Consider the following 144,179-nt stretch of genomic DNA (forward strand, 5'->3'; position numbering starts at 1 on the left):
GTTTACTATCTCTTGGTAGAGAAAGTTTAGCATATTGCGGGGGCAAAAGTGTCAAAAATGGGGGGTTAACTGCCACCCTCGCCCCCTAATCGCCGACACTGTCTGGTTCTGTGCAGTGAAAGTACTATGAGGTAGGTTTTATTTTAACTTGCACGGTCCATACTTTGGGATCCAATATCTCCTGTTATTTGTGATTTCTGCACTCGGAAACACATTTTATACGTATTACATCATAGTCTAAATCTATTGAGTGCCTTCCCGATGGCGCAGTGGTAGTGTCATCGCCTTGTAATCAAGGGGTCTCGAGTTCTAAACCCTGTGGAGGCACATATAGTAGTTCGGATCCCACTTTAAACTGTACGTCCAGTTCCGATTAGCTACTGTGCATGAAGTGGACTTAAAAACCAAATAAATAAATCAAATCAATCAATCTAAATCTATTGATTAAAAATTTGACATAATTCATTCTCGAGGGGTATTGTCGGTTAAGGGTCCTGGACATAACGATTCCTAAACCACCCACTCTAATATAAGTAATTCTATGAGTACGCTTTCAGTCAAATAATCAATAATCATGGGCATACGCAGATTTTATTTTTTCGTGGAAGGGTTGTAAACGAGGAATATTCCCCCATAATAGTGCCGCACCCTGAAAGAAACACTCCGTCGATATGAAGCATTGATTGGAAGCAACTAGTTACAGGTAATAGTTACTTTACGACACTTAAATTGCAAACTTGAATATTTGTGGCGTGGGACAAGAGCTACATTTGGCAACTTTTAAAGATTTTCGTGGAATCACCCAAGCCAAATTTTCAAGGCTGACAAAGCACAGACGCCAACTATCTCCTCGTTTCCTTGTTAAAAGAGCAGGGGTGGGGGAGAGCGCATTTAATCCTTCCCAGGACCAGAATTTGTGGCCAGGTCTCTTGTCTTGACAAAGATTTCCAGATATAAACGTTCCTCGTATTGAGAATGGAATCTGCTTCAGAAAGTCGCCTAAGGGGTAACAAACAGGTCCACTCGGTTCATAGCTGCAGAACAACGAGCCCCTTTATTTGATCTGTGATAGTGATAGAGAATGCAATTACTTCGTTGCTGATTTTCTGCAGTGGTAAATGGCTAATGCTCGCAAACCAAAATCCGCGAATGAACACAGCAACACCTACAGGCATGTTGTGAACATGGATCTTAAATAGTTCTTTATTATTTCGTTTTCCTTTTTGAAGTTATATTGTTCGTCTACACGCAGTGTATGCTTGCTTATAGACTGAAGGGACCTGTGTCGCTTGTCGTTTCGATAGCGAAGAGACAAGCAACAAGCGACACGGAAGTTGCAAGCCGAAACGATAAACAAGTGAAACTGGGGCAAGACGGTATTCAGTCCAAGCATCACACGTCAATGCGAAAGGTTTCATGTATTATTAAGGGTTCGTTTCCAGTGACACGCATTGCTTGTCGTCTGTGAAGGGACAAACGATAAGAAATAATTCATCGCCTATTCCAATAGACCGAGCGACACGTAAGCGATAAACGACACCTGTAGCTTCTCGTGTCGCCTCAGTTCGAAAGATTTCTGAAGATTGCTTTCCAAAAGATACATGTTACATGTCGCTTCGGTCTGAAAGTTCAATAAATGAGTGGTTTTTTTTTCATTATTGCTATTGAATTCTTATAAGAACTTCTATGTACTGTGGAAATGGATTGTTTTCTTTAAATTCTAATCTTGCCGCTGTGAAGAAAAAAAAAATTAAATGTGTGTAGTGCGAACACAAAACCTATCCAGAACTGCAATACATAGTACAATACAGAAAAGAAAGGATTTCCTAAAAGCTTCATAAAATATTGCTCGTGCATTAGAAACGAGAACTTTTAAAACAATAAGCAAATAATATTTTTTTAAAGAAGAAAAGCCCTCAATTTTCTTTATACAGTTTACAATATTTTCTTGAACTGCCCATTCCCTATCACAATTATTTTCACAAAAACTGAATCTGTATTGTATGATTTGCATTTGTATTTGGAGTTTTAACACAACATACAATTAATAACCTTGAATAAATTGAAAAATGGGAAATAACGATGGGTTACTTCCAATTATTAAAGAGTATTAAAAAAAAAGTTTAGATATTTGTTCATTACTCTTTGTACGTTATCCTTTTTTAGACGTAATAAACGCTGGTCTGGGTTTGCAAGGAAACTACGTTTTTCCAAGTAAATAAATGTTTGCAATTGTTTAATGTTTTTTGTTTGTAATTCTTCTAGACGGGACGAGACTTTTCACGAGCCGTCTTGTATTGTCTCGTGTCTCATCGCAACAGTGAGACGTGACAGGCATTCAGTTTCATTTCGAATTTCAAAAAGCTTGTCCCGTATCGTGTCTCATTTCGTTGTTGTTGTTGTTGTTGAGTTGGTGTTTTAAGTCCACTTTATGCACAGTATGGCTAATTGGGACTGGACCTACAGTTTAAAGTGGGATCCGAACCACTTGTTCCTCCACCGGGTATCGAACCCGGGACCCCTAGATTACAGGGCAACGACGCTACCACTGCGCGTGTCTCATTTCGTGACCAACACTTTAGATCATGTATATATTTTATTTATCGGAATTGCAAAGTTAATCCGTTAGTGGCTACCATGACCTTGTGAAGCTCAGTTTTATAAATTCAGGATAAAATTATTCTTTTCCGAGGATTAGTTGTGTCGAAATGTACAAAAATGTTGTTAAATTTGTTTATCTCGTCCTCTATACGCTGTGAAAGTTTGTGCATCGACATGCTGCGTATGTTTCTTATGCTACAGACTTGAGACGAGACCGAAATTTGCCCCTCGAGATCGAGATTGGTGTTTACAACTAGAGCCGAGACAGAGACTATGCTAAGTCTTGTCTTATCTCGATACCAGCTTATAAGATTCCTAATTCCAATAAAAAAATTTACAATGAGTTTGTAGTATATTGAAGAAAATTATTATGACATGTTATTTATTGTTGTTATGGGGAATTCGAAAAGGAAACTCAATCCCCCCTCTCCACTAGAAATAATTGATAATTTGTCCCCTCCCTACAGGAATACTTTCCGCCTCTAATGAATAATATAAATATATGAAGACTTATTAAAACTTTCGAACCAGCCAGAAGCATAAATAAAATGCATGTAAGTCTTCACATATTAGTTTATTCCAATTAATGATTTTTAAAACAAGTAACTCGGTTACTTTTTAACTGTAACTGTTATAAAAAAGTCACTTTCGAACCCAGCATATGTCCCTGCGATATCCATTTAAAAATAAACGCAAACGACTGTGTCAAATAAAATTATATATGTGAAATATATATTTTTAGGTTGACCTTCAATTTCCAAGGAAGGGGCACGACTTCCTGTGCCCCGCCTTCTGGGAATTATTTAAAATTTTATACTCTAAAAATTTGCTTCAATGATATTTTGAAGCTAAAATCTTAGATTTTAAGTTAATTTGAATAATATATACTCCGGTAGCCATTTTTAAAAAAAATTCAGAAATAAGTTGTCAAAATTTCAGAAGGAATGAAAAAGTTATCAATTTTATTTCTGGGTAAGTTAGATCATATAAGTTCATTATAAAAATACTTGTGTTGATGTTGCACCTTTCCCTCTCAATGATAATTGAAATTTTAGTAAATCATGTTTTCGGTCCAAAGAAAAATAGAAAATACTATTTTATTAATTCATTAGTGTACTAAAATATAAATGTGAACTGTTGAAATATATTTTTCTGGAATCCTTATTTATTTGGTTAACATTGTCGTAAAGTTTAAAAAAGATTGAATAATTTTTAAGAGGGATAGGATTATTTCTCCAAGACAGCGCAGTTCATACTTGGAGGCTATGTGAACGGAAGAAAGGATGAATCACTGAAAGTTAGAGGGGTTATAAATATGAAACCAGGCAAGTAAGACACACAAGAAAAGGTCCTTTCTCACCACCATGAAAGGATTAAATTTGTCAAATTTCATCAAACTTTGAGATCATGGGTAGCATGGTCTGGTTGAATTGACATGGAATGACCCATAAACCTTTCAAATCCAGAAGAGACACACATTCCTAAGCACTAAATCACATTTAAAACACGGATTTTAAAAGATGAAACAAATTTGAAAAAAATAATAATAAAACGAAGGCATGTGTTTTTCAACATTGATTACACTGGGGAACAAAAAAAGATTTTATTTTGTGGCATAAAGTTTAATAAGAGTTTCAGCACCCAAAACAGCTGTGATTGCCAATTGTATGATTGGTTCAGTTGAATTGACTCCAGTTATAAAAATAAACACACCATGGAAAATGTAGGAGGTAAAATTACTCTACGCTTTTCTCGGTAATATTAAAATTTGATAATGGGCTGAAATTCCCATTAAGAAACTTATTTATTTATTTGTAAAATGTTGCTAGGCAACTTATGAAGCATTGCTAGTCAATATATCGGACACTCAACAAAGCTTAAGGAAGAATAACAAAAAATAAAAATGGTTTTAGAAAAAAATTGAATATGCTGAACATAAGTGGCTCGTGTGTGTGGATTTGAAGATGGTGAATTTTTTACTAGGACAGCAAAGTGGGTACACAAAATATCCCTGTTTCCTATGTTTGTGGGATAGTCGTGCTAGAGAAAAGCATTGGATGATAAAAGCTTGGCCCCCAAGGGAAAATATTAGTGGGAAAAGCTAATATCATTCATGAACCGCTGATAGATAGGGACAATATCATCCTTCCGCCACTGCATATTAAACTTGGGTTGATAAGACCGTTTGTAAAGGCCTTAGATACAAGTGTTGATTGTTTCAAATATATATGCCACACTTTTCCAGGACTAAGTATTGAAAAATTGAAGGCAGGAATCTTTGACGGACCACCACAAATTCGTACACTTATAAATGATGCCAATTTTACAACTTACATGTCTTACATCGAATCTGAGGCCTGGCTGAGCTTTGTGTCCGTCGTCAAAAACTTTTTGGGGAATCGCAGACCAGAAAACTACCGCGATATATATTTGGAAATATGTTGAAAAATTTTGAGAAATTGGGAGCTAATATGAGTGTGAAGATACATTTTCTACATAGCCACATTGACAGATTCCCTGAGAACCTTGGTGATTTTAGTGAAGAACGGGGAGAAAGGTTCCATCAGGATATAAGGATAATGGAAGAAAGGTACCAGGGACGGTGGGATCGCCACATGATGGCCGAGTATTGTTGGAGCTTACAGAGGGATTGTCCTAAAAAGCAATACAGCAGGAAATCGTATAGAAAACGTTTCACATAGTTTGTTACTTCATTGTGTACATATTTTCTTAATTATTATGATCATAGGCCTATATAAATTTATTTTTATAATAATGATTGTAATCACAAAAAGAAATATTAAATTGTTGTTGGAAGTTCATTTATATGTATGTCTTATGTTTCCGCCATTTTGGTTTAGTTGCATTTATTTCATAAATTAGAGCCAATTCAGGAAATATATTATCATATCATTATTCAGCAGCATGAAATTGCCCTAAATTAGCTCTCAAACACTGTGCCGTAATTTTACTGTTCTCCAGTGTTATTTTTGTTTCAAAAATCATGGCTAGAAGTTAGTTGGTACCTGTGTGTGGTTTTACTTTACATATGGATTCAAATATCTCCGAATATTACTACCCTTATAAGGTATTTATACATTAAGGGCTTTAAACGTATTGGATTGTTTTTCTGTGTCTAAGTAAAGCTCTTCTAGTCAAGTGAAAATATCAAAATATCTGCCGTTAAATAAAGTACCAGCAGTCTTCCCTTCCCGCGGACGCTTTCTATGAATCATCCAGCGCATTCTTCATGGTTCCATAGGCACGCACACTGACTACCAGCAGGGTGGAATGTGCAGGTGCAGGTAATTATTAGAATTAGGCGTCAATTTCATTAATGCCTTAATGCCTCAGAAATAGACATTTGACGCTCATAGAAATTTGTACGAGATCATCGTAATATCTCTTTTTGAGCTTCAATTCCATTCGATGTCAGGTCAAATAGTATTCGATGTAAATTACAACGGGAACAAAATGTTATCGAAAAATTGATATATTACCTAGTTATATTGGGTGAAGTAAAGTAAAAAAAAGGTAAAGTGCTCCCCTGTGCTTAGCACCACGCCATTAAGGCGTAGAGGGGATGCGGGGGTTACGCTCCACACTTCCTTGATCCGGTCGTGAGTGGGGGTGATGTGATCAGCATCACGCCCCTGACCGCCTTTACCCCCGAGGGTTTCCCCCAGGTAGCCATGTTATTCGATGCTGGGTGGGCGCCGGGGCCCCTTACAACGTTAGAAAAGTTCCCGGATTTGAACCGGCCTTGGATCGAACCCGGGACCTTTGGCATGGTAGTCAGACGCGTTACCGAATGAGTCGCTTATTGGTTGAAGGAAATTTATAATTATTCTTGAAACAAAAATAAATTAAATTTAATCCTATCTCCTCGTGTCTCGATCTGGCCCCGCCATAACCCTCACCCTCCATCGCCCTCCACTACCCTCCACTTGCCCTAACCCTCCAACATCCTCCACTTTCCCTCACTCCGCACGCCCTCACCCTCTGAGACTGCAGTCGCCCTCCACCGCCCTCACCCTCCGAGATCGCAGTCGCCCTCGCCCTCCACCGCCCTCACCCTCCGAGATCGCAGTCGCCCTCGCCCTCCACCGCCCTCACCCTCCGAGATCGCAGTCGCCTTCGCCCTCCACCGCCCTCACCCTCCGAGATCGCAGTCGCCCTCGCCCTCCACCGCCCTCACCCTCAGAGATCGCTCTCGCCCTCGCCCTCCACCGCCCTCACCCTCCGAGATCGCTCTCGCCCTCGCCCTCCAACGCCCTCACCCTCCGAGATCGCTCTCGCCCTCGCCCTCCACCGCCCTCACCCTCCGAGATCGCTCTCGCCCTCGCCCTCCACCGCCCTCACCCTCCGACATCGCTCTCGCCCTCGCCCTCCACCGCCCTCACCCTCCGACATCGCTCTCGCCCTCGCCCTCCACCGCCCTCACCCTCCGAGATCGCAGTTGCCCTCACCCTCCACCGCCCTCACCCTCACAAGTCTTCCGGAGGGTGAGGGTGAGGGTGAGGTCTGCCCTCACGAGGGTCGCCCTCCGGAGGGTGAACACCTCTGTTGGTTGGTTGATTGGTTGATTTGTTGTTTTAAGTCCACTTTATGCACAGTAAGGCTAATCGGGACTGGACCTACAGTTTAAAGTGGGATCCGAACCACTTGTTCCTCCACCGGGTATCGAACCCGGGACCCCTTGAATACAAGGCGAAGACGCTACCAGAACACCTCTGTTCATATGTACACTAGGGCTCAAGATTCTTTAGATTTAACTGTGTCCACACTTGACCAAGTGATTCCTATAGACATCTTGACATTGTTTTAAGTATAGCCAAATCAATCTGTTTAATCATATGAGCTCTTCATTTGTATGATTTTTGTGCTCATCCTATCACAAATAACACTACTTCAAACATCAAAACATGAGCACGGAACACAAAATCCGAAAAGTTGAGCACGGTTGCATACCCCAGTTACACGCGAGGAATGAACGAATCATGTCATGTGGCATACGAGAGACACATTACTCCACCAGGAGGAGGGAAAGAAAAACACAATATCAGATGATTGCGACAAAGTGTATTTTTACACGCGACAACTACGTAATATCCCCCCCACACATACACACACACAACAAACAACAAATGCTACAATGTCTTACGCACAGACAGTGCGTGTCACTGTACACCAACTGAAGATATCACTTTCACCACACAAAGGGGGTGGGGAGCAATACCAAGAGTGTTCTCACTGGGATTTGCCGAGGGCGATAATCACAGACGGTTTTCAAAATGTCTGCCGTTCACTTCTATGCAGAGATGACAGCGACGAATCAAGGATTGTCGAGTACGAGCAAACAATCCAGGTGTATCTGCTACCGTCGCGGCAGCGACGTTGATGCGAGCAACGAGGTCCTCAGCTGATGTGACAGGTGTGTCGTATACGAAGGTTTTCATTTCTCCCCAGAAGAAAAAATGGAGAGGGTTGAGATCTGGCGACCTCGGTGGTCAAGGCACATGCTCATCCCTACCAATGAACCTATTGCGAAACACGTCATGCAGGAAATGTCGTACATTACGATCGAAATGAGCTGGTGCCCCATCTTGTTGGTACCACATTTCTTGCCGCAGTGCCAAAGGTACTGTCTCCAACAGTTCAGGCAGAACCTCACTAACAAATGCATGATACAGGGAGAATGTATGGTCCAATTAAATGATCATGTACTATCCCGCACCACACATTCACTGAAAACCTGTGCTGGTGGTGGGCCACAAAAAGTGCATGCGGGTTGTCAAACTCCCAGACATGACTGTTTCTACTATTGAAGACATCCATCCTGGTGAAAATGGATTCATCTGTCCACAATACCTTTGCCCCGAAGTGAGGGTTTGTGTCCAGCTGATGCAACAACCATTGGCAAAACTCCATACGAGGGCGAAAGTCACTAGGTAACAGTTCTTGTACTTTCTGCAGTTTAAAAGGGTGCATTGCTTCCTCTGACAACACTCGCCAAACATTCACATGAGGCGTGTTTCGTGCCCGAGCGAGCACGCGCGTACTGGTGCCAGGATGTTCTGCGACCGCTGTTAACACATCTTCTGCAAACTGATGAGTGCATACACTTCGGGGTCTTCCAACTTCTTGCCGCGGTGGTAACACTGACCCTGTTTCACGCAGTCGACTGTCCACTACCTGAAAGAAGGCGTGAGACGGTAAACGTCTATGAGGAAAGCGTTCTCCATAAAGATGCCTTGCCTCGCGGCTATTACCACGTGCCTCCCCATACATGAGATGCATGTCTGCTAGCTGCGGGGTCGTATACGCAGCCATCTGTGTAATAGGGAGCTGGAACTTCAAAGTATCGTCTTTGTTTTACACTGGCACACTGCACAAATTGGCCGTATCACCGTACGAACGCCACAGACCAATTGTTGCGATACTTGACTTGCCCACTCCACCACGTCAACTTCTTTCAATACAACATACTAGTACTCTTCAATGCGTATGACAACCTAGAGCGAACTGCTGATCATATCCCAGCACCTGCAACACGACTGGGACGACTTCCGGAGAGAACCAACCCTTCGAGCTCCTCTCGCGGGTACAGCAGTCAATGATTGTCAAACGTAGACTACGAGAGCCAGACTTGCCTGCGCAGCGCTTCCAAAACTGGTCTCTTTTAAGTCACAGTGATCGCGTGCGAACACTCTTGGTATTGCTTCCCACCCCCTTTGTGTGGTGAAAGTGACATCTTCAGTTGGTGTACAGTGACACGCACTGTCTGTGCGTAAGACATTGTAGCATTTCTTGTTTGTTGTGTGTGTGTATGTGTGGGGGGGGATATTACGTAGTTGTCGCGTGTAAAAATACACTTTGTCGCAATCATCTGATATTGTGTTTTTCTTTCCCTCCTCCTGGTGGAGTAATGTGTCTCTCGTATGCCACATGACATGATTCGTTCATTCCTCGCGTGTAATTGGGGTATGCAACCGTGCTCAACTTTTCTGATTTTGTGTTTGGTGCTCATGTTTTGATGTTTGAGGTCGGGATGTGTTGTCTTGAACGCATTTCTCATTGTCACGGTTCTTCTTGCTGCCTTACATACCTTTTCCATGCATTCTTCTTGCTGCAAATCCCCAATTCCTTTGAGGACTCCATTGCGCATGCGTGCAGTGAACTTTTCATAGTGACTTCCGGACTGAGCACATACGATTCCTTGCTGATTCCCTTGGAACCGCCTCTCTATCTGGGATAGTATTCGTCCCAGTTAGGTGTGACGTTCACTTTGTCACCTTTTGCGATGCTCCTATCTCGGAAACGAAGCCTCAGTCGTAAAAATGGAACTCACACTTATTGCTTGTTTTCGTGTGAGGAATCACCTCCCAAGCGTTGTAAACGACCTTTAGAAACACCCTGTATATATATATATATATATATATATATATATATATAATGTGTGAGTGTTGTGTGTGAAAGTAGTAGGTAGGTAGAGGGGAAGAGGGGGGCCTTTGATAATATTTTGCGGGGGGGGGGCAAGATTTGTAGATCAGGCACTGAGAGCATGTTTGGAAACCAGAGATCCTGGGTTCGAGTCTTCCAAGGTATCTGGCCATACTCATCATTGTCCATACACATTCGTTTCAGTTTTATCACGAAATTTATGCATTTCATTTTGTCAGGATGGTCCAACCTTACTTTGGATGGGTCATATAGTCCACTCTGATCCCTTTACACGCTGCCCTGATGGGGGCAAGATTTGCATTAAAGATCCTTCATATGTATAAATATATAACAGTTGCCTTCCTGAGGAATTTGGGCCAAAAAGTGCCTTGCCTCCTAAAATACTGCCTATGATCGGAATGAATATTATTAATATTATTTGCTTGTTATTGTCACTTAGTAAACATTGTAGTAATAGTGAATCTGTGATGCCTGTGGGTTTTTCCTCAACCAGAAATCATTGAGCTATTTTATACACAATATTTACGAGTAAAATCTGGAATGAACATCTAAATATATATTTAGAAAAATCTTAACTTTCAAGATAAGATATCTCGTTTGATATTTCCCCACATAACAGAGTTGTGGTACGATCTGGTGAAAGACCAATCTCAGCTTTATCTTTTTGAGTGGGGAAAATTAAAATTTGAACTGCCAATCTTGAAATCTGGCCAATATTAAGATTAAAATAAACGTTTACGTCACACACCAATCTGAATGTTTACTGCACATGAATGACTGGAGAGATTATTGACGCTAGATGGAAGTGAGCGTCGTGAAAATAAAATCTCAAACAATTACCTATAAAGTGATCTTAAAATTACTAATAAATTACCTAAAATAAACTCAAGATAATTTTCGCTCTTAAAATGAAAGCTTCATTTTTGCATAAATTGCAAGAGGGCAGTTTAATTATTTCATGAAAACCATTGTTTGGTGTTTTAAACTACCGAAGCAAACTGAAAAAGCAAATTAAGTGTTAATCTCGTAGTTATTTTAATTTCTACTTCAAGTTTTTCGTTTATAAATCATTCACCTCCCTTCAGAGTGGGCTTTGTACGATACAGTAGGCGGCCAGTATCTGAAAATATAGTCGTGTTTCGCGTACATCAGAGTATATTAAATTTTTCGACAAATTTTACATTAAAACCACAGATTAAAGCGATAATAGTGGCCAACAAGGGAACCTCAAAATAGGCTCAACCCAAAGTATTTAAAGTTTGCTGGAGGAGAAATGAATTTACCACAATTAACATCCATTGCTAAAGATTTCAGTTAAAAATAATATTGTGCTTTTCCATTGATTAAAATCATTTCGATTCATGGCGAACTCGCTAAAAGGACCATCCCAGGAGATTGTAAGTAATTAAATACGTAAGTTTTTCTAGCAAATGCATTTAAAGTTCATGAAACAAAAGGGAAGGAGAAAAACAGACCTTAAAAATAAAGAAAAATGCAAGAAAAACGGCGAAAAATACTGAAAAATACCTAAAAGTAAAAAAAATGCCGGAAAATGAAAAGAATGTTTTGTAGTTCTAACTGAAGGCAAACCGACGGATATCAGGTGTAGCATTGTTTTCAAGGCTCAGAAAAAATAACATTCCTCCTCAACGTCCTAGCCCTAATCATGAGCATATTATAAAACTGATTTTCAATGCAATATGTAAAATAAATATGATGTTTCTTTAAGAAACTGATGTATTTTGAGTGAGAAAATTTTTAGATTTCGAACAGAAATAGTAAAAAGTGCAAAAATATGTACAGGGTGGCTCAATAAGTCACTTAACACCCTCAGTACAAGGCCACTGCGGCATGGAATTTGAAATTGGCGATGACCAATCGTTATCTGGTCAAGGGGGAACCACATTGACGCCAGCCACACGGTCGGCGCGCATCTTGATGTCCGCCATCTTGAATTCAACTTCAGAATTTTAAATGGGAAGGGGGTCGTGCGACATATCAAAATGGGCTAGAATTTCACGAGAAATGCAATGGTGAAGGTTTTTTCGACGTATCTTTAACCAGTAAAAAGTTATGACTGAATTCTTGTACCAATTTGCTCCTTTTCGAGGTGTTAGAAAAATGCCTTAAAATTTGTTTAGCGCTTCGGTAATGCATCGAGATCAAAGTGACGTCTATGGAGAGACGTTCGCATGCCATTGCACATTATTTTAATCGGATACATCCATGAAGAGCTGTGCATTATGAATGGTTGTCGCGAACAATTTACAGTGTGGCGCTTCCATTGAATTAAAAGTCCTTCACAGTGACAAGGCTAATGTTTATGTTCATAAGGAAGTTCATAAACAGAATATTCGATGATTTTTATCTGATAACCCATTTTCGACAGATCAAAGCTGAATGGTTAGTGTTGGTAAGTTAATGGTGTGGCGTGCTGTGTGGAACACGATTGGTTAGTCAATTTTCCATCAACGGAACCTTAAATGCTTAGGGCTACTTGGATTTGTTAAATAAACAGTTTTTTTCATCCTTGCTTATGGAAGAAGGTACTTTTTACAGAGTTTTTTCAATAGGGAAGAACACCAGAACACTTATGGGAACGTTATGAACCTGTTTTTGTCCAAAGTTAGTTATCAGATGACAAGGGTCACATATTCTGTTCATAAACTTCCTTATGAACATAAACATTAGCCTTGTCACTGTGAAGGACTTTTAATTCAATGGAAGCGTCACACTGTAAATTGTTCGCGACAACCATTCATAATGCACAGCTCTTCATGGATGTATCCGATTAAAATAATGTGCAATGGCATGCGAACGTCTCTCCATAGACGTCACTTTGATCTCGATGCATTACCGAAGCGCTAAACAAATTTTAAGGCATTTTTCTAACACCTCGAAAAGGAGCAAATTGGTACAAGAATTCAGTCATAACTTTTTACTGGTTAAAGATACGTCGAAAAAACCTTCACCATTGCATTTCTCGTGAAATTCTAGCCCATTTTGATATGTCGCACGACCCCCTTCCCATTTAAAATTCTGAAGTTGAATTCAAGATGGCGGACATCAAGATGCCCGCCGACCGTGTGGGTGGCGTCAATGTGGTTCCCCCTTGGCCTGATAACGATTGGTCATCACCATTTCCATGTTGCGCGCTGCAGTGGCCTTATACTGGGGGTGTTAAGTGACTTATTGAGCCACCCTGTAGATACCGTCTCACTCTAGCACCCTTCTCATGAGGGTGTTACATCTTATCACCGATCATGACATTCAATAATTTGAACACTCTCTCTCTCTCTCTCTCTCCGAACCTGAGCGAAGTTCACGGTGTGATCAATGTACCACTTAACTCAAGAAACCAGTGGCGGCGATTGGGTTCCAAAACCGGATGCGGGGGGAGGGGAGGGGAGGTGCCAAAAAACTGGGGACAAAGACAGTATATTTTCCTTTTTAGGTTCAGTATAGTGCGGGGACAATAGTGGCGCCACCGCAAGAAACTATAGCATATCTCTATCGGGTGTAAACCACGATAGGTGTACTTTCTTAAATATAGGTTCATGATTCGCCATCTTAAAAAGTGTAGACTTACTGTTCAAATGTAATATCACAACCCATGGGCGTGCGCAGGCCTTCTGATCAGGGGGGCAAATGCATTGAGTACAGATCGGCCGGGCCATGATTTATTCACGCACCCTACCCCCAAATTTCCCTCAACACCTCCATAAAATGTTTCACAAAGGCCCAATTTATGGACATTTTGGTTTTAAATTTACCCTTATACCCTCCTAAATTTGAACTCACACCCCACGAGTTGGGTAAACCCTTGCAGTGAGGAAAAGTAGAACTTCATTCCATCTCACTATATTATTATATTGGTGTGTGCGAAACAGGGGCGAATATAGAGTGTGTCTGGACCCACCGAAAATCACTGTGGCACTAAAGTTTCCTGTTCCCCACCCACTTTATTTCCCCTCTGTGGTTCAGAGACTAATTTACATGTAACTCCGTATAGCAGATTCAAAAAAAGACTACATATCATTTATTATTACAAGTAATTTATTCTGCAGCAACACAGAGATAACACAACTAACAAATTAAGTATGTGGGAGTGTTAATATCAATAAATTTACTACAGAACGAAATGGCATAGTCCAGTTGCATGCGGCACACACACACACACACACACACACACACACACACACACACACACACACACACACACTTCCACACATAGTTACTTTGAACTTTAATCAACTTGAAAATGCTTCATTTTCTTAAGAGTATAATATTGTGATGCAGTGATAAGATTCCTTTGCACTAAATTTCTAAATACAAGTATTAGGGGGGGCAACTAACTCCCTTGTCCCCCTTACGAAAGCCCATGTAACAACCTACAAGTTAAGTATCTAGCTGCCACTATACCTTTAGATCAAAAGATAGAAATTGACGCAATTGATCATGAAAGTTTGTAACGGCCCTACACTCCCCTCCAAAACTACGCAACATACTTTAAAACTTTTATATTAACGTCGTAGACCTCAGAATAAGTTTATTGGTGGATATAACTTATTTTACTTCGCTTTTCTGCACCTTTTGGCTAATCGCGAAGATTATATGAGAACATTGATGAAGGGACCCAGGCCAGATTCGTACCAGAGACTCCTGACGTCATAGTGTGCGTTGTGGTATAACTACTCCGCTACGGAAGTCGGGAAAATACGTTTGAGGACAAATAATTCATTTGTGATTATAATATCATCATTTGTTGTGTGCAGGTTCAGCATGATTTCGAAAAACAACAATATTCTGACGCTCAAATAAACGTTATTTCTTAATTCCTTGACCCGAAAAGCTGTAACTCAATACCAAATCATAGATAAGACAAGCAGTGTAACAAATTTGCTAGTTTTATCCACCATTTTAAGATTACAAGTAAACCCGAAAATCCTCTTGAGGTCAAAACAGTACAGTGGCATGTCGTAAAAACTACACCAAAACAAGGAATATTGCAATTATTGGATTCAATTTAATTTAATTGAATTTGCTAATTTCCGAAATCTCTTGTTCAAGGACCTTGTAAACGTGAAACAGGTTACGTTAGTTCTTTTGCAAGGAAATTGCCCCCTCTAGATTTTATATTCTAAATAAGCATCCAAAAACTTCAGTGTGCGTCAAAATGAATGAAATTATTGTTGACTGGTAAATTATTTAGTGCTAGGCTATATCATGTTATTACAGTCCTACTTTAACTCGCGAACTAAAGCAAACAGGAAATGAAGTATTTAAGGGAGTCCAGGGGGTCCTGACCCCCCTCCATGAAATAATTACGATAAAATTAAATAATGAAAATATACTTCTTTAGCATTTGCTGTAGAGCAGTATTATGCACTAAACCTATGTTGTTAGTGTTATACTAGGGCTACCATACGTCGTGGTTTTCCCGGACATGTCCTCTTTTCGGACCCTGAAATTTGCGTCCGGGCGGGTTTTGACTTTGTGTTAAAATGTCCGGGTTTTTACTTTTATCCAATCATCATAGGTCAGAGATCACGAAGTTACAACTTTTCGAATCATAAACGTCTGATGTTGGCAGTACTGGACGATGCGCTAAGCGTTAGTCGTTTGTTGTTACAGTTTCCAGTCTATGTGATTTCCGCGTCATTCGGGTGTTCGTGTTTCGAAGTGGAAGTTAGAGTTTGCGAACACGGTGTAAGCTACTAATATGCCTAAAAGAAAGTTCAAGTTTACTAATGAGTTACAAGAAAAGTATTCATGTTTTAGACGTGATAGAGACGATTTTGAAGGCGAGTGTATGGTTTGTAAACCCGGTACATATGTGTCTGTGGCAAACAAAGGAGGGCTAGACTTGCAAGCACACGTGGAGTGCGAAAAGCACGAAAGAGCCGTCAGAGGTGAAGCTTCATCTACAAAACTGACTCAGTTTTTCACGAAACCTGGCAGTGAACATGAAGATAAAGTAAGTGCTGCAGAAGGTTCTTTCGCGTTCATACTGTTAAGCATCACAACAGTTATAAAGTGATGGACTGCACATCAAGCTTGATAAAATTGTGTGATTTATGTAATGCTTTCGTGTTTGTGAATAAATTGATGGTGTGTTTGGCTTTCGAAGAAAATGTCCTCTTTTTAGCATTTCAAAATATGGTAGCCCTATGTTATACGGTATGTCATAACCTGACATTTCAAATATGTTGTTACTATAATGCATGGTGAACTGGCAACTATGGCCAATTGCAATAGTCTGTGCATAGCAACTATTATGCGTTAAGAATGTAAATTCACCCTGCCATAAGTTCAAATATACTTATTTATGAAGTTCCACACTTGACATGTGTATTTCTGTTTATGTCGTGAATTAAGACATAACAGTTAGTTTGTTTTAATAATATTTTATTGTTTCCTTTGAACTAGTAGACACTGAAGATTGTACTTTTACTTTCTAAGACAACACGTCTTACTAACACAATTAAGCATTGCCTGAAAAATAATTTGATAAAACTCAGTTCGTATCTAATTAACGCACTATCTGCATTAGCAATAACGTTATTGTGCAAAAAACATTCAAATTCACTTAAGATAAGTCACAATGAGGGGCTAAAGTACGATGATAAAGAACCACAGCGAATATTTCGAGAAGCAGGGAAATTTGTCGCCAAAGTGACCAAACGCATCGTGCCCCAGGAGGCAAAGAGCACGACGCAGATGGACTGTTGCAGATTTTCTTCAAGATAAAACCTCTTGAAGATGATCTTCAATGATAGCGCCAGAACAATGGGGAAATAGAATACAGCAAGGGGGTACTTGAAGGATGAATATTGGTAATAGCTTATCAGTGTATCGAGATGTGTATATAAAGGTTGCACAGCAACTTCCAAGTCACTTTTCTGTCGTCACACAGAGGGTTATTCTAGCACCTACTTCTTAACTGGAGGTAAATGTTATTTGTGTTAGTGATTGTCATTGGCGGCGATTGGGGAGGCAACGACAGTTTATACCCTGTTCCGGCGATCTCTTGAGAAAGCGCAAGCAGTGACGCGAAATTGCTCCAGCAATGAACACGTGAGAGGAGACGGGATTGTGACTGCAGTTACCAGCCTTCCAGCAGCGTGCACTTCTTCGCTCTGCCCACTCAATTTCCTCCCCTTCTCTGCCGCCATGCGCGGCCTTCCTCCAAAGATAACCGGGACAGGGTATACTTTGCCTTGGCAGACAAGGCTTAGTTTTAAGAGGCCATAGTGCGGGGGTAAAGAGTTGGGGACAAATACCCCCTCTTACCCTACCTTCATCGCCGCCACTGGTGATAGTGGTATGATCATAGGGGTAGCAGCGCCCTGCATGACCCCTGGTCCTTGAGTAGGAGCCGAGTAAGGGTAGCACAGGGTGTTCTATGCTTTCTCGAAATTTTTGTTCAGTTTTTGGAAGTTATCGGAAGGGACGGTTACGTTTTAGCAAGAAAGGATCGATTAATTGATTTGGTATATTGCACTTCGCTTTACTGACACTTTTGACTAATCTCAATTTATGAGCACGTGTGATGATATGATGAAATTGATGAAGGGACACACAGAGAACGCCCATGCTCATGCAGGGATTCGAAGTCAGGACTCCTGGCATCGTAGCGCGCTGTGCTAAACAGTTAGTCACGGAGATCAGGTACCAAGGCAGTAGTAACGAAATTAACTTTTCTTTCTTTTCATATGAAAGGACATTTCAGCTTACTTTTACATTTCTTACCCTTATTCAAACAAATGAAGTCATTATAAATTTTGATTCTTAATTGTAATTAGAAATTGTCATCAGTGAAACATGTCATCTTCTTGTAATTCAGGCAATAGGAGAGATTCGTGGGGGGGGGCAAAGACAGTTTATTTCCCTTTGTAGGTAATGTTTAGCATAGTACGGGGGCAAAAGTAGCGAAACGTGGGGGCAAATGACCCCCTCCTTAATGTCGCCACTGTATCGAGAAGTAGCTTGCCTTGTGCAGTGGGATCCATGAGTATTACCCTGCAAATTGTCCATCACCATGTTCACGCACTTTATTTGACCCAATAACAGCTTCAAGAATTAAAAGAAAACTCAAAACAAGCTGTTGACAACTTCTGCACCAACATACATAAAAATCCAGCGCTTAAAAACACACAGGACATAGAAATATTAATGCAAATAGTCATGGACAATTTGCACGGTAATACTCATGAATCCCACTGTACGTACGTATATACTCACACAATAGCATTGCCGAATATTATCCGATTGATCCATTACATTACATTACATTGAATAGTATTTAGTTTCGAAATGAAATATTTTCTAGAACAATTATTTCAAAATCACTGTCAAGTTCCTGTTTTAAAACATTTTTCACTTCAAGTGAAATGATAAGAAAAACATACAATAATGAGTATGTAAGATTATATTTTCTGCATGCTTCAAATTATCCAATTATGCAGAACGTTGTGAAGTATTTCAATATGCTAGTCAAATCAACAAATAACTTTTCTTCTTTTTCAGGTGTCAAGTACTAATTCATATAAGTCAATTATATCAATTAGTACTTGACTATCGAAAGAGTAGAAAGTTGTTTGTTTCTTAAGATTGCTAGTGTATAATTAAGAGATTACTTGTCCGTGTGACATTGAGAGATTTTATGATCCATAAAAACTGCATAATCTTACAAGAAGTTTTGTGGAATTATAAAGAAGATTATTTGTGGAATTAGTTGCACAAATATATGAACAGAAATTAAGTAGCACTTGTCTTTTAATAACTAAAAGTGTATTTTCCTTTCCTAGGTCATCTGTTGATCAACCTACAAGATGAAGCTCTTTCTCTTAGGCTCATTGTTGCTTCTAGCAGCTTCTTACAATGCTTTCGAATACAGGCCTGGTGCATTCAAGAATGGAAAAGGTGAGTCAACATAGTTGCAGTATAGTGCTTGTAGTTGTAGTGCTCATTGGCGTGCAAGGGATATCGTAAAGGGGGATATGACATAAAGAGTTGTTTGTCTTCTTTTCTTATGAGTGCTTTTTGTATAAACTGTGGGTCAACAGGGGAAGTTTAATCCTGAATCAGTAAGTGAAACGTTAAGTCAAGGCCGCGTTTCCACTAACTGTGGATTATGTTTTTATAACTTCTAACAGAGGCGTCTCGTGAACGCATGCGTCAATTGTGGCAAAAAGGACAGCTTGCTGTGCGACGACATTTATGAGCATTTCTACATTCTAATTTCTTCATATGGGAGAAGTATTTATTTTACACTAGAGCGCTGAACTAAGCTTATATTACATTTCTTGGATCTGAAGTAACGCATGCGTCAATTGTGGGAAAATAATTATTACTTTCTTTCACTTCAGATCCAAGAAATGTAATATAAGCTTAGTTGAGCGCTCTCGTGTAAATACTTCTCCTATATGAAGAAATTAGAATGTAGAAATGCTCATTAATGTCGTCGAAGAGCAAGCTGCCCTTTTTCCCACAATTGACGCATGCGCAGCATTCACCGCATGCGTTCACGAGACGCCTCTGCTTCTAGATAACAATGTCATTCATGATACAATACTGATGGCGATGGTATACCCATAATTGTCATAATAGACGCATACAATAGAGAAGGAATTTTCAAAATAAAAATATGAAAGGCATATTTTAATGATTGGCTTTAAACATAAAGGCTACAGTGGTATTTTATAGGCTACGCTACAGCATGTTGTATTTTATTTTCCTGTTGATATTGATTTTGCGCATTATTAGTTTGCATACTGTTAAAAACTTTAATAATACTGCTAATTACACTAAAAATTAAACATTTGGAAAAATACAAGGTGAAAAAATGAACAGGGAAAGCAATAATTCAGGTTTATGGGGGGAGTAATGCCCAAATTATGCATAATGAAATGTAAATCAAACGAAATTGGAAGGTATATGCCAAGAAGCAGAAGGTGGTATACGCTAACGAGTAAGTACAACCAGAGGGTATACGGCGTTTGTCTCCTTCTATCCTCGACTACAGCATTGGATATGAGTGGATGGTGATATTGGACATTCGATGTTGAAAGGGTAGGAGTTGCAGTAGAAGAATTAGGGGAAGATTGTGGAAGGGTCCAGACTTATAAAGGGCTGTGGTGTGAATGTGTGTTTGAGAGAGAAATTTACAATGTCCATTCTCGTTAAAATCAAACAAAGAATTAAGTATATCTGCAAACATTTCACAAGAAAAGCTTTTTAAAACTTTGCCAACAATTCATTTTATGATAAGCATATTTACAACTTTATGTGCGGAGACACCTAAAATATATATTTTCGGTTGAGCAGCTTGATGATCATCAACATCACGACATCTATAATATTCGGTTTACTTCACAAAATAACAATCTAATCAAGAAGTGGTGACAACTGTACCACTTATGTTGTTCAAGGTCATTTCGGGATGGGAATTTAACCATAATAGCTCCCCCAAATTTAGTCAATAATAAACTAACCAATTCTTGAATATGCACTTGGCCTAATGATGAGTTAACTTAAGCCTTGTCAGCCAGGATTCATCCTCCAGGAATCAATAAACATTAGGCACCTGGTGAACCGTTGGTTGAAATTAATAAAAGGACATTCATTGACTTACTTTAACCTAAATTGAGAATGTGAAAATGGGATTACTTTACTTAAGTTAAGCTTAAGTTTAACCTATACTCTATCCAAGGAAGCAAGGCTGCGTAAATAGGGGAGGAAGCGAGTGTGCGGAGCGAAGCAGTAAATGCAGCTGCAAAGGCAGGAAACTGCATTCGCTTTCCCCCTCATGCAATCCCTTTCCCTCTCGAGTCACTACTTGCGCTGAGACTTGCTTCCGTTCGCTCGCTCCAGAGGCTCCCGGGAGAGTATTTAGTACACACCCTAGAGTGCTGCAGAATCAGAGGTCTATAACGCTTTCTTATTGGCTGTGCGCGTTCGGAAGTGTTTATGTTCCGTGTCCACCGTTCCTTGCTTGCTCGTTTACAGGAAAAGTATGGAAAAGTTAGACTCGTGATTATTTAGTAATAAAGTTTGTAATCAAAATGTCGAAATAATGTTAAGAAATATATGGAAATAATGTTAAAAATGGTATTGCATTCTTTTCTGTTGATAAAATCAAAATGAAGCTTACGTAAAATAGTAATGTTGAATATCTCTGAAAGTGCTTGTAATGTACGTGAAGTGATTTCTGCATTATGGGAGAAGTTTTATAACTTATGGTAAATAATACAATTTCTGTACTTCACGAAAAAACTGTAGCAATGAGTAATTAGATGCATAAAGTTGTTGAACAATATCAAGAATCTTTGAAAATGCCTGAAAATATAATAAATTATACATATTAATTTTACTGGCGAAACCACTTCATCACATATAGCAGCGGCTCATTGTGGTATTGTTTGCAATCAGTTGAATATACATAATTTTCTCATATTCATAAGTAGTTACAATGTTTATTGTTATGATGAGACTTTAAAGAGGAAAGCCATTCACTTCGAGACGAGTTCTGCCTTTCCGTCTTTCAAAACAATAATTATAAAAATGTACTGAAGATCATCTTCCGTTTGAAGGGGTTTCATATCTTATTGGGATGGATATCTGAAATCTACACTGTCGTGCCATCTAGCGTTACCTTGAAGGAACACTGTAGTCTATTAACTTCCGGAATGACAGCCAATCAGAAGTAAAATATTGCTAGAGGTTCAACGCCTCCCGGGAGAAAGTATGAAGTCAGAGTGAGAAACTGAGGTTATCCTAAAGTAAGAATGGGAAAGATAGCAAATAACGTACTTTAACCTAAAGCGAGAAGCCGATAGCTTATGTGCACGTACGGCAAAAATCCATAAAAAAAAAACATTTTATTCAAATTGGAAAGCATAAACATAAACACATGTATGAAATGTTTTAACATTGTACCAGAATATTCTACGTGACGAAACACTGTACCAAAATGAATTTGAGAACCACAGCCACGATTTAAAAAAACAAAAAACAATAAGTAACATAATCTCCTTTTCTTACTCTCACCCAGTCACTAGTTTATGAGTGAAATAGCACGTGACATTGTTTCATTTTCTTCTGCAGGTGCTGTGGTTTTTCCTCTATCCCTGCACAATGAGGTAGGTAATGAGAGATAAAGATTTTTAATTATATTTTTTATCTTCTTGTCAAGTGATCTTTTTTGTGTGTCTTTTTGAAGTCACTCTAGATTACTTCTTGCGCTGACACCTTTGGGAATCAAAGCTAAATTCAATGTCAATTGGCTCACTTGTAATTCGCTTTTCTTTGAATCGTTCAGATATACTAGTACTAGTCTTTTCTAGTCTACAGCTGTCTATTTACACGGTGTCAGAAAAGTGGCAAAACGTTTTATCGTGTAGTTTCACGTTTAAATTACAAATAATTTAAATTACACTAATTTGCAATGGTCTTTGTACTTTCAAAACGGCCATATTTTTTTTTACGGAATGGCTAGTTGGATGCCAGCAGATATCGACGGTCTCAGATCTATTATGAAAGTTTACATTAGTTGAAGTACTTATGTGAAAACTGGACGTTGATAGGTGTCACCGATCCAGATATATATATATATATATAAAACAAACGAATATCCAATATGGCGGACACTTTTCAAGATGGCGGACGTCATCATGCAGATAGCGATTGGTTCCTTCACTAGAAATTGCTTAAATGGTACAACAATTAATCCTGTACAAAGTATCTTGCCTTTATCAAAAGGTGTTACAATTTAACCATTATTAGCGACTTAGACGCATACAAAATCGACTTGACTCCCCTTTCAGAATAAATGATAAGACTGCATCCACTTGCCACTGAGTGTATCTTGAGGACTATAGTTAATCGGAAAGAAAGAAATAATGATCAATGTAATGCTCGGGTTGAAAGAACCGAAAGCAAGGTAGATTATATATTTTGCAAACGAATTATTAAGGTTAATGATTGAAATATATATATCTTTCTTTCTTTTTGTTATTTCAGAAGGCCAATGAGTTCGAGGAATTCGAAGTTGAGGAGTAAGTAGATTATTTATTCATGTTCATATAGACTTTAAGACTAGTTCTGTACAATTTGAAGTAAACTCTAAAGCAACTGTAGACTTATGCGATTGAATGATTGCGTAAATGCAGGCGTAAATAAAATCAGTCAACAAGTTCAAAGCCAACTGCGGAATGGAAGTTTAATCATTTTTATTTTTGATTTTTTTTAAATTTCTATCAAGTGTCTGAGAAAATATATATTTTTCATTTTCCTTATTGGACGTCAGCTAATTTTTATGTTGGTTCTCGTTACTAGGATTTGGGAGGGGGAATTATAAAAATGAATATCACATATTTTGCAATTACTCTTTTACCCTTCGTTTTAAAGGCTGTTCAAAGACAAAATCGTAAAAATAAGAGGAGTATGGTTTTTTCAAGAGTTATTTATTGCTTTTTTTCGGGATGGGCTGTAACCCCATCAGCACTCATCTGTGTACACCATTAGTTCTCATACTTTGTTGTATCCAAATAACATATTTATTTGTTGCTTGATTAGAAAGGTAGATGGCACTGATTTGTATTTTTATAACATCCTTAACTTGTAGACAATTACACTATGAATGAGATATATTTGCTGAGAAATTATTTCAGAAAAAAGTATTAGCTTCACTAATTGCTACTTAATGAAGTGAAATGAATATGAACCCCTTGATATAGTTATTACAGTAAGGTACTACAATTAGATTATTTTGAAGTTGAAACATAGCTTTTTAGTATAGACGAAATATTTGATTTAAAAGAATCCATCATCTCTTTTTTTTCATAGAGACTAGAATGTTTTAATCATAACTTTTATTAATACTACGTTAACATTTGTTACTTTGAAACGAACTTAAGAAATACATTCAACTTTTCAGGACGAAGTGGTATCAAATGCCAATTCTCTAAAACCTGCTTTAGACGAAAGCACTTCCATTAACATTTTTGCTAGCATAAATGCTTCCAAAAATTTTATAACAGATAGTAATTTACACGGAAGCATTTTATGGTAGTACTTTACACTTTAAAAGTGTGAAGTGATACGTTGCTTACATCTCACGCGACCGCCATTACATTTGCACTCGTGACCATGAGGTCGCTTCTGATTGGTTATTCTACGAAAAATGCTACGGAAATAGAGCCGGTTCTATCCTTGAGAAATGCAATGAAATATGGTTTTCTTGCGCATGCGCAGGTTTTCTCGCGCATGAGCAGTTTTATTTTTGCGCATGCGCAGTGAATGTTTTATTTAGTGGGACACTATGCACGGGTTTAGAGACAACGGGAACCATGACGTCTAATTTCTTCTGATTTCAGGGACCTGAACACCAAGGGTGCCTCTCTGTGGAATGACGGAATCGACAGGATCCTCGCCCTACTTGCCACCAAGTTGAAGGAAAGTGGAGGAGACCCATTGCCCCTTCCCGACTTCAAGAAGGGATTCAACGTTACGGTAAGCTTGCTTACCTACTTACCGTTAAATTTTGTATCGGGATCTGTGGAGCGAGTCCGCCCATAACGATAGAGGTGGATGGTAGCAGGGGCGGAAAAACATTAATTTTAATTATATAAGCAGGGTTATTTGTTTTAAAAGAGTTGTTACAAACCAGACAGTTCATACTGGACACAACACGATATGGAAAGAAGGGAGATTAAAATACGAAAAATAGATGGCAGCACAAGGTAAGAGAATATAAATAAATTGTTGAAAGATAAATGTTGACCTAGTGAAAGTAAACATATGATAAAAAATGTAGAAAAGATGAGGGCAATGTATAAAATATAGGTAATAGATGGAAAGGAAAATAGAAGTGGTTTTCATCTCCATTGGAAGTCAATAAGTTAGAGAATGGTTAGGTTAATTCATCGAACTCTCCAGCCTAACTATTGCCTATTTTTGTGGGAGTAGGAAAAGGTTTATTATCAATTTGCCTTGACTCATCTAACCCAACAGATCGCTAGGTGCCGGGACTTGCCTCGAGTTGATATCTTCCTGGAGATGAGGCCTGTTTGAAAAGGTTTATTATCCATTTAGTGACTCCAAATGTAGTGCCATTTTTGTACAAAGGGGAACGTTTTGAATTTACTGACGTATAACATGATACATACGTCGCATATTCATGTAGCAACTTAAGCTAAGATATTACTGTTATTTTGATATTGTTAAGTAGTTATTAAATAAATGCATGCCTACAATAAACGTATTCTTTAACAGCAACACTTAAAGTAATTAAAAATTCTTATTATTCTTACTTATTTAAAACTGTCAATATGTAATATAGTTAAGCTCAGTGGCGGCAATGGGGTTCCAAAACCAGGGGTCAAGGTACTAAAACTGAGGGGGGGGGGGCAAAGACAGTGTATATCCATTTGTAGACAAGGTTTAGCATAGTGCGGGGCAAAAGTGGCGAAAACTAAGGGGGGGGCCTGCCTCCCTCGTCGTCCCTAACCGCCGCCACTGGCTCAAGCTTTCTATTGAGTAGGTTGCGCCAAAAAATCCACCTTGCCCCTGGTAGCTCCCCTCCATGCACTCACCTCCCCTCACGCGTTTATTGGTCGAGTTCTCTCGAGTCATTGCTTGCGCACTTTTCATTCGCTTGCTCAAGAGATATCCATGGCAGAGTGTATACTGAGAAACATGGAGTGAGGCGGGTGGTAGAGATTGCGCTGTTGCCATTTAGAGGTAATTTTTCGGTTAGGCAACACTTTTGACTTAGAAAACTTCTTTCTTGAAGATCAAAAAGTTATGCATTTTTTCTTGATACAAGATTTTGATGCTAGCAGAAAGAACTTGTTTCACAAATCACTTTTAACATGCTAATGTCATTTTGATTGCTTGATTGTATTAAGTTGTTTTACGTCGCTTTTATGTCACTTTTGGCTAATCGCGACGATGAGGACAAGTGATGAAATGATGAAATTAATGAAGGAACTTTAACAAAGAAGATCCAAACATTGAACCTGACGTTATAGCACGCTGTGCTAACCACTCCGCCACGGAGGTCAGCGCTAATGACATTTAGTCCATGCTAATGACTTCAGTAGTGCCCATATTACTGACAAACCAGCCATATTTGATGTTGGGTTGAATTACCACCAGCTTTGAACATTTGATTTCCAACGATTTAAGAAATAAATTCTAATTTTGTTATAACTTTATTATTAGTCTGCTGAATTATACTTAGTTTACACTAATGATGATAAATTAATATACTGCCCTTTGTTTCTTTCCAAAAGAGGCGTGTAAAGAAAGTAATAATTCTTTTCCCACAATTGACGCATGCGTCACTTCAGATCCAAGAAATGTAATATAATCTTAGTTGAGCGCTCTCGTGTAAAATAAATACTTCTCCTCTATGAAGAAATTAGAATGTAGAAATGCTCATTAATGTCGTCGCAGAGCAAGCTGTCCTTTTTCCCACAATTGACGCATGCGTTCAGGAGACGCCTCTGCTTTCCAAAGCAAATGATCATCACTGTAGCTTCAAACAGTGTTGCCATATGTACTATTAAAGGAAGATAGTGTCCTTTCCTTCCAAAATTCAAATTCAAATTTGGTCACATGAAACGGGAACTAGCGGACAACGTTTCTTATGATTCCAATTCTATTGTGTTGTTGATTGCTTTTCCTTTTCATGGTATTACCAATTATCACACTTATTTTAAACAAATAAATATTTTTACTTCATAAATAAAAAGTAGCATTTGGGAAATAATTGCATGAATATAATTTTTTTCCTCTTTATTTTTGTACAATATTTCAGTTTAAGACTGATGTTTTTAGAGACACGTATATGATCATGACCTGTTGTCTATTACTGAAAAGTAGAGACAAAATTCAGTAGTCAGTTTGCCATGTCTTAATTTCATCTCTACATTTTCAGGATCTTATTGGCATTGAATGGCAGGGAGAAATTGGTCTCAAGGATGGCTCCATGGCTGGACTCTCAACCATCTACAGAGTTGGCAACGCTACAAAAACCAACGGCATGGTTTGGAACATCACCTTGACAGCCGGATTCGATAATCTTGATGTAAGTTCAGTTAGATTATAAGCAGACTCTGGTTTATTAGGCATTCCCAGTGTATGTAGTCACATAAAACTCCAAAAATATTTATGTACCTATTAACACTGGTGTAGCAGGATTTCTTTTCGGCTGGAAGTTAAAATGTGGATATTAGATACATAACTGTGGGTTCTAGTTCATAATTACCAATAACCTTCGTTTTAAAAGTTACTCAAAGGCAAATATGGTAATTTCAAGGGGTTCGCAATTAGCACTTCGGTTTTTTACAAGTTATTTACTCATTTCATTTTAAAATTTTGATTCTCTCATAATTTCGAGAGGGGCTGTAGCACCACGGCTCCATATGCAAAAGACAATTAACACCATGCTTGGAAACCTATAATTGAAGACCTAAAGGAACACATTGAATTGCCGCACAAAACAACACTCGACACACACGAACAGAAATTGCAAGGAAAACACCATCCGCGCAGGCGTTGACCTACAATCCAGACAAGACTATCGCATGAGCAGAGTGGAACATGCCCCGCTTTTGTCTACTCATGCGCAACAATGTACTGCGCACCATCGTCTAAAAATCGTGTCAACATACGAATTGCAACTTATTTCTTCATTTAGCTGACTTGAAAATTGTTCAGAGTTGATGCATTGCAGTTCCAAGAATAGACTATCAAAATACCTGATAACAAGTATTTAGATTAGGTTGTTGAAAGCTTTTATTAAGGAAAATAGCGTAACATTGGCATAACCTACCGTTATCGCCTACATGCAATTTTTCGAAATTTCCAATATGGCGAGTATGTTTCCCCAAGTGAGACATTTGGTGACTTTCCTCAGGAGATTCCAACGTATAACACAAAAATTAACTTTTCGTTTTTTCCCACATTCAACCAATTCGAATCTCTTTAACGAAAAAGATTACCGATAATAACATTTATATTCATACTTCAAAATGATCTTCTTGTAGAACCTTACAAGAAAGAACCACATATAAAAAATGTTTAATCATTTTATTAATAAAGATCCAACTACTATAATTAATCTATATTTCGTAAAAAAATATTCAAGAAATATATTTAATTGCTACTGTGATTGACCACAAATTAAGCACATTCAGGTAATGGAAACCAATGCCATCTATGAGCAATAAATGAAAACTCTTTCGAAAGTCCTGTGCAAGTGAATGAATTCTTTGATTATCTTGCAGCTGAAGTACGGATTCGTCGCAGAGTTCATGAACCTGGGTCCACAGGGAACTGTGGATGCTGTGATCCGCACCACCAGAGCTGATGTGGAAATGCAGGTCAAAGTCATCGGTTTGACTGCTCAACTGTTCTCTCTCAATCTGAAGCTCGGGTATGTTCTCCATCCTTCCTTGTTGTAAGGCTTACCCTTAACTACTAGTTACTTTCAGATATTAGTAATTGTAAATCAATTACATTTGGATTAACGGTTAGCTACTTCCTGAAATGAATAACTGTAATCAGTTACTTCTGCGTGCAACAATAACTGCAACTAGTTTGTTTGTGTATTAAGTAACTGTAAATCAGTTACTTTTCGAGATGCGGTAACTTAGTAGTTATTTTCCGAAATCAGTAACTGTAAGTTATTTTTCTATTAAGGGTAATTGTAATTAGTTAATTTATGAAATTAGTAACTGCAAATCAGTTTCCTTTTCGAATAACTCGTTACTTTCTACAAGTTGTCCCACAAGTCTGGAACCATAGCAGAATAACTAAACAAGTTAATGTTAGGAACTTATTATTGTACAATGCAGTTAAAGAATGTGTTCAAAGTGTTCGCCATTGTGAATCATACACAGTTGAAGACGTCAGACAGTTCCATGGTTTAACTGTCACAAAAAAAGAGGTAATATGAAAATACCTATGAATCCAGACTTATGGGACACCCAGTAGAATTACAACCTGCAAACCAGTTACTTGTTTTATTACTTTCTGAAACTAGTAACTGCCAATCACTTACTTCTTCGATGCATTGATTGATTGAATTAGATTATTTTCACTTCGCTTTCTGCTACTTTTGGCTAATCGCGGCGATAAGGACGACTGATGATGTAATGAAATTGACCAAGAGACACTCACTCGCAAAGGAACATCCATGCCCAGGCCGGGATTCGAACCCGGGACCTCTGGAGTAACGTTTTACGAGTAATAGTAACTATAACTAATTACTTTCCGTAATTAGTAGCTGTAAATCGGTTACATTTATATTAATGGTAACTGTAATTACTTACTTCCTGCAGTTAGTAACCGTAAATCAGTTACTTCTCTAGACACAGTTGTTACTTTTTAAAATAAGTAACTGAATCAATTACTTTCGAGTTGCGGCAACTGTAATTACATTTCTGAAATTAGTAACTGCAAATCAGTAACCTTTTCGAGTAACTGGTGCATTTTATTAACAATAACTGTAAGTACTTACTTCTGAAATTAGCAACGCTAAATGAGTTACTTTTTGAGTAATAATAACCTTAACTAGTTACTTACTGGATTTAGTAACTGTATATCAGTTACTTTTTGGAGTAATAGTCACTTGCTGAAACTACAAATCAGTTACTTTTTGGATTGATCCTTTGACTGAGATAGGTTACTTTACTTTGCTTTTATGCCACTTTTGGCTAAGCGCGACGATGGGGATGGGTGATGATATGATGAAATTGATGAAGGGACACTCACAAAGAACTCCCATGCTCAGGCAGGGTGTAGTTACGTTTTGGTGTGCGGCAACTGTTACTTCTTACTTTCCGAAATTAGTAACTGTAGGTGTAGCAGTTTCTTTCGATAGTGGTTATATTCAATTTGAGGATGTCACTAACATTGTCATGTCTCACCGCAGACACATCGATGTGGAAATCAAGGGATTGGGCGTCATTCTGGGCTTCCTCTCCGGAACCTTATCTGAATGGGTAGTCAACCTGATTAGAGGACCAATCACAAACATCGCTGAGAGGGTGTTGACCAAGGCAATCGGCGACCTTCTGGCTAACATCGACATTGGAAGCATCATCAATGGATCCCACTAAGATTCATGTGAAGGATGGATGTTGAAGTCCACGACCGCCAAGAGATTCAACAAAGAAATGAAAGAGTCGTGTAAAAGAAACGCAGTAACTTACTACATCTATTACTGTGGTCGTACGCACTCTAACATAGTACTCATTGTTACATCTGTATGAGTTTTAAACCAAGATAAACATGAATTAAATATATTTTTCAATTTAATTTCACTGGTTTACTTTCAATATCGAAGCATCTGGAAGATCTTTTGATTGATTTAATTGATTGAATTGTTGCTTTAAGTCCACTTTGTGCACAGAAAGGCTAATCGGGACTCGACCTACAGTGGGATCCGAACCACTGTGCCATGTGCATCCACCGTGTATTGAACCCGGGACCCAGTGGCAACGCGGCCGCCCCCTCAACCCCCGCAATGCGGGGGGGAGGGGGGCCGAGGTGTAAGGTCCCCGCAATGTTTTCTCTGCTCTCCTGAAATTTTATATAATTTCAGAAAGTCCACTAATACTGTCGGTTATTTTTAAAAGACACCCTATACAAAATATAGGTCAACAATGTCAAAATTAAATTTGAACTCAAAATTCACTGAGGTGAGCACTAAATAGAAACGCCCGATCGGTAAACTTAGAATACGTATTAACAGAGTTACTGTAATTTACGAGTCAGTGGACATATTTTCCTGTAGTTTACGGTTATTACATGCATAAGAAAACAGTTTTTCGTTGTGACGTTTCAGGAGAACACACGCTCCCTTCATCAGACATTTATTTATATTTTGACTAAAGATACAGTTACAACAATGGTTAGCAATTTTTTAAACAAAAAGAATCCTTATATAATGGATGTTGTCAATGTTACATTGTTGTAATATAGCAACTTAACTGTGAAATGAAGCAGTCTGTTTTATTTTTATTTCAGGTAAAAAAAAATTGATCACATTATTTTTTATTTAAATTATGAATCTCAAATATTTGATTTGAATTTAAAATTTTGGGAGCGTCAACACTTAGGCTATTTTGCTCCCGTCACATTATACGGGGACCAGCCCCTTACCATTACAAATAACAACTCTAACGTTGCATAACTAAAAAAAATTAAAATGTTCTGACTTCTGTTAAAAGCTGAGGCTGTAAAGGGGCCCTCAGCACACATAAGGACATAAGAACAGGACAATACAAACAAAATTATACTGGCCATGGGGCCAGTCGCCAGAGCCTCGTTAGTCTTCAGTCCAGGGTGTACTACGTGGAAGTGAGGTTGACATTTGGGTGGACTATGTGGAAGGTCACCCCTTACACCCCGAATCTCAAATATCATCAGGTAATTCAAAGTCGTCATTGTTTTCACGAATGGAGTAAGCCACCATCTTTAAAATTTAATGTAACAGAAAACATCAAGAGACTTTGTGAAAACAATGATGAATTTGAATTACCTGATGATATTTGGGATTCATAATTTTAAATAAAAATAATGTGATCAATTTTTTTTATCTCAAATAAAAATAAAACAGACTGTTACAACAATGTAACATTGACAACATCCATTATATAACGGATTCTTTTTGTTTAAAATATTGCTAACCATTGTTAGAACTGTTTCTTTAGTCAAACTGAAAATAAATATCTGATGAAGGGAGCGTGTGTTCTGAAACGTCACACCGAAAAACTGTTTTCTTATGCTTGTAATAACCGTAAACTAAAGGAAAATAATTCTACAATGCAAGCAATTCGTACATACAAGAAAAACTATTATTCATCTATTACGGGGAGACAGTGGACACCACAAATAACTTTGCGACTGTTTTATTTATTTATTTTCATGTGGAAGGTGGTCAAGTGGATTCCCAGTAACATATCATAAGACAATGTCTGTTAATAAGCAGGGCGTACTGGCTCGATCAAAGGGGCCCTGGCATCTTAATATGTGGGCCCTCAGAAATGCCGTATTAATTTACTTGCTCGCAGATCGCCTAAAATAGGAAAAAAATATCCTAATCTCACACCTTTATAGATATACCGTGTGTCGGAATCTTTGAGAGTATAAATTGTCTGCAGTTATGAATCCAGTAGGAAGATTCAGTTGCTCGGACAGTCTGATTTTTTGCCACGCAAACAAGAAAACTTGGTAATTCATGAACTTTTACCACTAATACAGTACTCGTTTTATGTGTGTGTGGTGTGGTATTTAAAGTGGGGATAGCGAAAATGTGTGAAAGAGGGCTACTAAATAAATAAATAAATGTGAGACAATTTAGGAATCACTCAGGTAGCAGTGCAAGTGTAGTGAAAGAATGGAAATGAAAGACGGTGTTTGTGAACTCCCAAGCAGTGTGAATGTGGAAGTAGACTGAAAAGAGGAAGGGTGTAGGAAAATTGCACTCAAGTGTTTCATCCATGTATGGTACGCACAGCTGTAAAGGCTCATGCTTGAAAATAAATTCTATTCTATTCTATTCTTCTATTTAAAATGTAACTACCCACCAAGTATTTTGAAAGCAAGCCCAAGCCTTTTCATATTCAAATAAGAACTGACATAAATTTCCCACATAGTCCACACCTGTTAAGTGTTACAGATTATTTTTGATCTTTAGCTATAGTTTGACAAGGCAGTTCAGTTTTCTTTTAATTGTTAAACACTTCAAAAGGGGAGGGGGTAGCTGACATATATACGTTGTAGTATTTTCAATTTTTTTTTACTAAGGGGACCCCAATATTTTAATTGCAGGGGTGCTCCAGTGCACTGCGCTACGCCACTGCCGGGACCCCTTGATTACAAGGCGACGACGTTACGACTGCGCCCTCGAGAAGGCGCACTTTTGAATGTGAATCTCACTTCCACGTAGTACGGGTGTCCCAGAAGTCTTTCCCTGATTACAAACCTTATTCATATCCGCTATATGCAATGTAGAGATGTGAAAGTGGTGCCAAAATGTTGGCAAACTAACCAAGTTTATTTGTTGCAGGTTTCAGTAATGTGGCTGTAGTGTAGCAGTGTCAGTGCCAAGGAATCCAGAATTAATGCTCTTGACATCGGGTGGCATCTTTCCATACAATGTTTCTTGGACTTGACAGAATTTGGGAATGAAGATGAGTTCCATTTTTTAAATACCAACTTATTGATGGCAGATATTCTAGACGAAAGAATTCTGCACATTTGAAAGTTCTTCTGCACTGTTATTGGTGAACGGGTCTCGTGATACCAGAGGACATGCTGAGCTTTTTCCTGATTTGTGAACATTTCCGGTTTTCTGGGCACTGACACTGCTACACTACAGCCACGTTACTCAAACCTGCAACAAGAAAACTTGGTTAGTTTTCCAACATTTTGGCACCACTTTCACATCTCTACCTTGCATATAGCGGATATGAATAAGGTTTGTAATCAGGGAAAGACTTCTGGGACACCCGTTATATCCCGGTAGCTGCCTTTTACAGACTAAGGAGGCCCTGGCGTCTTGATCTACGGCCAGTATAATCCTCTTCAGGATTGTGTGTTGTCCAGTGTTTTGTCCTTATATTATGTGTTGAGTTCCGCTTTGCAGCCTCAACTCCTAACCAAGGTAAGGAGATTTTTTGTTCTCAGAAAGACACGTTGATTTTAGCTACGGTAGGGCTGAACCCTAGTGTGACGGGTGCAAATAGGCTAAATGCTGACGCACCCACAATTTTGATTTCAATCGAAGCAATTCAGTTCATGCCCTTCTCCCGGGTTCGATACCCGGTGGAGGCACATAGTGGTTCGTATCCCACTTTAAACTGTAGGTCCAGTCCTCATTAGCCTTACTGTGCATAAAGTGGACTTAAAACATCAAATCAATCAATCATGTCCTCGTCTGTGAGTGATTTTCCTTTCACCTCTATCATGATTGATTGATTTGGTGTTTTAAGTTCACTTTATGCACAGAAAGGCTAATCGGGACTGCACCTACAGTTTAAAGTGTGATCCTAACAAATGTGCCTCCACCGGGTTTCGATCCCGGGACCCCTTGATTACAAGGCGACGACATTACCACTACGCCATCTGAGAGGTCTGCAAGAACCCAAACTTTTCAAACACTCTGCACTTACACTCTGTGGCAATTATCTCTGGAGGAAGCGAACGAAAACAAGTCTCTGCGCTGGTAGGGACGCGAGACGACCCACCAATGAAAATGTGATAGGGGATGGGATTGGGTGGCGGGGGTAGCGACTTCAGTTACTACACACAGAAAACTAAATGCATCATACCGATTGATGCACCAGAACGCGTCGATCGATGCAGCAAAGTGTGTTTTATGGCATCTGCGAAGAATCAGATTCACATTTGATGCATTTTAGTGCATTTTGCATGTCGTGAAAGAAACACCAGAGTGCATCATGTGATGCAAATGAGGATTTCTTTCAGTCGAGATGCAAAATAATGCATTATTTGATGCAGTTTGATGCACCTTCATGCGTTTTGGTGCACCTTCCTGCATCTTTCTCGATGATCCACTTGGACGTTTCGGACGGACGAAACGCTTAAATGCATCATTGAAAAAGATGCAGGAAGGTGCATCAAAACTCATCAAATGATACATTATAATATCTCGACTGAAAGAAATCCTCGCTTGCATCACGTGATGCACTGTGTTTCTTTTACGACATACAAAAATTGACTAAAATGCATCTTCGCAGAATCCATAAAACACACTTTCAATTCCGTCCAGGAACCTTTTTTTCCGAATCAGATCGAATACGGACCTGACGGTAAACAATTATCCACTTGTGAGCATGAAAGACTAATCCAGGTGCTGACTGCCTCGAGAATCTAAGGTACAAGGTAGAAATGGGCGAAACGCAAACGCTGCAGTTGCGTTACCCCTCTCCATTCAGCCCCATTCTCTCGCGCGTGTTCCTTCACTTGGTTGTAGCAACACTTCTGGCAACACCACCTGTCCCTGTTGTGATATCTACTGGGCGGCTCCTATTGGTTGCAGTTCCTGGATCGGATGCCGGAGCAACACGTAACGGGTTTGTTTGAGCTCAATGTGACACCATGCTAATATAGTGCATTGCGTTATGTACAGTAACTTTCGACAAGGGAGTTTTTGAACCTGGCGCACGAGAGAACAACAGCGTTATTATTTATTCCTTGTGCCACGCTTTCTACAACAGCAGCGTGACACTCCAATGTAAAACGTACTCGCGGACATTTCTAGAAGGCAACTCTCAATCGGTCAACCCTGGTCCAGGAATTGTAAATAAATTCAATCCCGGACTGGGAGAGAAAATCAGCAAACGTAAATTAGTTCTAGACATTGTATAACCTTTTCATATTTAAAGCATTTCAATTAGGTCCAGGAACCTCTTTCCGGTGAATTTAAATACGGTCCGGGAACATTTTTTCCGGAAGAATTTCAATTCGGTCCAGGAACTTTTTTCCAGAATGAATTTCAATTCGGTCCAGGAACCTCTTTTCCGGAAGAATTTCAATTCGGTCCAGGAACTTTTTTCCGGAATGAATTTCAATTCGGTCCAGGAACCTCTTTTCCGGAAGAATTTCAATTCGGTCCAGGAACTTTTTTCCAGAATGAATTTCAATTCGGTCCAGGAACCTCTTTTCCGGAAGAATTTCAATTCGGTCCAGGAACTTTTTTCCGGAATGAATTTCAATTCGGTCCAGGAACCTCTTTTCCGGAAGAATTTCAATTCGGTCCAGGAACTTTTTTCCCACATCAATTTAAATACGTTTCAGGAACCTTTTTTCAATGAAACAATACGCAACTTGGACCGAATTTAAATTGTGCGAGAAAGAAGATTCCGGTCCTGCAGCGGAACCCATTAGAATTTATGGGTTGCTCCACCTTTAACAACCCTAAAAGAAAATCCCTAAACCTTTCTTTGCAACGAACTTTACCCATAAACCCTGAACATTCAACAGTGGACTGTCTAGAAGAAGAAGAACAAAAAAATAGTTCAACCTGCGAAATGCAGGCAGACCTCGAAATCCAGCGATTAGGGTTGAACTTTATCAGCCGTCGCTTATGCCCAGAACTTGTTCCGATACCGGCGGGAGACCTCTTTTCCTCGCCGGCCACCAAGACTGGTTCCACTGAAGTGCAGCTATGTGTGGTGCAGCGACACAGCTTGAAGTGCTTTTGTAGCCAAATTGGTCCACTGGAAACGTATGTAAGTCATACTTTAAAATTCCCAATTAGATCAATGTTATTGATCCTATTTTTAGTGTGCATTTGATTTCAGTACTTGATTTTCCTTGTGTCTTGCTTTTCCTTTCAATATCTGCCAGTCTATTCCTCAAAACGTCGTCTTTTTCTTGTTATTCCCAACCTCAGTGCCGAAATGTTTAGAACAGCGTCCTACGACGCCAGGGTCCCTGGTTCGAATCCCGGCCTGGGCAAGGGTGTTTGGATTTGGATTGGATTTGGTGTTTTAAGTCCACTTTATGCACAGTAAGGCTAATTGGGACTGGACCTACAGTTTAAAGTGGGATCCGAACCACTTGTGCCTCCACCGGGTATCGAACCCGGGACCCCTTGATTACAAGGCGACGACGCTACCACTGCGCCATCGGGGAGGCAAGGGTGTTCTTTGTGAGTGTCGCTTCATTATCTGCATCATATCATCACTCAACCTCATCGTCACTATTAGCCGAAGTGGCCGAAAATCGACGCTAAATAACAAAAATTAATTAAAATCAAAGTTCTTGTTATTAATGGTAATCTAGGGCCTCTCCGATGGCATAGTGGTAACGTCGTCGCCTTGTAATCAAGGGGTTCCGGGTTCGATAACCAGTGGAAGCACATTGTGGCACGGATCCCACTTTAAACTCGTAACTTATCTGAACAAAGGTCTGATTGAATGATTTGGTTGCTTCACTTTTCTGCCACTTTTGCCTAATCGCGGAGATGAGGATCAAGGATGATGTGATGAAATTGATGTAGAGACACTCAGAAAGAACTCCCGAAGCCCAACAGGGATTCGAATCCGGAGCCTCTGGTGTCGTGGCCCGACGTACTAAACACTCCGTCACGGGGGTCGGCAAGAGGGGAAGAAAGAAATAGAGAAAATAATCGAGTAAATGAGAGAAAATAATAGAGTAAAAGAGAAAATAATCGAGTAAAAGAGAGAAAGAAAATAATCGAGTAAAAGAGAGAAAGAAAATAATCGAGTAAAAGAGAGAAATAGAGAAAATAATCGAGTAAAAGAGAGAGAAAATAATCGAGTAAAAGAGAGAAAGAAAATAATCGAGTAAAAGAGAGAGAAAATAATCGAGTAAAAGAGAGAAAGAAAATAATCGAGCAAAAGAGAGAAATAGAGAAAATAATCGAGTAAAAGAGAGAAAGAGAGAATAAATAATCGAGTAAAAGAGAGAGAAAATAATCGAGTAAAAGAGAGAAAGAGAGATAGTGGAAGTAATCGAAACTCGAGAAGGAGGGATAGTAGAGAGAAAATCAGGGAAGGTATAACGTATCGAGAGAGAGAGAGAAAGACTAAAAGGTTTTAAAACTTAGGAAGAAAGGAGAAACTGTAGAGAAAGAGGAAGAAGATTAATAATAAAATGGCAACATTTTCCAAATTCCAGAGGGTCAAGTAACCACTGGCGTATGGAGGGAGGAGTTGAAATTTTGAGAAAATCAACATTTCCAATTGAAAACAGTAAAGAACTCGGGGAAAACCGAAGTGGTGAATGGAAACCTACCTTAAAATCACCCGATTACCATTCTCGTCATTTAACAATTTTTAAAAATGGTAATTGAGAAATATTTTGGGGCCCCGACGCGGAAGACCCTAGTTTGAATTCATCACACCATCCTAACTATGGCCGAGATCAAGAATATGTGCAGCTCTACCTCCACATCGCCCCATATGCCTTCATGGCATGTGTGGACATGAACATTTACTTTTATGGTGTGAAATCAAAAGAGCTCGGATAATTATGAATTTTGCATATGCAAATGCATATTTAAGGATTTTTAACTAAAAATGCATATTTGTATGAAAATAAGTTGATGTGCATAGTTTTGTACTCACAACCAACACCGAGCATATACTGTATTTATTTTTCTATGCTCGTTTCTCTTCTCTTTCTTTCAACAACTTCAAACAAGCATCAAAATTATAGAAGACGTTCAAGAGGCCCTCGCCCAGGTTGAAGATCCTGTGTATGTACAGAAATTGGATGCAGTATTGAAAAAGAACAGTGGGTATGCAACAATGGTGGAAGTTTGCAAAATTCTGCATACAAATGGACAACGTGTGGATGATCTGGAACTTGATGTGTCTGATTTTGTTGCCCTAAAATACAGGCCACTTGTATCTTGCGAAGTTGAACGTGTGTTTTCTGAAAATAAGACTATTCTAGCTGAAAACGGAAGGAGTTTCAAATTGTATTGTGTTTCATTTAACGCAGAACCATATTAATTGAAAAAAATCTGTGTAGCGAATGAGCATTCAGAATAACGCATATTCATTGCCTGGCATGTAATCTTTCATAGTTTGTAATATACAACATTTATAAATGAAACGGGTTTTCAAAGTGTATATTTTACATTTTTTAGTGCATAACTATCCGAACCCTATTAATAAATAAATGCCCCTTAGAACACAGCTATATGGAATCCGCCTTCAATTCAGTCCAATCCGAAAAAGAATTTCTGCGTACGCTAATGGAAGTGACCCTCCCCGTCCCCCCTTCGTGTGACGCCTATGCTGGGTACATAAACAGGTAGGGAAGTAAATAAATCCCATTTCATTCACGTGCGCGTGCAAATCTCAATCACCTATAAAAACAGAAAGTATGTTGAGCAAAGGAATGCTGCATGCAACGCCATCTGTCTAAACAGGCCTTCACCTTGAAACATAAAGGAATTGAAGTTATCAATGGTTTTATGTGTTACAAGCAGGTGCGCTGGTAGCTTGATAACGTTATCAGCGAATTATAAGTGGAGACAATGATAAGGTATCGGCATAACTGTTCGCTCTGTATTGGACGTTCCATCGACACACAACAAACAACTCTAATGAGCGCATACCATATGTGCTTGGTTTTTAGATTGTGGTCCAAACTGCAGAGGTGGCCTTGAAGGGGAAAAAACGCCTATCTTTTAGACAAATAATTGTGTGCAAGAATGTTAAGAATTGGGTCAGCAGTGAAAACAGGATGGGGAGAAAAAATATGTATTGTAACTAGTGGCGTGCTAGAATTTCCTAATGCGAAAATATTCATTATTTCTCTTGTAGTCAAAGTAGCCCATTCAAAGTTAGGTTCACCCACATGCCGACTCCTGCTGTCAAAATGTAGTAGGCAAATTTCGAATAATATTAAAAATGGAAGTATGAGGTTAATAATGGATATGAGGAGAACCTTACAGGACTCGAACCCAGGATGTCTGCTTTCAGAGCGCACATTACTAAAGAAGGCGCGTAGCCAGACAGGGGCCGAGACGCCCCTGGCACTCCCGTCAGCCCCCTTGACATTAGGTAAAACTATTTTCTATAATATGTTTGCAGTGAAGAGTGAAAATATAGACAGAATACATTATTTTGCTCACAACTTGGTGAAGGATAAATTGACAGAACATGAACAGCACCTATTACATTCGTTCATCTTGTTTATGAGCAGAAATCTAAGCAGCTGCAAGTATTTAGAAAGTTATTTCACAGCGGAGCTTATTTATCTGTACCTTCACTGTCCCTGTTGTGACCTCCCGTTTAGAGAGAAATCTGTGACTTTGACGTCATCATCCACATTCATTCTATCTGCGTCAACGGTCAACAGCTCCCAATTTTTGGGAACGAAGGGGAGTTTTATTGCTTCAGGCAGGGGCGGAATGTACTGTAGGGACTGTGATTGAATATAGTGCATTTTGTTACTTGCCAGAATGACAGCGCCTTGAATAACGTAGTGTGGAAAACGGCACGGTTCTGGGCTCTCTGGCTGGTTCCACTGGAAAATGATAACGCTAGAGGCGCTGGAGTTGGTCTCGGTGCACGGCATTCGTCTGCTTATAATGGACGTAAATGGAGTTTTCGCTGCAACGTCTGATTCCTTTACATGAAGCATTTCTATCAACGTGATAATTGATATGATATTTAGTACAGTTGTCGCGAACATATTAACAAACATTCTGTACAGTTGACCACGTCCTGTTATCGTTATACTTTCATTAATAATACGGGAGAAAAAATACGCTTGGAATGCTCTTGGTAACTAAATTTTTGTGTATGAATTAGGTTCATAATTATTATCATCATCATCATTTCTTTTAAAGATATACACATTTACTGTATCTTTTCTTCCGCTTTAAACTAATCGCGGCAATGATGATAATGATGATTGCATGAAACGACAAGGGGAAACCCACAAAACGCCCTTAATGCCATCGACATGAGTGTAAGGAAATTTTGAGACCAAAGGGACAAGCGACACGGGATGTTTACACTGATGTGACTAGTGACACAGACACTTCCAGGCTGTAAAATAACATTTATTGCGCATTAGGGTCGAAACAGCAAATGACACGTTCATATGTCGTATTCGCATGCTACTTGTTATTTCGGTCGGAAAGCTCCTCAAAGGAAGGGTGCTCAGACCGAAGCGACGCGCTACAGGGGAAGTTCCCAACTAAGTAACAAGCGACAGCCTTGAAGCGGCATATCTGTTGTTCGCACTATTAGCAAGCGTTTGCTGCTAATTGTGCGAACAACAGATATCTAGGCGACACGATAAGCCACACTTGTCGCTTTGTCGCTTGTGTCTCGCTCAAACTGGGCCATTTCCTCAATAGCTTGCAACGTGTTGCCGTGGTTTGTTGTTCGCGCATGCGCGATGCAATGAGTGTCTTACTTTAGGGATATTGCCCACCAAAGCGGCACGCGACACTAATCGCTTGAGGATTTCACCAACCGAACGCTGGTCTGTGCTGCCCGTCATGCCTTTACTATGTGCAATGTTGCTCTTGATTGGCTCGTTTCCAAGCAACATGTGTTGCGTCTCGCTTCGGTATGAAAGTTGCCTTGGACCGAAAAACCCGTGTCGCTTTGGTGTGAAATCCTCGTATCGTTTGTCGCGTGTCTCTTTGGTCTAAAATCTCCTTGAGGAAACGGTGCAGTCAGAGCTTGTGTCCCTACAGTTCGAAAGGCTGCATTGATTACCGAATGCTCGCTTTCAAGCGACATTTGTGGTTTGTCGCCTCGGTATGAAATATCTCTCAGGATACTATTTATATTCTAATAACATAGAAAAATAAACTCTAATACACAGTCCAAGACCTGACGTCCGGAATCACATTGCAATGTTTCTTCTTGTGTTACGCACGCATGCTATTTATTTATTCATTTTATTTTACTTTTCTTTCCAAATTAATGCCATTTCGTGACTGAAAATCCCTCCACAAATATAACTGTTTCCATCAATTCAAGTACCATCTTTCAAGACAAGCAAATTTATATAATATATTAGTAGTGGTAATGCAAGGTTCCCAACATTTATTTGCTATTTATTTATTTTACCCTGTTTTCAGCTAATTTTCTAAGGGGGGAAAGATCCAAAAAATCCAATTTTTAACATTTTTATAGTATAAAAATATTTTTTTTTTTTATCAAAGCTCACTCATAGGGGACAAAATTCACTTTTGAGCCTATATTAGTATATTTTAAGCTTATATTTACAATTATTACATTTTTAAGAGAAATAGATATATTGATAGTGATTTTGAGTTATTTTACAATGCTGTACAGTGCTGCTTATATAATTATTTTTCAAATGTGTGTATTCTGATTAAGTTTTATGTTTGAAAATGTGTAGAAATGTTGCAGGATTTCTCACGTTACCTGTTTTTTTTTTGTTTTTGTTTTTTTGCTCAGACAAAATCAATAGATTTGTCACGATAATTCTTTGCATTCCAAACATTCCTGAGTGTATGTGTGAAGATTGACGTACTTACGGGAGCGTGTGAATATTGAGGCATTGACCTGTTAAGAAGGAAATGAATCTATACCGCGTTTGTTACAACCTGTCCCGGTTCCCGCACTAGCTGGTCGCTGGCTTTTCTCCGTGCTGGGGAAAGTCAAAGCCAGGCAGCCAATTAAAATACGCAACGTCTCAACAGTGTCTACGTAAGCGCCTCTCTTCTGGCTTCCATTCGCTCCTCGCTGCCCAGCAGACGATTTTTTCCTCGTTTCTCATTGGCACCGAGACTGTCGAGCGATCGCTAACGCGGGAAACGGGACAGGTTCTAACAAACGCGGTATAAGTAAGGTCATAGATTTTCGTAGTGGTTTTTTTTCTAATTTAAAAAAAAACTTTTTTTCTTAACCAGTAACTTTAACCAAATTGAATACTAACAGAAATGTTGGCAAGAATTCTCATGTAACCTAGTTGTTTTTACTCAGACAAATCAATAGTCTTGCATTCCAAACATTCCTCGAGTGTGCGTGCGTGTGTGTAGACGTGACGTCGACCTGTTAAGAATATCACGTCGATAATACGTACTAGCTTGGGAATGTCATGACCTTCTCTTTTCTCTATAAAAAGAGAGAGAGAGAGAGAGAGGGTTATGTAACTTGCTTGGCTAAGAGGAATTTCCTGAGAATTCTTTCCATTCTAAACATTCCTGTGTGTGTAGAGATTGATGCGCTTATGTATGCGTGTAAACATTAAGGCATTGACTTGTTAAGAATGTTACATAAATAATACTGTCTCGGGAATGTTATGCCCTTCTCTTTTCTGAGGGTCATGTGATTTGTTCAGATTAGTTGGGCTAAGGGGAATTTCCCGATTACTTGTTTTGTCACGAGAATTCTTTGCATTCCAAACATTCCGAAGTGTAGAGATTGATGTACTTACAGCTACGTGTGGGCATTAACCTGTTAAGAATGTCACATCAACAATACTGGCTTGGAAATGTGTGCAGATTAGTTGGGCTAAGGGCTATTTCCTGATTACTTGTTTTATCACGAGAATTCTTTGCATTCCAAACATTCCGAAGTGTAGAGATTGATGTACTTACAGCTATGTGTGGGCATTAACCTGTTAAGAATGTCACATCAATAATACTGGCTCGGGAATGTCATGGCCCCTCCCCCCTGTGGCGAAGTCATGTGATTGGTTCGCTAAGGGGAATTTTCCGATTAGTAAATTGAGGTTATAAATATAATATATTCTCACTACTTATGTGCGTCTAGTTTTTTTACACCACAGATAAACGGTTACACAGTGCAACATTAACTCGTCTATTTTGTTGATTTGGTGTTAAGTAGTGAATTTGGTGTCTGCATGTGTAATACTATGTTCTGGAGCGATGTAGTGTGTGGTGTATGGTTACATGGTGCGAGCTAACTAAAGAAATGAACGTTTAAAGCAGAGGCAATTGTTGAATTTTTTGAACTTGAATACAGCTATTCGTCTATTTGGTTGAACACAGTTCTACTGCACTTGCCTGGCGCTGGGATGCACCTGTACTCCACCTTATGCCTAAAAGTGTAGCGAACTAGACGGGGCTAATAATTTCTTAATTGCAATCATTTTGATTGAGTGATTTGAGTTTATGGATGCTTTTAGAGTTTTAACACAAACACACAGCGTAAATTTATTCTTGTAGTGTTTAATTGATTAAATTGCTTTATTTTACTTCGCTTTTTGTCTCTTGCTGCGACTGTTGTATATTTAAGGAAGGTAGGGAACATGTTTTTAAGAGGTAGGGATATAATTGATCAAGATAGAGATTGTGAGAAAAGAGAAAATGTGTAAGCAGAGGATAAGGAAAATTTTACATTTTGAGTTCCTTATCGTGATAGAACAAGGAGATAAACGGATTAACTTTTGCAGGCAACCAAATCTCATGAAACATTGATAAAAGTTACGCTTTCTATTAAAAATGTAATTACTTATAAACATGGAATGTGTGATATTCTAGAAAAACTTAACCCCCTCTTCCCTTCCTTCAAGAATTCGAATCCTGTTAAAACAAACAAAAAATACATCAACACGGACAACAAACATGCATCACAAAAAATAATATCATATGACCTAACGATTATTATTTTAACAAACCTATTTCGTTTAATTAAAAAAAATTCTAAATTTAATATCCAATGAAAGCACATGATAACAACTCATTTGAATTAGTTTCTAAATTCAAATATTTAGGAGTAATATTAACAAATGAAAATTATATTAAAGAGGAAATAAAATAAAAAGTAGGCTTAATTCAGGGAATGTATGTTACTTCTCTAGTTATAAACTTTTGTCTTTTTGTTTAATATTTAAGAAACTAAAAGTTAAAATATACAAAACAGTAATTTTGTTTGTATTATTATATGGATGTGAAACTTGGTCCCTTACATTGAAAGAGGAACATAAATTGAGAGTATTTGAAAATAAGATCCTTAGGAAAATTTTTGGACCTAAAAGGGATGAGGAGACAGGTGAGTGGAGAAGGTTACATAATTTAGAACTACATAATTTGTATTCATGTCCAGATATTATTAGAATAATTAAATGAAGAAGACTTAGTTGGGCAGGCCATGTGGCACGAATGGGAGAGGAAATAGGAGTTTACAGGATTCTTGTTGGGAGACCTGATGGTAAGAGACTTGTAGGAAAGCCAAGACGAAGATGGAAGGACAATATTGAGATGGACCTAAGGGAAATCGGGTAGGGATAGAAAAGAGAATATAGATCTTTTTCAAGATAGGGACAGATCGAAGGCCTGTGTTGTTGCAGCTATGAACTTTTGGGTTTAAGAAGGCTAGAGAGTTAGTTAGTTAGTTATGAAAGCACATGTTACTCTATAAACTATTAAAATTACAATCCCTGGCATAAAATCAACTTAAAAAAAATGAAACTTATTTCCACATAATGAACCTCAACCTATACAATTGTACATTTTTTTCATTCTGCAGTATTTAAATTAAACAGACTTAAATAAGAATTTGGAAGCACGTACAAAGTAGAATAGAACCAACAGTTAAATAATGTATAAACCAAGAAAAAAGTAAGCAATGGTTCGCATAACCTAATAGAAATAGACTTAGGTGGTTAAAGAACAGCATATTTAGAAGTAACAAAAAAGAGATTACTTGAAAAGTAAAATTAACGCAATTGAAATAAAAGTATCAGAGGTGCAAATGAATTTAGAAAGGGCTGGGAACCTAAAGTAATAATAATCTAATAGCGCAACAGCCCAATATCGGGCCAAGGCTTACCTACCGACTGTGGGTTCCCTCCTACGCAAGCCACCCAGGAGGCGTGGAGATCTGCAGTCAGACTTGGGGGACGGGTGGTCAGCCTGACCGACCCTTAGCTGTTGTAGAACTTCGCGACCGGATTACGCTCACTCACTCGGAGCTCCCCAATTTCCTCACGATGGTGGGTTGCCACTGGCCCTATCCGTAGGTCGAATAAATTCCGACCAGAGCCGGATTCGAACCTACGCCGTCCTGCAGCGAACGATCCCACCATCGTGAGGAAATTGGGGAGCTCCGAGACGCACATAAGTAGTGAGAATATATTATATTTATAACCTCAATTTACTAATCGGAAAATTCCCCTTAGCGAACCAATCACATGACTTCGCCACAGGGGGGAGGGGTCATGACATTCCCGAGCCAGTATTATTGATGTGACATTCTTAACAGGTTAATGCCCACACATAGCTGTAAGTACATCAATCTCTACACTTCGGAATGTTTGGAATGCAAAGAATTCTCGTGATAAAACAAGTAATCAGGAAATAGCCCTTAGCCCAACTAATCTGCACACATTTCCAAGCCAGTATTGTTGATGTGACATTCTTAACAGGTTAATGCCCACACGTAGCTGTAAGTACATCAATCTCTACACTTCGGAATGTTTGGAATGCAAAGAATTCTCGTGACAAAACAAGTAATCGGGAAATTCCCCTTAGCCCAACTAATCTGAACAAATCACATGACCCTCAGAAAAGAGAAGGGCATAACATTCCCGAGACAGTATTATTTATGTAACATTCTTAACAAGTCAATGCCTTAATGTTTACACGCATACATAAGCGCATCAATCTCTACACACACAGGAATGTTTAGAATGGAAAGAATTCTCAGGAAATTCCTCTTAGCCAAGCAAGTTACATAACCCTCTCTCTCTCTCTCTCTCTTTTTATAGAGAAAAGAGAAGGTCATGACATTCCCAAGCTAGTACGTATTATCGACGTGATATTCTTAACAGGTCGACGTCACGTCTACACACACGCACGCACACTCGAGGAATGTTTGGAATGCAAGACTATTGATTTGTCTGAGTAAAAACAACTAGGTTACATGAGAATTCTTGCCAACATTTCTGTTAGTATTCAATTTGGTTAAAGTTACTGGTTAAGAAAAAAAGTTTTTTTTTAAATTAGAAAAAAAACCACTACGAAAATCTATGACCTTACTTATACCGCGTTTGTTAGAACCTGTCCCGTTTCCCGCGTTAGCGATCGCTCGACAGTCTCGGTGCCAATGAGAAACGAGGAAAAAATCGTCTGCTGGGCAGCGAGGAGCGAATGGAAGCCAGAAGAGAGGCGCTTACGTAGACACTGTTGAGACGTTGCGTATTTTAATTGGCTGCCTGGCTTTGACTTTCCCCAGCACGGAGAAAAGCCAGCGACCAGCTAGTGCGGGAACCGGGACAGGTTGTAACAAACGCGGTATAGATTCATTTCCTTCTTAACAGGTCAATGCCTCAATATTCACACGCTCCCGTAAGTACGTCAATCTTCACACATACACTCAGGAATGTTTGGAATGCAAAGAATTATCGTGACAAATCTATTGATTTTGTCTGAGCAAAAAAACAAAAACAAAAAAAACAGGTTACGTGAGAAATCCTGCAACATTTCTACACATTTTCAAACATAAAACTTAATCAAAATACACACATTTGAAAAATAATTATATAAGCAGCACTGTACAGCATTGTAAAATAACTCAAAATCACTATCAATATATCTATTTCTCTTAAAAATGTAATAATTGTAAATATAAGCTTAAAATATACTAATATAGGCTCAAAAGTGAATTTTGTCCCCTATGAGTGAGCTTTGATAAAAAAAACATAATTATTTTTATACTATAAAAATGTTAAAAATTGGATTTTTTGGATCTTTCCCCCCTTAGAAAATTAGCTGAAAACAGGGTAAAATAATTAAATAGCAAATAAATGTTCGGAAACATAGCATTACCACTACTTATATTAAGAAAACTAACAAAGCCGCATTACTTTCATAAGAAAATTAGCACCGATACTGATCGCACTGCCATCTATGTTCTCATCAATCTCGAGAACCAGTTTCTTGGGTCGTTTTCTACACTACATTATTCAAGGCGCTGTACGAGAAGGAACGAAGCCAACGATAAACATTTGGGAAAAGAGTTGATAAAAACTACGATAGATGGCAGGACAATCAAAAATCGGAAAGTAAATTATTAATGAATTAGAAGGAACTAGAAAATGATTAAAACCAAATAGAACAAATAAAAAGGAATGAGTTGTGATTAAATGGTTGTAAATGGAGAATAAAAAACATAAAATAATAAAGAAAATTTAATGATTTGCATAATTTGCATACATTGTGTCTGGCGAGAAGGAAACTTATTGCTATAGTTTTGGTTGTTCGTTTGGTAGTGATATTTGAATAGTTGTTTTTTCTATAATAGAAGGAAGAAAATTTTGTACTAAGAATTCAAATTCATGCATATAATCTTTGTATCGCAGAAGTTTCAGAATATTCCTTTATTTATATCCATTAGTATATATCGCCGCTGTTTGATTCACTTTCGAAAGAAAAGAACCCATCCGTGGTATACAGAGTGACAGCATAGAACAGGTGGAATAATTAAGTGGCGCTCCTAACGTGTGGCATACACGAACGGAGAAACAATTTTTTATTGTATGATATACATATCTGTATCATCAAAGGTAGTATGGAGTGTGAATTAAGGGACGATGTCAGTAACAGTGTCAATTAACACGTCAAGAGATGTTTTGGAAGATGTAGAAAAGAACTGTAGTATTTGTGTGATATTTCTAAATTGTATATTAACTTTAATTTCATGACCTCCCACACATAATTTAGCTTCATTCAATACTGTTAATCTTTGGAAAAATGGACTTGGTTTACAAAGCCCCTGTAATAACCCGTTAGCCCCCCCCCCTGGAGATCAATTCTAGCTACGGGCCTGTACAGACGGGATCAAACGAAATGTACTTCCCATTTCCTACCAACTCAGAAGCGAGTTGGAAACTCTTCATTGCTCCTGCATAGATAAGAAAGTGGGGGAGGGCAGTAGCAGACAAGGCCAGCACGCAAACTTGTTTCCAGCAAGATTTCTGTTGGAGTCTTGGCAGTTTGTGGAAGGATTTTGTGTTCCTACCCCCCCCCCCAGCGCCTCTCTCTCTTTGGATTGATAAACAGGGTGCGACGTCTATGCGATGAAATACGGTAATATATAACGATGAAGCTTTATTTGAAGATGATAATAATAATAATAACCCGTGGCGCAACAGTCCGTGAGGGCCAGGTCCTACCTACCGACTGCCGGCCTCACTTCCACCTGCCGAGGTGGGAATTATGGGGTGACGTGTGGTCAGCAAGACAAGCCTTCAGTCGTTGTAGGTTTCCGTGACCGCGTCACGCTACTCATTTGTAGCTTCCTAATTTCCTCACGACGGTGGATGGCCACCGGTCCCATACACAAGACCAGGTGTCCCACGTTTGAATCCCGTGGCAAACGTGGCATGGATGTTTCTGAGTGTCCATTCATCAATTTCATTATATCATCACTCTTCCCCATCTTCGCAAATTATCCAAAAGTGGCACAAAAAGCGAAGTGAAATAAAATCAATCAATCAATTGTTAGGGCAGAACCATATATCACACAATACAGGTGAATTTGTTGTTGGTTGACGTAAATTTTTAATATGCCTAAACTCTTAAAATACTCTAATATCAGGTTTTCTGTTGCAATTATTATTTCAATTTTGAGGGCCTTCATGACCGAGTGCTTTGCATACTGCTCTATGAAACCGGAAACCCTATGTTCTATTGATTGATTGATTTGCTTTATTTTAATTCGTTTCTGGTGCCACTTTTGGTTAAACGCGACGATGAGGATGGTCGATGAAATGATGAAATTAATGAAGCGACACTCACAATGAGACACCGAATGAACACAATGCCAAGGCCGGTCATTAAGCAAGCTGTGCTAACCACTCTACCACGGAGGCCGGAATCCTTTTTAATGTATAGGAAAAATCGTTCTTTGACATCGAACTAAGAACAGTTAATATGCGTCACCTCGGAGTTATTATATTTTAAATTTCGAACAATCAATTGAGATTTATTCCCAACCATTATTTTGCCTACATCAAAACTTCCACACAATAAGATCAATTACACTAAGGACAACAGCGTTAGAGTCTATGAAAACGATGATGAAGGAAAATAATTCACATGATTATAGTGGGGTGTAAGGGGTGTTTCTTCCATATAGTGCACCCAATAGTCAACCTGACTTCCACGTAATACACCCTGGACTGCGGACTAACGAGGCTCTGGCGACTGGCCCCATAGCCAGTATAATTTTGTTTGTGTTGTCATGTGTTTTGTCCTTACTTGTGCTGAGTGCTCCTTTACAGCCTCAGCTTTTAACGAAAGTCAGAAGATTTTAATATTTTATGATTTTAGTTATGCAACGTTAGAGTTGTTATATGTAACGATAAGGGGCTGGACCCGGTATAATGTGACGGGTGCAAAATAGCCTTGGTGCTGACGCACCCAAAATTTTAAATTCAAATCAAATCAAACATGATTATAATGATGCATTACATCAGTGAAACATTAATTTTCGGTCATGGTGATAAATTGAAAAACGCAGGGACACAATAACCGATTTATTTATTTATTTTATTTCGCTTTTCTTCCACTTTTGGGTAATGAAAGGTGTGTTAAGATGAAAGTTGTGAAAGGACAACTACAAACGTAGATGGATAGGACAGACCATTATGCTGACCTTATATCTAGACGCCAGATCCTCGTTAGTGTGCAAAATGCACTCCATCGTCACAATGACGTAAGCATTCGTAAAATTGATTTGTATATTTTGTTATTATTATTATTATTATTTTCGAAAAACGCAAGCCAAACTATTGGCCATTATGTGATATGCTCATTACTTCTCAGGAACACTCGCGGCCTTCAGCCAGTTTTATCCTTAAACAAAATTAGGATGTTAACAGACACTTCCAAGACAATATCCAAAGAACACTGTCACATGCGCGAAATGTAAAACATTTTTATTTTCTCGTTTCTACTACATCCCTGGGGAGTAAAAACGGCTGGAGCGTGATGCTGATCATTCACCTCCAAAATGGCCGAACTCGAGAATTTGCGGCGCCCTACTGCCACATCCCCTAAATGTGCCTTGATGGCACGATTCTATACGGACGAGGAACTTTTCCTTACCTTTACTACTGCTAACTACTCATGCCATGAATTTTTGTATTTTTGATCCTTCAGTATGTCTCCATTGCTAACCTGGTTCATACCCAGTCACAACAGCGATTAGTCAATGCAATGAAATACGTCAAACTTTAATGAAACAGGTGTCGGCGCGTCCACACACACACGCATACACACACAAACACAAGGAGAAAGAGAGAGAGAGAGAGAGAGAGAGAGAGAGAGAAGCGGGAGGGGGGGGGCTAGGAACACAAAATCCTTCCACAAACTGCCAAGACTCCAACAGAAAGCTTGCTGGAAACAAGTTTGCGTGCTGGCCTTGTCTGCTACTGCCCTCCCCCACTTTCTTATCTATACAGGAGCAATGAAGAGTTTCCAACTCGCTTCTGAGTTGGTACGAAAAGGGAAGTACATTTCATTTGATCCCGTCTGTACTAAACCCTGGACTATGGATAGTCCATGAGCCAGGGACCTCAAATTTAGGCGATCGGTACCACTCTGAGGGATGGGTTCTCATATGATTTTTTCAAGGTGTGGATGCCTGGAACTGGAAAATGTGTGATAGCATCCCATAACTATTTGCTTTTTATATAAAGGTTTTTCATAATTTTTATAAAAAGCATATAAATTGATAACAGTATTTGAATAAATAAATTTAATTTCTTCAGACTTATTAAATTCAATATTATTTTATAATAATTATAACTATTAAGTGTAATAATATTAATATAATACTTATAATAATAATAAAACTTTATTATATTGCTTATATACTGACATAGATAAAATGCATAAGTTTTACTTACAATTTTCAATAATAATAGTGGCTAAATCTTAAATATGCATGTATGTTATAATTTAACAAAAACAAAATTTTATTATTTACATTCATCATCTTCAACTTCTGAATAGGTGTCATTACTCATTGATTTTCACATGTGGGTAGTCTGCACTTTGTCAGTGCACCTGTTGTTAGTATTTAGACAGAGACACACGTTAGCAGTTTGTAGTTTCTAATGGATTGGTTGGTTGATTGAATTGGTATTTCAAGTCCACTTTATGCACAGTATTGCTAATTGGGTATGGACCTACAGTTTTAAATAGTAGAATTTAGTTGTCCACAAATATTCAAACTTATTATTTATTTATTGAAATTTCCAATACAGCAGAAACCATTTTAAACAAGAAATAAACAATAGCCGCCTCCAGTTCGTTGATTTGGTGTCTCCACCGCAGAGGCGCAACCACGATTTTTTGTCTGGGGGGGGCTAAGTACCAGTATAAACGTACCAATAATAATAATAATAATAATAATAATAATAACAACAATAATTTTATTAATATTAATTATAATTATAATCTTAATGAAAATAATGTCATAATAATAATAATAATGTTACAAATAATGTTATTATTATTATTGATTTGCTCTATTTTACTTTGCTTCTTGTGCCACTTTTGACTAATTTGTGAATATGGGGATGAGTGATATCATGATGAAAATGATGAATGGATCCTCGCAAACACCCATGCCCAAGGCGGGATTAGAACCAAGGACCAACATTATTATTACTATTATAAGTGGTAGTATCAAAGACGTTATTATCCTCGTAAATTACGCAAAAAGGGGGTAGAAGTTTGTGCTAAAGCATTTTTGTTCAAACAAACGATTTGAATTATTTTTTTAACACGTTCAATTTCAGATTGATAACGGAAAACAAGCACATAAACTATTTTTGAAAGACAGAAAAGGCTTGATAAATGCATTTCAAATACAAATTTACATGAACATAACTTTCATGCACGATATATGTTTCACATATATGCAAAGTGGAGTGACGTGAACGTATTCAGACTTTCTTTAATAAATATTATATACAGCATATATTATTTAAATACATTACACAACCAATTCACTCATCTCACAATAAATCAACAGCAAAAATTACATAATTTGTCTCTCAAATGTGCACGCTCCCTTTCCTGAAAACAAAATCAAATAAGACAAGTCTTATTTCTCTGTCTGGTGATTTACAATGCGTTACAGCGAACTAACAGAAATTGCGAACGAATCGAGCAAGAAAATTTTTGGGTCCAATTTTTTAACAGGCTGAAATCAATATTAATTGAATAGGGCGCAAATATTTTCACGGAACGCCATGGCATTATATATCATTTACAACTTTTGTGCCTCCCTGATGGTGTACTGGTAACATCGTCGCCTTCTGATCAAGGAGTCCCGGGTTCGATACCCTGTGGAGGCACATAGTGGTTGGGGATCCACTTTAAGCTATAGGTCCAGTCTCAATTAGCCTTTCTGTGCATAAAGTAGACTTATTATTAGCACAAATCAATCAATCAATTTCAGAATTTTTTCATTTAGATCGTTCGGCGCCCAGGGCCGCGTCTCCCGCCGTTCTGAACTTGATAAGATTAAGAAGAACAGGCATTGTGAGGGAAGCGAGCAAGAACATTTTACGAAAAGTATTTTTATTTGCATAAAATTTGAAGTTCTGGGCGGTAATTGCCCCCTGCAGGTACACTTGGCCGTCAATGTTTGCACCCCTTGCACCCCCTAGAACTCATATCCGACCATGATTGGGGGGCGATGCACCCCTGCTGCACCGTTTGCACTACGTTCTAGAGCGGTGTAGCGTGCGGTGTATGATCACGTGGTGCGTGCAAACTAATCAAATGAACGTTTAAAGCAGCAGACAGGCATTTGTTGAATCTTCTGAACTTGAACAATGTTATCAGGCTACTTGTTTGAACGTGATTTCCTTGCACCAGCCTGACACCGGGATAAATGTGCACTAGCTACACCTAGTGTCAAGAAGTGCAGCGAACTGGGCGGGGCTATCAGTAAAACAGTACACTACTGTTAAAAACAAAACAAAACAGTGGCATGATAAACATAGCTCAGTTCCGCAATAGCATTACTTTTTTGCATTATTTTTTTTTGTACAGTGCTGATAAAAGATAAATTACACCTGAAAATATATATTTTGCTCGAGGTGTTGTTAAACTGATTCTGTAGCCTATGGAATAAGGCAGAGGCTCCCAAACTTTCTCATTTCGCGGCTCCCAAGTCAGAATGTAGGCCTATCTAGCATTTGCTAGATAGGCAGTCAGTGTGGTTAGTTCTTTGCCCTACCCTGCAACACTAGGATGGGTGAAAATTCAGCCAGGGATATTTTATAACGGATGCCACTAGATAGCAGCACTTCACACAGGTTTCTGCTTACAGGTATTCTCAAGAGGTTCAGTGTAGAGTAATCATCCGTGAAGAAATCAGTATTTCGTGTTGTAGTGTTTGCTGTGCTCGGTGTTGGTGCAACTAGTAATAGTGCAACTTTTTATCATTACTAACTTTTCTAACATTTATAAGTTTGTTGGACCGAAATGGCTTATTATAAGAAAGGGCAGACTAATTTCGAATTGTTTATGATGTTAGGAGAAGAGTTAAATTCAGAGAATGAAAACTTGGATGAGACGGTACCATCACAATGTGTTGATTCGGACTAACTACTAACTCTCTAGCTTTCATAAACCCGAAGGTTCATGTCTGCAGCAACACATGCCTTCCATCTTTCCCTATCTTGAGCAAGATCTATATACTCTTTTCCATCCCTACCGATTTCCTTTAGGTCCATCTCAACGTTGTCCCTCCATCTTCGTCTTGGCCTTCCTACAGGTCTCTTACCATCAGGTTTCCCAACAAGAATCCTGTAAACTCCTCTTTCCTCTCCCATTCGTGCCACATGGCCTGCCCACCTAAGTCTTCTTGATTAAATTATTCTAATAATATCTGGACATGAATACAAATTATGTAGTTCTAAATTCTGTAACCTTCTCCACTCACCTGTCTCCTCATCCCTTTTAGGTCCAAATATTTTCCTAAGGATCTTATTTTCAAATACTCTCAATTTATGTTCCTCTTTCAATGTAAGGGACCAAGTTTCACACCCATATAATACTACAGGCAAAATTACTGTTTTGTATATTTTAACAATAATAATAATAATAATAATACATTTTAACAGTAAAATGTTGTAATTTTACCCTGACAAAAAATTGTGTGATACAAATGTTTCTCAAGTGCCTACAATATTTTATGAAAGGTTTTAGAGTTCAAATACACTAAGGACCTCCCCCATGGCGCAGTGGTAGTGTCGTTACCTTGTAATCAAGGGGTTCCGGGTTCGATACCCGGTGGAGCCACACGTGGTTCGGATCCCACTTTAAACTGTAGGTCCAGTCCCGATTAGCCATACTGTGCATAAAGTGGACTTAAAACACCAACTCAACAACAACAACTCAAATACACTAAAATAAAAGGGAAAAAGAAAATCACACAGGTGAAAATTCACCCATTCTAGTAATAGTAGGCAGTAAACACATAAAAGAAACATATATTTCAAATTCAGAAAATTTTATTTATAAAAAGTACTAAATAAGAACATCTTTGGGACAATCATAATTCTTATTCAAAAGAATCATCGCGGCGCCCCTGTAAGAAATTTCATATCTAAAATGTATCTACGAAATTCTGGTAATGTGTAAGTTTACAAGTAGATCTGTCTTGGATACGTGTCTCAGGGCTAACGTGTGAAGTACAGAAGACTGCATTGTGGAGTCCTGTGTCCTGCGGACTCCAATACTCCTATTGGCGCTTTCGAACTGCACTAGGTGACGTCACTTCCGATAAGACCGTACCTCAAAAAGTCCAAATAGTCCTCAGTGAACAAAATTGGTTGTAAAGCTAAACGTTCGTGGTAATTCGCGATTGTTTTCATATTTCATACTTAGGATTTCATTTAGCGATTGTTTTGTGAATGGATTGTCAGTCAAATCCTTCTACGTCCTGCACATAAAATAAAATCAAGTTTTTTATCTATCATGTGATTATCGAGATGGACCTACCTGTGCTTATGACTATCTTTTTTTCAGCTGAAATGAGGTCAAAGCTGAACTTAGATCGTCTGCTGTTTCCGCTACTGCTCACAACGATCCTAGCGGCAGGGTTCGAACTAAGATCCGATCTATCGTGTAAGTACGATTTCACTGCCTTGTAAGCTGTAATGGGTTAAAACAGTTCTTGTTTGTAATTGAATAATTTAATATTCTGTATTTTCTGGCTATTCAACGTCACTTTTATAGTTTGTGTATTAATCATCCCGATAAAGATGAATGGTGATTGACAGATATTAAGGAGGCACGTACCTAGAAGAATATTTCGGATGGAGTCCGAACCAAGTGTCTCAGAAAGTATTATATGAATATAATAAAAATATAAACGTTTAAATTTATAGTTATATTCATAATATGTGAATTAATACTGTCATTCAAAGCCGTGTGGTCCCAATATAATACTTGCGATCATGGCCTTAACTTGGGACTTAACTTTGGAGGGGGGGGGGCAGGTACGAACTTGAGGCTTAACTTTGGGGGGGGGGCAGAGTCGAAAAGATTTTCATCCCATAGAGTTTGGTTTGAGTTGCTGTTTTAAGTCCACTTTATGCACAGTAAGGCTAATCGGGACTGGACCTACAGTTTAAAGTGGGATCCGAACCACTTGTACCCGGGATCCCTTGATTACAAGGCAATGACGCTACCACTGCGCCATGGGGGAGGTCCTCATCCCATAGAAATAGCGTCCACGATTATTTGCTAAGTAACTATTACATTTGCGAAATCACAAATAATATTTGTTATTACTTAACTCCTCACGTCTTAGGATGTTAACAAAAATATCTTTAACTTGTAAATTTTAACAAATCTGAAAATTTTGGGAGGGCAACTACCCCCCTTGCCTCCGCCAAGTTACGCCTATGCTTGCGATGATAAGTATATATTCATTATTTAATTTTAGAACTTGGTACATACGTCTTTCCAAACCCCCTGGGTCCCCCTAAATACTTTATTGATAAGCTCGGATCTAGAACCGTACTAATGTTGGGCGAAACTGCATGTCTTAATCAACACGATTTCGCTTCTTTTAGAGAGGAAATACTCATATATTGGTAAAAATTTACTTTTCCCCGAACACCTGTAACTTCTTCGTTTCGTCACTTTTAACATTCCTACTTACCTATCTGCTTCGCGGAACATTCTTTAAGGTGTATTCACGTTTTTTTTATGAAAGTAATGTCAATTTTTCACATTATGAGTACTTCTTTATGTGTGTTGTCTCGCTTGCGTATGACACAGTATGACGCGTACACCTTCCTAGATAATCGCGAGTCGTGCTTGTGCTTTGTCGATTTTCATTCGGTATCCAGTGTTTTCAACCTTCGTAACCCAAAAAACACTCGTGAAGAAAGCTGGTGTAATTTTTTTTTCACATTTTTCTTACTTCTTCGCATTGTATTACGAACAAAATTTTAACTATGCTTGCCTAACCTAACCTAACCTAACCTTGCCGGAAATGGTTCGTGGGGCTATCCGTGAATGGTTTTTGGGGCTATCCGTCAATGGTTTGTGGGGTTCCCGGTATGAATTTCACCACGCATCCACGACACGTCATGTTTGTATTTTTGGTTGGAAACACAGAAGGTTGGAAACACTGCATCCCAATGAACATCAACAAAACACAAGCACGACGCGTGATGATCTACGAAGGTATACGCGCCAAAGGCTATTGTCCGTCGGAGAATTAATTTTCAACAAAAGACATAAATTTCGGCTATGATGCATTCCCACATGACAGAAAACACCTTCCAGATGTTATACAATGCTACAGGAACTCATTACAGTAAGTAGTTTCTTGTGTAAAAATGAAGAAATCTGTTCGGGGAATAGTAGGCTAAATTCGTACCCATATATTTGAAATCTTACAAAAATAACTATAAATAAAGATACATAATAGCTACTGCTAAATATGAGTATATTATTTACTAATTCAAAACAAATGCAACGGATTTTACAGTGGATACTGATGCAAGAAATAAAAGGTGGCGTTGGGGCCTCCCCGATGGCGCAGTGGTAGCGTCTTCGCCTTGTATTCAAGGGGTCCCGGGTTCGATACCCGGTGGAGGCACAAGTGGTTCGGATCCCACTTTAAACTGTAGGTCCAGTCCCGATTAGCCTTACTGTGCATAAAGTGGACTTAAAAACAACAAATCAAATCAATAAAAGGTGGCGCCAAGATATTGAATTTACGTATGGCTCGAGTGGCGGCGTTTAATAAGAGAAGTGCAATGTTTCTGCTATCAAACATAACAAACACTAGTATTCATGTATTTATTAAAAACATATAAAGACTGATTCAGTATATTATTTATTGTTTGCTAGAACGTTGCACTTGTGCTTGCATATTAAAGCTTATGTTTTGTAAATAAAAGGAGCACGTTTTTTACTTTAGAAATGTTAAAAGTAAAGTTACAACTTATTAGTACTAACCGATGTTGATGCTTATCTAATAAATTATATTGTTTACTAGCACAATAGCTATTAATAATGAAAAGGCAGTAGGTAGTAGATTCGATGTTCTTTAGTTTTGTTATATAGCGTCGCTTTTCTTCCACTTTTGGCTAATCGCGACGATGAGGATGAGTGATAATGAATTAAATTGATTAACGGACACTCACAAAGAACACCCATGAGAAGGCCGGGATTCGAACCCGGGACCTCTGGCGTCGTAGCGCGGTAGGTAATAGACTGGGAAAAATAATATTAGTAGTTTTGTAACTAATTTGTATTGTTGGCTTACTCTTAAAGAGGAAGAAAACTGAAGATGATTGTTTTTATTTTTTAAAAAAAAACGATATGTACTCGTATATTACAATTTGGACATGTTTATAGCCACCTGAAGTAGTGAAGCATACCATCTTGCAATATGCTCTGCAATATACTTGCTTTCACATATAACCACTATTTCCTGTTATTACTATTGGATTGAAAAGGCTGGTTGCGTAAGGTGGAAATGACCTGAATATATGGGATGAACAGGTACCCGTTGCACACTTCCCCTTGCCAACATTATAGGTAGGGTCTTTTTCTACGGGTTTCAAAATAAGTAAAACATTCCAGTGTTGTGATGTATTGAAATGGCAGATTTAAGACCAAGGAACAACGTATAATAATCATAAATTTATCTTTCATTTCGCAGCAGAGGAAAAAACCCTAGCCAATCAGCTGATTGACAAGGGAAGGGATCTTGGCAGACATTTCAATGAGGTACGTTACAATTCCCTCCCTCTTGAAATTCAATTTAGTTTTAAAGTTACACTAACATTAGATTAAGGTATTAATTAACAGCGAGTTATCCACGCCACTGTTTCCCTGTCTCGCTTTCTTCTCCCTAAACTGTTATGCTCCGTCCAGAAGTTAAAACAAACGATACTATTCCATCTTCGTTTAGGTGTGACAAGAAATTCTATTTCTTATCTTTTAATTTGAAAGGACCTGTTTGTGCTCTCAATCAAATAGATAAACTTAGTCTGACACAAGGAGAAATGTGCATGTACATGGTCTTTGCTTATCTGCACTATTTAACAGCATATCTTTGTAAATTAAACAAACTGGAAATAGTTCTGAATGATGCCCGAGACGACATTACAGGCAAGATGTAAACAGAGCCATCTATGAGGAAATATCTAACTATCTAAACAGCGAGTACTACCACATGCAGTTCATCCACAAACAAAAGTTTACATAGATATGGTGTAAGTAATTTGGCTAATGCATAGCCGCAGAAATTAAACTCTCGACGAAGGAAAGGGGAGAGGGGCGTGCGGGGTTCACCTACAAGTAATCCTACACTTAACAGTGTCAGTATTAGTATAAACAGCAAGTCATGCATTTTAAGAGACAGGTTACATTTAAGTATTTATTTATTTATTTAGCGAAAGCTCCTTAACAGAACCAATCGTTCGAATTACAAAGGATCATATTAAAAATATTTATAATATAGATTAAATGTACATTTTAAAAATTACAAAAATACAAAACTACAAAACAACAGAATTACAATACTACAAAATACAAAGCAAAAGATAAAAAAAAGATAAAAATGGCAGTAGGTATGTTACACAGAAGTAAGAGAACAAAATACACACACAATATAGTACAATCACAACAGAGTACTGATAAATACTTTCAGATACAAACATATTATACATCGCACAATAGACGATGAACACTAAGATTAATTATACAATTTGTACAAATATCAAATCCATATGAGAGTAAATAAGGTATGACTTTAAATACATAGCATCGATAAAAATAATATAATACAAACACAGCTTCAATCAAATTTACTGTGAATTTAAATGATTAGGCAATGACAATATATGTCTTTTTATTATTGAGCTATATGTTATATGTATACTGGAGAGGAGGGGAATTAGTTAATGTGCTACGAAGTCAGAGATTCGAACTCTTGTCAAAGGGGATTTAAACACCTTATCGAACAGCACATGGAACCAGTGGCGTAGCTCTGGACGAGACTAGAATGTGAGGCCACCATCCGTTCCTTAATCCTCGCTTGGAACATACAATTTGACACCTTTAGTTTGTAACCTCACACCAGAGGTTTCGTATACCATACAAATATGATATACATGCCGGTTCTTTTATTATATTGCTACTTATTTAATTTTTACAATTTTGGAAGTAAAATTAAACAGAATTGCTCAGTTAAACGAGGCAGGGTTACGACCTGATCCATGCACACCTCGAAGGAGAGTTTTCAGGATATCTTCTACCATGTTCTCACAATTTCAGATTCATCATCATCGAAGTCATCCTTCTCTTTGAAAATTTGACACACAAAAGTAGCGAATTTACGGTCAGTCACCTTTTGGATATGGCATTTTGCATAAGTATAGAACAAAATTTTCGCGTGGAAGGTAACAGAGGTGATACACCACCACAGAGGGTCGATTTATTATCACCAACAATGTTCTTTGCAACAACTGATGTCACCTACTAGTAAAGCTCATTGCAGAGGAAGATTACGCAATCATGCTTGAAAATTTTCGCAGGAATACAAACATAACAACAAGAAGAGAATTGAAGACTAAAATTAGTAAACGCTGTAAGTGCCACAATAATTCAAACACCGTTTTCCACGTTAAACTGTGAAATGTGCCATGCTTTATAATGTGGTAAGCGTGAAATGTGGCTGGTAGCCCTCTAAGTGGTTCAAAGGGCGTGTAAAGAGGTCACTAGTGTGCACGTTCTTACGGGCTGATGTGCCGAACGATGCAATTTCCCAACACTTTCGCTTTTGGCAATTACAACGTTTACCACTTTTAGTCCTCAATTACTAAATCTTCAGGGATACGTCAGCAAATTGTCATATTTAGATAATATTAAAAAGGGACCGGATTTTAGAAGGAAAATTTTTACTCTAAAAAGGACAGAAAAAGGGAAAATTATTGCCACTAAAGAAATGGAAAAGGACTATAGTTTATTTATGCACTCCACTAAGAAAATATTATTTGAAATGAAAACACAATATATATAAAAAGGGATACAATAAATTTCATGTGAAGTAAACTAAGAAATGAAAGAAATTTAATGTATGTCATTTTATATATGAATGGTATATATTGTGCTTTCATTTAAAATAATATTTTTAGTGGAGTTCATAAATAAACTATAGTCCTTTTTCATCGTTGCAACGTACCTACTCCCAACACTCATGGAGGGAAGATAAGGTAGAAGGCGGTTGTTCTTTCTTTCCTCTAAGCTGCACCAAATAGACAATTTGTTTAGGGAAAATACAGTCGTACAAAATATTTGATTTCTTGTGAATAAAGGGACCAAGGAAGACCTTTTTTAAGAAAGATAAAAAAGCGAGTCTAGGCTGAAAAACTAGTCAATAGGAAACAGAGAGGAAAATGTATTAAAAAACGGGAAAAAGGGAAGTCAAAACCATGTTATCTTGTTGGTGGAAGATAATTCTCAACAATGCTGATCCGTGTTGAAAAATTGAGAAAGGAATTCTCTTTAACATCCGGTCTCTAATAATAAATTACTGACAAAAATGATATTTAATAATTTCATTCACACGAAAATTGTTTTTCTCTGTTTTCCTGGAGCTGAAATCTGAAGTTCTAGAAAGGAAGGAAGGAAGGAGTGGTAATATTATCCATGCCTTGAGTTGAAAACAGCACAGGCATTTACTAGATGCCTCACACTTGCTTCGTGGCAGTTGGAGGTACTTTATTGTTAACATTTTTAAATTGGGAGTGATTTTTATTCAAGACTAGCTAATTACCCGGTGTTGCACGGGTATTTATTTATCCTAATCTTCTATTAAAGTTATCCGTGTGAGAAACATGGTGATCTTAAATACACTCCGCGTTACTTAATAGACTGTCTTAATAGCAAGTCTCCCCCTCTTTCTCACTTCCTCTCAAATATTATCGTGAGTGCCACCAATTAGCTTAGCTACTCCGAAAACTATGGATTCGACAATAATGTAGGTCATTTTTGACATTTTATTTTTCACCCCCTCTCACCCCCCTCCCCATGCCGATAGGTGATGAACTTGGAGTTGAACAGCATTCGGAATGTCACTATTCATCTTAGCGACCCCGAAAACTATGGATTCCACAGTTATATCGGTGGTTTTCGATTACACTGGTCAACAAAAAAAAATATTTTTTTTCTGGCATGGACTTTTCCAACTGTTTTAGACTAATTTTAGTGTGCTGATTCCAAATCTGATCTCAGATTTGCTCTATCACATCTCATTTGTATGCTATTGGCAAATCCCATTTTCATTGATTTTACCTGGAATTGACCGTTGGGCACTTATGATTACAAGTTGTTGCGAGTCAGTGAGTGCTTTAGTGATAAAAGATGGCGTTGTATTTGTAGGATAGTGTGTTTATAATATGTTTTTATGTAGACATCAACATTTATGTCATATTTTTCATCTGCAGGTCGTGATCTAACAATGGCTACAACATCCGGAAGAAGGACTTGCCGTAATGACGCAGATATCTTCTGCTACATCTGTGGCAGCTTCACTTTGAGGGATCAAAGGTGCAACATCAATACCTTTGTCAAGAAGGGGTATCTTGCCTACTTTAAGGTACGACTGGGAGACCAAGACAAAAAGTGTGCTCCCGACAAAGTGTGCAAGACCTGTGTTGAAACTTTGCGATCATGGTCGAAAGGAAAGAATGCTACGCTGAAGCTTGGTGTGCCAATGGTTTGGAGAGAACCAACAAACCATTTGGTTGACTGCTACTTCTGCCTTGTCAATGTAAAAGGTTTCAATAAGACGAACATACACCACTTACAATACCCAGATATCCCATCTGCCAGACGACCAGTTGAACACTAAGAGGAAATACCTGTGCCTGTATTTACTGAGCTACCAGAAATTGATGTTGAAACCGTCACTTCACATGCTTCTACAGATGATGAGGATGATGCTCTGACCGAATATACGCCATCTGTTGCAGATTCTGATAATTTTTTCCTGTTTAGTCAGCCTGAATTGAATGATCTAGTAAGAGATTTGTATTTGCCAAAGCAGTCTGCTGAAGTGTTGGCTTCCAGGCTGAAAGAGAAAGGACTACTCGGACCTGGCACTAGTGTCTTCTTTTATCGAAACAGAGAAGCAGCACTGCGAAAGTACTTCCATTCAGATGGTCAACTTGTTTATTGTAATGATGTTGAAGGGCTTCTTCTGAATATGGGATTGCCTGCATATGATTCAAGTAAATGGAGACTTTTTATTGACAGTAGTAAAAGGAGTTTGAAATGTGTGTTACTGCACAACAGAAATATATGGTTCAATCCCAACAGGACACTCAGTACGAATGAAAGAAGAGTATGCAAACATCAAGACAATTCTGGATAGATTGGAATATCATGTTTATGGATACGTAATTTGTGTTGATTTGAAAATGGTTAATTTTCTGCTGGGGCAGCAAGGAGGTCACACAAAATACCCTTGTTTCCTGTGCTACTTGGACAGTAGGGCTACATTAGAACACTGCGTTAAAAGGAAATGGCCACCAAGAATCAGATTGACGCCTGGTGACAAGAACATCAAGAATGAGCCTTTGGTTGATAGGAATAAAATTGTATTTCCCCCACTGCACATAAAACTTGGATTAATGAAGCAACTCGTCAAAGCTCTTGATCACACTGGTGACTGCTTCAGCTAAATATGTTCAACCTTTTCAAGTGTTAGTGCCGAGAAGAAAAAGGCAGGAATATTTGATGGCCCTCAGATAAGAATACTCATCAGGGATCCACACTTTGTTACAACAATGACTGCGGCAGAGGCTAGGGCTTGGAATGTATTCTCTGATGTGGTGCGGAAATTCCCTGGGAACAGGAAAGCGGACAACTATGAAGCGATTGTGGAGGAGATGCTCTTGAGTTTCCAAGCACTTGGATGTAGGATGAGCATCAAGGTTCACTACTTACATAGTAACTTGGCCGACTAGCATTTATATGCAGTCACAACTGTGCTACGGCTCATTAAATGCTTGTTTCGTTATTATTGTATATTGTATCTTATCTTATTCTCATCTGTATGTCTGTTTAGCTCTTCGTATATGATCATAAATGTGCTGTTTTTATTGAAAATGCAATATTTGATAACTCAAAAACCTGATGTGATAGTGACCACCGGTCAATTCCGGGTAAAATCAATGAAAATGGGATTTGCCAATAGCATACAAATGAGATGTGATAGAGCAAATCTGAGATCAGATTTGGAATCAGCACCCCAAAGTTACCTTAAAACCATTGGAAAACCTTATGCCAGAAAATGTGTGTTGACCAGTGTTATTTTTACATGTCACCACCTTCCCACCTCAATCCCTAGGGGTGTCTTGCCCCCACAGTATTTCTTTCCAGATTGTAAGTCATATGTGTACCAAGTTTGGTTGAAATTGCTCCAGGAGTTAGAGAGTTATGCGGGAACAAACACACACACATACATCCATTTATATATATATAGATAAGAAAGTATGGGTAATAATGTCTAAGCGAGTTATCGTGAATTTTTACGTAAGTGTTTCACGTGAGAAATACGACAATTTTTCTCGTGCCCTTAGGCTTAGAGCCCGGTTTCCTGTGTGTTACGTCACTGATTTGACGTATTCATTCGAATTATATCGTTTAACTAGAATTTTAAGCCAGGTAGAAACAGAATGTTTTAATTATTATCTCACAAATACAGCCTTTTCCATTTTTCCTCACTTCCATTTTTATCATTTTCCGTATCAACCACACGTGATCCCCGGCGGTCGCCCTTTCCTTGCTACGCCCCTGTATGGAACTGAATGTTCGGAAAAGGAATTTTCAGTTTGAACCAGGAACAAGATTGGAAAATAAACAATTTCTCAAGTTGCATTTACCTAACATACCACAGGTTTCAGAGGTGATATTTTCCAAATACACCCAAATGTCTACCTCTCTACCACGTAGTATCCTGGACTGCATTTTGCAGCCATGCGAGGTTCTGACGCCTGGAATCATATCCTCTGTGGGGTCTATGTTGTGTCGTCCCTGTGTGTTTGTGATTGTCCCTTCATACATCTCATCTTATCAACATTAATACTCAGTGGGGGAGGAGGCAATACAGTATATTTCCCATTGTTGATAAGGTTTAGCATAGTGCGGTGGCAAAAGTGTCGAAAAGTGGGGGGCGGGCAACTGCCCCCCTCGCCCCCATAATCGCGCCACTGTTCATCCTCATCTTCGCCATTAGCCAAAAGGTGGCAGAAAAGTGAAGTAAAATAAACTCAATTCAGGTTTTGATTTGGCCATCCTTACTTATTGGTTTGTTTTAGATGACGAGTGTTTATTGGAAACTAGAGAAATTTTGTGTAAAATTATTTTGTTCAATTGCAGCTATCGTCAAGAGCTGGTGGTACACAACAGGCTCCAAAGGACTTGTCATTCAAACTTGGAGAGTTCTTTATCAGAAGGGACAGCGGACCTGAAATGTACGTACAATGTTGCCAAGACAAGAAACAACGCGGCCAACTCGACAGTCACTTGTTTTCTTCTCTCGCAGTCACGCAGACCAAAATGTCACTCTTTAAGCGCCCCCGTGTTGCCATATGTATAGCGGCCCTCCTTGCTTAACTGTCAAAAACTCCAGCAACGTTAAATATGACGTGTCTGCTTTCAGTGTGTGAGGATTTCCCCTCATGGTAATACCTTGCACTGAATAAGGCAACGACGGTTTGTTCAAGAACGTTAAACATTTTGGTAACGCATGGTCAGCAAGCAGCTGATTGCATCTCCCATGCTCCCTTCTCTCGCTTAGGGTTGTAAATTCGACGACAGCGCCACAGGGGTGTTCTTTTCTTTGTCTAGCAGCAGATTAAGGATAGCTAGACATTTATTTAGCCTTGAAATGTGTAACGAATAGCGTAACAACAGCACAGGTGGAATCTTTTTAAAAAAAACATTCAAATAAACTAAGGAATGGAATTTTTTAGTGGAACCTAAAGAATGAAATAGTAGAACAACATTACATATAGACACGCCCGCATATAAACATGACTAGTCGTAAATTTTGTAGACATATTATGTACAATTACTTCATTTTCATTAGTAAATACTTTAAGGAAAGTTCTAAATTCAAATATTAACGAAAGAAGTATCAACACTCCTACTATTGTAAATATAATTGTATGTGGTCTCATTAAGCATTCCATATTTCAGACAGTAACGTGTTACTTAGAATTAATAGCAGGTAATTTATTAATACAAACAATTTTTCTATTAGTAGTATTGGGCCTCCCAGATGGCGTAGTTGTAACGTCTTGTAATTAAGGAGTATCTTGTGTTCGATACCTGGTGGAGGCGCATAGTGCTTTTGGATACCACTTTAAACTGTATGCCCAGTCGCGATTAGCCTTTCTGTGCATAAAGTGGACTTAAAAACAAGCTGAGCAGAAACTCAGTAGTAGCAGTATTAACAGTATTAGGGCTATAAACAGTGTTGGTATAATCATTGGTAGTATTGCTAGGGCACGGAATTTGATGACGTTAAAAAATGACCTAAAAAAGTTTCGCTCTCAAAATGAAAACTTGAGTTTCTCTTAAATTACAACAGAGTAGTTGGATTAAACTACAGAAGCAAAGGGATAGAAGCAATGAAGTGCTAATGTAGCTTTATTTTTACTTCAAGGTTACGTAAAATACACCGCAAAGTTTTTCTGTGAAAGTCATTCACCTCCTTCAGCGTGGACCTTTCACGATACTGTAGTCGTCACATCTGAAAATACGGTTGTGTTTCGCATACGTCACATTATAATTTTTATTAAATATTGTGACAAATTTTGCTTTAAAATCACAGATTAAAGTGATAATAGAGGTCACCACAGGCTACCCACAAAGTATTTTAAGTTTGCTGGAGGAAAAATAAATTTACCACAATAAATTATGGTAACATTATAGTATAGGGGTGACGGATTTCTTCAAATTTACAGGAGAAAGTACTTACGGAAATCATTTTCTGTAGCGTTGTGGGAGTTCTTGAATGTACTTTTGATCTATTTTAATGCGAATGCATGTGGTTTTATGAGAAAATCTCTGTCCGACACGCTGTTTCTGCTGCCGCCATTTGCTTTCTGCACGAGAGCACAATAAATGACGTAATCCCGTAGTCAGTGTTTCAAACTCGCCGTGTTTTCACTAGAACATGACGTGTCGAGTATTTTTTTTTTTATTTTTTTTTAACGATGCTTGCCTAACCTAACTTAACCTAACTTAACCTTACGGAAAATGGTTTTTGGGGCTAACGACAATGGTTTGGGGGGCTAACTTCAAATCCGGGCACGAAAGCAGGTATTTTACGGTGAACGAGGTTGCAACACTGCATAAATCGACAAAACACTCTCACAACGCGCGATGAACCAGTACACTGTCGCCATAATGTGTGTTACAGAATCGAAATAACAAGTAACAGTAAGTACTCGTAAATGTAAGAAATAGACATTATCTTTCTTAGAAATGCATTATTTTACGTTAGGAAATGTTCCGCATTCCAAAATAGTACGTTAGAAATGTAAAAAAGTGCGAAATATATGATTTATAGGTGTCACCCCCATACTATAATAGTACCTGAATTATTTAATGCATTGCCAAACATTTAAGTTAAATTAATATTGTGTTTTCCACTAAACGTATTTTTGGTTAATGGTAAACTGTGGGTTAACTTTGTAAAAGAACCATGCCATTATATTTAAATGTATAAGCTATGCTAGGAAATGCATTTAAAATTCTTGAAAAACAAGGAAGGAGAAAAAAGCCTTAAAATGCAGAAAAATGCAATAAAAACAGCCAGAAAAACCAAAGAATGAAAAATAAAAACATTGTTTTCTGGTTCTAACTGAAGGAAAACGGGTTGATATCACGTTTAGCATTGTTTTCAAGGCTCAGAAAAAAACAATTAATTGTCATCAATTTCCAAGCTACTAATCGTATTGCAAACAGTAGAAAATTAAAGTTTTAGCATCAACACGCTTCACTCCTGTTACTTGACACCTCTTTTTGCTTGATTTGCAGATCGATGTCACAGATTGAGGGGCGGAGCCTGCAAGGGGTGTCCCTGAACAATTTCGACCCCGACCTCGTCCTGATGAACTCCAAGGTGGAAGCCGTCATCCCCAACATAAGGGTGAGGGGTAAGCTCACAGGGAACGGCATTTCTTACGGAATATTCCCCACAGAACGCTCTGGAACGTTCACGTAAGTATAATTCAGGAAATATTTAATTATCAAATCAAAATTCAATCTCTTTCACCATTTCTCCAGTAATTTTTTACAGTGAAAGCCATAATTCTACAGGGTGGCCACAAAGTCCCGTTACATCTATGTGAATAATAATGAATCTATATTTTTCTTTCTGTTTCGGATTATATAAACTAAGAAATGGCTGGTACGTCTGGTTATACTATTGACGAGCGTGTTATTTCTAATTGCTGGGAGCATTAAATGTATCAAGTATGAAAGCGTATTGAAGAAGTGCGTACTGATTTCCTGCAGCATTTTGAACGGAATCCTTCTCCGGAAAAAACAACACTTTTACACAGATAGTGTAAGGGATGAGGGAAGAAGTGGTAGACCTTCAACCAGAGGGGAACAATACAGGCTTGTCAACAGTGCTACGAAAAATGTCCCATTGGACTTGTCGGCTTGTTAGTCTTTTATTATGACGGTGCCAACACTGAGACTTCGAGTAAGTAATTTCAATTCATTTTAAGATGTCAATAAGTACTACTACAAAGTAGACGTTCCATTATTATTTTAGGGGCAACAGGACTTTGTGACCACCCTGTATATACACTTTGAATCAAATTTGTATTGGAGTTTTTAAAATACAACGCAATGCTAATGCAGGGAGGTCATGAACTCAGTTCCTCCTGCGACACTGGACGTCCATTTTATATATTAATACGATATAGAAAGTTGTATCCTGTGTTACATTAATTCTTGTAAACAACAGATGAAGAGGAAAATAGAGCATATACAGGGCGGTCCTGAAATTTAGAGCATATATATTGTGGAATGACTCGAGGGAGACTTTGTTAAAAGCTATAGCTCTTTTCAGTTCTCACGGCGGGCGCTCTAGAAGCTGGCATGGGAAGTGGGGAGCGGGGTTATTCGTCGCAGACCAACCAGACAACAGCGGTGAGGCCAAGAGATACGACGTGGCGGAAATAGGTACTACGTGAACCTCGTTCTACAGGCTGCTGCGTTTCTTATCGTGCTGGATTGGTCGCTTACCCGCTCCCCACTTCCCGTGCCAGCTTCTAGAGCGCCCGCCGTAAGAACTGAAAAGCCTATAGAACTCAATCTAGACATCGGTATTCGGCCAAGCGACAAAACTCTACACAAGCCAACAATGTAGCAATAGCGGAGGCATATGACGTCAGGAGACGCTGCATTCGTCTATACTACCGAGTTCAAACCCGCCATCGACTGGCGAATCCGGAAGAGCTGACTAGGCGGTTAGGAAGCAAATGTCAGGAGCTTAAAAGAGGTATCCACCAGAATTTGGGACCTCAGAAAGATAGCGGTTACTAGACGGAGACCTCCGCTATGCAGATCTCAAGCAAAGCTCGGGATTCCGAGCCGCCGCAATTACCGTACGCAAACGCTACGTTTCGATGCGAGTTAGCCATATTCAGTACCTCTGGCTCTGACCATCGTTCGGATGCCTTCCCAAAAACGGATTCCTTCAAGGGGTCCCGGGTTCGATTCCCGGTGGAGGCACATAGTGGTTCGGATCCCACTTTAAACTGTAGGTCCAGTCCCGATTAGCCATATTGTGCATAAAGGGGATTTAAAACAACAAATCAATCCAATCAATCCAATCCAAGAACGGATTCCTCTTAGAACCAGCGCAAGATTGGTCGCCCGCCACAGAAACGGAAGACTGTTGTCCGCAGAACGCAGGACCCTTTGAGTTGTCACCTGACGTCTGCTTACGTCCGCTTGGCCGAGAGGGAAGATGTACAACAACGACATCCTTTCATTCCTTCCACTCTCTGCCGAGGGCTTGTTAGGAAGATTGTTTGGGGAACATAAACGTACCTTGCTCTATCATCTGGTCCCTAAAGCGTTCACTAGTTCACAGTTTATGCTCATGAAACCAGTGAACGCATCAATATATATATATATACACACACACACACACACACAAACACACACACTTCGGTCAGTGCTATTGGTTTAAGATGTAAACGAGAACCTAATTTCCTGAAATGACAGACGTGATATATTTTGTGTTTTGATATTTTCCTTGGATGCAATAACAATATTATATAATAACAACAGTAATAATAATAATAATATTTTTTTAAAATTGGGATTATTATTATTAGTAGTATTAGTAGTCAAGTATTCGTAATAGCAGCAGCAGTAGTAGTCAGTGGCGATGATTGGGTTCCAAAACTAGGCGGACAAGATGCCAAAACAGGAGGTGGGGCAGGACAGTTTACTTTCCATTGGTAGATAAGGTTTAACATAGTTCTCGGGCCAAAAGTGGCAAAAAGTGGGGGCAACTGGCCCCACGCTCCTTAATCGCCGTCATTAATAGTAGTCATCGTATCTATTATTCTGTAGTTGTTGACTGGAACCACTTTAAGCACTGAGTGTGGTTACAAATTATTGAAGCTCATTTGATATGATAATTAAAAAAAAAACACTATTTAAGCAACCTTTCTTTTGTTGCAAATGATAGAGCAGTACGTAGAGAGTTAAGAGTTCATATTGACAAGGACCGAATGTACGTGGCGCCGTGGTGGCAAGGTAAGGAACCTCAGTATCAAGATGGCTACCGAACAAGAGAAAGGTATGTTTTGTTCTTTGCTTTCTTGAAACCAAAGCTCCTTTTCTAACACGATTTCGCTTAGAATACAAACGTAATCCTGCCAGTAAGAACTATAGGAAATGTTGGTATCAGCAATTCAAGCATACAGGAAGTGTTAAACATATTAATGGTGTTGGAAAACTAGAAGTTTAGCTAAATCGACTCATCGCACGTGTTGTAAATTAAGCGGTTCAACATGGTCTACTTAAGACAACAAAGAAAACATGGGTCGTATTACTTAGTTATTCTTTATTCATCCTTGAAATTTGCTCAATAATTTGTAACTACCTTGTATATTCTGTGTAAACATAAACTAATTTGTTGTCTGCGCGTGTACAAGATATTTGAATATGATCTCTGGAAGTAAGTGTTGTTCTTTGTTTCTTTCACAGGGTGAACATCGAGGACATACGAGCAAATGGACTATGTGGGCTGAAGCCAGAGGGAGACCAACTGGTTGCTTACAATCCCGGCTTCGAATACGTCCCGGGTCGCATGTACGTAACTGTAAGTTTTCAAAATTATTGCTCACACTTGAACTGATTTTAATTTATTTATGTGAGGAATCTTAGATACAGATAAATCCAATGTGAAAAAGGACCAGTGTATGTAATATTTAGTAACGACTAATGTACAGCAAAAGAAACTGCGATAATCAATGCAGAAACGGTACTAAACTGAATAAGATACGTTAGTAATACATCAGAACAAGAAAACATTTATTTTTTCACTACATGGCTTTAAACTGCAGCATTCGGACGGACTTTAATGGGAAAATCTTACTCCTAACCATAGTATTGGAACTACCTGACCTCTGTCGGAAAACATACGAATTATTACGACACAACTTGTGAGGAGATAAACATTCACACATTCCTCTGAAGCTATGACGTTTTACGTTAATTACGCTTTCGAATAATACGTCTTGTACTATAAATAGTGTATTTTGGCTTACGGCGTATAGTCTGGTCTATAAATCCCTATACCCTGGAAAATATATTGAAACGAGTAAAACAAGTTAAAGTGTACCCAGACTTCCACCTCAATATCTTTCTTAATAAAAATTGACGTGCAAACTAAATTGGCTGTGGCGGGCGAACGTCAACCTTCAAACTTGAAGGCGGGAAGAACCCCCCCCCCCCCCCCGGTTGGATCGCTTGATTATCAACCACCACTGCCAGTCCCTCTTCCAGAAATACAGCGCTTTGACCAGTCATGATTCACACTATTCTACCAATTACCATTGGTTTACAAAAACATGGACACAATTGTTTTTCGTGAGCGCATGCGCATTCATGTCGTCCCTTCCCTGTGCTGTGGTTAAAATGAGAAATATAGATGGCGTTGGTAACAGCATGAAATCTTTGACGCATACATATTCTCTTACAATTTACATATATATGTGTGTAGTACAGAATTAAAACACAAAAGAAAGACTTTCAAACTTGAATTCTTTCTGCTGGGTAAAAATGAAAAATATAGATAACGCTGGTACAGCGCCTAGAATAACGTAGTGTGGAAAACGGCATGGTTTTGCTCTCTCTCGCTGGTTCCACTCGAAAATGAAATCCGCTAGAGGCGCTGGTGTTGACACCGGGGTACAGCGCTAGACTGCTTATAATGGAAGTAAATGGGGTTTTTGCTGCAACGTCTGATTCTTTTCTTTGTAACATTTCTTTGCATCAGAAAATTGTTATGATATTTGGTACAGTAGTCGCGAAAATATTAAAGAATATTATGAACCGTCTATCATGACCTGTCCTTGAGTTTTTTATTAACAATACGGAAGAAAACATAGGTATGGATTGTAACACGTAACATGACAATTGCTGCGAGAATGAGTATTGTGTATGCATTATCCTGAAAGGTTCATTAATATTGTCATTGTCACAAATATTATTTTTATGTAAATTCACACAGACAATACTCGTTTATTTTAATTAATTAATTTTATTATTAATTAATTTAATTAATTTGCGGTTTATTTTCATCAAGTACAAGGTAGACATTTTACAGCCAAGTCACGAGTAAAAATGCACAGTCCTTAACACCAAAGTTCTACTTACCAATCGACACGAATGTAAAGCAATTTGTTGATAGAGATGACAAGGTACATCGTAATCGGCTATTTCAACTCCATGGAATACGAAATTAAATTCTTTCGAATATCTGCATTTCGGGAAAATGACTTCATAATATGTACGCCACGAAACATTTTTTCCCCTTCATGACACTATTTCAAATTTATTAGTATACAGAAATAAACTTGTGTACACAATCCAACGTTTGACGTCCAGCCTCACATGCGATATGTTGATGCTCGTGTTGCGTTGCACATAAAACGTATTTATGTTACTTTTCTGTGTAAATTAATACCATTTCGTGACTGGAAATCACTCCACAAATATAACTCCATCAATTCACTTACCGCCTTTCTAGAGAAACAAATCTATACAATATATTCCAAAAACTAACTAAGCCGCATTACTTTCATAACAAAATTAGCCGCTGTGTCGATCGCACTGCCATCTACTTGTCATCGTCTCGGGGAACCAGTTTCTTGGGTCGTTTTCCACACTACATTATTCAAGGCGCTGTAACGCTGGTAACAGCTTGAAATCTTTAACGCAGACATACTCTCCTACAATTTACATATATAAGTGTAGTAGAGAATTAAAACGAGAAAAATTTGAATTTAAATATTTTATCTTGCATAGAGATAGATAACATTGTGTGTATTGCATTTATATATATATACATACAATTTAAAATTGAAGAATTAAAATTACATTGAAGTCTATATTTAACAGTTTGACGTGCCTCTTCCTTTCATCGTATGCTTATAAAATTCAAATATAATCCTATGAGTAGAGATTAACGTTATAGACACTTGAAATGAGTAGTTTTGGCCAATTGATTATATTCCTTAAACTTTGATGGAATTATATTACAAAATAAAAACACTATTTTCCATTACCAATTCTTGCATTATATCTGTGTGTATTTATGATATCTTTCGTCGCTTTTATACCAGTTTTGCCTAATCGCGACCATGATGATTAGTGTAATTACATGGAAATGGTGAATGGACCGTCAGAAGGAACACCTATCTGAGCTCCGTGGCTACAATGCCAGGTAGAGGCATATTGAATACTAACCGGATAATATCGAACTTTTTATCTTTCAGGTGAAATATCCGAAGGAAGGACAACTGGTGAAAAGAGAAATAGGTAAGCTTATTTCTCCTATTGCAATAGGTGTATATATTTCTTCAAGACGGGTGCGGATATCTATGTTGAACATTTATGATTAGCCCCTGCACGTTGCAATATGCCATGGAGACATAGGGGCGAAGAGATAGAGGCACGACACATACACGATTTTTTGATTCATTGGTGGAGATGATGTGACGCGTTATCCCTCCCCGTAACCGTTTATTAGAGGGCTGGCTGGACTCCAGAGCCGTCGCGGGTTCGATACCCTGTGGAGGCACATGGCACATTGATTCGGATCCTACTTTAAACTGTAAGTCCTGTCCCGATTAGCTTTACTGTGCTTAAAGTGGACTTAAATCATCAATTCAATCAATCAGCCTCAGATCCGCAGAATGCAAGGAAAAATTCCTCACTTGAAATCATCCAGCTCGGATATCGAACCCGTGTCTCCCGCACGGCAGTCAGGCAACTTACCATTGCGTTTCCTCTCTCACTCCTTCTCTTAGACCATACTTGAAGCGAACGTGCTTCGATTGATTTGGTGTTTTAAGTCCACTTTATGCACAGTAAGGCGAATCGGGACTGCAGTGGGATTCGAACCACTTTGTGCCTCCACCGGGTATCGAACCCAGGACCCCTTGATCACAAGGCGACGACGCTACCACTGCCCCATCTGGGAGGCTCGAACGTGCTTCGAGAAAGGTCTCGCAGTTCAGTCTGGAAGTCTTGGACTGGAAAGGAATTGTTTCGAATTGCACTTCGACTGCAGCGCCAAATACCGTCGGTAGATAAAACAAGGACACGATGTTTTTCCCGCGGTTTAAACACTTGTTTTTCACCATAGAAATCACATAGCATTTCAAAAAGACCTCATACTTACATTTCCACACATTCGAAGAACTACAACCAACATCTGGTGACTTTCGACTTCCACGATTTCAAACAAATGAACAATGAGTGCAGACGTCTAGTAAAGAAGACTACAATCTCGCGTGCTGTGGACTCCATCGCTCGTTTATTTCGGGCTTTCGAACTTTAGTAGGTTACGTCACTTCCGACAATATCGTACTTAAAGATTGATTTGGACCTTTCGGTCAGAGCCTTTTTCTCTCTTTGCACACCTACACGGTTCAGCGGGATTGCGCACACTTTTCCGGTTTTATCAGTGGTATCTGATAAGCCGTTGACAAGCTGTCACAATGTACAGGATTGCGCACAAAAAATGAGGCGATGTTGTCAGATGTAAAATGTTCTCCAGCCGTTCTCACTTCTGTTGTGTTTAACCTAACCTAACCTAACCTAACCTAATTTCTCTCTCTCTTCTTGTCTAAAGGAATATTTTGTATATTGTTTAGGAAAATAAAATTGTCTCATACCAGTAAAATTTCACAATGCTTGGTGTAGTTTGGTGTGTGATGAACTTAAAGGTTAGCGTGGTGGTTAATTTCCTTCCACTGAGATGATCTAGGAGGTGAGATCTGGTGCTTTCTGGATCAGAGGGAGAGAATCCCCTTCTTGATTGATTGAATTGCTTCATTTTACTTCGCTTCTTGTGCCACTTTTGGCTAATTTGCGAAAACGGGGATGCGCGATATGATGAAATTGATGAATGGACACTTACAAACATCTATGCCCAAGCCAGGATTCGATCCTGGGACTCTTGGCGTCGTCGCGCGATGTACTAACCACTCCGCCAATCCCATTTTTGAAACGGATGCACTCATCTTTGTGTGTAGTATGGTATCGTAAGGGAGGTTTTCTTTTATTAGGAGTTCGAGGATCCTGACAATGACTAAATTAAATAAGTACATTAAAAACGGTAATTAACTTAAGTGTACGCTGAAATGTTTTAGTGACATTAAACTTGGGTTTCTAATGGGGCACATTTATATTGAAGAAAGATAATATACATTAGTAAAGCATGGTAATTACAAAAAAAACTGGTCACCCTTACAAACCATAGCATTGAGTGATTTTGTTATGTTGTCGAATGCTGAATTTTCTACAGGTCACTAAACAGACCCAAGAACACATCTTCTCTCATGATCACTGGTGTATTTCGAATTCGTAATGAACCTTATTTTTATAAATTTTCATGAAATAGAACTCTGGCCGTCGTTTCATTATCAGTGAAAGATGCGTCATGAATTGTACTAGGAACGTTCAATATATAAGTTTCCCTGTGCTATAAAATATTGTATAAAGCAATGCCGTTAAAAAGAAGCACATGGTTGATAAGCGTCATCCTTCGTCTACAAGGAAGAACAATTGATTCGTTATCAGACGTGATGGCGCATGCACTCAAGGGCGAAAAGTAAATGCTTGTTCGGAAAACGCGGGCTCGCGTCATAAGGAGTTCAGAAGCATGGATGCTAAGGGCGTTCTGCTTACGGAGTTTTTGGAACGAGGAAGAACAATTAATGCTGACCGTTATTGTCAAACATTGGATAAACTGAAAAACGCAATTCGACATAAGCGACCAGGTCTCCTGTCAGCTGGTGTCATTCTTTTTGACGATAACGCTCGCCCCCCCCCCCCCCACTCACTCAGCAGTGCAAACACAACACAAAATTGAAGAATTGGGTTTGGAACGGCTGCCCCACCCTCCATACAGCCCCGATTTAGCGCCGAATGATTTCCATCTTTTCCCGGTATTAAAGTCTGAATTGCAAGGTTACCGTTTCGAAACAGATGAAGAAGTGAAGCGGAATGTGAGAATAGTGCTCAATAGCCAGAGCCCTGATTTTCTTGCAAAGGATACGGACAAATTGGTGCAACGGTGGGATAAATGACTGAATCTCTATTTGGATAATGTGGAGAAGTGAGGAAGGATCCTCCTACACATGTATGTATAGTTTTCTAATGTATCTTAAAAATAAAATATTTTACAGCATACGGAAACTTATATATTGAACGACCCACGTATTGCCAATACAATTAGCAGAAACGGGATGGGGATAATTGCATGGGGACTGACTTATGAACAGTGAACAGTGAACAGTGAAAGGTTTTTCCATGCTCCAATGGGATTTTATTTATAACTATAAATAAACAAGCCAGAAGGACACAGGTTGGTATGATGAACTAAATTGTAAACTAAAAGTTTTAATTGAAGAAACAAAACACGTTCACGGTTAAAAATAGGGCATTCAATTTCAGGCACATTACACTAACTGAAAGACTATTTTCAAAATTAATAGTATCACCCGTTTTTCACCTTTTTCTCAGTTGTCACACATGTCTATTTCCTCTATATTCTCTGTATTCTCATTGGGACAAACACACACATCCATGCTCGAACCGAGTATTGGTAAGTTTGATACGCGGTTTAGACACAAGTGATTAGAATCCTACTTTATACTATAGATCCAGTTTTCTTACTGTGGATAAAGTGGACTTGAAAAGAAAAAAGAATGCAGGAAAAGCGCTTGAACGTTTCTATGAGTTCCAAGTGCCTTGATGAGGCGAAGCTATAACATGATTTTCAAGTGGTCAAGTAGCCCCATCGTAGTGGAAAGAAGACTTTGGGTTCGATTCCAGTTTTATTGCTTTTTAAATAACTCGAGCAACTAATTATTGCATTTTTTAAAATAAATTATTGGAGTAAAGGTTAAATACATTTTTACTTTATTTTTGGGTTGAAATCTTTACCGTTTTAAATTTTATTTGTAAAAATTATTTTTTACTATAGTTTTTTCACATGTCTCATCATTTTACAAACATACTCAATAAAATGTTATGCCTGGCAAAAAGTATATATTTCTTTCAAGAAAATAATCCAGAAATACATATAATACTATTCACAAGAAATTATCGTAATCGTTTGGAAAACAAAATTCAATTCAAAATTCAACAATTCGCACAGCAAATAAAATAAGAATGTTTGCAATAAATAAATTGAAATATATAGTCGCTCCAGTTAAGAAAAAAAATGGAGGCAATCAAACGGGAATCAAACCCAGTATCTCCTGCGTGTCAAACTAACACGCTACCACAACATCACCTGGTCTTCTGTCAGTAGGACACTATAATCGTCTTGTGAGTAACGCTTGCTAAGTTTTTAATCTTTGAAGCTCTTGTAATTTTTGTTGTGTGTCACGGAGTTATGTTTACTTCAACATTTGAGCACACAATCCAAACATACGTAAATTTTGTACACAGAAAACATGGGTTTTCTGCACATAATTACGGAGCATGCGCTCTGTCAAGGACTAGAAGGAACCTCGCAAAAGTTACCGAAGCTTCCCTGCGGTGCTGACAGTTGGCCCCGGAGTCACGTGGTATCAGTGCTTATCAGTGGACATGTGCCTGCAGAACCAGCACACTGAAATGAACGAAGGTATTTTACGTGATTTGTAAGCTGGGACAAAACACGCCACGCGTTACAACAGACAGAGGTTTGCCTTCAGTTTTCGGACAGACAAACCACACTACGCGTACAGACAGAGTATAACGTAAGATAAAAGGAAATTATTTCTCCGTCTTCTCAAACTGACAATTTTATTGCCTTTTTCTTTGGAGTTATTTGACCACAGAAACGGATTATATTATAATAATAATCCTATAGCGCAACAGCCCCAATATTGGGCCAAGGCTTACCTACCAACTGCTGGCCTCCCTTCCCACGCGGGCCACCAGGGGGCGTGGAGATCTGCAGCAAGACTAGGGGGACGGGTGGTCGGCCCGACCAACCCCCAGCTGTGATAGGACTTCGCGACTGGAAGAAACAAAGGCTATCCTTTTTAAAGATTACACTGAATAATTGTTATTTGATTAGGAAACTAAAAATGACTTCAGTATTCCTATGCAGTACACAAGAGATTCTAAACACACTCTAAAACATACTACTGTTCGTTTCAACGTATTATTTCGACAAACAAGACACAAAATAAAGGGCATGCTCAAGAAAAAATATGTTTCTGTGATTATCAAGTGCATTACGTGGTTAACATCAAGTTTGGATCTGCCAGTTATAAAAATATTATTAATTTTGAGAATAGTCTTTCAGTTAGTGTAATGTGCTTTCATTGTTCATAAGTCAGTCATTGTTCTCTGCAGTTTTCAATGCAACATTCAGGCTCTCTGATCGTGCATCGTACGTTTCAGATCAGGTATCCACATAATTTAATATATTTATAAGTTGTTTTAAGCGATATTCTCCACTTTTATTCTTTCCATATATATGATATCAATATAACATTGCAAACAGTTATTAATGGTTTCGATGTCATTTGCTGGGTAAAAAAAAAATCGTATTACTTTGGATTCGAACATGCAAACGCAAGTATCAAAGTATTGCTTTAGACAGCACTCGTGATTTTGAAACGTGGAAAGGTAATCATTTTACGGGGAACGTGAAAGTTGGTGTGTGTTGACAGACTGTAGCTACTGCCATATTAGCACTGACAACTAGGAAGCGTTCTCAATGATCTCGTGGCTGCATGCTTTTCGCTAATAAATAACTGATCTTTTTCAACACATACACAAATATATCGTCGCTTCGGAACATCAAAGTTTCATCTTTGCTGCTTTCAGATTACCAACATACGAAGTGGCATGCAATTCAAAATGTTTTGCAGAATCCTCAGTTTTATAAAAAGATTGGATGAAATTAGACAAAAAAAAGAAATAACTTTCCTTCCGGTGGGATCGAACTCGGGTTGCGCGCATGCTACTTCAACACGATAACCAACACTCCAAACGAGACAACTCAAAACTCTTTCGCAAGCAGTCGACTGAAACGCAAGTTAATTTTGAGATTGCTAATTCCCAAGGTATAACATGCCTAGGCAGATGTGTCTTGCATTTTCTGTACTTTTGTTATTTCAGTCGCTTTGGTCTCTCCCTAGGTTAATCACGGTAATAATGAGGAATACTTTTTAGACAAACACGATAAACAGACACACAAGAATAATCACCGTCGCAAAAAAGCCAGAACTCGAGTCTGGAACCTTCGACGCGAGGTGTGTTTCTTGTTCTAACTGTATCTGTGTGTTTTCGTTAGATTCATGGTATTTCGTGAGTTGATATGAATAAAGTAAATAAATAAGACAAATGCGTGGAAGGGACTGGAGAATCGTAGCTACGGAACCATTGAGAAGATATCTATCGCCTATATAGAGAATATCTATATCCCCTTGTGATAGAGAACTTAGAATAATGAAAATACAGATCAAACGAACAAATTTGATGTGTATCCTTTCGTCAAAATGCCTAGAAAACAATATTACATACTTCTTCACTAATAGAAAAGAATAAAAAAAATTGTCCTTGGTGGGTATCGAACCTAGATCTCACTGGTGAAAGCTCTGTACCCTAACCAACACTCTATCAATAACATCATGTTTTCTTTTTTCCAGTCAGTCTGTTTCCTTCCTCAACATCTGAAGGCGAACATGCATCTCAATTTCTCTCATAATTGTTTCATTGTTTATTAATAGAAACCACATATGTCAAAAATAGACGCATTCTTTATGTGAAAAGTCCCATGTTTCGCACATCGTGCTTCTCCATTTACTGTTATTTGGACATTCACTTGGAAGTTAAAACTTAGCTTTGTGTGTTTGTTTTCACGTGCATGTGTGTGAGAAGAGTGGTGTGCACGTGTGTTCGATGTTTTTCTGGGTATTATTTTCGTTCAAAGCATTAATATAATTGTAAAATATGGAATTTACTGTAATGCAAGGAGTGAAAATATAAACCCAGTCCGTCAGGTTCGTTCCCAAACAACATTAAATAATGGAACGTAACGTGGACCGAGTATTATTCCATGTCGAGAACACGAGACATTACGATCGACAATCTTCATCTCGTATTTCTCTTTGGCATCACTACTCAATTTACAGAGATGAATACCCGTGACTGGTATACAAGCCGCATAATTGCAATGCTATTTGGGTTGTCTAGTCACAAGGCGCTTGGTGGTCAGACATGGATGGCTTGCTTCAGTGCTTCTTCAATAAGGTCGTTACATCCAGACGTGTCCGTGACTGTACTTAACGTCAGATCACCCATCTGCCCTTCAGCGTATACAACATATGACAGTTATTTTTTCGTTTTTACGTCAAGGTGCCCTTCCCTCAGGAAATTTTCATTGTTTTTTGGTGCCATTCAACACATGCCAATTTTCGTCGATACCAGCCCGCGCAGAACGCACATCCACCCCACTCGCGTCAACATCTTCGTTCGCGTCCTTTGAGGATTCCCTTTCGCCGACATTGCACAACATTGCCGCGTGATTTTTTGACAAGAGCGTACCCAATTTCTTAGTGGACCGCCCAACACCGACGACTTCTCTCCACCCTTTTTGCCATTATTCACTTCGGAAAATCATTTTCCCACATTTTCAAACGTCAATAACTCGGCAACAAAGCCGTTTCCGGAATTTCGTTACATGAACTTTCCACCTTATTTTCACTCGTACAATCACCTCCCAAGCGTTGTAAACGAACTTACGAAACACCCTGTATATACCTGTTCCTCTAAGTAGAAACATACACTGCGCAAATCTTTTGCACATTCCCGTCCATAGCGCATACATTCTGCGCATGTACAGACAGTGGTGCATATTATCTGCGCATGCCTGGAGGTATTTCTTGTACATTAACAATGTTGTTGTAATCTAATTATTGCTACATTTTTGCACGTGCTAGTCAAGTGGCTTGGTGTCTTACGTACTGCAAAGTACTGAGAAAAAATAAGAAATTCTGTTTACATCTTCTGCTCTGCAGGGGTGAGGGAAGAAGACAAAACCAGTATCGTCACCGTTGGATAAGAAACATCCGGAAATACGGGAGGGTTGAAACATGAATAATATTATTCACGTGTGCAGATCGCCGCAACCGAATTGCGCACACTTTAGATCCAGCGTTGCGCACAAATCTCACTGACCTGTTTTTCGCACAGATTTTGATCGAACGTTGCCACTTTGATAGCTTTAAAGTCTGCGCGCAAAACTGTTTTTTTTCCCTTTAGACAAGAAGAGAGAGAGAAATTAGGTTAGGTTAGGTTAGGTTAGGTTAGGTTAAACACAACAGAAGTGAGAACGGCTGGAGAACATTTTATATCTGACAACATCGCCTCATTTTTTGTGCGCAATCCTGTACATTGTGACAGCTTGTCAACGGCTTATCAGATACCACTGATAAAACCGGAAAAGTGTGCGCAATCCCGCTGAACCGTGTAGGTGTGCAAAGAGAGAAAAAGGCTCTGACCGAAAGGTCCAAATCAATCTTTAAGTACGATATTGTCGGAAGTGACGTAACCTACTAAAGTTCGAAAGCCCGAAATAAACGAGCGATGGAGTCCACAGCACGCGAGATTGTAGTCTTCTTTACTAGACGTCTGCACTCATTGTTCATTTGTTTGAAATCGTGGAAGTCGAAAGTCACCAGATGTTGGTTGTAGTTCTTCAAATGTGTGGAAATGTAAGTATGAGGTCTTTTTGAAATGCTATGTGATTTCTATGGTGAAAAACAAGTGTTTAAACCGCGGGAAAAACATCGTGTCCTTGTTTTATCTACCGACCGTATTTGGCGCTGCGGTCGAAGTGCAATTCGAAACAATTCCTTTCCAGTCCAAGACTTCCAGACTGAACTGCGAGACCTTTCTCGAAGCACGTTCGAGCCTCGCAGATGGCGCAGTGGTAGGGTCGCCGCCTTGTGATCAAGGAGTCCTGGGTTCGATACCCGGTGGAGGCACAAAGTGGTTCGAATCCCACTGCAGTCCCGATTAGCGTTACTGTGCATAAAGTGGACTTAAAACACCAAATCAATCTATCAATCGAAGCACGTTCGCTTCAAGTATGGTCTAAGAGAAGGAGTGAGAGAGGAAACGCAATGGTAAGTTGCCTGACTGCCGTGCGGGAGACACGGGTTCGATATCCGAGATGGATGATTTCAAGTGGGGAATTTTCTTCAGGGTATGCAACCTATGACAGTTATTTTTTTCGTTTTTACGTCATGGTGCCCTTCCCTCAGGAAATTTTCTTTGTTTTTTGGTGCCATTCAACACATGCCAATTTTCGTCGATACCAGCTCACGCAGAACGCACACCCACCCCACTCCCGTCAACATCTTCGTTCGCGTCCTTTGGGGAATCCCTTGCTCCGACATTGCACAACATTGCCGCCTGATTTTTTGACAAGAGCGTACCCAATTTCTTAGTGGATCGCCCAACACCGACGACTTCTCTCCACCTGTTTTGACATTATTCACTTCGGAAAATCATTTTCCCACGTTTTCAAACGTCAATAACTCGGCAACAAAGCCGTTTTCGGAATTTCGTTACATGAACTTTCCACCTTATTTTCACTCGTACAATCACCTCCCAAGCGTTGTAAACGAACTTACGAAACACCCAGTATATCTATGTAAGAAGGCGAATTTTCTTCACTTTCAGTTCTAGGCAGTCTTTGACTGCTAGTACATGATAGACCAAACAATTCCTTCTTTTCAGAGAACAAAATGAAGGCCAGGATATGGAGGTATATGACGTACTACCTTGATAAACAAATCTTGGATCGGGTGAACAGGATGCTCAGGCAGAGGAACGTCGGGGGAATGTTTGGGAGATCAGCGAACGAGGAGAAGCAATTCAGGTGAGATATCACTAGATCACTAGGGATCTATACTTTTAGTTTTTCAGAGGACAAAAGTGAAATGTTAACTGTAAAATAATGGATTTTTTGTACATTTTGCTCTATTTGAACCGTGGAAACTGAATGCTTCTGTTCTTTCGAAAATTTAGAAATATTTTTGTGTTTGAAAGTGGAAACAGTTATTTTATTCTCTTTGCAGGAGCTACTCCGACGATGTACTGGGCAACGCTAACAACTACACCGACGGGTTCCTCTCCATACTGAGAAACGTAATACAACAGAACGGTCTGGATCCTATTCCCATACCGGAAGTCAAGCAGAAGTTTGAGAAACAGGTAAGCGGGGAAGTGTAATCATTAATTTATTAATTGTCAACGTCTGGGGGAGAGCGACCAGTGGCGGATGGTGGTCTGGGTCTATGGGTGTGCACGTCAGTCTCGCTTCCAAAAGAAGTGTTGTTATCCCCATGCAATTATCCCCATCCCGTTTCTGCTAATTGTATTTGCAATACAATTCATGACGCATCTTTCACTGAAACGATAGCAGAGTCTATTTCATGAAAATTTATAAAAATAAAGTTCATTACAAATTCGAAATACCCCAGTGATTTCTTCAATCGATCACGAGAGGATGTGTTGTTTGGTCTCTTAGCCTGGTGCAAATTCTCAGAAATGTGGCTGTAAAAAGTGTAGGAAGCATTTTTTAGGAAAAGCGGGCAAACAACATTTTCTGAATGTAATTGATGTGCTGATTACGAATATTTTGTTTGCCACTCTCGATTTTGATGTTATATGCTTCAAATCGCTAAAAAACAAAATGGCGGCAATACGAAATGAGCTCCAAATAACTTTTGAAGGAGCAAAAACAAAATAGTGATCTTGGTGTCAAACATTATGTTTTTGGGTATGCTGAATCCAAATATTATGTTTTGTAATCTGAAATTTTAAGATATGTGCTCCAAATCGCTAAAAAACAAAATGGCGGCAATACGAAATGAGGTCCTAATAACTTTTGAAGGAGCAGAAACAAAATAGTGATCTTGGTGTCAAACATTATGTTTTTGGGTATGCTGAATCCGAATATTATGTTTTCTAATCTGACATTTTTGAAAATTGTTGTTGTTTTTTTCCTCTTTTTAAACAAAAGAACCACACTAATGACTAAACCTATAATATTTTTTTAATTTTTTTTACTTTATGTCAGAATGATAGAAACATAGAACCATGGATCCACTTATAAATTTGAAAAGACCTGCACCTATGAGCCACCATCTTCAGATGTTTTTTATCAGTTCCTCCAGAACATTGCCACAAACAAAGGATTTAGCTACTTCAGATATTCAAGATACTCTCCTCAAAGCTGAAACACTGGGCCAGTTAAAGCTAGACACCTTCGTGAAGGAAAGGATGATGGCCTCTGGTAAAAGTCACACACAAGTTAAGTTAAGTGATCCTGTAAATTATTCAAATGCAATGACCTTTAAGTCCCTCTATGAAGTTAAATTGGCAGTAAGTGGCAAGGAAACCATTTTGAAAACTGACAGGAATATTCTCCAGCGCCTCGTAACTGCCTATGAGGCAGGTCGTAATGTGGATCTAAATCGCATTTGGTGTCATGAACTAATGCCAATTCCAATCTCCCTTGCCAACACAAACGGAAGTCTGAGAACAGGAAACAAAGCCATTCTAGCTGATGTGATGACCAAGGATGTAATTTGTCCACCTGATATATAAATTCCGTCTGCGTCGTGCCTTATAATAGATGGTCAAGCATTAGTTGTTGCACTTGGAAAGCCTGCAGGAGTTTTTAAACTTTGGTCAACTGGCAGATGTATTTCTTAACCTTGTTCTTTCTATGGGAAGAAGCTTTAAGAGGATTGATGTCAACTTTGTTCGGTATAACGCAAATTCAATCAAGGCTGGAACAAGGGATAGGCGCTTGAAACATGCTCATTTAGTAAGGAGAGTAATAGAAAATGGATCCGTGCTAATCCCCAACAAATTCAGTGACTTTCTTGCTAACTCAGAGAATAAAAAAGATTTGGCCTGTTTTCTCTCTAATCATTTGATCGACATTGCTTCTGAAGACAAAATACTTGTAGTTTCCTGTGGATTTCACAAGGAAGATGACGTACGAACAAACAATCGTGATTTGTCTATTGAAGGATTGCAGGAAAACCACGAAGAAGCGGACACGCGCATTGTACTTCACGGTCTTCATTCTGCTGCTGATAACATTGTTGTCTCAGCACGTGATGCAGACGTATTAGTGCAACTGTTAGTTATTTCACAAGGTTAGATGTACGAAATTGTGGTTGCGAGCAGGAACATCAAAAAAACATTCCAGTACATGAAGTCAGGCAGTAGATTTCATTTACGGATCCTGTCTTCGAAACTCTCATCCCATTCCACGCCAAAACAGGGTGCGACTCAGTATCCTACATTGCTGGGATCAGTAAGAAGACAGCATCGAAAATATTCAACACTAATAATAATGATCTACTAAATCTTAGTGTTGACGAATTGAAACAAGAAACAGCACACAAGGTAGAGAAGTTCTTATGAAAGTTGTATGGTGAACCAGATGCAAGCAGCTGTGATGAAGCCAGAGTAAAGCTGTTCAGCAAAGGAAAAACACCACAAGCACTGCCCCCCACTACCGATGCTCTACGGTTACATGTACAACGGGCCCACTATCAAGCCATGGTGTGAACGCAGTCGGTCATACCAAAACCTGTGTTACCACCACCTACTATCTTGGGATGGAAAATGGTTGATGGACAGCTCGTTCAAAACTTCAATCGCTGCCACCAATTCCACAACCCTGCTACGACATTGTCACCTGTGGATGTTTGGGTGGTTGTATATCCACTACATGTACCTGCAGGAAAGGCCAGCTTGTATGTACTGCAGCTTGCAAATGTGCAGATACTTGCACTAAGGAGTGCATGAATATCCGTGACTAGAAAAATGTTATACTACTTTTGTAGGCAAAATAAGGTTGAATAAGGATAATGTGCGGATTTATCATACACTGGTACTGTTAATATTTCAATATGGTCTTATGCTTTGAATAATATTATTATTTTGCATCTTTACTTTAGCAATGTTCTATACTTTTTTCTGTATTAAAAACCTACTGTTACACTGTTTTATTCCTAGTTCAAAAGTATGGATACGAAATATTGCATGGATGAACGTAGCCGCCATTTTATTTTTTAGCGATTTGGAACAAACAGCTTAAAATTTCAGATTAGAAAACATAATATTTGGATTCAGCATACCCAAAAACATAATGTTTGACACCAAGATCACTATTTTCTTTCTGCTCCTTCAAAAGTTATTAGGACCTCATTTCGTATTGCCGCCATTTTGTTTTTAGCGATTTGGAGCACATAGCTTAAAATTTCAGATTACAAAACATAATATTTTGATTCAGCATACCCAAAAACATAATGTTTGACACCAAGATCACTATTTTCTTTCTGCTCCTTCAAACGTTAATAGGAACTCATTTCGTATGGCCGTCATTTTGTTTTTTAGCGATTTGTAGCACATAGCTTAAAATTTCAGATTACAAAACATAATATTTTGATTCAGCATACCCAAAAACATAATGTTTGACACCAAGATCACTATTTTCTTTCTGCTCCTTCAAACGTTAATAGGAACTCATTTCGTATGGCCGTCATTTTGTTTTTTAGCGATTTGGAGCACATAGCTTAAAATTTCAGATTACAAAACATAATATTTGGATTCAGCATGCCCGAAAACATAATGTTTGACACCAAGATCACTATTTTCTTTCTGCTCCTTCAAAAGTTATTACGACCTCATTTCGTATTGCCGCCATTTTGTTTTTAGCGATTTGGAGCACATAGCTTAAAATTTCAGATTACAAAACATAATATTTTGATTCTGCATGCCCAAAAACATAATGTTTGACACCAAGATCACTATTTTCTTTCTGCTCCTTCAAACGTTAATAGGAACTCATTTCGTATGGCCGTCATTTTGTTTTTTAGCGATTTGTAGCACATAGCTTAAAATTTCAGATTACAAAACATAATATTTGGATTCAGCATGCCCAAAAACATAATGTTTGACACAAAGAACACTATTTTGTTTCTGCTCCTTCAAAAGTTATTTGGAGCTCATTTCGTATGGCCGCCATTTTGTTTTTTAGCGATTTGAAACATATAACATCAAAATCGAGAGTGGCAAACAAAATATTCGTAATCAGCACATCAATTACATTCAGAAAATGTTGTTTGCCCGCTTTTCCTCAAAAATGCTTCCTACGGTCAGAATTTTCGAAAATTTTCCCAGTCTATCTTTGGTTACCTGTAGATAAGTCGGCATTCGACAATCTATACCGTTAAACTGCTATGGTTTGTAAGGGTAAATACGCGTAATGTCACCAGTTTTTTGTGCAATTGCCATGTTTGACTAATGTATATTATCTTTCTTCAATGTAAATATGTCTCATTAGAAACCCAAGTTTAATGCCACATAAACATTTCAGCGTACACTTAAATTAATTAAAAATTTTAACGTCCTTATTGAATTTAGTCATTGTCAGAACCCTCGAACCCCTAATCAGAAAATCCTAACCCTCCCTGAGGATACTATACTATATACACAGCAGTGGCGTATGCTGAGTCTAAGACATGGGCTATCTCACTATGACACCTGGTCCTAGGCTATGGAGGAAGGGATAAGACTAGACTCATTCTTGACGTCTTCAAGGAAGCCACGTTGCCGTCCCAACGGTAGTAGGGTTGCAAACTTATAAAAATTCAGGTTGCCAACTTCTAAGAATTCAGGTTGCCAACTCCTAACAATTCAGGTTGCCAACTCATAAGAATTCAGGTTGCCAACTCCTAAGAATTCAGGTTGCCAACTTCAGAATCGCCATTATATTATTTTTCAAATCAGTTTAATTCACACAGTTTCTGAGAGATTCCTCTTCAGTATTTTACGTTGTAGGCTTCAGGCTTCGCAGATAGCCTAAATAGCCTGAAATATACGCTCGTGGTACACACAAAGATGAGTGCATCCGTTTCAAAAACGGGATTGGCGGAGTGGTTAGCACATCGCGCTACGACGCCAGGGGTCCCAGGATCGAATCCTGGCTTGGGCATAGAGTTTGTGAGTGTCCATTCATCAATTTCATCATATCGCTCATCCCCGTTTTCGCAAATTAGCCAAAAGTGGCACAAGAAGCGAAGTAAAATAAAGCAATTCAATCATTTAAAAAGGGGATTTTCTCCCTCTGATCCAGAAAGCACCAGATCTCACCTCCTAGGTCATCTCAGTGGAAATTAACCACCACGCTAACCTTTAAGTTCATCACACACCAAACTACACCAAGCATTGTGAAATTTTACTGGTATCAGACAATTTTATTTTCCTAAACAATATACAAAATATGGCTACATAGAAAGATTATTAATTTATGTATACGGATGGATCAAAAAGTAGTCAAACTACTTTCGGAGGTATGCGGTTATGCCCTGGTACCTGAAAATTAACCCAGAGCGTCAATTCCCCGACTTTTTACGGATTCCCTCGCTTTTCTTTGATTCATCCTTTATTTTCCATTTTTCATTACAATAACTCATTGTGACATTGGCATGAATGCCCCAGTGTGAAGAACCAAATTTGTTCGGTTTTCCTGAACAAAGTTGGTTTTACATCATTCTACAAGGTAAGAAGATTAAGATAAAGGTTAGAAATAGTAGGAAGTAAATAAGTGTTAGTGTTTAACATTAATATTATTTATGAATACAGATACGAAATTACATAAGTGTGTAATTGGGTGGTAATGTTTTGTTAGGATAAGTTTTATTGTGTGTCGTGTGCATTAGTGTTGATGAATGAGATGAGGTATAGACATTAACACGATTCTATGAATGTTAAGCAGGGTCTATGTTCTAGTATGTTATGTTTGAGATAGTGAGAGTATTATTGGCTTTGAGATGTACGTATTAATACTAGGAAGGGATATGAAAGAGCGAGTGGTGCTTGATACAGGGAGACTTGCGGGAGACCAGCAAGAGTTGGTCGGATTGGGATGAACATCGGTACGACGGTTGGTACCCGGGATATCATCAGGAAGGAAAGAGGTAGGGAGGGATTTCCTGGGAAGTATCGGGTACTTTAGTATGTTCCGTAGTGGAAATATGGATAATTGTCAAGAATCAGTGAGAGGAGTTTGCAGAGTGTTTAGTAACGAGTTTAAAGAAAGGGGTGTAAGATTACAGTTTAAGAAAGAAACGAAAAAGAAAAATCTCGGTTAAATTCGGTTGTTTCCTGGATCGAGTCCTTGCAGTGTTATCCTTTGCCTTTCTCCGGGGAGGCGTAACCTTTTTTTATTTCTGGCGTATCACTATCTTGTGTATTAGTGTCTCCTTCTTGATGTTCCTGTGGGAGGTTCTGCTTCATTATCCTCTTGGTGATCTTAGTCCTAAGGAGGGATGTCCTGTTGTTGTTGTTGAGTTTGCCGAAGGTGTATTCTTTGTGATCTTCTAGGGGTATATTATATTCGGGAGGTAGGGGTTGAATGGAGAGGCGAGTGAGGGAAAGTTCCTCTTTCGACACCAGGTTTGTTAAGTCGTTTAGAAACGTAAAGTGCTCGGGATTTCTTATTAACTGGTACGTGTTGGAGTTTGGTAGCTTTTGTCTTAAATCTTTGATTTGTTTGTTCGATGTGTGGCAAAAGAAGGCTTTATGTTCCGGTGTGTCCGTCTCGGTTGTACATTTCAGGCATTTATCAGTCTGTCTGAGGTTGTGCTTATTTAGGTGTTGACCGTAGCGACCGTGTCCCGTTAGGAAATGTATGAGACCTCTCGTGGGATGGAAATGGTCCATCCAAAGTCGTTCTTTTATGTTTGGAAGGAAGCTGTGAAGTCTCCTTCCTTGCGCAGCTTGTGTCCATTCCTGTTGCCAGACGCTAAACAAGTGGTTGTAAATTTCTGGTACCGTGGCAGGGCGTATTCCAATTAGTTTATAGATTTCGTCCTGTTGTCCATTTCTAAAGTAATACTTTGATGCTCTAGTTTTAATAACGATTTCAATAGGCTGTAGGCCCGCAATCATGAGAAGAGCCAGGGTTGAGGTTGTTCTGAATGCACCCGTTAGGCGAAGTATCACTTTGCGTTGTGAAGATCTCAATCTGTTTTTAATGTACTGTTTGCTGATTTCCATGGCCCACAGGGGCGAGCCATAGGAAATAATAGAATTATATATGGTAATGAGATATGTTTTTATGTGTGATAGTGGAAGGTTGTAGTTTGTTGAACTCAATGTGGCTAGACTGTTTATAGTTGTTTCGGCCTGGGTTGTTGCCAGGGCTATGTGTCTGTTAAAAAAACATCTTCTCTTGAAGAGTAATACCAAGGTATTTAGCTTCTTTCACTCTTTTTAAGTTGTTTCTCTGAGTTTGATTTGAGGGTCTCTTTGTAATTTCCCCTTAAGGATAATGTAATGAGTCTTTTCCGAAGCTATTTTGAGTTTAGCATGATCACACCAATCGGATAGCATATGGATTTGAGTATGATAATGTCATCCGCATAAGCTATGATCTGGTCTATGTCTGGATGGTCTTGTAGTTTCATAAGCGCAGGCTCCAAGTTAGTATTCCAAAGCTCGGGTCCCAGAATGGAACCCTGAGGACGACCTTTTGACTTAATCTTACTCATTTGTAGATCCGGATATTTGATGCTAACTTTTCTGTTAGAGAAATAACTTTTCAGAAGTAGGAAGAGTGTACCTGGGCAGTTCATGTTTTTGAGTGTTTGAAAGAGGCTGGGCCACCACAAGTTTTCATATGCCCCGGCGTTGTCCACCATAATTCCCACCATGTACTTGTTTGGAGTGTTTTGTGTTGTAGACGATAGCAGGCGTATTTACCTTTCGTGAACCCAAATTGTATCCCTGATATAAGCTTGAGCAGGTGGAATTCCTTGAGTCTTTTTAGAATAAGTTTCTCGAAGAGTTTTCCCAAAACATTGAGAAGGCCTATTGGTCTGTATGAATTGATCCTGGTTTCATCTTTATTTGGATATTTCATGATGATTATTTAATTTCCTTCCTTCCAGGTTTCTGGGAATGTCTTCTGGATAAGGCACTCATTAAATAGTTGAGTAATGTAAGGCGTAAGTACTGGGGTGATTTCTTGTATTATTTCCACAGGAATTCCGTCTGGTCCCGGTGACTTCTTCCTTTTCTTGCTGCTTATTTCGTTTTCTACTTCCTGGGTAGTGAAAGGTAATATCGGTGATTCTGGATATGGCTGGTGATCTTGTATCTTCTTGTATCCTTATATTCATCGCTGTCGTTTTCAGGTTTGCCGTCTGGTATGATATTCTTCATTAGGAAGTTGATGGTTTCTTCCAAGTCCTTTGTCATATTCGTGTTGTTCTCATCATTAATTAAGGTGGAAGTGGTTTGCGGTATTTTTTATTTTTCCGGTAGCAATTTTATACGGGGTGCCCCATTTATTTATTTCCAGACGTTTTTCGATTAAGATATTCCATTGTTGTGTCTTAAAATTTAGTAGCTCGGTTTCGTATTGCCTTTTTTTGGCACGGTAAATCTGGAGGTTGGCAGTTCCTTATTGTGCGATGATGGATTTTTGATATAGTTTCCAGGCTTTTTGCATTTGTTTCTAAAAGTTGGTTAGTTTCTTTGGCCATGGCTTCCCCTTCATTTTCCTTTGGTTATTTGTGGGTCTTGAATTTTGAATCGCTTGTCTGATGTTTGCAGAGAGTTCCTCTGCGAGAGTGTTGAGTGATTTTGTTGCTCCATTGTGAAATATTCTCAACTTCAGCTCTTTCAATATGTCATCGCGTACGGTATGCAAACGTGCAATCACTTTTATGAAGTGTCTCGCCACTACACGCCATAAATGGGCACGTATGAAAGCTCTATGCAATTTGCAACCTGTTGACATCAATCTCTAAAAACAGGCTGAAACAATAACCTCTCTCGGCTTCTTTTCCACCGTTGACTACAAAACATCCAACTTCTGTTTCTTGAGCAGAGTTTCCTTGTTCTTGTATTACAACATTCTTCCTCCCTCGCGGATCCACCCGGAACTTGTAGGCAAATACATTCTATCTTTCAACATTTTGTTTACAACACCCGTTTCGCTGTCTATTGTTTCCCCGTTCCTTTCCCGCCCTATCCTCGTTCAAGGTAATCTCAGCTGCTGAATAATCCACCTACCAGGCAGGCAGCAGAATTTTATGTCAATTTAGGAACAAGTTTGGCGACTCATGATTGGCCAAATGGAAATTTTATAATGGGAAATATTAAGTAAGAAAACTTCTAGTTTTTCTTATTTTCGGTCGAAATGAGTCTACTGAACTATAAAAATCTGGGGGGCTACAAGGGGGGCTGAGGTCAGTTTCAGGGGACTTCAGCTCCCCCCAGCCCGCCTGTAGCGCCGTCCCTGTAATCGTCACACGGCAAGGAGTGAAAAGATTGCATCACTACATGACGAAGGGGGAAGTCATCGCATGCCTGTAGGTACTAGATCTCAATTCTTGGTGCGCAGCGAGTCCGAAAGCCTTCTGATCCAAACCAGAAGAGCCTTCCTGCTTTCTCTTACTTGTCACATGAAAAGCTCATAGGCCGATCTTTCTGTGCTAGCCACTCCACCACGGAGGCAGGCTTGGTGATCATTGTTAAGGATCATCTGCATATAGGGATGCTATACGTTATTTTAGCTTGTGTCGTTCTGATTTTCCAGTGAGGTCTACACACACACACACACACACACACACACACACACACACACACACACACACACACACCACACACACACACACACACATATTTCTAACCTGCCGATCTCTGTGGCGTAGTGGTTATCACAACGCGCTAGCACGCCAGGAGTCCTGGTTCGAATCCCGGCCTGGGCACGGCCTGGGCAGTTTTCTGTGACTGTGTATGTAATATAATAGAACTTAAGCGGTCACACGAACAACTCAGAAAACTCTGCCATCTGCTTTCTTTCTGGTGGTACGCAATGATACGCAGTACCAGCACCTTTTTGTAGGTGAGAATAAAACGAATAACATTTTATTTTAACAAAGAAGTAGAGGCGTCACAGAACGAGTGTGAGGATACCTTCTGTCAGCCCTGTAGCTAGATATTTTGGCTCCCACCCCCCACCCCCGCAATACGAAGCACCGACGTTTTAACTAACTAACTAACTAACTAACTAACTCTCTAGCCTTTTTAAACCCGAAGATTCATGGCTGCAGCAACACAGGCCTTCCATCTTTCCCTATCTTGAGCAAGTTCTATATACTCTTTTCCATCCCTACCGATTTCCTTTACGCCCATCTCAACGTTGTCCCTTTATCTTCGTCTTGGCCTTCCTATAGGTCTCTTACCATCAGGTTTCCAACAAGAATCCTGTGAACTCCTCTCTCCTCTCCCATTCGTGCCACATGGCCTGCCACCTAAGTCTTCTTGATTTAATTATTCTAATAATATCTGGACATGAATACAAATTATGTAGTTCTAAATTCTGTAACCTCTCCACTCACCTGTCTCCTCATCCCTTTTAGGCCCAAATATTTTCCTAAGGATCTTATTTTCAAATACTCTCAATTTATGTTCCTCTTTCAATGTAAGGGACCAAGTTTCGCACCCATATAATACTACAGGCAAAATTACTGTTTTGTATATTTTAACTTTTAGTTTCTTAGATATTAAACGAGAAGACAAAAGTTTATGAAGAGAGAAGTAACATGCATTTCCTGAATTAAGCCTACTTTTCATTTCCTCTTTAATATAATTTTCACTTGTTAATATTACTCCTAAGTATTTGAATTTGGAAACTGGTTCAAACGAGTTGTTATCAATAATTAGATTTTGATTATTACCTAACACTTGGTTTCGACCTGTAATGATATATTTAGTTTTCTCTTTGTTAACTTCCAAACCTATCTCTTTAGCTGCTTTGAAAAATATTTTAGCATTATTCTTAATTATATTCACATCATCCCCCAGTAAGGCTACATCATCTGCATATGCTAACAGCTGATTCACACCGTTTAATTTTAGTCGTTAGTTTCTTTTACCTTCCTTACAGCATATTCTAGGGCAAAATTAAAGAGCAATGGAGATTATGCATCTCCTTGTTTTAACCCATCATGAATTGTAAATTTGTCAGACACATTAATACCCACACGAATTTTACCTTCTGTTTCACTGGTGCATACTTTTATCATACTAACAAGCTTCTTAGGTATTCCAAACTCTAATCTACTAATATATTATATAATTTATCTCTTTTGACCGAATCATATGCTTTTTTGAAATCAATGAATAGCTGATGGACATTTTGATTATATTCCCACTTTTTTTCAAGGGTCTGTCTGACAGGGGCGGCGCCAGAAATTTTCGACCGGTTGGGCAGAACCTCCATATTGATAGATTAGGGTGGGCAGTATAAATGTAAGACCATATATAGTATATATGTGTATGTAAGACGTATGTATCCCCCTCTCTTACACTCCCGATTTTCCTCTTACTTCCTTTCCTTTTCTTTTTCTTGTTTTCCTCTTTATTATTTTCTAATATATTCTCGCATCTTGTTCCATTTCCTTGCGCTTTGTCTCTAATGGACACAATTATTTCAAGGAAGTGTTTACCCTTGCGCAGCCATACATTCTAATCACATTCTTTCATGCATGTTAATACGGTGAAATAAATGGGAATTAGGTTTAAGCTTGTGTTGCAAATACAAGGCACATACTTGATTTTATGTATTCGACGACAGTGATAGAAAGTGCGACGGTAGACAATCGTGATGTTTCTCGTAATTTAAATGCATGTTCCTGAGCATAGTATTTTCATAGTATGAGTTTTTGACTGAAAGAGTTTTCTTACTCCTTGGGGGTCACTTTTCTTAGCTTCCAAGGTTTGTACAACTGAGAAATCTATCTGAATGTTTGTAGTAGCGGCTATTGGGTGCCAACATTTGAGGGGCAAGGACAATATACTTTTCTTGGTAGGAAAGGCTTAGCATAAAGAGACCATAGTGCGGGGGCACACACTTCCCGCTCCTCCTAATCGCTGCCACTGAATGTTTGGATTAAAATGAACGTCTTATTAGGAATGATTTAAAACACACGCGGAAATCAAATTCTTTGTTCATTGTCCATGAAGTATTCCTAGGCTAATGAAAGGCTATTTTATTAGAATATCACTCACAAACAGGTAAGATCCAAAAATCTGTTCAGAATTGAAAAGATTATTAGCTAAGTTGCTATTCGTTTTCTGAACTAAGTCATGTTACTCATGCGGGAGAAGCAACACACGTATGGATGGTTACATGAACATATTTTTTGAGGTAACAAAATGATTTAGGACACAAGGAATTCATCGACGTTGATCACCGTGCCAGTAATAATTCATATATTTTTCATAATGATATGGGTTGCATGGCGTGACCATTTCGAACACACTAGAATGTCAACCTCTATCCTGTGCAGCACACCCTGGAAACTTGATTCTTTCAGGCAACGAGTCCCTGGTGCTTGGAACCACTGTCAAAGTAATAATTGATGAGGGTTTGTATTTTGAGTGTCAGCTTGTGTTTGTTTTCGCCCCTTCGTTACTTTCATCTAATCACCATTCAACCTTATTGCGTCATATTTCAGCTTGTATGAGAACTAGAACTTGAAACATGTTTCACTGTGTTGCAAAAGGTCTACTCTTTGAAAACAATGCAAAGGTTTGGGCCCTTTTTCCAAAATAACGGGAGAAGAGGGGGCGAACGCCAGATTTTTTTTCATTGAAATTTGGGGACTTGGCCCCTCCCAAACCCCGTTTTTCTCAGTTGGGCTTGCTGAATTGTACACGGTCGCGTGATCCGATGTTATTGCTTTCAAACAAAAGTTATCCGAAGTAGATTGCTGAAATAGTCTTCGAGATATACTAATTTATTCTCTAATATGCAAATTAGCCATTTTTGCCAAAGTGCAGGATTGTACATATTGCGTCATATTTCAGCCTGTATGAGGACTAGAGACTTGAAAGAAGTTTCCCTTTGTTGCAAAAGGTCTATTCTTTGAAAACAATGCAAAAGTTTGCGCACTCTTCCAAAATAACGGGAGAAGAGGGGGCAAACGCCAGATTCTTTTAATTGAAATTTAGCGACTTGGCCCCTCCCAACCCCGTTTTTCTCAGTTGGGCTTTCTGAATTGTACACGGTCGCGTGCTCCGTTTTTGTTTTCAAACAAAAGTTATCCGAAGTAGATTGCTCAAATAATCTCCGAGATATAACATTTTTCTGAAATAACTGTAAAAATTTAAAAATCGCGCGCAAAGGCCGCGGCGAGAGAGGGGTTACTTTCGAAAACCGGCTCGGCTGTTTAAAGGTTAAATATAACAAATCCACCACAACTTACTCTTCCAAAAATGGAGTTGCATTAGTTCATACCTCTTAGAAAGTTGAGATGGTAGTTTCAATTGCACAGCGTTTAGTTAGTGGATCAAGTCAAGGCAGCTAATTCCGTGAACAATGAAGTTGTTTTCCGAAAGTCTCAAATATTTGTCTCAGGCAATCACCCTCCTAAAATGGACGCATCTTCTGAGGTGATAAAATGCCACGTTTGGTGCGAGTTCTTTCTGTATATTTTTCCCCAAAGGCATAACGCTGTCGCATTATAATGAAGACGTCCCGTGTTCGACTCCACCCTCCTCTGGTGGAAGCACAATGCACACTGGTTCCACGTTCAACTGTAGGTTTAGTCCCGATTAGCATAAAAGTGGATTTAAAAACAAACTAATAAAATCGTCTTCTGGATACTTCGTGACATAACTTTTTTCTTTACTTCAGCTGCATCTACAGATTCTGTTGACATTTTCGGCTGATTCATGTGACAAAATTCATGTATAGAACGAGGATTTCTAAATAGGATAAGCCACTCATTAGCAATTGAATAATTCTGTAGCTTTTTCCATACATAACTGGTTTATTAAAATTTATTCAGTATTGTAGTGATTACTGTGATTCCTTCTTATTAGTAAAATGAATATAAAGTTGATATTTCGCATACCATATTGATATTTGAAGATAACAAGTATATAAAAATTGTAATGAAATAATAAAAGGGACACTTCTGGATTTTAAATGCAGACATAATTAAAACTATATTATACTCTCTAGCATAATTTAACCCGAAGGTTTATGGCTTCAGCAACAGAAACCTTCCATCTGTCCCTATTCGGGGCAAGATCAATCCAATCTTTCCCATCCTTACCGATTTCTTTTAGGTCCATCTCAACGTTATCCCTCCATCCTCGTCTTGGCCTTCCTACTGGTCTCTTACCATCAGGTTTCCCAACAAGAATCCTGTAAACTATTTTTTCCTCTGCCATTCATGTCACATGGCCTGCCCATCTAAGTCTTCTTCATTAAATTATTCCAATAATAATAATAATAATAATTAAAAAGTCAAAATAATGTATTGTGTTGCCGGAGGAAGTAACGCTAAGATGATGATTTTATTTGTTTATTTAGAGATTATTTTAACCATACCTAGGCCGGAATTTATATGCGTATGTGGAGGCACGGAGCTGCAGTCCTCAAGTTCGACCTAAATTCTGATCTAATCTTGATCATACCCTGCATAATTTTGAGCCTCCTAAGCCAACTAACTGCTTTTAATCATGGAAGTATTCATTTGATCACAGTTTTTGTTTCAATAGCTCTAGTATTTACTTTCACTTTCTAATGACAAAATTGGCTTTTTATGGGTTGATAATATGTGAATATTTCTAGCTTAGATAATATAAGTAAAATATACATGTTATGAACACCAGAATACACTTATTTATCGAGTTATTCATATATCTCCAAGTACTTATTGAATTTGATTGGGTGGGCAATCGGGTGGGCACAGGAATTTTTGGGTGGGCGCTTGCCCACCCGTGCCCACCCCTGGCGCCGTCCCTGCTGTCTGATGTGAAAAATTTGATCTGTAGTTGATCTGTTACGTTTAAATCCACATTGATAATCACCTATAATTTCATTAGCATATGGGGTTAGTCTTGTTGAAAGAATGTTAGATAATATTTTATATGTTGTTGAGAGTAGAGAAATTCCACGGTAATTATTGCAGTTCATTTTATCACCTTTTTAAAACACAGGAACAATTATGGATTCTTTCCACTGTTGAGGGATTTCTTCTTTATTCCATATTAAACAAATTAATTTATGAATTTGACATATTAACGAATTTCCACCATATTTAATTAACTCAGCTGGTATTAAATCAATGCCAGGTGCTTTGTTAGTCTTTAGCCTTTTAATAGCATCTTTAACTTCAGTCAAGTTAGGTTCTGGAACAAAAGGTTCTGCTGTGTGAACTTCACTTACTTCTGATTTATCTCCTACATGAACGTTTAAGAGGTAATTAATGTAGTTCTTCCATCTATTTAGAATATCGCTTGGGTCAGCTAGAAAATCACCGTCTTTATCTTATATCAAGTTTACTTTAGGTTGCCACCCCTTTCTAAACTCATTTACACCTTTATATAAATCTCTGATATTTTTATTTTTGCTCTTTGTTTCAATTTCGTTAATTTTGCTTTTCAAGTAATCTCTTTTTTTACTTCTAAACGTGCGGTTAACTTCTCGCTTTATTCTATTATAATTGTTTAGATTTGTATCATCAGAGTTATTTAACCACCTAAGTCTAGCCTGATTTCTTATTTCTATTAGATTATGACATTCATTGTCAAACCATGGCTTACTTTTTCTCGATTTATGGTATCCTATACTTTCTTTAGCTGCTGATTCTATTGCATTACGTATGTGCTCCCAATTCTTATTTACGTCTGTTTCATTTATATTTTCATCATCATTTAAATCCTACAAAACATCAAATCTATTTGACAGTTTAATTTGGTAATCTTTCTTATTTCTTTCATCAGTAAACTTTCCTGTATCAAATTTTATAACTTTTAGATTTTGTTGCTTATGATTTATCACTGGGAGTATTTATCTTAATTTAGCAATTACTAAATAATGGTCATTGGCACAGTCAGCACCTCTATGTGTACGAACGTCAATTATACTAGTATGCCTTCTCTTATCAATGAGAATATGATCTATCTGATTATGAGTTTTACCATCTGGAGAAGACCAGGTATATTTATGGATATCTTTATGTTGAAAAGTGGTACTTTTCACAATTAAATTCTTTGAGGTTGCAAAAGTAATCAATCTTATACCATTATCATTACTTAATTCATGAAGACTTTCTTTACCAATCGTGGGTTTAAATGTCTCTTCTTTGCCAATCTGTGCATTACAGTCACCTAACAGAATTTTCATATCATACTGGGAAAATTTATGAAAGACTTGTTCTAAATCTGCATAAAATCATCTTTAGTATTATCATCTTTATCTTCCGTTGGAGCATGTATGTTTATTAAAATAATTTTACACCACCTACCCTGTAAAACTGCATATGATATCCTATCATTAATAAATTCTACTGTTTTAAGAGCCGAGATAATTCTATTATTTATGAAAAAGCCTGTTCCAAAATTATGATTTTCAGTACCACCATAGAAAAAAAGTATAATTTTTAGTTTTACAATTCCCTTCTCCTGGCCACCTAACTTCCTGGACAGCTACTACACCTTAAGGCGAAGAGGGACAATTACGCACCAGGCATGCATTTATTCCAATATCGTCGGAATGAGCAATGCTACTAAAAAGATCTCCGCCAGAAATGAAGAGTATGAATTTCTCCCCATGTGGCAAGTGGAAGCGATTTCCAAAGTTGATTATTAAGCCTTATAAGACTTTTGAAAAATATGATGAATTAGTATTTACCGAATCCCATGTATTCCTTATGGGACATCAACTTCAACTTACGGCTCATCAAATGGGAGTTTCGACTTTTCCTACTACTATGACATAGTTCAACGTGTCCTTTTTCCGTCCATGTACTTTTCTACGTCATCGGATGTTTGATATTCCCGAGAGAACGAATAAAATAATGGTCCCATAAGCCTAGTGCATTTCTCCTTGCCTCCTACGGCCATCCTGGCAGTGTTGCCAAACCTGATGTGCATAATAGAGCTAAACTTCACCATTAATATAGCTAAAGAGGACTTTCAAGGAGCTAGATTAACGAAGGCTATATAAAGTGCCTACTAGGGTAATTTTAGTTGTTATAGGGGTGGGGGTGCTGCTATTATCATTAGCTTTAAAGTGATGGCAATTTATTCTTAGTTTTCACCGCCTAGATTCGGCGGCATCACCCATCTCAATAATCCAATGATGTTAATATTAAATCGAAAATAAAGGGTTCCCGGATAACAAAATTGTCATCTTCATCTTAGCCACAGCGCTATATATAAAAATACCTGGGGAGGAAAGAAGAGGTGGGTGACGCAGCCTATAGCTATACGAATATCACGTCACGTGCAAAATGTACACTCATGGCAAAAGTTGGTATTTATGGGCCGGAGCCAGTGGTGGCATCATAGTGGATCAGAGGGCGGGTGCCACAGTTCACAGTCAAACGAGTGCACGAAAGAGCCAGATCTGGCTCCAAAAGAGCGAAGTTGGCAACAGTGATCAGCGAGAAAGACCTAGGGGAAATTGTCCCTCCTCGCCTTAACTATCTCATTAACTGTACACTGAAATGCCCAAGGCCGGTAAAGGCTCAGAACATTCCAGGTGCCTAATTTAATATCCTTATTCCTAATGTAGAATGCCTCAGGCCGGTAAAGGCTCAGAACATTCCAGGTGCCTAATTTAATATCCTTATCCCTAATGTAGATCTTATCCTTAGTCCAGGGACCTCCCAAAGTAGTCCCCACCCGGAGATCCGAACGGGGGACTATTTTACCTCCGGAAAATTTTACCTTGGACACATCCATGGCCTCATATTGCTGTTTCTTGACATGTCTTTTTACAGTGCAGAGTTGTCAGCTCTACGCCTAACTTCCAATATGAATGGAGGACCGCACCTGTAGTTGGTCAGCGGATCCCTCGGATCTAGCTGGGAGGATCACATAGTAGTCCACCAACCATACCCCACTTCTGCCGATTGCGGGACGCTCATAGAGCCATGACAGGACAGCTCTGTAAATCCCAACAGAGCAAAATGTTGACCATTTCACTCTGTTGGTTGACTAACTGCAGTGAACAAGTCACTGGGCGATGAGGTCGTCACATCCGCTGAACATTTTCCATTAGGATGAAAAGAATTACAATTATCACACGGTTTACTAGAATCATTGTTTGGTGTGTTACCAATATTCCTTGAATCAGTTTTATTTTGTCTGATGTTCATTCGAAGATTGCCCTTGTACCTGTTTTGGATTTGCGAAGTGAATTCAGTCGCAAATCTTGCAGTTTTCTGTTTATCTTGGCATATTAATGTATTTGGTAGAACAGTTGACTTTTATACCAATTTCTATACAACTTTTCCGGAATGTCTGGAGTAGCGACGCGTAGAGGCGAAAGCTTGTGGGCGGGGCCAGACTAGGTAGACAAGGGTGCGATTGGCTAGTCGAATCGCCCCCTCCCGCGCGACCCCTCCCCTCGGCGCGTTCATTGGACGAGGCACACACCCGCAACGTGCGCCCAGGACGAGTTCGCGTTCTCTTACTCCATACATTTCGGAAAATGAATATAGTGGTCTTGTCGTTTAAGCATAGGCTGATGATTTTCGATAATATGCGCACGTATTGTATATACTTATAGCTGAAGCATAAAACAGTAATAATTCACGGGCGTTCCGAAGCGGGGCATTGGGGACCAGGCCCTCCCTTCCTTGGAATGTCAATGTATTAGTTTACACATATGAGTAGTGTAAGTCATTAGACACACTAATCTATGTCATTTGTTATAAGGGTGTTGCAGGAACATGATAGCTTCAAACAGAACTGTTTTTTTGTTTCTTTAGGGGTACCACTATTATATATTTAACTTTTTAAGAAATTTAAGGTCGGAAATTAGGCAAAGAGAAATAGAGAAGATAGACAACCCGAAGAAGAAAGAACAGAGGTGCATTTTTTTTATAAATTTTAATTTAATTTAGTTGAAAACTTCAGTTTTATTTTAAATCTAATTTTGCACACTTGCCACTAACCTTGCAAAGCCGAATGCTGCGCCCTTGGTCCCGAAATCCTGCACCTGCAAAGAGTTCTAGAATTTGTGCTAGTACAGGTAGATGTTGGTGGAAAGCCTCGCAACGACGTCAACGTCTCTACCGCTGTGAGGGCCTCTTTTTTTCAGTTGGAAGAGGGACGCAAAGCCGCTTGTACTGTACGGCCTTGCGCCGGAGAACCAACTGCCAGGACACGCCGCAGCTGCTAATTGGCGCCACTGTCGGCCAGTCCTGGCAACTGCAATCGACTCGTGTGCATCCGTCTCAACGTAACGGATCATGGTGGATTCTTAATTTTGAGCCTGCGAATACTAAAATCTACAAATCCAAGCAGCACATCGTATGAAAGTAACTAGTTTATATACTAAATTATTTTCGAACTCAAAATGAAGAATCCTTCTGTCTATTAATAATAATTTTGTACTTTACGCTTCACACCGAATTCACTTATCAAGAGATGTCTATCACTTACATCTTACAGTCACTGAAAGAAATACGTTATTGCACCTACAATAGATGGAGCCACAATCATAAATTTAGATTTTAAATTTTACAACAGTTACACATACATGAGGAAAGACAAAGGTATAAACTTTAATAAGAAGGAAGTATATCTAGTAAATAAAACAACATTAAACATATTAATCACATGTTTGTGGAACAATTTGTTATAAAATCTAAATTCTCACAAGTAGATATTACGTTTCACTACTGAAATAAATGTCTTAATAAATAAATATTTGTTTCTGCTTAACTTATATGTTTATCTTTTTGGAGGGGTATCGTGGTTAGCCGGCGGTACCTTATAATAATAATAATTTAACATAAATTAGGAAGCAAACATATATATGCAATAAGTTACCTTTGCACCTTCTGAACACTCCTGCTGTTACAGTATGTAACATTGTTATTCGTACACATAGAATTTCCGAGGAAAAAATGTCATATCTACTAGTAAATATAATAATTTTCATATGTACCTGGAAATTAATGTTAATGAAGGTTTCACCAACAAATGTCAATAAAAATGTATGATCAAAGTGTATAAACAGAGCATATAATTTGTGTGAAAAGAGAAAAACACGCTTTTTCATGCAACATTGTTATTCGTACAGGCAAGAGTTTCAATCTTCCTCGCATACAGCGCCACCGCTATTCGGGCGATTTCGTGCAGTTTGCAACTTCGTAACAAGTTTGAACATGCAAGCGCAAGCGGAATGCTGGCGTAGGTATTGTTGTAGGCCTATCGTCTATATATCAGCGTGTTCGAAATGGGCAAGGTGAAGGAACTTAGTTCCGATCTGAAGCATGTTATTATAAATTTGGCTCTTAGAGGTTATTCGTTAAGAAAAAATGGACAAACAGTCTATAAATCACACTCCACAGTTCAATACATAGTAAACAAATTTAGAGAGGAAGGTTCAACACAGAATGTGCCGAGAAAACCAAAAGAGAGACGGTTGAATAAACGTGATGAACGCTTTATTTTAAAAAGAGTGCGAGAAAACCCCCGACTAAGTGTTCCTCAGTTACGACCGTTAGTAGAAAATGTTGCTGGCAAGATGATGTCCGATCAAACTGTCGGACGTGCCTTGTGGAAGCATGGATATCATGGCAGAATACCACGAAAGAGGCCGTGTGTAAATAAGGTGAATCGCAGGAATAGACTTTCATTCGCGAAAGAGCACATCCACAAGAACCAAGAATTTTGGGATAGTGTCATATGGTCAGACGAGTCCAAGATTAATATATACGGGTCAGATGGGATAAATAGGGTCTGGAGAATATCAAATAAAGACAATGATCACATTAACACAGTTCCAACAGTTAAACACGGTGGTGGGTCATTAATGATTTGAGGCTGTATGTCGTCATAAGGTGTTGGTACCATCCAATTTATTGATGGTATCATGTATGCATGTGTCTATTTGGACATATTGAAGAACAATGTAAAGCAGAGTGCCCAAAAATTGACAAGCCGCCTACTACAGATTCCAACAAGACAATGACAGTAAGCATAAGGCGCGAGTTAACATGAATTGGCTTATATGGAATGTGCCCAAACTACTACAAACACCAGCTCAAAGTCCAGACTTCAATCCCATTGAGCATTTATGGGCAATTTTGAAGAGGCGAGTCAATAAAGCAGGCGTCAAGTCCAAACAAGAGTGGAAAACTATTGGCAAGCCGAGTGGAATAAAATAAGCTCTGAAACATGTCGGAAACTGGTTAATTCTATGAAGAACAGGTGTCAAGCAGTAATTAAAGCCAAAGGATACGCATCAAAGTATTAGAACTGTCAGTCAATTTGCTCTGAATATACTTTTTTTCTTTTATATTATTAAGTGTACGAATAGAAAAGTTGTACAAAAAATGGCATGTTTCTCTTTCAGTTTCATTTAATTTATTATTGTCATTGGTTATACAGAATTTGGGTAAGATTTTATGTTCCTAATGATATTAGTTATTGAATTGTAAAGAAACAATTTCAAAAGAGTGTATTTCCTTTCAGATATTAAAGCATTTACTTCGAAAATCCGTGTGTACGAATAAGAATGTTACATACTGTAGCTTTAAATGAACTGAAACTGAACAGATTTTATAACGATATTTTTCAAATTCCTCACAATACCACTTTGAGAAATCTCTCAGATGAAGTAATTATAACGCTAAACAATACAAAATTTTATCACAGAAGTGTGCACACATATAGGCCAAGAAAGTACATAACATTTTTAACATTAGGATTGTTTCACCACGTGTATGTGTCGAATTAATAATTCCACAAATACTAAAAATAATAGATTCGTTTTTCGTATTTTTACATCAGTCTATTTCAGGTGTTTCCAGAAAATTATGATATTAATTAGTGAGTGATAACACAGAAATCAATATTACTAGGTCGCATAACAACTATTATCAATAATTAAGCTTAATACCCATCTACTTGCCACTTAGATTTGAAACATTAGAAATTGTGATTGTTGTTGCCGAGTTGCAGTCTTCGTTTTTAACAATACCTAATTATTGTTGAATTATAGTTCAAAAGCTTTGAACTCATCTTTGAAATTAATCCATTGTTGCCAAATTATTATCAAACTTATTTTGTTTTGAAAATTAGACAATAGCAGGGCAGTAGTATGTGTGAGGGGTAAGGGATGTATGTATATACAGAGTGTCCCAAAATATTATTTACACTCTTTGAACGTACGAGTGGAGAGTGAAAAGTTTTGAGCCACACAGGGAAGGGGTGTTTGAGCTACATTTTCTCATTATGATTTCTGTGCGTCATTTGTATTTTCTTCTTATGCCATAGTTTTTTATATTTACATCCTACAAATTTTGAAATCAGAGAATGAAGAAAATCTCATTTTAAAAAATGTATGTTATATTTAAAGATTCATGGTTTCCATTTCTGATTAAAGAAAGTTTACCATATTTAAGAATATTTCATATATACCTTAGTGTCTGAAGAACATATTTAAAAAGGTACTATTACTACTGATTTGGGAAACAGAAAATATCAGCAGTGTGCTACCAGAAGGAAAGAGTTAAGAATAATAATTAAAATAGATAGTACTGAGCTAGTATGTTCTCAATGTAAAAAAATGTAACTTAAAATTACTTAATTCTGCTTGAAAGAAATAACATCGTTATAAACTATATTTTACATATTATTCTAAGTAAAATTTAAAAAATACTTATAAATCCAAACGGATATCTCAGAAAGAAAATGATTAGAATTTAACTTTTCCTACTTTCAATGAAGGAAAATCAACTTGAAAGGTAGAGGAACCTTTCTTCCCAGAACAAAGTATTTTATTTTATTTATGTTATACAGGGTGTATCATAAGTAATAGCGCAAACTGACACAGTTGAAAGTACACGATAATAGAAGCAAAAAAGTCTCAGTAAACATACGAGCCGTTTTCGAAATAATTGCGAATATGTGGTTACAAGCCGCCACTGACTTCATTGTTTGTAGACGTCGCCCTAGTTGGTAAAATGCTAATAATACAGTGAGAGAAGTCATTGGAGATCTCATTGCTTTTATTGAACATTCTACTTACTTTAACAAACGTTAGTATGTTACACGTTACAATTACTGTACACCCGTACCTGCTTTCTCCCTTGTTTCTGAAGGGCTTCCTGAAAACGTGGGAAGGGACCTTCAGAGCGTCAAACGGGAAGATGTGGGGCCTATCCACCATCCACCGGACAGGCGACGCCACTTTGGATTACAACTCGTCCACTCTGTACGTGTCGGCTGCTCTCGGACTGAACAATGTCAGGGTGAGTTTCAAATAACTAAAAAGCTAAGGATTTCGTAACCATAAGGAGTCAGATCTTTCCAGTTGATTATCCAGACCTGGGAGCAACCCCGGGGTGTAAAGACGGCTAGAGCTTGGTGCTAATCACACCTCCAAAATGGCCGAGACCGATATATATTCAGCCACGAAACTCGGCTGAATATAAATTCGTCTATCTTTGGGGACGCCTCAGTCTTCAAATATGTTGTACTGAAAGGCGCGAGCTTCTCGGCGTCGACCTTGTAGTTCCGAGACGTGTACTTCTTAATGGCCTGCAGGGAAGAGCCACCGCGCTCCTTTATTTTCACGCTTTACAACTATCGGCAGGGGAGCTAGAACTGATAAAGTAATTAATCGAACAGAGCCCTCTGTGGTTGCGAACAAGAACTATCTTATTTAGTTTCTTCTCGTCGTCGACAGGTGCGCTACAACGACTACGAAGCCGAGTTCATGGGGTTTGGTCCGAAGGGGTCTCTGGATGCTAAGGTGTCAACCATCTCCGTCTACATGAAGACCCACGTCAACATCTTCCAGCTGCAAGCGGTGCTGGACAAGTTCGAGATACGAAATGTTGGGTGAGTGACGTCATCAGTTATGTACATTTTTATGTGAAGTTCTAGAACAGACTTGGGCAATTCGCTTGCACTTGTGGAGGTAATTGAGCGCTCCGTGCAGTGTGAGCTCCCCGTCTGCACACTGCATCTCAAGGTCAGTAAGCAGCAGGACAGGAGTGGGGAGATGAAAATACTGTGGGGGTTAATCCCTTCACAGAACCGCCTCCTGTTTCTTCTGCCTTGATTATAATGCGTTTCAGTATCTCTACTCCCTCCGCAGTCCCCACGTGCATACGAGAGCTCTCTTGCACAAATACGACGCAATTCCAGGACGGAATTTCTATTCTTCATAGTTAGTTTCTAAACTTTGTAGGTTCAGAAACTTTCCACAAAACAAATTACTATTTTTAGTTCTACAACACACTTCACAGAAGTGAAAGTTATTTGTTGATTGTTATTTACATCGTCAACTCCAGTGTTATGAAATTAGTACTAATTGTTCATTGCTTATTTTAATTCCAACGAAGTGAAATCTGTTGTTGATACTTTCGCATGTCGAGTCCAATGAAATGAAATTTACTATTTAGGTTATAATTCGTTTCCTATTTCAACAAAGTGAATTCGGCTATTCGTAATCACATAGAGTCAATGGCGGGAATTGGGTTCCAAAACTAGGGGGGGTTAAATACAGTTTATTTTCCTTTGTAGATAAGATTTAGCATAGTGCGGGGGCAAAAGTAGCGAAAAGTGGGGGGCATCTGCCCCCTCGCCCCCGCCACTGCACAGAGCAGAAATCAAATTCAGCAAGGAGAAATCGGTTGTTGATAATTCCACACCTCCCTTACAACGAAGTGAAATAGGTAAAAAAAGGTAAAGTGTTCCCCTGTGCATAGCACCACGCCATGAAGGCGTATAGGGGGTGTGGGGGTAACGCCCCACACTTTCTTGATCCGGTCGTGAGTGGAGGTGATGTGATCAGCATCACGCCCCTGACCGCCTTTACCCCCCAGGGTTTCCCCCAGGTACCCATGTTATTCGACGCTGGGTAGGCGCCGGGGCCGCTTCCACCGTTAGAAAAGTTCCCGGATTTGAACCGGCCGGGGATCGAACCCGGGACCTTGAGCATGGTAGTCAGACGCGTTACCGACTGAGCCACCGCGGCCACTACGAAGTGAAATAGATTGCCTATAATTCTACACTTCAGTCTCAACAAAGTGTTATCAGTTATTGTTAGCATAGCGCACCCCATAACGTGCGAGTGATTTATTTGCAGCATAGCTCTACAACAATAATTACACGTCTCAAGTCCGACAACTCTTGGCGTTTCTTTCAGTGACGTAGACGTTGACCTCACCGGCTTCTCCATCTTGAACTGGTTCATCTCCGCCGCTGCTAATTGGTTCATCGGCTCTTTCAAGGACTACATCATAGACAGGGTGGAAGAAGAAATAGAAAAGCAAGTGAACGAGACCATGGTGAACTTCAGCCCCATGGACTACATCAACCTGAAGAGCACATTCTACAACATGGGTTCCTGATGTTGGCCTCCGCTCATAAACTATAGTGCTGCGCTTTCAAATCAGTGTGTCAAGATCACGTTCCGTAATCACCTTCCATTTTATCCCATTGACATCGTGTCCGAATCCGCAAACCCACCATTACGTTGTCCCGACCAAGGTGTCCGAATCGAAAGGCTACCGAGTAGGATAGTTGCCTTTTCTCCCGCCAGGTGTCAGTACGAACGGCGCTCCAGGATGTAGGCGCACAAGGCGGAAGTAGATGACAGAAGCTCACCAAACGTCATAATATTTTCCACCTATTTACTACTTAAATTGGAAATATGTCATGTGCTTTCTTCCTTTACAATTCTTCTATACTCTGTCCACGGAATCTCTAGAGCAAACAAAGTAATTTGATTTAAATTGAGATAAAAAATATCACCGGTTTAAAACACTTGAAAGCAAGAAATCTACCCATGGACTCTGCAAAAATCAGAATCACTTTTGGTGAAAGTACATTAATTTTGTAATCATTGAATGGTGTTTATTTGGCTCTAAGAAAGGAAACAAAATATATGTACTGATGGGGTGAAGCTCATACGTAAGGAAATGTCATACTATGTTAACTGTCAAGACATTTACATTTCTCTTGATTTAAAATTCAATATTTTTTAAAGGAGAACGTAGCGAACATTTTGTGTTCTATACAAAATACTAATCATGTTAAATCGTAAATAATGTCATTATCATTAATCTGTAAATAAACATGGCAACTGATATTTTGCAAACTATCATTAAAAGTCACCAAAATTCAGGTACAAAACTTACAAAAAATATTTAAATTTACAAGTACATCCAGAATGTCTTATTTTCACCGGAAGAAAAGTTACTGAATTTATTATACAAGGTAGAATCAAAAAGTAAGGTAACAAGTTTTTTTCCACAGAAACCTTTATGTCGTGGTTGCCTAAACTGTGACAGGGTATACATGACACTGCACACTAACATTCCACATAGTCACCATATTTGTCTAAGCACGTGTTCCAGCGGGTGACCACTGCATCAATGCCACGAGTGAAGAAATCAGTGTCAGGGCTGTCCAACCAGGTTTTCACTGCATCCTGTGCCTCTTGCACTGTGTTGAAGCGTCGTCCTCGAAGATGCTTCTTCATTGGTCCGAACAGATGGAAATCGCTGGGTGCAAGATCAGTGCTGTACGCGGGGTGTGGAAACGTGTGACATGGTCACGGGTGAGCTGCGCTGTGTGAAGTCGAGCGTTGTCGTGTAACAACAATACACCCTCCCTGAGTGCTCCAGGTCGTTTCCGATGTATGGCCTCTCTCAATCTGTCCATTGTCTGGCAGTAGGTCACAGCATTGACAGTGGTACCACGTGGAAGGAATTCCAGGTGAATCACACCAAGGTGCTCCCAAAAGATCGTGGCCATTGTTTTCCTTGCACATGTTACTGTTTTAAACTTTTTGGAGGAATGTTTGGATTCCGGCCACAATGGCACAGGTGTCTCATCACCCGTAATGATGCGATACAGAAATGACGACCCTTCTTTTTGATAACGGATCAGGTGGTTCAGACTCATGCCCATTCGTCTGCCTTTGTCATAATCAGTGAGATTTCTTGGTACCCAATGTGCACACACTTTGCGGTAGCCAAGCGTGTTGTGCACAATACTGTGCACAGAACCATACGAAATGTTCAGTGCATCTGCAATGTGTGACAGTGTGATTCGCCTATCCTCCCTAATCATTCCCTCCACCTGACAAATGTTCTGGTCGGTAGCTGAAGTTGACGGTCTGCCACTTCGCTGATCATCATTAATGTCAGTCCTACCATTTTCAAACTCCTTACACCAACACCACACTTGTTTCCTGGATAACACGTTGTTTCCATACACCTCCACAAGTTCCCGATGAATCTCGGCTGGTTTCTTCCCCTTTGCATGCAAAAACCTGATCACACTTCGCACTTCCACATTTGACCATGTTTCCAGTAACCCTGCCATCTTCGAATTGCGATTCTCTGCAACTGTGTCACCGTGCTGCTCTCTAGCGGTCACCAGAGATACTATCCATCAATACCTACAACTCACAAAAAAACAGTTACTAGCATATCGTTGTACATTTTCAGGGCACTTGTTACCTTACTTTTTGATTCTACCTTGTAGTTTCATTAACACACTCAACAAACATTTCCATATTAGGTTCATATATAGGGGAGAGTCGTACAGTACCGGCCGTCCTACAGTATCGGCCAATTGCTAGTTCGGACATTTGACGTTACATAGCAGTAGTTCACGGGAGTAGGAGGGAAGGGTATGTATTCGTGTGCGCTATAGTTCGGGATCACCCGCTTTCAGGCAGTATTGTGAGAGCTGTGCTTGTGTTACTGTGAAGAGTCAAGTGGCTACGTGAGAGAAGTTATTTCTAGGACCCTGGTATTCATGTTCGAGGTAAGTGTTTGATTTTATTGTCAGATTCAGTTTATCGGTGTTCTATAAGGATACGAAAACCTGTAAATAGTTTAGCAAATTGATTATAAACAACGTGCAATCGGAACTTTTGTTACCACCTAACGATCGTACAGTATCGGCCAGCGAAGTGTCGTCCAGTATCGGCCACACAGAATTTCGTACGCACCTACTACAGTCCTGCTTGCTTTTGTTTTCAGAGTAAGATGGCAGACGAGGAGGGCAACAAAAAAAGTAAATGGACTGAAGAGGCCATGAAAGCGGCGGTAAATGAGGTAATGACAAACAAAATGGCAGCAAGACAAGCAGCTAGTGTATTTTGTTTACCAAGAAGCACGTTAGGAGATAGATTGAGAGGAATTCAACGTGGTATGGATGTAGACCTGACACCTCAGATGGGCAGATTTAAGAAGACGTTTGATGACGAAATGGAAAAAACAATTACCTTCGTATATGAAAGACTTGGACAATAAGTGTATACCCCTCAGTAAATAAGAAGACAAAGAAGACAACTGTAGAAACTGCAAAATGCAAAATGTAATCTTCCTTTGAGGAAGATTGGGTTCAGTGTACCGAATGTGGAGTTTGGCACATGTTGAATGCGTAGACCAAGAAAATATTTTGTATTTTTGTGACTATTGTAAAAATGTGATTCCAACTCCGCTTTAACGGACTTTATTTCCACATTTGTTAACTACCACACCTTTGTACACATAGTTTACATAAAACTGAAGCATTTATCAAAAGTTACCACCACCTAAAATTAAAATATTGACTGGCCGATACTGGACGACAATTTTTCCACTCATTGAAAATTCAGCTTTTCGTTTTTTGTATATATCTGGTAGTTCTGAAAACATTTCAGAGAAATTAAACCCGTGTTCCTTAAAGTATGCATTGAGGTATCATATTACTATGTTCAATCCGACTATCTCCTAATCCTTTATCAGTTATAATCAATAAGCTTAAGGTGGCCGGTACTGTACGACTCTCCCCTACCATATCGTACACAAGGCATTGGGTAGAAGTGACAAGTCTGCAATTATTCTTAACATAGCAGGAAACTGCGAGAGGAATGCTGAGTAGGTAAGTACGCAAACGTTAGGTTATTGACTTGAGAGGCGGTGGTTGAACGAGGGGGGAATCGAGAGAGAACGGGATTAGTTGGCGAGGATACGAGAGAGAGAGAGTAAGGATCGCGGAATGTGAGAGAGAATGGAAATGGGGGACGATTATTGGACAATGGTGCGTGAACAGAGGAGGTCAGACATGTGACAATTGAGAAGACGAGCGTGGAAATAACCTTCATCCAATTTTCAGGCAAGTAATATTCTATTCTTAACAATATCTATTTCGGTTCAGTCATGGAGACTACAGAAATCAAATTATTGTACATGTGAATTCTTTTGCCATTCCTTGGAATGTAACCTCTTGCATATCTCACATTTAGGCCAAGCGAGTGATAACTTTCAGGAGATGACTGAGGAATAGCTACATCACCCATAGATAGCTCAGGGTCTCTGGTTCGATCCCAACGCAGTATCAACATTGCGTTACGTGGTGGAGATGCGGGGCAACGATCCCCGTACCTCTCGCAAGTCAAGTATCAGGAACAGAAAAAAATATATTTACATATACTGTTCAAATATTTTACAAGGCCATTTACCAGGAAAAGCCTTTCTATTAAAAAAGTTCCAAAATCATACAAGCAAGTCTTTTTAAAATAAAAAATCTAGTTAAATAATAAAATAATATAGAAAATGTTTTTTAAAATAAAAATCATGATTTTTAACCACCCTGCAGCAGGCAAACGAAAACAAGTAGTGACTCCACAGAGCTCGTCCAATGATCGCGTTAGAGAGAAAGATATTGGAGTGAGCTGAGGAAGCAGCCACCAGCCGTTTTCAGCAGCGCGCAATTGATACAATGTCCAAGAATTACTTTTAGATGTCATATATTCAGTAAACGTTGCCTCTGCAAACTGAAAGTTGCACTATGATTGCCAAGCGTAAGGCTACAGCGAGTTGAAGCGTGCACCTGTCACGCCTTCAACCTCACCCCTCCTCCTTGCGCGCAGTTTCGGAATATAACGGTAGGGATATTCCGCAGTTGGGGTTGTGCTTTGGGCCAACCTTAGTGAGATCGCGGTCTGGTAATTTCAAATCTTAAAACAAACACACATTTTTACTCGTAAACACCTTTCTACGAGGGGAAGTCATTAAATAACAGGAATTGTATTCTAAACTTCATGGAGATTTATGAACAACGAAAATTGGTATGCCGGGACTCAAAATAGTTTCTTAGGAACACGCCACACAGGTCTCGTGACGATCAAGCAGTATGCGCCTGCGTAAAACCCCAGAACTGGAAGACAACAACGACAAAAAAGTGTTCTAAGAAATCTCGAGTCTTTGGTGGCAATACTGTAATAAAATTATAAAATTGGTTCAGTGCCCTTGTCACGGTATCTAGTGACATGTGAAACGCAGTTCGATATAAATTAATTTTATATCTTGATTCATTATATGTTCAAATATAAAAGTGTGAGGTTCTTGATTTTGTGGATAAATTTGTATCCGAGGCAGACGTCGGGAGTTGGGGACGAGTTTTTCTTGAGTGACAGCCGCCGCTTAGAACAGGACATATTTGCACCAACGCGGAGATAAGGAAAGATTATTTTCGCCGCTACCGGGCTTGAGTCGCAGCAGGCGTTCGAACCCATGTTCACGGATGGCCAAGCCTGCAAGGATCCAGGACGCGTCGCCGACCGCGCCTTTCAAGACAATGGACACAGGTCATTCGCATCTCCTCCAAAAGCGAAGCCAAGCTACTTGAGCGTCCTTTTCAACGGAAGAATTCGAATCTCTTATATATAGGCAGTACTATGATTCCAGACACAGTTTTTACCCGGATTTCATAGAGAGAGCATCTCCGCGCTACACTCTCGCGTGATCATTGTTTTGTGTCCGTGGACTTTGTTTCCTTACGTACCGTGAGCGAATTGCAGATAGAGTTACCAGGGTGCGCCTTATTTTGGTGAAGATTACGCGGTGATTTGTTTTTGCCAAGCGTGGACTACATAAGGATGGAGGGCTAAAGAAGATAGAGAAGGGGGCGTCGCTTCCCTGACGCCTGCAACGACGCCGAAGCCAGTCAGACGACGCCAAAACCAAACACTGCCCAAAGCCCGAAGGACGCTTTCAGATCGACTTCCCAACCAAAGCCCGAAGGACGTTTCCAGATCGACGTTCCAACCGAAGCTAGTTACCAGAGAAAGAGAGGGAAGGATGATACCAGAACGACGCCCAAACGAAGCCCGGCACCAGAGAGAGATGATTGCAGATCGACGTCCAATTGATGCCCGACACTAGAGATATTCCGAACCGGCGCGTGACCACGTACACCCGACGCTAGTGACAAGAGGAACGCCCGAAGTACTGAGGAGGTGCAAGTACACCATGTCGTCGCAATTATTCCTCGTCGCGATCGACCTCGGAGGACAATTTCGCCACAAAGGAACCGTGTGCAAGTCCCGCGTCCAGGAGAGATGAATAACCACGCCATGTAGCAGAGTCTGGTACAGTATACTTCAGAGGGTCTCATGTCCATGTAAACGTGCGTCGTCAGTATTAACACCGTACAGTTAACGCCGAAGTCTCACTTATTAGCAAAGTCACTCAGGAAACCCCGAAACTTATTTCCGCGTCTGATAATTTTTGGTATTGTTGTAAAAAAGGGTTATTTCATGTTCAGACGTTCTAATTTAATTGTCTGCATTCAGGATTAGAAGCTCCATTTTATTTCTTTAATATTTAGTATAAATTGTCAAAGTGTGCTCCATTTCTTGTGTAACCGACCGCCCCGTCGCGCCATTTAATTTGTCAATAGTTGACTGATGAGTCCTTTTTAATTGTGGAAAGCGTAGTTGTTTTTATTGCAAGGTCGTGTGCGTGAAATAGTATTATTTGTTGCATAGTGGTTTTTAAGGTAATTTTTGCTCGCGCCGACGATTGATTAGTGTATTCCGGCAGCTGGAGCCAATTAAGTTTTTGCATCCCTATGTAATTGTGTAGTTGTTCTCATTGGACGAGAGAGGCTTGTGTGTAATACCCCCGTCCGAGAAACTTGTATAAAGTCGTGCTTACGACTGGGTGCAAACGTTCAGTCGAACGAAAGATTTAACCACGCCGACCCAATTGTCTTAATTAACCGCTTTCCGAGGGCTGGCACTCAAGTTAATCTAAAAGAGCACAGGAGCTGGCAGACAAATGCCCTAAATTCACATAAAGGTTTAAAAATTAAAAGGAATGATATGTTAATGAGATCCATGATTTGTATCCATACTTCACATGTAAAAATACCTCATGTGTGTGAAAGAGAGATAGAGTGAATGTTGTGAGAGTGAGGAGGCTTTGTAAACAGTTGTTGATTGCAATATTTTTTTGTTTGTTACAATATATATTAACTTTTTACCGTTCGTCAGTGTTGTTATTTGACGTTTTTCAGGTACCAGATATTATGCTATTAGTGTTTTATGATTGTTCGAATCTACATATCAAAGGTAAACAAAACAGTGTAACTTTTCAAGGTATTAATCTCCGCCTCGCAATAGTATGACAATAAACGACCGTCTCAGTACCGAACTTGATAACTGGACCGTGAGTCACGACCGTTTTCCCGTACACATAACGACGTTTGGCCCCGTGCCGGGGTATGATTGACACGTCATTTCGGGGAACGTGAGTGCACTCGTTACACCCTCAGTGTTTCAGGGTACACCACTTTTCGGACACGCTGTGTAATAATAAATTATTTATAATTAAATAGTGGAAATCACAGTCTTCCCATTGGCAACACTGCTTCAATCTGCCTACAGTTGGCAGAGATATGAAGAAGGTATTAATTTGGTAAACTGCCGATTTTAAGGAAACGAACTTATGAATAATTTCTCAATCAGCTAGGAATATCATTCCTGACGCTACGTATTGTGCTCTTTCACATATCACAGGCTAAACACAGTAAAAGTGCCGATGTTAATGATGTCAGGTTCTGCATTTTGAGGGTAGTGAAGCATACAGGTCGGCGAGCAAGGTTGCCAACTCATTTTCCTTTCACCATAATGCTGAATTATTTCCAGACCCAAGAGGTACATTTAAACCCATATTATGGCAGCGATTGAGTGAACTGTCTGAAAACGCATGTATTGAAGAGACATAACATTCAATAGATGTATGTTTACAAAAACCGAGTAATTGACATAAATATTCCCGATGTTCAATTCAATCATTTAAGATGACATTGTTCAACTGGCTTCATTGAACATCCGCATGGTACTCCCCAGGGTTGCCCATCCTCCGCTTCATGCCGAATTATTTACTCCAATTATTTTAGTCAGACAAAATTTGCAAAACACTACAATACAGACATATTTAAACAATATACTTTAGGTACTTCAGGCTCACTTTCATGTTTGCTAACATAAAACACAAAACTGCTCAGGCTCACTGCGAGTGTTAGTGTACTGAACCTTATTCTTAACAGCTTGTCTGCTTGACTAACCTTGTATTAATGTGAACAGCACGTCCCTCCCCTCCATCCAAACCAATTCTAAAGGCATAAGAGGTGGTGTTTCATTTCAACCCCATGGCCGCGATCACCCACAGGTAGGTAGAAAAACTGTACATAATAAGTTAATAATGTGTGAATGAATGAAACACCCTCCTTTGCCCGGGAAAACAAATGCTACCACTACCTAGATAGAGGCGGCAAAATCTCCCTCGGACAAGCGAAATAGCGTTACGGTCCAGGTTAAGTTCGTGTGTAGGAACCGGTGACCGACAGTGCATAGTGATAAGCCATATCGAATAAAAACAAAGACATATGTACTTTCAAATTACCATCTCTTTACCTGTAGCCGGGAAGCGGCTAGCTGCATACCTGAAAATCACGGGTAGCGACATGCATACGAAAATGATATAGCCCAAAATTAACATGAAAATAAAAAGTATATTCTATTCATAACCAACAAAAATGGAATCATTACAGGTCCCCACACTTGCACTCTCACATTCTCTCTCAGATTCAATCCTCATGGGGTCATCGACACAAGAAATTATACATGACATGTACAGGTTTTATGACGACAAGCCCTAATTATTGCATTCTCAATTAAGTTTATCTTACTTTTTGTCTAATCAGGTCATTTGTGATTTTGCTCCAGTGCTACTTAAATCCTAGCCAGCCCTTACTTAAGTTCACCTTTTGTTTTTAAAGACAGAAACTAGTCGGCGCGGTGACCATACATTACTTGACCAGTATAAACAAAGGCGTCTCAACGGCAATTACATTCACGTGGGCGGACGTTTTCCTTTTACAAGACCTCACGTGGTTCAAACATAGCAAATAACCTCCGTTGAGTGACGCAAACCTATACTCGCTAGCAGGCGGGACTTAAACACTTCGCCGCGACGAGCAATTCACATTACCAGGCAAATACTTTTACTAAATAATCACACATGCGGCCTGACATAGCTAGCATTGACACATAAAAATGAACAAACCCCCAGTAGATTAAACAATTAAGTGGGCGGCGCTTTCTCTAATAGTACGCACTTTAAACAAATACAAAGGAGCACAAACAACAATAAATTTAAGACCATCAAAAAAATATCACAAGGAATAAGAAAAATTGACCTGAGACGAATAAATTACAAATGACAAGCGCGACGGGAGTTTGATATAAAATTTCGAGTTGAGTGGGCGTTTTCAAAATGTCGTCGAATTTCAAGGGCGTTCTCTAAATCAATCGGGCCGTCACGTGTTAAGGTTCACACAGATGAATACTTTACCAACTCTCAGCTTCCGAGGTGCATCCTGGCGTCGTTATGGGCGATTGAAAAAACACATAGTATTCACACGGAAGGTTCCTTTGGTCGCGACGATGAAGATGCGAAAAGGATTCAAACACCTAGTTCCCCGGCTCCTCTTCCTCTCGGGATCGGTGGATCTCCGTGGTATGGCGCGGTTCGGACGTCGCATCTGAGCGGTCGTTGTAGGCGTCGTCGGCGTCGTCGGGGCGTCAACATCTCTCTCTACGTCTCTCTGTCGCAGCTGGTAGGCGTCGTCGGCGTGTCGACGTGGCGGCTGGTAGGCGTCGTCGGCGTATCAATAGGGCGGCGTTCGACGTTCTCTCTCTCTCCATGGCGGCGGATAGGCATCATTCGGCGTAGTTTCCTCTGACATCGGGCGGATCGACGTTACGCCCTCATCTCCTTTCTTCCTCTAGCCCGCCATAGTTTCCGGTGTTCCCCGTTTCTCAAAAATTATAAATGGCGTAAGGTAATCACGGAAAACACGGTTTCGCTAAAGACTTCCCCCAGCGGTTGAGGTAGGCGCACTCGTGTAGACTTACTGCCTATCACACACACTGGTGTTCGCACAACACAACAAAGTCCACCGTACACGAAAGGTAGCACGAAGGTGTTCTCGTTCCAAGAATCGCGGCAAAACTGTATATGGAGAGGTAGCGCGGAGCTGCTCTCCCTACAAGGATCGCGGTAAGACTGTGTATCGAAAAACCATGTCCTTCGTTTTATTTAGATTTTGAAAAACGACGCTATGCGCACGTTGGAGTGACGCTTCCGAAGGGGTCAGTCCACTTTGCTCTATTGTCTCCAAACTAGGACGTACCGTGCCCGAAGTTGACTTGCGCGGATTAAGCTTCCGCCTGGCTGTCGCCCATAGCTCAATAGCAATCGCTGTCCACAAACTGATCAATTAGAACCGATTTGATCTGGCGTCCGTAATTGTCGCTTGATCGTGACGAAACTCCACACATCCGTCCTTGCACACATGCCGCTGCGCTGGTATAAGTTTTACACGAATCGGACCGTTGGAAACCGAGATATTTAAATGTTTGTCATTACGGTCGAATTTCCTAAGCTTTACACGCATAGCGTGACCCTTCAAGTGCTTACCCTTAACACAAGTGAATCTCTCGTTCCTCCCGTCGGCTTGGCAAAAATCAAATATGTAATCTTACAAATTAAAACACTCAACACTTTGATTCAACACCTTATTTCACCGCTATGGATTTGAATAATAATAATAATGATAAGGACGGTAAATCTGACTGTCACAACCTCGCCCCCCTCCTTCTTACAAGGATTTCGTAAGCGTGAAAAATTCGCTCTACACAGGGACAGAATTGTTTTTGTTACAAATCCTTGAACACTCTGTATATAATCTTGACCAACAAATACATGAACACCCTGTATATAAATTGACAAACAAATACATGAACACCCTGTATATAAATTGACAAACAAATACATGAACACCCTGTATATAAAAAATGACAAGCAAATACATGAACACCCTGTATATAAAAATTTACTCTCTGAACGGCACGGACACTGTGACCTTCCAGATACATAACATATATAATAACACCCTGAATATAAACATAACACGAAGAGTATGTACACAAAACAAGAACAAGATGTGAGCATTTACGTGTCAGCTTGCATTCCTACGTCGCTCTTACTCTCGTACAGTGCTGTCCACTCTCTGCGCTTCTCATCGGAACAGTTCCACCTCTTGCAGTTCTCTACGTGCTGGGGTGCTATGGTCTTCCCAGACGTGCAGTCCACTAACTCCAGGATATTGGCGGCGAGCTTGCTCTTGCAGAAGTACGGACCATCGTACATGAAAAAGAGCTTCTTGATTTTCCCTTCAATTTGAGAGCTAAGTCCGTGATTTTTTACGAATGCGAGGTCTCCAGTTCGAATCTCGGCGCCGTCTCTTGCCTGTCTTTCATTGGCCTTCCTCCTGGTTTCTCTCGTCCGTTCGACGGCCATCAGGATCTTTTGTTTGACGGTTGGGTCGCGGTTGTCCTCCTTCAATCCAAAGTGACGAATTACGTCTCTCCGAGGTGTGCTGCCGAATTGTAGCTCTGCTGGTGTGAACCCAAGGGTGTCGGATTCTGTGTTGTTTAGGAGGAGTACCATCGAGGTGACGTGCTTGCTCCATTCCTGATGCTGTTTATGGCAAAATAATCTCAAGAGGCGGTTCATTTCACAGTGCATGCGTTCGACCTTGTTTGCCTGCGGCCTGTAGCTCGGGGTCCATATGGGCTTCACTGCGTATGCTTCCAAAGTGTCTCTCCAGAGGCTACTTGTGAACTGAGCTCCGCGGTCCGTGAGTATGTAGCGCGGAGTTCCGAGGTGTACAAAGTAATTTTCTGTAAGCTTACGGAGCAGCACTCTCGTCGCGGTTGACCTGACTGGATACGCAACCAGAAAACGACTGCATCCATCCATGACTGTGAATAGGTACTTCATGCCGTCCCTGCTTTTCGGGAGTGGTCCCACGCAGTCTGCGAACAACACTTCCCGCGGTTTCTCTGCCACAAACGATGTTGGGTTTTTTGCTGCTCTGACGCGGTTAGGCTTAGTTTGCATACAGATGACGCAATCGCGCACCCATTTCTTAGCGTCTTTCCGCATCCCTTTCCAATAATAGGTACTCTCGAGGTATCTCCACATTTTCCTCCCCCCAAAGTGGCCTGATTTGTCATGCGCTTCCTCCAAGATTTTCTTTCTCGCTTCAGCTGGCACATATACCCTCAAGCGCTCCGGGTTGTGGACATCCGTCTTGCACAGGATCCCGTTCGCGACGACAAAATGCTCTTTCACGCGTCGCTGGCGACGTGGATCTGCGGGTTGCTGGTCTTCCAGGATACTGAAGTACTGTGCGAGCTCGGCATCTTCGTGTTGCATTTCTATAAACCGCCCGCGGCTGAAGGTGGTCAGGTACAGGGAATCGAACTGCATCAAATTTACGTGCACTTTTGTTAATCCTTTCCCCCCAACGTATCTTGACAGGGCATCTGGCACAACATTCTCTCGCCCTTTCACATACTCCACCTCGAACGAGTAGCGCTGAAGGCGATTGCTCCACCTCGTTAGTCTCCCACTCCAGTTTTTTGCGCGGTGCAGCCATTGGAGATTCCGGTGGTCTGTTCTCACAATAAAGTGTCCTCCGGCCAGATAAACATGAAAGGTTTCGATGGCCCACACCACGGCCAGGCACTCGAGTTCTCCGACGGTGTAATTTCTCTCTGCCCCCCGCAGGGAACGACTGGCGTACTGAATCACACGTTTCTCCCCCTCCTTTTCTTGATACAGTACTGCGCCCACGGCCGTGATTGAAGCGTCGCACTGGACATAAAAGACGTCAGAAAAATCAGCGTGGTAGAGGCGAAGCTGTTCACAGACGGCGTCCTTTAGTTTATCTAGGGCTCCTTGGTGTTGATGCGTCCACTTCCATGCCTTTCCTTGTTTCAGCAGTTCAAATAGGGGTGACGCAAGTTCGCTGAAGTTCTGTATGAAGCGCCGGTGCCACGTAAATATCCCTAGAAGGCGCTGGACTCCTTTCCTTGATGTCGGGGGCTCTAGCTTCCTTATCGTGTCAAACTTGACTGGGTCCTGCCTCACGCCTTGCGCGTCTATGATGTGGCCCAAAAATTGCACTTCCGGTTGAAAGAAAGCCGATTTCTCGAGTTTAATTGTCATTCCCGCATCTCGTAATTTAGTGAGGATCAGGTTTAGATGTTCGAAATGTTCTTCCACGTTTCTTGAAAAGCACAAGATGTCATCAACATACCACAGACAGAAATCTTTCACTTCGTCTCCGAGCACTTCCGCCATGGCGTTCGTGAAAGCTTGCACGCCGTTGGAGATTCCGAACGGAACGACGGTAAACTCATATAAGTTGTCCTCGAATCCGAAGGCTGTATAAGGCATGCTCTGTTCGCACAAGGGAACCTGCCAGAATCCGGATAACATATCGATTTTTGAGAACACGTGTTTGCCATGGAACAGTTGTAGGGTGTCCTGTAGTTTTAATGTTCTGACGCGTTCCAGCTTACACCTCGTATTTAGCGCGCGAAAATCTCCGCAAATTCTGAGGCTATTGTCAAATTTCTTCACCACGAGTAGAGGATTCAAATGTACGGAGCGTGATTTCCTAATTACGCCCCACTCCAGCATCTGCTGCAGCTGCCGACGCACTTCCGGTCGATGTGTAAACGCTATCGGGTAAGGCTTACTGACAACTGGACTTTCTCCCTCGACACGGATTTCATGCGTATACTTCTGGCACTTTCCCGGCCTTTCATCAAGAACGACGGCATTCTCCCTCAAAAGTTTGGCGAAAACTTGCTTCTGACTCGCTGAGAGATTCTCACACGAAGCAACTGCGGCGTGCAATCTTTCCTGTACTCCTTTGTCGCGGTCGACCTCCGAACATAAAGCGACGACGGGCTGGAACTCGCCCTCTTCTCCTGCGCATGACCTCCAGAATTCGACGTTAAACTCTTCGTCGCGATTATTCAAGGTTACAAAGTGTCGACCGATGTTGAGCACAGACGCATACCGGCTCAGGAAATCCATTCCTAGCAGCAGGTCCACGGACAATGACTGGACCACCAGAACCTCAACCTCAACATGATGTTCATCCAGCGTTGCCTGCAGAATGGTGTGACCGAGGGGCCTCTCCCTCGCTTTGCCCGAGAAATCGATGAGTCTAAAGTCTCGTACGTGCCGAAGTTGTGGCCTGCGCACTCCCTTTGTCACGCGCCGCCAAGTTGCCTCCGAGCATAAGCTTGCCTCACTTCCTGTGTCTAGGAGCCCCATCACAATTTCATCGCCCACTCGCAGTTGTACGTGTGGCGATTTCGAAGGCCAGCGGTCCTCGTGACTTTCCTCGGCTTCTTCGTCGGCGTGGATCTCCTCGTCCAGCCAAGCAGCTCGAATCCTGATCGGCGTGGTCTTTGTTTCATCCGGATGGTTCGGCTCAAGCGAAGGTGGATCAGGTGTAGTCTGCCCCGCATCCGAGCCCTGACGCGAGACTTTTATTAGTTTCCCGGATGCTGGTATCCCGACGGTCCTGGCCTGGGCGAACCGCGTCTGGAATTCGGCCTGGTCTCTTCTCTCGCTGGGCTCCGTTGCGTCCTCGCTCCACGGCGTCCTGAATCTCCCCGATCTGACTCCGGGCTGACCGACCTGCTATCCGCGTGGCGCTGATAAAATCCATCCCGGACTTGGCCGTTCTGAAAGAAGCTGTCGTTCCTCCTTGGCGACGCACGAGTCGGACCTCCACGCCGTCTCCTGCCTCGGAACGGGCGTCTTCGTTGCGGTGAAGGTGGATCTTGCAGCTGGCGGTTCCTTTCAGCCCCTGGAGCGTGGTGCTGTCCTCTCCATCTCTGCTGGACTAGATGAACGCGCGGGTGTTTATTCCGGTGCGACGAATCATCTTCCGGTCGGCGCCGCTTGCTGAACTTCTCACCCCTGGTTTTCTGCCTCTCCTCCTCGCACTGAAACAGATTTTCCAGTGTGAGGGACATCGCGTCGGCGTCAAACACGCATGCTCCATTGAGATGACGACGAACCTCGTGTGGAAAATGGTACACCAGAGCGGCTATTATCTCCGCCGTGGTCATTTGGGGTTGCAGAGACTTGAACTCATTGTACCGTTTCCAAAAGTACTGGGCATACGTGAGTCCTCCGCCCCTGTCGTATCGTTCGTTTCGCACCTGCATCAGCATCCTCTCGACCTGCAGGGGACGTTGAAAATAAGTGAGGAACGCTTCCTTGAACTCCTCATATGAATTGAAGTTCCCCTCGTTCCTGTCCATCCAGTTCTTGGCCCGGTCCTGCATTAAACCTTTCAGAATCAGAAGCCTATCCTCGTCTGTCAGACCTAACTCACGGGCGGTGGAATTAAATTCCTCGAGGTACGTGGAAGGAAGAATTCTGTCAGCACCCGAAAATTTTTTGAAGTGCTTCCGGTATTCGGGCGGAAACAGAGCTCTCCTGGCGGACGGTTGTAGTAACTGTAAATCCTCATCCCTCTGCTCGTGGCGCGGACTTAATCGTGGTGACGCAGCGTCTTCTCTTCGAAGGGGGCGGGGTGTTCCTGGAGCTCGCTGGTCGCTTTCCCCGTTCGACCAAGTGGCGACGTCGGCTGCCGGTGGTGACGTCAATCTGGGCTCCCGCGACGATTGTGAAGTGCCGCTGCCTGTCATGCTCAGTTGACGCACTTTCATCTCGAGGTCCTCAATTCGTTCGGAGTTTCCTTCGGCTTTAACTGAAATTTCCCGCACATGTCGCCCCAGGGAGTCTATGCCACGGTCACATGTCGCTTCCAGCTGCACGCATTGTCGGGCCATCTGCTGCATACCTTCCTCCTGGTCGCGCACGCTCTGAGACAGTGTTGCCATCTGGTTCTCTTGCCGGTTGATCCGCGCGTTGGTGTCGGCGATCTTGGCTTCGACCCGGGATTCGCATTCCTGTACCCGCGCGACGAGTTCTTGCGTTATCACCTCACCGGAAGTACGGATGGTCTCCTGGAGGCGGTCTTCCGTCACTTGCATCTGGGTGCTGATGGCCTCTATCTTCCTTTGGGTGGCTTCCATCCCGCTTCGCGTGGCTTCCATCTTAGCTTCGATTCCGCTTCGCGTGGCCTTCATCTCGGCTTCCATCTTAGCTTCGATTCCGCTTCGCGTGGCCTCCATCTCGCTTCGCGTGGCCTTCATCTCGGCTTCCATCCGTAGTAGCATCTCGATGATCTGTTGGGAGTTGGTACCACTGAGGCTAGCTGCTTCGTTGACCCGTTCTGCACCCCCCGGAGAAACCGGTTGCGCGCTGACCTCATTGGCTTGCCCCCCGCTGTTCGGTAGACTGCTTCCTTCACGTGGACCTAACTGGAGATCGCACCGGGAACAAACGAGGCTAGCCGTGCCGACGTTTTCACTTTCTGGGAACTCTTCGCTGCAGACATCGCAAATCACCCTTACGTCACTCATGTTTAAGTTCTCGATGCGGCGGTTGCGCAATCTCATGAAATCAAATATTCAACCCTCGGTCGACTCTCAATGCTCGCTGACAAGCGTAAACGTGAGCGCTCACAATATATACCAATATATATTTAAACAATTCACAAACGAAAAAAGATAAGGGCGGTCGATTCCCCTTTTGCCAGAACTCAACTTAACGCCTAATGCCATATGCCAAACAAAAATTTTAAAATGCCTAACGCCTTAAGTAGCTGCCCTACTACCTTAACAAAATAAACGCCTAATATCTCAATTACCACCTCACGTCAAAAATAACACAATAAAATCTCACAATGAAACACAGTTACATGACACCAAAATACGCCTGACGTAGCCCTTACAAAAACGACATATGCACCTGCACTGAGGGTGCTTTCGATTTAAAATATACCGGTCCCTGTGTTCGCGGCGCCAAAAATGTAAGTTCCTGCACTGATGATGCTTTCGATTTTAAGAAAAAACCGGTCCCCTGTTCGCGGCGCCAAAAATGTATGCTCCTGCATCTCCCTTGCCCGGGAAAACAAATGCTACCACTACCTAGATAGAGGCGGCAAAATCTCCCTCGGACAAGCGAAATAGCGTTACGGTCCAGGTTAAGTTCGTGTGTAGGAACCGGTGACCGACAGTGCATAGTGATAAGCCATATCGAATAAAAACAAAGACATATGTACTTTCAAATTACCATCTCTTTACCTGTAGCCGGGAAGCGGCTAGCTGCATACCTGAAAATCACGGGTAGCGACATGCATACGAAAATGATATAGCCCAAAATTAACATGAAAATAAAAAGTATATTCTATTCATAACCAACAAAAATGGAATCATTACAGGTCCCCACACTTGCACTCTCACATTCTCTCTCAGATTCAATCCTCATGGGGTCATCGACACAAGAAATTATACATGACATGTACAGGTTTTATGACGACAAGCCCTAATTATTGCATTCTCAATTAAGTTTATCTTACTTTTTGTCTAATCAGGTCATTTGTGATTTTGCTCCAGTGCTACTTAAATCCTAGCCAGCCCTTACTTAAGTTCACCTTTTGTTTTTAAAGACAGAAACTAGTCGGCGCGGTGACCATACATTACTTGACCAGTATAAACAAAGGCGTCTCAACGGCAATTACATTCACGTGGGCGGACGTTTTCCTTTTACAAGACCTCACGTGGTTCAAACATAGCAAATAACCTCCGTTGAGTGACGCAAACCTATACTCGCTAGCAGGCGGGACTTAAACACTTCGCCGCGACGAGCAATTCACATTACCAGGCAAATACTTTTACTAAATAATCACACATGCGGCCTGACATAGCTAGCATTGACACATAAAAATGAACAAACCCCCAGTAGATTAAACAATTAAGTGGGCGGCGCTTTCTCTAATAGTACGCACTTTAAACAAATACAAAGGAGCACAAACAACAATAAATTTAAGACCATCAAAAAAATATCACAAGGAATAAGAAAAATTGACCTGAGACGAATAAATTACAAATGACAAGCGCGACGGGAGTTTGATATAAAATTTCGAGTTGAGTGGGCGTTTTCAAAATGTCGTCGAATTTCAAGGGCGTTCTCTAAATCAATCGGGCCGTCACGTGTTAAGGTTCACACAGATGAATACTTTACCAACTCTCAGCTTCCGAGGTGCATCCTGGCGTCGTTATGGGCGATTGAAAAAACACATAGTATTCACACGGAAGGTTCCTTTGGTCGCGACGATGAAGATGCGAAAAGGATTCAAACACCTAGTTCCCCGGCTCCTCTTCCTCTCGGGATCGGTGGATCTCCGTGGTATGGCGCGGTTCGGACGTCGCATCTGAGCGGTCGTTGTAGGCGTCGTCGGCGTCGTCGGGGCGTCAACATCTCTCTCTACGTCTCTCTGTCGCAGCTGGTAGGCGTCGTCGGCGTGTCGACGTGGCGGCTGGTAGGCGTCGTCGGCGTATCAATAGGGCGGCGTTCGACGTTCTCTCTCTCTCCATGGCGGCGGATAGGCATCATTCGGCGTAGTTTCCTCTGACATCGGGCGGATCGACGTTACGCCCTCATCTCCTTTCTTCCTCTAGCCCGCCATAGTTTCCGGTGTTCCCCGTTTCTCAAAAATTATAAATGGCGTAAGGTAATCACGGAAAACACGGTTTCGCTAAAGACTTCCCCCAGCGGTTGAGGTAGGCGCACTCGTGTAGACTTACTGCCTATCACACACACTGGTGTTCGCACAACACAACAAAGTCCACCGTACACGAAAGGTAGCACGAAGGTGTTCTCGTTCCAAGAATCGCGGCAAAACTGTATATGGAGAGGTAGCGCGGAGCTGCTCTCCCTACAAGGATCGCGGTAAGACTGTGTATCGAAAAACCATGTCCTTCGTTTTATTTAGATTTTGAAAAACGACGCTATGCGCACGTTGGAGTGACGCTTCCGAAGGGGTCAGTCCACTTTGCTCTATTGTCTCCAAACTAGGACGTACCGTGCCCGAAGTTGACTTGCGCGGATTAAGCTTCCGCCTGGCTGTCGCCCATAGCTCAATAGCAATCGCTGTCCACAAACTGATCAATTAGAACCGATTTGATCTGGCGTCCGTAATTGTCGCTTGATCGTGACGAAACTCCACACATCCGTCCTTGCACACATGCCGCTGCGCTGGTATAAGTTTTACACGAATCGGACCGTTGGAAACCGAGATATTTAAATGTTTGTCATTACGGTCGAATTTCCTAAGCTTTACACGCATAGCGTGACCCTTCAAGTGCTTACCCTTAACACAAGTGAATCTCTCGTTCCTCCCGTCGGCTTGGCAAAAATCAAATATGTAATCTTACAAATTAAAACACTCAACACTTTGATTCAACACCTTATTTCACCGCTATGGATTTGAATAATAATAATAATGATAAGGACGGTAAATCTGACTGTCACAATAACCATAACTAAAAATCAAAAACAAGTCAATCAAATGAAACGATCCCCCCCATTTTTGTGTGAAGATATATAGAATTGGTATAAAATTCTGTTCCCCAACAATTCCGATGACGCACGCGCGTCATGGAATATCCTTGTATGCACCCCTGGTACTCCCATCCATCGGCGTAGTTCCGAAGTAGCAGGTTATCAAACTTTGTTTTCTTCACATAAAATGGTGCTCTGATGTAACTATTATCATTTAAATTGACGGCGTATGTATAATTTAATTATACAATATCTACTACATTTTCGATTTACCTTTCTCATTTTTGTTATTTGATTTGTGAGAGGCCGAACTCTATTGATATGTTACTGTCGAGTAATACGTTCGCCTTAAAACCAAGACAACGTTTACTGTACAGAGGTAACCGAGGTAATCCCGAACACAGAAGTAATGACGAACACCAGGTTTTTTTCTATCCTTACTTGATAAGAGTGATCCAATTGGTGCTGCCATCTAGCGCCTGTCAAGGCCAATGCATTAGGCTCCTAAAGCCGTCATTATTCTGAGACATCGAAGCCAGCGAAAAACAATTGTTTTCTTCAACTTTGTTTGTAATTTATGTGGTGCATTTATTTTGAGATAAGTGGAGAACGTTATATTATTTTTTTATGTCATTTAAACTTATAGATTGTACTAGGCAGTTTTCAAACATACTGGAATGCTCCAATATTATATACAGCGCGTTTGCTGATCATGAATGCAACAAGGTGCAGAAAGGGGTAATGCGTAGAATTATGTAACTTTTTTTTTTCATGTAATAAAATACCTTTTAAATTTTGGTGAATGACAGAAGGTTCAATTTAAACTTTTAATGATTACAATTTCAATTTCGGAAATTGTCTTGCAAGAGGGGTATCGTAGCATATCCGTTCGATTAAGAAATATTGACCCTCGCAGATCTTGTCAGCTCCTGCTCAGAAATGTGCAGGATAAGCCTTTCACAGGAAATGGTAAGAGCACTGGCCTTTGGCAAGAGGTGACGAGATGCTAAGCGAGGGTTTAAATAGGTGCGCATGAGAGCGGCACGAGGCCTTTTTACTTGGAATCATCGGAGAAGCATCCGAAGAAATTTAATCTTACAGAGCAACCCCCCCCCCCCACGACTCTAACCCCCTTAAGAAGAAGCATGAGCATCTTTCATGTACATCGTCCCTTTTTGCTCTGTAAGGCCAGGCAGTGTACTTCACGAGCATATTGGAACTTTTGTGTACGGTCAACGCTCCACATGTGTTGAGACCCGCCCCTGTGGATCTGCAACCAGCCTGGCCCCCTCTGCACAGTTTCACCTAAGCAGTGCCCATGTTTAATGTTCCCCTTCTTGGAGTGACCGAGGCGTCACAACTCCCGGACACCTTGCATACTGTATGCAACGGCACGGTACACCTTCCGTTCTCGTATGCAACCAGCAACATTTTCTCTCTCTCCAGTGTCGGCATACGATGTGTGCCGGAAATATGGAATGGCGTCCGCTGTGAACTTTCGGGGGCCTATCATAAATACCCCCCAGTGTCCGCCATTGGACAACGCATCTTTTGGGGCTTGCAAACGCTACTTGGAGTGGCTCTCCATGGACTACCCTGTGTTCCTTCGCCCCATTGTCAACGTGTTTTCATCTGCTGAACTGTGTTCCTGAACTTTCCACACCGGAATTTGAACCCGGTCCCCCACTGCAATTGTGATCGGTCAAGGACCGTGCATCTCCCGGAACAGTGCTTCGTACCCCCAGGTCTCCGGGGTTCGCGTGTGTCTGGATTGCCCTGCCTTCTGACTTCGCAGATCATAGTGCACACATAGTGTGCTACGAACGTCAATGGCAAGTGAAAATATAATCTTCAACTATTTTATTATCTTCGTGTGGTTGTGGGTAGCCAATACTGAGAGTGTTGTTTATTTTTACTGGCTTCAGTGCATCCATTTCAATGGCGAGCTGGTCCAAGCGGGGATTGGTGTTTACCACTGTATTTTCTCTCGCCTCTTGAACTGTCAACCTGACGAGGCGGAAGACTGCGAGCATAAGACCTCAAGGTTTCTCATTCCATTCGGCGCTGTTAGCACTTGTTCAGAGGCCATTACTTATCTCTCCGAGTTGTTATGCGAAAAGCAGAAGCCATTCGCATGTCTCGACTTACGATCCAGTGTGTTGAACTTTGCGCTGACTACACGGACCTGCGAACAACACTTCCTATCGCATGTTGACCAAACGTCAGCATTGTTGATTACACAAGGCTCTTCCAGCGTGTGGCTAACGTAACCAAAATACTTTCTTTCTACAGTCAAGCTTTGAACTTCAATTTTGTTCAATTTAATTTTCGGTGAAGGGTTTCCAACTTTTATTATTTTATTTTATGTAACTTTTTTTTCATGTAATAAAATACCTTTTAAATTTTGGTGAATGGCAGAAGGTTCAATTTAAACTTTTAATGATTACAATTTCAATTTCGGAAATTGTCTTGCAAGAGGGTTATCGTAGCATATCCGTTCGATTAAGAAATATTGACCCTGGTAGATCTTGTCAGCTCCTGCTCAGAAATGTGTAGGATAAGCCTTTTACAGGAAATGGTAAGAACACTGGCCTTTGGCTAGAGGTGACGAGAGGCCAAGCGAGGGTTTAAATAGGTGCGCATGAGAGGGACACGAGGCCTTCTTACTTGGAATCATCGGAGAAGCAGGAGTTATTGGTCTGTTTTCTAAACCGAACAGGGTAAGCTATTCTACACCCTTTATCTGCCATTCGCATTGCTCACTTCAGTCTAAACCGAATCATGAGTTTATTTTAATGATAAGTTAGATATTTGTAACTGGCCCGTTCAGAGCTGTCTCTACCATCAATAGTAATAATCGGGAGGGGCAAGTTACATCCCTATTTAAGATCCCCGCGTTCATGTTGGAACGCTACGAATGTCGAACAGATGAATTCTTCCGCAGAGATTCGTATACACTCAGAGAACTAAATACATCATATTGATTCGTGCACCAGAATGCATCGATTGATGCACTAAAGTGTGTTTTATGGCTTCTTCAAAGAATCAGATTCACATTTGATGAATTTGGGTGCATTTTTGCATGTCGTGAAAGAAACACCAAAGTGCATCATTTGATTCAAGTGAGGATTCCTTTCAGTCGGAATGTACTTCAATGCATCAGTTGATGTTCCTTCATGCACCTTCCTGCACCTTTTGGATAATGCTCTTAAATCTTTGGTCTGAGCTACAGAGTTTATGTAGCTCAGGCGAAACGTTTAAGTGCATGATCAAAGAATATGCATTCTGGTGCATGAAAACGCATCAACTGATGCATTGAAGTGCATCTGGACTGAAATAAATCCTCACTTGAATCAAATGATGCACTTTGGTGTTTCTTTCACGACATACAAAAATGCATCAAATGTGAATCTGATTTTTTGAAGAAGCCATAAAACACACTTTAGTGTATCAATCGATGCATTCTGGTGCATCAATCAATATGATGCATTTAGTTCTCTGAGTATAGAGAATTCGGAAGATATGAAGAATTGTGGCATAAATATTGAAATAAATCATGAAAGAGCAAGACAGATAAGGACTGTACTTCATGGGAAAGAAGCATTTGGGTGACTTGCTCAGAGTATTGAAAAGAGCACATTTTACTATTTTGTGGCCTGAGAAATTGAATATGAAATGCTTCATTTTCAATGTACTTAAAAACGAGGTCTATATTCCTTATTTTCTATTTCGTTTGTCTTTATAGTGACTATTTCTCATAAAGGGTAATGGCGCACACGATGTTCAGCATTACGCCGACAAATCAGGGCAATGCCGAACATGACAGCAGTGTTTCTCCCTTTGTTTCTCTTGTAAAGCAGTTTTGGAACATTTGTTACCGAGTTGATTTTGAAGGGAATGTGTTAAGGTTTCCTTAGAATCCATGCAGTGCCTAACATGTTTTAAAATAATACCATCAACGCTTAAGTGTTCGACAATACCCCGGTTTCCCAATCTGTAGAATGCGTATTTGTTGATGTGTACAGTAGTAATAGTGTTGCTTTTCCCGAAGCACTGTTGCCACATCTAAGCCAGGGCCTTGTTCACAAATCAATGTCGTGAAACTCTGGCAACAGCGCAAATGCTGTGAGGCTTCTACAGTGAATGCATTTTCTATTGGCTCTGATCTTTGCAGCTCTTTTCACCTGCCAAGCGTCTTATACTACTGATCGCAGGCTCAAGTGGCGGCTCACCTACTTTTGCTACGAAGCTCTTTCTGTCCACCGGTGGTCGGGTGCCTCGATGAGTGTCAACAACCTCAGTTGCCAAGTAAAAGCTGTAGGGGTATCATCGCTCAGCTATACTGCACAATCGACCCTTGTGTTTTACCATTAAGGCGTAAAAAAATATATGTTTACTCGTAGCACTTAATTCGAGCTTCGATTTGGCACTGTCCATTTTTCAATTAGATGTTCCTGTTGTGTGAAATAAACCAAACTTTCTTGCATTACTTATCATAGCATCTCTCCTGTATCCACATTCATGTTGTAAACACACAGTATTGCCAGGTCGAACTTTGGTTTTAAACGTGGATGTAGATGTTAATTTCCACTAGGATTCAACTTTCCTTATTTCGTGTTTTCATCAGTATTTATGGTTTTAATTTTATTTTTGTATATTGAAGTTTCTATTTTTCATTAGCTGAAAATTATTTTCGTTATTTTAAGATGTTTTCCTTCAATTTGTTTGGGGAAATATGCTTTTTGGTTATTTTATTGTTCAAGGTTGTCTGATCGTTGTGCGATAAGGAAGACCCTGACTTCACTTGTCTGCTTTATGTTATTAAATGTCGTCGGTGCGTGTTGCTGATCACATCACTTCCATTACGTCCGAGATCGAGAATGTGTGAAGCCCTAACTGAACGAAACTTGTCTTTCATTGGAAGGGAACAATTATTTTCCAGCAGGACAAATAACACTTTCTCCATTGAGGGGAACGAAGAACGATTCGATATTGTGGTATTGCTTTGGTTTGAATTATTTGAAAAGGGAATAACATTTATTTTACTTTTCACTTAAAGAAAACAGAAACCAAATGCCATTTTTTACGACTTATTTTCCACGGGGAATGCCCTCCTTGTCCCCCGCTGGATTCGCCAATGTGTCATACCCATTTAGTACCTAGATAAGTTATTTTCGTTTTGTTATTCAAAGTTACGTTTTTATTTTTATATTAATTGTTTTTCTTTCTTTCTCTTGAGCATCTCGGGAGAAACTATCTCCCCTTGTTTATGTTGCTGGAATTGTAAAATGTTGTAAAATTTATGTCTTGCTCCAAATGCAACGCACAAATATATACCTCATCCTGTAGTTCGGCATTTGTTTGGATCTAATTTATAAGTGTGACAAAAATCGATGTATGTAATATTCATCGCCCAGCTACCTATATATTGGTGTTTCGTGGACAATTATAAAAAAAATCGAAAATGCTCGGCCTCTCTTACCCAGAGTGTGAATCGAGACCTACAAGAAAATATAGAATCTACTACCTGCTTTGACACAGTGCATTATGTTGTTCTGTTCCACGAATAATGATCACTCTGAAGACGTAAGTGAACTTATCTGCAGATTCATCATTCCAATAATGTTGACATGCATTGCTTCCTCAACGATACAAATGTTTGAAAGACCTAAATACTCAAATCACAAGTCTCTCAATCATAAAGTTCACCTGTTTTAGAACAGTCTTGGTTGAAGCAGACCGCTCGGCGTTCAGCGCCATTAGGTGGATAGCGGCAGAAATTGTAAGTTCTTGGAATAACGTATGAGATGGTCGAGTGCCGAGGGTGGAAGGATCGTAGCGGGCTATGGTTGCATTCATGGTAATTTTCGATCTCTCCGTAAACTTAGTGAGTTTATTTTAAAAAGCAAACTAAACCATGTCTGATTATAAGCAGATAACATATTATTGGCGTCTGTTTTTCTTATAAAAAGAATCTCGAATTTTTATTGCACGATTATAAACATCTTGTCTATTTATTGTTAACTAATTCATTTGATACAAGAATTTCATACAAACTACTCACTACTTAATAAAAACATGAAACGTGAAACTGTGCGCACCTATAAGTAATTTCGTTCTGCAATTTTCATAGGAATGTTTTCCTGATGCACTGTGGCGCCTTCCAGTGGTAAACTTCTGCAACTTCAAGGTCCACATTGGGTCCAAAGCTGTTTAACCATTTGGTCTTGCCTTGTTCGTCCACAAGCCACTTTAGATGGCCGATTCGTTTTACTTGAGGGCAAGCGTTCACGAATTCTCGAACTTGAAGCTGATCGTCGAACGCATCGCCGTAGCGAACGAAGAAGCAGCGCAAGTTAGGCGAGAGTCTGTGGCCGAGATCTTGCAGCATGTTGCTTGCGTGGCTGACGATCGAGCCTACATGGAGGATTCGCAGCTTCGGAGCGAGTGAGATCAAGTTGGTGATGGCTTCACCTGTTACCGCGTCTCCCAGTTCGACTCTCTCGAGGTTGTTCAGCGGGAGGATCTTTCTGGAGGCTGTTCTCGTCATGGTCCACGTGATCTGGTTGATGTTGATCATGAGGAGCTTCAGGTTGCAGCACGTGGTGAGTATGGAGTCCAGAGAGAGTGGAGGGGAACCGGAAGGCTCGTTGAAATGCTTCAGCCGGAGGTCCACTAGCTGATCCCCACGCGCCTTCAAGTATGTGTATATGTTTGGTATCCAGTTCGGCTGAAGACTGGACCAGCATATTGCCTCCAGGAACCTGATGTACTGGAGTTTCTCCAGTTCTGTCGCTGGAGCGTCCTGTACCACCGCGACCAGCTTCTCTAGTCGTGGACACGTTGCCGAGAACAGCTGCAGCCTGTCGTGCGTCAACCAGCTGGAGAGGGACGTCAAATTGAAAGTAGGATTGCTGGTGGATGAGGTCCTCACTGAGCTCCAACGCTCTTCCTCCAGCATGAGCGCCATCTCCACCTTGAAGTCATCCCCCAGGTGCTCGACGTTGCTGAAGAACTCCAAAGCGACGACAAATCCCTTGGCGGTTACTGAAGTCCTTGCCAGGTTGAGGAAGCGAATTGTCCCGCACAAGGGTCCTTTTTGGTCAAGCTCCAGCCGTAACTGGCCGTCCCTTTCCACCCAAGGGTTATGTGCGATCCTCAAGTCCTTGTCGGACTGGATGAGATTGAAGAGGCCCTCATCGGTGACGTCACGGGAACCGAAGACATTGAGGACCGCGAGCTGAGGGCACGATTCTGCCACAGCCCTCAGCAGGTCATTGTTGGCGACCACCTTGATCTCTAGTTGGAGCAACGTGTACGGCAGCGCCGCCGCAAAGATGCCAGAAGGTGGTGCCAAACGTGTGGGAACAAAGACGAACATGTAGTCCCCAGTGAACCGTAACCGTTTCAACCCTTTGCCACGCTCAGCAAGCTCCTCCAGCAACTTCCTTTGATGATTCCGGTCGAACATGTCGAAGAACGGCACACGGAGAGTTTGGGTTCGATTCCTGAGCAGAACCTCGACGGCGTACAGAGATATCGGGTAAGTGTACTGGCGGTTGCTCCTAGCAACGAACGAGTTGAGTCTGAGGAGGACGTCCTCGAACAGTTGGTCGCTGATGGAAACCGGAAGCTGATCCAAGTACTTCCGGTGCTGTCGCTTCGCTGCAGAAAAGGTATCTGGTTCGACGGCTTCCGCGTTGCAAACTTGAATCACTCCTTGCGCCATTTGACCTCGGCAGACTTCGGACAGACTCGGGACTCTTCGTAATCTGGGCATTCTGAAACGTGCTTTCTTGTAGCTGCAAGGTTTACTGTATCCTCTGCCTCTATATATCTGAAAGAGCATTGAGAAATGTTTATTTCATATTGTATCGGTGTGCCTAGGTCTAATGCTACGTCTACATAAATTGTCTACACGTAATCTAGACTGTTGTAAGCTACTGATAAAGTTACAGCTCTAGTGTTAAAAGCTATTATTCTGTTTGTTAATGGACAAAAATGGAATTCGACCCTTTTCTTATTTTGCTCTCATGAACGCATGCGCCTTAATGGCACCTCTCTGTACTCTGCTTAGAATGAGAAGTAAAGATGGCGCTGGCAACTGCTTGGAGTTTTTCTTTTGTTTCAGCTTTAAATCCACTTTAAGCACAGAAAGCTTAATCGGGGTTGGACTTACACAATAAAGTTGGATCCGAACCACTATGTGCTTTGTTTTCAAGGCAACGACGTTACCACCACGCTATCGGAGAGACCATTAACCTCTTGGAATATTACACACAAACATACACGTTATAGGAGGAAACTGGGATATTGCTGAATCTATGCACTCTTAAAATTGAGTGTCCATCAATGTCAACATATAGCTTTATTATGTAATTATTTGAAAACATTTTCGCCACTACACCTCATAAAAAATTGTTACTATAAAACAAACATAAATCGAAAATAAGGAATGTAAACTAACTTTTTGAGTACATTTGTACCCCCATTCCATTGAAGATGAAGCATTACCCACTCAATTTGTCAGTAAAGAAATAGTGACGTGTGGTCTTCTCAATATCATGAGTAAAAGTCACACAAATATGTTTTCATTTTCTTTCCCATCAACTACAGTCTTATTCGAGAATTTATACAACAGTTCTTTATGTCTTATAAATTCATTACATTATTGTAATTCTTTTGTAATTAAGAAGTCCTGGATTCGATTTCCAGTAGTACACATTTCAGTGTCGAGTAAATCCAATTCCGATTAGCTTATTTGTGCAAACTTTTTTTTTATTATATGGCTCTGGAATATGATTTTACCAAAGGAAGTTGTTGAAGGATTCTATCTTATGTTGCTCGATCATTTTTGTGTTGAGATATAACGATGTAATCATTTTTTATATTTGATCAGCCATTTTCGAAGGAGCAAGTGCCCCCGTGCCCCTCCAACTAAATCCGCCAATGTATGCATTAGATTATTATAAACTCCACATTTTCCGTGACAATTTATTTTCTTTGTTCCTTGATTACACGGGGTAGTCTATAACTTCAACAGTACCTCCTTTGTCTACGCCATTGAATGAATTATGGTTGCATGAAATAATTTTGGAGCTGCATATTTAGCAAATGTATTTACCTAAACATTTTAGTAGCGATTCTAAATTGAGAACGACATGAGTGTTCTTTCAGAAACACAAGCAAAAAATCGCACTGAATTAGAAACTAGAAAATTTATGGTTTTGAAACTCACGTCTAACTTTTTTTTCACTACTAGGGAAAATATTTATCGCTTTCTGTTTCGTCTCTATAGTTTCATCACGTACAATGCTTCAAACAATGCATAAGTACGATACAATAAGAAAAGATGGTTCTTTATTGTTGTACCCAAGGTTCATACATGCAGGTCTCCTGCGTTCGTAAACTTTCGGCTGTTTCCGACGATACCACGAGCGTCGACCAGATTTTAATCCCTGCCAGGAATGGATTTACAGCCATTCTACCCACTCACTATTTGCAAAGTTGTCTGATATATTTTTAAAAATTCAAAGTATTTAAAATTACTTATTCTAATTGAATTTGCATAGGTTAAATGACGTCACGAGTGTCTATTCATTTACTTAGTTTTTAAAGACAGCACAAGCTTTTTTGCAAGCTCTACATTATGACAAGGAAAGAATATATAATAAATATGTTATCAAGTCTTTCTCTCGTGAAGTTAACAAGTGGAAGTAGTTCGGTAAGATCCCGTAAGAGGGCATCTCCGTGCATTGCGGACAGAGTCATCTATAAGGGAAAATAGGAACTTCGTCCAGTTAGTTACTAATGATCTGTACAGCTCATTGATCTAGTTCATTAGTATAGTTTGAGCAAGTTGATCTTGGCTTATTGTTGATTTGGTTCAATTGACTTCGCTTTCTGCCACTTTTGGCTAATCACGATGACGAAGATAAGTGATGAATGAATTATTTTATAAAAAAAATTGGTGCTTCGGCACATGTGGTTATTTGCACCCTTAAATATACACTTATCTAAATTCTTACCTAAGAGTTAAAAAGCCCCTTGGGAAAAGTTCGATCGTATTTTAAGCTTTTCTTCTTCAATGAGTAAAGTACTCATTCTGTCTAAATTGTGTATGCTTTGTTATGTATTATTTTGTCTTCAGAAGCGAGAAAAAAACAAATTACTATCCATTTAGTTCGCCAAGTGGCTAGGGTTCTTCTCGCCTTGGTTGAGCTGTACCACGCGTTCGAACATCATGTATAGAAATGCTCTTATGACCTAAAAGTTTAAAAATATGCACTATAATTTGAAAAAATGTGTTCTTACAACTAAATATTTGACATATGCTGAGATATTTCCACGTACTCTTTTAGTTCACTTTAGGAGCCCCGAATTGCAATGTACAATGAATACTTTCTGTAAATTTTCAAATAAAAACGATTGCCAATTGTCAGCCAGCAAAGCCTTGTACTGAGAAATGCTTCTTTCTACTTCGGCTGACACAAGAGGAGCATGCTTAAAGTTAAGAATGTTATTCGGCTGAAGTTCTGTAGTAAAAAATTCAACTTGAATGAACATTGGAGTACGAACGAATCCACTTCAATAATGACTGTATATTCCTTGACAAAGCGAAAATATGCTGAATATGACAGGGAATCTATTAAAATATACTCGATCACGTAGACATGGCCAAATATGTCTAAATATGCTCTTAAAAAGACCTTAATTTAATTAGTTTATTCATAATATGAATTTCTATTAAGGAACACATGACCCTTACCAAACAAAAAGACTTGAAAATCCTAGTCCCGATCAAATAATATCATTTCAGCAATCCGACGACATCTCCTTAAACTCTCGACCTTCGTAGCTGAGTGGTTAACGCAGCGCGCTACGACGCTAAGTTTCTCTGGTTCGAATCCCCGCTCAATTTCATTATATCACCACTTATCTTCATCTTCGCGATTAGCCAAAAGTGGCAGAAAAGCGAAGTAAAATATAACAAATCAAGCAATAACAACAAAACCTTAACTCGAACACTAATTTTAAAGATATGCTTACCTTTAATTACTTAAAACGTCCTTGCATTATCGCGGCGATTACCGATACATCTCAAGTGGTTCTAAAAAAATACTGAGTTTTTTGCGGAAGTATTTTGCTACTTATAAACTGAAAATTGTTTATTCTGTGACTATCCTTACATTACGTGTAATGTTGTCATAAATATTTGTGCAGTTATTATTGTGACATTGATATTCTGTGGGTGGTGTTTGTATACATGAGTGAGATAGCATGAATAGATGAAATTTAATACAATACGACAATACGGAAACAAAACACAATCGTCGTAAGATTTCAAAGTTGTATTCAATAGTATGTTAATAACGAGGGAGGAAATTTCCTATTTTAAAATCAATATTTGCAATGAGAATCTAATCAGGTACTGTTATCAGTAATCTTTACTTGTCCTTATCTGTGCTGAGTGCCCCGTCACAGCCTTAGCTTTAAATAGTTAAGAAGATTTTAGTGCTCAGATATAGTATATAGTTTTAGTTCTTTCTTACTAATGAATGAATGCAATAGTTTTAAAAATTGAGTTAGGAAGTTTTTATCAGGCATATATTTTATTTTTTTGTCATTCCCTGCTTTTGTTTGAGCCAAATAAGCGTATTCTTGTATTTTGTGACGGCTAAAAATAGCTTGTGGGCTAATGCACCCATATTATTAAAATCACTCGCTCATTCAAGTGTGTTCCGTGTAGGACGCAAAATTTAATCGAGTGTTGTTGTTTTGTTTCGAGGTTGGCAGATCTATTCTTACCAATGTTGGTATTTATTGTCATGCCGATTAATGTAGCCTCAATTGTTTTGACACCTTTCTTGTGGTTTCGTTCCGAAAATCCTCGAATAATCCAGGAACGTGAAATCCATCCATTCGCTGAGAACGACTGTGTGATGTGGGTTTTGGCAGGTGTAGTGTAATTTTGCACCCTGTGATTTCTCATTGTGGGGGTTTGTGAAATCACAGGTGTACGCCAACAAACCACGAACCCTTTTGGAACTGAAGGCGAAAATCATACGGGTGATTGGAGGCATCGGACAGACATCTGCGAGAGGGTTATCAATAATTTTGTGGAGCGTAAAAATGCATGCAGACTCAATAGGGGTGGACATATGCCTGTCATTGTCTTTCATACGTAAATGGGAGATGTTACTGCTTACATAGCTATATGTGAAATGTAACTATTTTCATGATATTTTCCCTATATTTATTTAATTTTCTAATTCGGCGTCCTATATGGAACACCCTATATTTACGCCACCTTTCTCTTCTCCCTGGTTAATCGCGATGATGGAAATTAAATGATGAACTGATGAAGTTGTGCATCTACGTCTATCTTCCCCATTAGAGTATATTTTAATGAAGGGGTCCCGCTGGTTCGATCAACGGTGGAGACGCATTGCACAGTCGCTCAGATTCGCTTTAAACTGTAGGACCGGTTTCGATTAGCCTATCTGAACATAAAAATAGACTAAATGGTTTATTTTGGTTTATTTTACGTCGCTTTTCTTCCACTTTTGGCTATACGAGAAGATGAGGTTGAGTGATGATATGAAGAAATTGATGAAGTGACACGCAAGGAACTCCCATGCCTAGGCCGGAATTCGAACCCTAAAACCTCGGTAGAAAGATTGCGAGTCGATCATTCAACCATCATGGCTTTCTTTCGATTTCGGTTTTTTACTTCACTTTTCTAGCTTTTGGTGAGTAGAAGAAATGGATGATGTGACAAAATGAGAGATACTTCATTTCCTCAAAAAGACACAACAAACCGGACGTACACTTGCAAATCATTTAAAAAAGAAAGATTTGCCAATCCGTTGTCTTTTCTGTGATGTGAGTATGCAACACTGTTTATAGGTGGCGTTGCTGAACGTCTCGTGACGCACAGGCGCAGTTTTCGGTTGAACGTCGTGCGTCTGGTACACCAAGTCCTGTGTCTTTTCGAAGTGGGTTAATCATAGTGAATTTGACAGTGTTAGAATCATTTCGCGAATTACGTTTAAGCTGTTTTTGACCGTTATCGACAATCACAAGAACGGGTTAATGCTAGGTTGGTGTGTGCATTTGCGGTAACAGTTTCATACATCGGAGACAAATTTCTTCAATTTTACACAATAAACTAGTTACGGAAAAGAGTTTCAAGGTTTACAACGTTCGTCGAGGTATATTCTTTCATCGTGGAATATATTTGACCGGGAAATTATGTATTGTTTAAAAGAAATATCTCACCGACGCACAATTGCCATTGCTTTCATTTGCTTGCCCTACGACAACCGGATGCTGCGTACGTTTGATGACGTAAGCCCCTGTCAGTGCTTCAACCCCCTTTTTTTTTACTATGCTTGCCTAACGTAACCAAACCTAACCTAACCTTATCGGAAATGGTTCGTGGGGCTATCGGTCAGCTACCGTGCATAATGGTTCGTGCGGCTATCCGTGAATGGTTTGTGGGGCAATCCGTGTATGATTCGTGGGGCTATCTGTCAGCTCCCCGTGCATAATGTATAATTTCCACCTGTGACGAACACGATAGTAGGTATTTTTCGGTGAAGAAGGTTGAAACACTGCATACCCACAACGTGAGTCAGATGTGCCCGCCATATTGTGTGTTCCGGAAGCGAAGAAAGGAATAAAAAAAAATCACTCAGAATGTGAAAAATTGCGTTTCTTTTCGTGTAAAAAGCATAATGGCACCTTGAACTATGTTCCGCAATACACAATTGGTAAGTACGAACCATGCGAAACACAAAATATCCGATTTTAATTTGTCTCCGATCTATGAAACTGTTACCTGCTTTTGCCCCCTTATAGTGCAGTGGATAATGTTGTTTAACTGTAGCTAAACGCTTAAGGTTTGATTCACGACAGTAGCACAGTGTAGCGGTTCGGATCTCAGTTTAAACCTTAGGATCAGTGCCGAATAGCGTGTGAGTGGACTTCCAAACACATTTTCCCATGACTTCTATTGTGTTAATCTACCTGTAAGACATTTGGACAGTAGTGGTATTGACTGTACTATAAACCCGAGAAAGGAAGAGCTCCCCCCAAGCAGGTTTGGCTATACTTAAAACTAGCTCAACATGCCCATATGAGCTTTTTGCTCTAGTGTGGAATCCTGCCTAATCCAAGATTTTTGTAAAAATGCCCTCGGGAATTTTCTGTGAAAGGAAGAGCCTCCTCAGATTGATTTGTTTATACTTACAAAAGTTGCATCAGCCAGATTTTTGTCCATAAACTTGTCAAAAATTGATATTTTTTTGGCTACACCTGAAATTAAGCCAAAAACCCATACCCACACACACATATTTACTTCCAGTTTAAGTTCAATTGGACCCCAGCCTCAACTTGCATATCCAATATTAAAACAATGCAATATGCAGAGCCCCTCTAGAATTGCTCCGTGACACTCTTATTTCTTATATTATATGTTTGCATGTTTCACCTCTGTGCTAGTGTGTGCAATTCCCGAGACGGTAGTATTGATTTTTTGCTTTGCATGTTCTCCTCAGCGCCAGTACTTACAGAAATTCCCGAGTATTGCATCAGCCAGTATTGTGAGAGTGACTGAGGAGAGTAGATGTGTTGCTCATACTTACAGGCCTGTTTGGTTTAAATATTCATATTGAACAATATAAAATCTGATATTTGTTGTAATCCACTCATATTTAGAGTCAAACTTATATTTGCCCCAGCCTGTTATACAAAAATAAATACATAACAAGGTTATTACTATTCTAGACATGCATGTTCGTGCAGGTATTTGCGCTGGGTCAGTGTGAATGAATATTTATTCTTTTTTTCCACTTGTAAGCTATTGGCTTTACAACCTGTCATAATAAGCATGGAGTTTTGAATTGAACCCCAGGAAATTTTATATAAATACCAAAGCCAAAAATATTAACACACATACACACATACACACACACATACACACATACACACACACATACACACACAAAGCACAGTGCTGAACCCAACTGATATTTTTATCCAGCATAGAATTTTGATTTGAATCCCAGGAAATTGTATATAATAAACAACAGCAAAAATGCCAAATCAAAAATATTGCAATCAGTGCAATAAAAATATATTTAGCTCTAATTGGGCCAGACACCAAAAGATTTGTAACCCAGACAAATACAGAACTCCCACAAAAATTTGCCCCAAATGCAATAGAAAATATAGCATGGAATATTTCACATATAAACATAAAGATACTTGCTCTGCACAATCATCAATACAACCATCTACATCTGGTCTGAAAAGAAAGCATGAAGCACCTCTTAATGCCAGAGCAGCAAAGCAGCCACGCTATGAACCTATCCATAGCAGTTTTAATGCCCAACTTAGGGATTACCGGTTTGTATCAGAGCCAAGGTGTGGCATTGAGAATTTTTTGAACAGTATAAATTCTGATGTGCAGGCAATTCTAAATGCACAAAATGGCTCTTATAAGCTCTCCCTCAAATTGTTTACACAATATA

General features: G+C 39.8%; 3 protein-coding genes across 3 annotated transcripts; 2 read left to right on the forward strand and 1 right to left on the reverse strand.

Moving 5' to 3' along the window:
• Positions 1–16,921: 16,921 nt before the first annotated feature.
• LOC145994419 (uncharacterized) lies at positions 16,922–30,396 on the forward strand. Its single transcript, XM_083130546.1, has 8 exons — positions 16,922–17,014; positions 18,876–18,990; positions 22,174–22,208; positions 23,089–23,123; positions 24,444–24,579; positions 27,011–27,160; positions 28,362–28,510; positions 30,011–30,396. Exons 2-8 carry the CDS (start codon positions 18,900–18,902, stop codon positions 30,195–30,197), a joined length of 783 nt encoding a protein of 260 aa, XP_082986672.1. The 5' UTR covers positions 16,922–17,014; positions 18,876–18,899; the 3' UTR covers positions 30,198–30,396.
• A 5,852-nt stretch (positions 30,397–36,248) lies between these two features.
• LOC145994170 (uncharacterized) lies at positions 36,249–109,936 on the forward strand. The gene is made up of 12 exons (XM_083130266.1): positions 36,249–36,338; positions 55,604–55,702; positions 58,764–58,831; positions 65,492–65,586; positions 68,162–68,344; positions 71,363–71,477; positions 74,158–74,200; positions 83,642–83,783; positions 83,983–84,118; positions 107,089–107,238; positions 107,676–107,830; positions 109,143–109,936. Exons 2-12 carry the CDS (start codon positions 55,609–55,611, stop codon positions 109,345–109,347), a joined length of 1,386 nt encoding a protein of 461 aa, XP_082986392.1. The 5' UTR covers positions 36,249–36,338; positions 55,604–55,608; the 3' UTR covers positions 109,348–109,936.
• A 24,701-nt stretch (positions 109,937–134,637) lies between these two features.
• On the reverse strand, positions 134,638–137,957 carry LOC145994420 (uncharacterized). The gene is made up of 2 exons (XM_083130548.1): positions 137,882–137,957; positions 134,638–136,480 (listed from the first exon to the last, which is right to left on the reverse strand). The coding sequence occupies exon 2, from the start codon at positions 136,421–136,423 to the stop codon at positions 134,771–134,773; it is 1,653 nt and encodes a 550-aa protein (XP_082986674.1). The 5' UTR covers positions 136,424–136,480; positions 137,882–137,957; the 3' UTR covers positions 134,638–134,770.
• Positions 137,958–144,179: the final 6,222 nt, after the last annotated feature.

Source organism: Lepisma saccharinum, chromosome 10, assembly GCF_977018435.1.
Source record: "Lepisma saccharinum chromosome 10, izLepSacc3.1, whole genome shotgun sequence".
NCBI lineage: Eukaryota > Metazoa > Arthropoda > Insecta > Zygentoma > Lepismatidae > Lepisma > Lepisma saccharinum.

Excerpts from the sequence above, each read along its gene's own strand:
- LOC145994170 (XM_083130266.1), top strand. The coding sequence starts at position 55,609 with ATGAGGTCAAAGCTGAACTTAGATCGTCTGCTGTTTCCGCTACTGCTC. Across the intron at positions 58,832-65,491 it reads TTGGCAGACATTTCAATGAG|CTATCGTCAAGAGCTGGTGG; the intron begins GTACGTTACAAT and ends GTTCAATTGCAG. Across the intron at positions 68,345-71,362 it reads GAACGCTCTGGAACGTTCAC|GGTGAACATCGAGGACATAC; the intron begins GTAAGTATAATT and ends TTTCTTTCACAG.
- LOC145994419 (XM_083130546.1), top strand. The coding sequence starts at position 18,900 with ATGAAGCTCTTTCTCTTAGGCTCATTGTTGCTTCTAGCAGCTTCTTAC. Across the intron at positions 18,991-22,173 it reads TGCATTCAAGAATGGAAAAG|GTGCTGTGGTTTTTCCTCTA; the intron begins GTGAGTCAACAT and ends TTTCTTCTGCAG. Across the intron at positions 27,161-28,361 it reads CCGGATTCGATAATCTTGAT|CTGAAGTACGGATTCGTCGC; the intron begins GTAAGTTCAGTT and ends ATTATCTTGCAG.
- LOC145994420 (XM_083130548.1), bottom strand. The coding sequence starts at position 136,423 with ATGCCCAGATTACGAAGAGTCCCGAGTCTGTCCGAAGTCTGCCGAGGT.